We start from the raw sequence: 144,179 nt of genomic DNA on the forward strand, positions 1-144,179 counted from the left end.
TGTGAGGCCCAGAGCAAAGGGGAAATTTAAAGGCAGGATTTGGGGTCCCCGTCCCTTCTTGCTTTATCTCTTGTGCCTCTAAGAGTCTACAGAATTCTTAAAAGCAAATTTAAAAATCAGTAAAACCTATATTAAAAGCCACTTCTAGGGAAACTACATGAATCTCAAAATTACTACATTTTTTAAAATGATCATTGGGCTTTAAACACGATTATTTTACCAACTTAATTGGTTTTGGATTGTCTTGTTTGCTATTTAACATAAGGTTGCTTTAATTTAATTTTAAGTTCTGGCGAAAGGTTTCCATAGAGATTTGGATGTTTTTCCTGCCAAACTGCCAACAGGCCATTTCTGTAAATTTTTTTTAGAAGATTTTATTTCTTTATTTGACAGAGAGAGACACAGCAAGAGAGGGAACACAAGCAGGAGGAGTGGAAGAGGGAGAAGCAGGCTTCCTCCTGAGCAGAGAGCCTGATGTGGGGTTTGATCCCAGGACCCTGGGATCATGACCTGAGTTGAAGGTAGATGTTTAACAACTGAGCCACCCAGGTGCCCCCATTTCTGTAAATTTAGTACTACATGGGCCCTATAGAATGCACATTTCAGTCCATATGTCTATAACTAATCTCCATATTTCTAATTTTTTTAAAAGATTTTATTTATTTATTTGACAGACAGAGATTACAAGTAGGCAGAGAAGCAGGCAGAGAGAGAGGAAGGGAAGCAGGCCCCCTGCTGAGCAGAGAGCCCGATGTGGGACTCGATCTCAGGACCCTGAGATCATGACCTGAGCCGAAGGCAGTGGCTTAACCCACTGAGCCACCCAGGCACCCTCTAATTTTTAATTATAAATCATGATCGGAGATCTTTGGGCAAAGTCGATGTTTGACTCCCACTCTCATCTTGGCTTCACCTGGGCCTCCTTTGCTCTCAGACAAGTCCCTTAACCTTCTTGTAGGGGACCCCTTTCTCTTGAAACTTCCTTTCCCAGAGTCCCTTATCATTGCTAGGTTCAGGAGAATGGGCATCTGTGTAATGCAATTGCCACCCTGCCCTGTTGCTGAAGTCACTCCCTGACCTGACTCAACTGGCATCAGAGCAGCTCCCTTGTGGGCCCGTGCCTGGATCCAAGGACAGTCTGTCAGCCCCCTCATGTGGCTGGGCCTGTGACTGTTGTCCTTGGAGCCATGGGCGGCCATCTTGGTCAAATGGACTGGGTATCAAAAATGCATAATGAGGAGAAGAATGAGCTGCAAGTGTGGAAAGAAGCAGAAACAAAAACCTCAAAGGCTTTGTAATGACTGACTCTGTGCTTTGGGTTCCATGGGACACCCCTGCTCTAAGTTCCTTTATGCATGGGGCACCTGGTTGGCTCTGCTGGTTAAGCATTTGACTCTTGGTTTTGGCTCAGATCATGAAATCAGGCTTGTAAGAACAAGCCCCATATCGGGCTCCACACCTGACATCGGGCTCTGTGCTCAGTGTGGAGTCTGCTTGAGATTCTTTCCTGCTCCCTCTCCCTCCGTCTCTGTTCCTCCTCCTCTACTCTCCACCCCAACACACTCTTTCAAATAAATAAATAAATAAGTAAAATCTTTTAAAAAATTTTCCTTTCTGCTTCTTTTGTTTAAGCTAACGAAGGATGGTTTCTGCCACTTGCAACTGTATAATTAACTGTAAAATATGAATACAATACAATCCATAGTATTATAAGAACCGATTGAGATATTTGTATGAGCATGACATAGAAGTATTAATTCTAATTTCTCTTATGGTATCATTATTATTATCTGAGTCTCCCTTTTTCTCTTTGGATTAAAAAATATTGTATTTGTTGGTAAGACTCAATATCCCAAAGTTATTCTTTTATTTGAAATAAGGCATTGAAGGCAGGAGGAATTTTCAAATGCAAAGAAGAGGGTGGGGAGTTTGAAATGCAAATATTTTCAAGTAAGAGTCACACGCTTGAAAAAATAATTGAGCATTTTATGTGTTTCAGGAAAGGGACCAGAAATATTCATTCACTGATTTCTTGCCTGCCCCGAGTCAGGGGCTGGAGACCCATGTGTTTTAGGCCCCAAAGGAGCTTATGGGCAAGCGAGGGTCAGGCAGCAAGGCTAAAGTTAGGCTGTGTTCTGGATGCTAGAAAGGGAGGAAGGACGGGAGAGGGCCACAGAGGAAGGCATCTGACCCAGGTCAGGAAGACATACAGGAGGCAATGATACTTAAATGAAAGAATGAAGAGGATAGTTAGAAATTAGGAAGAGGAAGGAGAGTTGTAGAAGACAGAACAGCTTGCTCAACAGCCCAGAGGTGGAGGAGGGCGTGACACACCCCTGGCGCGGAGCGTGAGAGGGGAGCACTGAGGACTGGTGAGGGGAACAGGGACAGAGCATGCAGGACTTTTGGGCCACACCACGGAGCCTGCCCTTGACTCAGACCCTGTGGAGCCACTGGGGGGGTTTAAGCAGGGGATACTCTGGTCGTATTTGTACTCTGGAACGACATCTTCGGCCAAGGGTGGACAATGTGTGGCAGGAACCAGGTCTGGAGGAAAGCGAGGCCGCTGCAGTAACTGGAGCAAGACAGGAGGGTGCCCTGAACTCTGCTTTAGGAGGGAAAGACAGGATTAGGGGGAAACAAGGAATTCCACTGAGATCTATATAACCCCCAGCTGATTTCACTTGTTCCTCACTTTTAAAGAATTATTGTCCCATTTTACAGGTGTGGCTCAGCTCACACACTTGCTCAAGCTCAGAGAGCCATCAGACGGTCCCAAAGAGTGAGGGGTGGGGGTAATAGACGATTTGGTCAGTGCCAGTTCTTAGCGTCTCAGCACAAACTCCCCCCTCATAGGACTCAGAGAGATGAGAGGCAGAGTAAGTGAGGTTAACTGTGGGAGAAGAGGTCTAGGTTCAAGGCACGAGTGGTCATCTAGGAGAACAGGCCTGGGTATAGTGTTGCCTTGGGGAGTCCTGGAAGAATGGGAGGTATGGGGACAGCAGGCAATGGGGGTTTCAGGAGAAGAGCCTTCAGAGAGGGTTTGAGGGACATCAAAATCAAACACTATTTAACAGACCAGTATGCCTTGGAGAGATAGCCTTTGACTGTGGCATATGGCGCTACAGGAGAGCTGGACAAGGTGTGGACAAGGGACGCTAAAGGTGAAGGGAAAGCGAGGCCACAGTGCACCTGTCACAGCACTCAGACCCAGGTTCTACATCATCTGTGTGATCTGGGGCAGTCAACACGACCTCTCTGGGCTGGGGAGAGTGGTCCCTACCTGCCCCATGACACAGTTATGAAACTTGGGAAGTGCTTTGTAAATCCTAGGTAAAGGGGAGTTCTATATCGACCTGAGTCATAGTAATCTCGTCCTTGACCACACACTTTTCCCCAGATCTTTAACCCCTCCCTTGAAGGAAACTCCGTAAATATGAGAGAAGCAGTGGCAAGCTGTTGGTTGGAAGAGCTGATCGGTTCCCTAACCTGATGCCTTGTTGTTCCTCCAGGACTAGAAGATTCTGACAGAAAAAAGTAGAACTAGTTTTCAAAAACACTCACAAGAGAAAGGAAGAGAATACAGATTTGATCTTAGTTTTAGGTCAAAGGAAAACTTCATCTTATTCATTTGTCTGCCTGATATGACATCTTAAATTTCAAACAGCTCCTACCTACAGTACCTCCCAGAGGACCTAGTACCAGTGACTGTGAGTAGAAGGCAATTTAAAGGGGAAAATGGGGGTGCAGTGGATTTAGGGGCTCAAGTGAGTGAGTTCCGGTTTCCAAAAAAAGCCAAATTTGACTTAGCACTTGAGATACACCTGATTTTCTGGTAGCACAGCTCAATTTAGAACATTGGACAGGAAGTTTGACAGAGTAACTCAGTTGCATGCAAACTCCAGAAGGTACTTATTGTGGAAATTTATGTGCATACGTAAGTAATTCCCAGAGGTACCCTGGCTGGCTCAATTGGTGGAGCATGCAATTCTTTTTTTTTTTTTTTTTAAAGATTTTATTTATTTATTTGACAGAGAGAGATCACAAGTAGGCAGAGAGGCAGGCAGAGAGAGAGAGGAGGAAGCAGGCTCCCTGCTGAGCAGAGAGCCCGATGTGGGACTCGATCCCAGGACCCTGAGATCATGACCTGAGCCGAAGGCAGCGGCTTAACCCACTGAGCCACCCAGGCGCCCTGGAGCATGCAATTCTTGATCTCAGCGTTGGGAGTTCAAGCCCCACACTGGGTGTAAAGATTACCTAAAAATAAAAAATCTGGGGTGCCTGGGTGGCTCAGTGGGTTAAAGCCTCTGCCTTCGGCTCAGGTCATGATCCCAGGGTCCTGGGATCAAGCCCCACATCGGGTTCTCTGCTCAGCGGGGAGCCTGCTTCCCCCTACCCTCTCTGCCTACTGTGATCTCTGTCTGTCAAATAAATAAATAAATAATCTTGGGGGCGTCTGGGTGGCTCAGTCGGTTAAGTATCTGAATCTTGATTTGGTCTCCGATCATGATCTCAGTGTTGTGATATTGAGCCCAGTGCTAGGCTCCATGCTGGGTATGGAGCCCATTTAAGATTCTCTCTCTCTCCAAATGAAACAAGACAAAACAAGAGATGGACACAACCCATAAGAGTCTCTTAATCTCAGGAAATGAACTGAGGGTTGCTGCGGGGGAGGGGGTGGGAGGGGAAGGGGTGAGGGGTTGGTGGTGGTGTGTGGCGGCTGAGTGATGGACACAGAGGATTGGGGAGGGTATGAGCTATGGTGAGTGCTGTGAATTGTGTAAGACTGATGAATCACAGACTGTACTCCTGAAACAAATAAAAAAAGAAAAAAGATTCTCTCTCTCCCTCTGCACCTCTCCTGCTAAAACAAACAAATAAATAAATAAAGGAATGGTTCTCAATTGAACTGAAAAAATAATCATAAAAAAGTAAAAGGCTTAAAAGAAAGAAAAGGAAAGGAAAGAAAGAAAAAGAGAGAAAGAAATGCCCAGAGAGGCCCTTTGAAAAGGTCAGCCCTTGGCCCCCCCCTCCACTTCCTCACCTACAAACGGGTAGCACAGCTCAAGGAAAGAGTGAGAATTGGTGCAACTGTGTTTCTATTGCAATGACTTGTTTTGTTTTGTTTTTTAAAGAGATGGGGGTCATTCTTTGACTTTCCCTTTTGACTATTGTTTTCTGTTTCTGCCTCTTTAATTAGAGCTAGAAACTCAATTAAAAAGAAAGAAAAAAAAAGAAACGGTCTTTCCAAGCCAATTTCCTTGTGTTCCTGAGAGGTTTTGAGGTTAGGTCAGCACATATCTGGGCTGTTTACCTCTCTGACTATTAACAGGATGGCATGTGACTTGGCCAAAAGCTGTCGTTGACCATGGCAATGACCACTACTGTCTTGGCTTCAGAGACTGCTCTTTAATGTTTTGGCATATAATCACAGTTTTGTTTACCAGGTAAATGGTTTTTGGGGTTTTTTTTGGTAAGTTTATTATTATTTTTGCAACACCTATCAAAGAAAGAGAAAGCAGCCTTGCCAAGTTATGATTAGAGGCTACTGTGCCATATCAAGGACTTCAGGTTTCCTGTTGACTAGCCTACATTTTCCTTTGCACCAAGACTCACCAGCCCCCACCCCACCCCTAAGAAAAGTGAACAATACAAAGTAGAGACAACATAAAGTGCTTTCATGGGAAAAGTCACGCTATGTTTCTAGGCTACATACTTTCTTCAGGTTTCTTAAAAGAAATCATGCTGAGACCATTTTCAAGGAAGCTCTTTGAGCTTGGGGAAATAATACATCTACTAAATCAGCAGTCCCCACCCCACCAATCGTGGTAAATGCTTCCCCACTTGGCTGAGCTGGTATTTCCAAAGGAGACTATGAAAATTGTCTGAATGTTCAATCAAATTAATATCTTTCTATGGGAGAATGTTCACAAGGTATAGCTAACTGAAAAGAGAGAGATTCTATTAAATTCTATGCTTTTGTATACACACACACACACACACACAAGAAACACACTAAAATTCTATAATGGCTGGGGGAGTATGGGTAATTTTTTCTTCTTTATACTTGTCTTATTTTTTCAAACTTTCCACCATAAGCAGGTATAATACTCATAATAGAGCATGGTGTTCTGTCCAAGGCACAGAATTTGAAGCCAGACTGCCTGGTTCAAATCCTGGCTCTACCACTTCTTGTGACATTAAGCAAATTACTTAATTTCTCTGTGCCTCATATTCCTCTCCTAGGGTTGTTATGAGAATTAGAGAGTTACTATGTACAAAGTGCTTAGAAAATGTCTAACACATAGTAAGTACTATTCAAGTATTTGTTAAATGAAAAAAGAATAAAGATTAAATTTTTTTTAGTCAAATTATGGTTAGCTTTCTCTAGAATGTTACTGGCCATATTTCTATTGAGTTCATATTTTATAGGTGTTGCTGAATGGAGGATACATATATCCCTATGCCTATGTCTGTCCTCAACTGATATAGTTAGGATAGATGTATGACATTTGATGGGTAGCTGAAATTCTTAAAGTTATTTTCCAGGCCATGACAAAGAACAGGAATTTCCCAAGAGTATACTATGACCCTCCCCTCCCCTCATTTGGTCATAACTGAGTTACGGCAAGTCTAATTCTCTCCTAAACCACAAGTTATACTATCACAATTTGGCTGATGACATTCACAGAACTGGAAGGATCCTTGACCTTTGGTAAATTCTGCCCCCTTGCCCAGGTTGAAATGCCCTGGGTAAACCTGTGTTAAGTGATACGTGCTTCACTTCCTCACGTAGGCCTGGGAGGAGCAGAGGGAAATGAGAACCGGCTTTGTGGTAGATAGTCAAATAATTGTGAAATTGTTAATGACTGATAGGAGAGGACGAAGGATATAATGACAAGGCAGAAAGAGTTCAGCAGGATCTTTTCCCAGCATCAAGAGTATCTACACAAAAGCAAATCCATAAACTTAACACGTGCTGTCGTACAGACTGAAGAACTGAGCTCAGTGTTGGTGGGGTGTAACCCAAGAATGACAGAAAGAAAGAAACTGGAAAGAAAGCAGCACAAAACGGAGAGTGCCTCCTGCCTGTGGGTGGGAGGGCAAGATGGTACTGAAAATCCTATAAAACCACACTGATGCTGTTTCCTTTGAGCCGAGGGAAAAATAGCCTAGAAAAAGGAAACTCCGAATCTCTTGTTTACCCAGCTGTCTGTACAAAGTGAATTATTCATGATTAAATGTGAATAATAAACCTATGCAAATATTTGTTGTATTCTCAATATTAAGGAGGTTGGGGGAGTTGTAGGAAATGAAGTCACTTTAAAGTAATTTAGTCAACCATCTTCTTTAGAAATGTATCAAGAATATAGATTTTGATTGTTATTTATATATTACCCCCACACAAGAAGAAAAGAGGTTGTTTTTTTCTTTAGGAGTCTATGTATGTCCTATTGGAAATGACAATCTAAAGCTTTTCTCTTAGTATCATGACATTTCTATAATTTCCTAAGAAACTAATTATGAAAGCTTTTTTTTTTTTTTTTTAATTTCTGACTTGGGAGGGTTAAAAGGCTTACAGCAGAAGTTCTTGTATAATGGGAAACCTTAACTGACAAGTTTCCAAGTGCCTGCTGCTTACTGTAAATTCTTACCTATAAATTTCAGTTATAGGTTTTTGATAAAGGGAGTATTACAATAATACTGATACCTGACACTTTTAAAATGTTTATCTTTCTGGTTACAGAATTGATTTAACAGTTTCCATCAGAACTCTTAGCCCTTTAGCTAGAACTGGGTTAGATTTTATGTAGCTTGTCCATGCTAAGAAACACTTAAAACCCAAGCAATAGCAAAGTAGTGAAAGTTGTTTTATTATCCTACAACCTCTAACTTTTTTTTTAAGATTTTATTTATTATTTGTTTGACAGACAGAGATCACAAGTAGGCAGAGAGGCATGCTGAGAGAGAGAGAGGAAGGGAAGCAGGCTCGCCACCAAGCAGAGAGCCAGATGCGGGACTCGATTCCAGGACCCTGGGATCATGACCTGAGCTGAAGGCAGAGGCTCAACCCACTGAGCCACCCAGGCGCCTCAATCTCTAACTTTTTAAAAGTTAGTTTACACCCTGTGTCATCACCATACTTTTCTCTTAGCATGCAAACGGCTGTTCTGTGTATTCTGTACTTGTAAATGAGTTTCATTAATATAAAACAACAACAACAACAAACACAACTTTCCACCAAGTCCCATCCTTAAGGCTGAGCTCATTCTAAAGGAGCCCCATGTTTCAGGTAACCATAAGACTAAGTTCAGACGAATCTCACTTTTGCTCCATAATAATCTTAATATCGGGAGGAGAGGCCAGAGAACTGGTCTGGTCACCCTTGGCTGTTGAGGATTAGGCGTTCTCTAGAACCACTGATGAATGGACTAGCCCTCCAAGGGAGCTCTCCATCCCTCCTCCAAGCTAACCCAAAGCCCAAGCAGAGGGATTCCAGGCACCACATCAGACTTAGAGTAGACTGTTCCCACCCACTGCTTCTACCTCATAGTTGTTAAAAACCCCAGGTGGATCACCATCCAATGAAAACGAGGAGGGGCACCTGAGTGGCTCAGTCAGTCAGTTAGGCATCTGCTTTGGGTTCCAGTCAAGATCTCAGGATCCTGGGATTGAGCCCCATGTGGGGCTTTCCTCTCAGCTGGAAGTTTGCTTCTCCCCTCTCACTCTCCCTCTGAGAACTCAAATAAATAAATAAAATCTAAAAAAAAAAAAAAAAAGAAAGAAAGAAAAGAAGAGGAACCAAGAAGAGAGGAGGTAAATGTCTTGTCCAGAAATACAGGGAGAACAAAGGTTAAAATTCAGAATTTGACTAACAAATCTCTAGTAAATTCCCCACATTATCCTACCCTGCACCACCCTCCCCAATCAACCTAGAAATCAAGGGCTTGGTGATTCACCAGTAACAAGCATAATTCCTAGCACTACAGTTAATCTACCATTATCTTTTTCTTCTGGTATTGTTATTTCTGGAGATTTAAACAGTGGGAGATGGACCATAGAGAGGAACAAAAGACCAGAGAATCATCTAATCTACTCCCCAGGCTTTAGGCACACTGAGCTGAAACCAATCCAGACTTCCAGAAAAGATAATTCTACCACCTTCTCTCAAATTGGGATCATACCGACTGCATCCCAAGCCTATTCTCTTTTATTCTATGTTGACTGGAGATAACTATTTTCTTATTAAAATAAACACATTAAAATTGCATCGTTAGGTTAATTGGCAATGTTAATAAGTGGCAAACATAGGCCTCAAATGAGAGGTGCAAGTGGTAATAAAAATTTTGAAATGTTTGGAAAAATATGATCTGTATTTAATAAAACCCCATCAGTGAGTGAAAATTGGCTTCATTATTAATATTTCCCCCATCCTGTTATCAAGTGAACTAGGGTCTGCAGTTATCTTAGCAAACTTGCCTCTCACTTTATAGGAACTTGTCTGCCTTATGACTTAGTTCAGTGGCTTCTTTCTCATACTCTTACAGCTGGGGAGCCATTTCATTATGCTGGTGAGTTTCTGAATCTGCAATGCAATTAATTCCTTAAGTAGGCTCCTCCTTAGGGAAGGCCCATTAGTAGACATCACTAGGAATTAACATCTTAGTCCAGGAGAAAAGCTCTTTGGAGGCAGCAGTGAAACAGATAAATCTTTGTTGAGAGATGTGGCCAGGAGACTTAACCACATTCCTTGCGGTTTCAGAATGACATGCATATTCTGGGACCCATAGATAGGCAGAGATAGTTGTCATTCTCAGTAATGCCCTGACCGCACCAGTTCTTTAACATAAAGAAGTAGTTCTAAATGTTATAATTTCTTAGAAGAAAGCAGCATGGCTGGTGTGCACTGAGGGCAGGGGAATGAAACTGCCCACTGCCTACCTATGCCTATGAGAAAAGGCCACTAGTCATTTGAAGCACACTTGAAGGCTGCCAGACAAATCCATTTTATATTACCCTACTAAGGATTTTGTTGCCTCCTTTGATATTGTGAAATAGTAATGAAGTCCTTCTGTTGGAGCTTGACTATTTTCTTGATTATTTTCACATATGGTCTCTGGAAGCAGAGTCTTTGGGTTCAACATTCTGCCTCTTGCTATTTACTGAGTGACCTTGGACAAGTGATTTAACTTCTCTGTATCTTAAGTATCTCCTCTGAAATCGAGATAACAGCTGTACCTACCACATTTGGTTTTGGAGAGGATCAAATGAATGCGCACGTGTGGGTGCTTAGTAGAGTGTCTGGCCCAGAGTCAGCGCCCCTAGTGTTGACTAATAAAGTGATTAGCTCTGCGGAGTGGAGGTCCCACCACTCCACGTAGGACCGAAACACAGAGGCTGAAAAACTGACAAAGCAGAGGAGTGGGCGTGTGGGCCCAGGGAGGGGCACTAGCTACAAAAGGACATGAGGGAACTTCTGGGAGTGACAAAAAAATGCTCTATATCCTGATTGTGGTGGCGGTTACCCTGGGGTAAAGTTAAAAAAAAAACCCACTCAAACAATTCTTTCCCTGACAAACTCTTTTTCTGTCGTAGTGCAGGCCCTAATCACTCTGTATCTGGGTTAATGCGTTATGGGTATGGGTAATGGGTTAATGCGAAAGTCTCCTGGTTGATTTTCTGTCTATGAGCACCTTCTCTAATTCCTCCTTAACGTGCCCATGCTCAACCCCTTTGGGGCCCCTTAAGCACAGAGGCCTAGAATGGTGTACGTTGCCATTTATTTAATAAAGAGGGAAAGAAATGAAAGTGCATATGTTAGTATGTTTACTTATTTATGCCTAAAATAGGTCTGGAAAGGTATATGAGAAAGTGGTTATATTAGTTACCCTACGAGGAGGGTAACTTGGTGGCTGGGGACAAGGTGGGAGGGATGTTTTTCATTATAAAGTCTTTTGTTCCTTTTGAATTTTAAATCATGTGGATGTATTACCTAATCAAAAATAAATAAATAAAACGTAGGAAATAATAAGAACCCTGCCAAATTCATCTATTCATTCAACAAATATTTACTGGGCACCTACCACTTGCCAAGCATATAGCAGAATTAACGTGTCCATGGCCATCACGGTGTTTCATCAGCAGGATTCTTCACAAACAGTGCGTCACAGGCCCTGTCTGCTTGGTTAGCTCTATGACTTGCTTATAGGAGATTGAAAGTGCACTGGTCACAGCCGGCATATGATTTAGGGAAAAACCAGGTCAGAGTCAAGGATCTCCTTCCACATACTGAAAAGACATCGAAAGTGTAGAGTAGCAAGGATATCAGATAATACCTCATAGCTAACAAGTACTGGGCATTAATTTTCCATGTACCAGGCATGCTTCTAAGCCCTTTATCTGTATTAACTCACTCACATCTCATAATAACTTCGGGATGAAGACACTATTATTGGCCTCATTTTACAGATGAATAAATTGAAGTTCAGAGAGAACAAATAACTTGCCCAGAGAGTCACCAAGCTAGGAAGCAGATGACCAGAGTTTGAACCCAGGTAATGTCTAACCCCAGAACCCTTTGTTTTAACCCCTTCACTACTTTTTGAGAGCAGGATTTATAAAATGTCCCTTTGCTCCAAAACAGCTGTTGAAATTCTACCATTAATAAAAGTGTCATGGGGCACTGAACCAGATCTTGAGCTGAGGGTTTGCATTCAGCAGGTAGTCTGCTTGGGATTCTTTCTGTCCCCCTCTCTCTCACCCTCACAAATAAATAAAAAAACTTTTTAAAAATTAAAATTGTCATAAAATTTTACAGGTGGCAGAGATCTCAGTATTCACTGGATTGAATTCTTATCCAAAAGGACGACATCCTGACTACTTGGCTTGAACACCTCTAGTGATGAGGAACTCATTACAGCCGGAAGTAGTCACTAGCTGACATCTCTAATTGTTAACAAAAACACTAAAATGTTGATTGCCTTCCACATGCCAGGCCCTTTGCTAGAGCATGGAATAGAAATTCTTCAATATGCCAAACCCAAATCTGCCCTGCAACTTCTTCTCACTGGGTCGTGTTCCGCTCTTTGGAGCGCAGATTGCGTCTGTGGTTCCCTACATGTCATGACAGCCCCATATGTATCTGAAGACAGCTACAAACTTCTCCTTAGACTCCCTTCTTCCCTGTTTATTCAATCTGTTCTCAGATCACATTCCCTAAGTGAGATTCACTTTTCTTGTTAATAAGCTTGTTTCAAAATGCAAATGTGGGAGGGCACCACATTAAACCTAATCTATTTTTTTTTAAGATTTTTATTTATTTGAGAGAGAGAACACAAGCAGGGAGGAGGGGCAGAGGGTGAAGGAGAAGCAGACCCCCCCAGTTGAGCAGTGAGCCCAGTGTGGGGTTTGATCCCAGGACTGTGGGATCATGACTTGAGCTGAAGGCAGCCGCTTAACTGACTAAGCCAGCCAGACGCCCCACATAAACCTAATCTGATGCTTCCCTGCCATCAAACTGTCTTGAGAGAAAGGTAGTTTTGATCTGGGGAAAGGAGCTGGGAGGGTGTTGAGAACAGAGGCAGCTGGGAGCACGGTTCAACTGCTAGCACAGGTTTGGATGGAGTGTTGGTGCAGGATCTCCAGGTGGCCAAAAAGCAAAGCAGTGATCATGAGTTCCTGAGACTAAGGAAGGGGACATGCCAAGACTTAAAAAATAGCAAAAGCGATGAACACCTGTTTAGCACTGGCTCTATGTATGCTGGCAAGTTAACTTTCATCACCTTGCTTAATCCTCACGACAGGATCACTAGGTAGGTACCATCATTATCTACATGTACAGATTGAGTAATCTGAGAGCCAGAAGGTGAAATAACTTGTCTAGAAAAAGGCAGTCTGGTTTTGAAGCCAGCAGCTTAGGCTTTTCCTATACTACTTTGAGAAAAGGAAGATGAAGACCTAACTTTGCCTGCTTACCCCAAAGCTGACCAGTAATTATCTAAATGGAACTCAGAAGCCCAGGATTTCTGTAGCCTTAAGGAGTTCTGCAATACCCAAATAATGATCCCCAAAAGTCCACTCCTTCACTTGTTTCTGTCCCTAAATAGTTCAGTTCCCAAGGAAAGTTCCATGATCTATCAGTCTGTCCTAGACGTTTCTGACCATCTCAGTTTGCCCCCACAAACCCTGCCATGAGGAAACCCCAGTATTGCTGAACCTCATGGTATGATTAAGACCAGACTATAATGTTTAATGAGACTTTCCCCCAGGATCCCCCACAGAGCAAATCTCACATGCAATTTCCAGCCAGGCTGCAGGGATGTTTACCTACCACCTCCCGCATGGTCAGCCAGTAGTTCTTGTGAGCTCACCACCTCCTACAAAAGTCAGTCTCAACAACTGTGACACTCCCAGAAGGTAAAACCTTATTTGCAGAGATGTAGTGCACCCAAGGGGAAGTTACATGACCAGATGAGTATCTCAAGCTTCTCCATTTCAGGATAGGATCTTAGCTTTACCATTGCATAACCCAAGAGTCCGTTAATTAAGGCCATCAAGGGTGTCCTCATCCCCTACAGAAACTGAAAAGTGCTTAGGAACTCTCAGCCAGGGTCTCATTACACAACATAAAATCATAGTTAAAATATTGCCTTTTAAAAAAAACACAAACTACTGAGGATTCACAGACCTGTACCCCTGAAACAAATAATACATTATGTGTTAATAAAAAAATTAAAAATTAAAATAAAAAAAAGCTAATAATTTCTGAAGAGTATACATTTGGGGGGTGCCTGGGTGGCACAGTTGGCTAGGTGTCCGACTCAGTTTTGGCTCAGGTTGTGATCTTGGGGTTGTAAGATCTGGCCCCATGTGGGGCTCTGCACTCAGCATGGAGTCTGCTTGGGTTTCTCTCTCCCTCCCTCTCTGCCCCTCCTGCTCATGCTCTCTCTCTCTCTCAAATAAATAAATCTTAAAAAAAAAAAAAGAGGATACGTCTGGGATAAACAAAGTCATTTTCTCACTTGTATAGACTCTAGATTCATACAGTACAGAGGACCGTGCCTTACCTCTTACAAGCAGTATGCTAAACCTCATTTTATCAACTGGATCTTCCTTCTGAATGGTGATGATTATAACTGAGAATTATTTGTACTATAAGAATCTGTGGAAATCTCTAAAGATCCAGTATGATTGGATTTGCAACCATAATTGACAATTCTAAGATACATTCTAACAAACTGGCTCTAATGGGGTTATTTTTGAAACACATACACAACTTCGAACTTGTGTGAATGCAACTTTGATACCTATGAACATTTCCAGCCTCTTCCTGGCAGAAGTGAGCTGGAGAATGAAAGAACCAGACACCAGAGGGACCTACAAGAGGGGAAATGAAGGTGCGGTTTCGGTGCCTGGCTTCAAAGGCTAGCAGCAATCATGAGCTTAACCCCATCTCTTTCCAGCTAAACCAATTTTCTGTAAAGACAGAAAAACCCCAAACAGCTGAAATCAAATTTCCCCTGCATCATTTTTAATTTAACAATGTCCCAGTTTCCAAGCTGTCGTCATCTAGTCTTTCTAAGCGCACTGATGAACCAAGCATAGTCAGGGTGAGGGAATGGCTAGTGCGATACAGTTCAGACTCCCCAGCTCAGGGTCCAAGTTTTCATTCTTTTCACTGAAATTCCAGCTCCTTGATGAACTTGTTTACTCATTCCACTCCTATCTAAGACCAGAAATCATTCAATAAATAGAATTGAATACCCTCTAATCTTGATAGCTAGTTGCATATATGAACTCTGCTGTATACAATCGGCGGTTCACATTTGCATGGTTCTCAAATCCTCTTTTTTTTAAGATTTTATTTTTAAATACTCTGTATACCGAACATGGGGCATGAACTCACAACCCCGAGATCAAGAGTTGCATGTTCATCTGACTGAGCCAGCCAAGTGCCCCTCAGATCCTCTTACAATAGATGTCCTTCTTTGTGTGCTTGTGCCCAGCCAAGGGCACTTCTATCTGCGTGCACACACACACACACACACACACGATATACACAACACATTCCACCTATTGGCATCAATAAAAGACTGTTCCTTTGGGGGAGGAGGGGTGTTTATAATGGAGACAATAAAATCACTACAGAAATTTTCTAGGCAAATTCAGATTCTATGCTTCAACTTGAAATATCTTAGGCTAAGTTATGAAAATTATAAATATAGATTGAGAGTCAAATTCCCCTTTTAAACAAAATTATTTCTCCTGAAATCTGGATTGACCAATTACCCCATATAACGAATTTGTTTTGAGTCAAGGACTCCTAAAATCTTTGTAAAATTCCTTTGAATTCAAACACTTGTAAGTGGAGGAATGCTAACTACCTCATAAGTAGCCCATTTCAAAATTTTGGCAACACGTGGAGTTAAAAAGTTCCTCTTTATACCAAGCCAGATTGACCTCCTATAGCTTCACCAATTTGGACTTAGATCTACCCTCTGGAGAGACACAAAATAAACTTAATCCCTCTACTAGACAGCTAATCTCTTTATAAATGATTCTCTTAAAAGAAATTGTGGTGACTCAGGCTACAATTCTATCAAGGATATAATAAACCCAATACCTTTCCCTCCTCCTTGCAGAGTAAGCCTATGTGAGTATATTTATCACGCTGGGAGAAGGGAAAATGCTCCTCCCTGGCAGGCCTTAGATCAGTCTGGCAAAGGGTAGTGCTGGACAGGCAGGCTTTCTCATACTTTCCTCTCTGTTATGATAACCCTCAGCCTTCTGCTGGCTAAAGTACATGTCTGGCCCCAGAGATTCTCCTCTTAGTCTGGGTCAGAGGTCCAGGATTCTTTCATGTGCATTAGAATCCTGGGAGTTCTCCACAGGACCCCACCCCCTGAGATTTTGATTTCAGAGAAATGAAATAGGCCCAATAATCCATATTTTAATGAGCACTCCAGGTGCAGATGTCCTTACTCCATTTGAAGAAACACCAAACTAAGTGAAGAAAAAAAAAGGTGAGTTTAAAAAAAAAAAAAGCCTTGTGTTTTGGTTTTATTTAACTGGGAAGCATATACATTCAACATTTAACCTATTGGTCCTGTCCATTTAAATTATATTTTATATTCTTTGTTATTAAATAATAAAAACACTTTAAAGTCCTGTATTATGTGTCTAATACTAATCATTGAGTTTATCAAATGTCCCAGAATAAGAAGGGAACTAATAACATCACCTGCAGGTTACAGACTGATAAACTGAAGTGTTTGTCGGGAAGCATTCAACATGAGACTTCAGAAGTCCTGTCTCAGGTGGCCAACAGAATGGGGCGGAGGGCCAGATTCAAGGAACTTTACAGGGAGAGGACATTTTGGTCCAACACTTCATTGATCAATCTCATAATTGGAGTTAACATAAAAATCACACCTGCAGAAGCACCACCACATACAACCTATGCAATTCTGTGGGAATTCTAATAAAGCAATAGAGGGATTCCAGTACACAGGTTACAACAAGTTACAACATTTCACAGTAGACTAAATACCTGGGGAGTTTAGTTATGCAAGGAAAACCCTCCTTCCTTTTGAAAACAACAGCTTATTGCTTTTCGAAATAGCTGCTCTGGTTCTTTTACAGATATAAAGGGCGTCTCGTCTCTAACTCAGCCTTGAAGTACTGCTATCCCAAGGCAGCCCTGGTGACCTTGTTTCCTTTAGGCAAAGTGAACCCATGTCCTACCCAGTAATTGAGCACTTAGTAAACTGACTAAAAAAGTTGAGCAACAAATTCAGTAAACGGTTTTGGTGATAGGAACTTAAACTTTCCTATTTAAGACACTTCATGCAAGTTTGTTGCAAAATAAAATCATTTTAGAGTAAATGCAGTGAAGACATCCAACTTTCATTTTCTGTCAGGGATGAAGACTTTCACTGGTTCGCTGACCTTCCTCTTCTTCCTGGAGATCTCAGAAGTTTGCTGACTGTACGCAAAATTCATTCTTTGAATCTGTGAGAATCACCAGAGAGGCACATTTCAGCAGAGGTTTTGACGTCTGCATAAGGCATATACAAGACAGGTAGACCAAACATTAATCCTTCTAGCTGCATAACGGATCTAAACCTGCTTTCCTGTGGGTTGGTTTGGCCCTGCTGCCAGTATCAGAGTCTGGCATTCCAAGTTTCAGGAGCTGAGGTCCTGGAGGCAGCCAGTTTCAGGGACAGTTTCTTGGCTCTCTTCGGTGAATTCAGCACATCCAACTCTTAAGGGAAGAGTTGTCAAGGTGTGGGGCCAACAAGGAGCAATTAGGGTCAGGACAGATCTAGGGCACTGATTGCTTTGTTTATTTATTTATTTTAAAGATTTTATTTATTCATTTGACAGACAGAGATCACAAGTAGGCAGAGAGGCAGGCAGAGAGAGAGAGAGAGAAGGAAGCAGGCTCCCTGCGGAGCAGAGAGCGAATGCAGGGCTGGATCCCAGGATCCTGAGATCATGACCTGAGCTGAAGGCAGAGGCTTTAACCCACTGAGCCACCCAGGCGCCCCACTGATTGCTTTAGAAGCAAATATAACTGCAGTCCCAATTTCAGTAAGCAGAAATATACAGCCTTTTTAATCATGAGTTCAGATTAATGAATTAGGAAGGACCATGGCTGTTCTTCCTGTTGGAAGAGAAGTATAAATTATTAATGAAGTTAATCAGTAAATCATCATGAATATGTATTTTCCCATTGGGTTCAACTTTGGTAAAGACTTTAAAGCTTATTTTTGCTTAACTAAGTAAACAAATGGTTGTATTATAATCTGTCAGACAATCCTTAATGCCTAGAATTCCAAGAAACACAGAGTTTTTCTATTTTCCAGCCACTAGATGGGAGGAAAGGTTTTTCAATGTCCTCTGTTCTTTCTTTGGTAGGAAAATGGAATAAAACATATATTTTTAAGCAAGACACATTAGAATATCTAGTAGAGTTTCCAACATTATCCTTTTTTCTGTTACAGGCTATTGTTACTATTGATATGTTACTACTACAAAATAGCAGGAATGTCATTAAAACACTTAAGTACCAATTTAGAACCACAGACTGGGTCTACGAATGGCTAATATAAGTTTAGTTTTAGTTTTTTAGTTTTAGAAAGAATTTGAATTTCTGATCTCAAAAGCCACAAATTCTCTTTGGCTTAAACTAACACACCGATTACATAGAACAATAAAACTCTGAGAAAATAAATAGAGCTGCTCATCAAATAACTGGTTTGCTTAGATATGCAAAAATTTGAAATGGCCTGCTGGAAAGGAAAAGAAATAGCACCATAAAACCCAAAGCACAAAAAACCAATTTCTTTATCTACAAGGTGAATTTGTTAAAGTGTGGCTGTAAGAAAGAGCACTTGGTACAATTCAGTTTTTCTAGAAATGTTGCTTGGGCATACTTTCCATTCAAACGAAATCTCCCATACTTCAATCAAGTTTGGGTATATGGAGAAGAAAGGAAGAAAGATGGATGTACAAATCCTAGAGTGACAAGTTGGTCTGATGGTTTAATAGTTTTGTTTTCTTTTTTGTCTTTACTCAAAAGTAAACCAGAGTTTTATTACAAGTTTCAGAACTGTAAATTTATTGCAGTGAGTTAATCAAAACATCTTTAATAATGTATCCAATCTCAAGGCAACCAGTGAGGCCTGGGAACTCTCAGCGGGTTATGGGAAACTAGTGGGTTCAAAAGCAAGTAAGTGATCAGTCAGAGGCCACTTTCTAACAAAGACGAATAATCCATATGAACTATATAAACAAAAATATTTATCCATACAAACATTTTTTGGGTGTATTCCAACTGGCTGAGTTTGCATATTTGATGCCAAAGCCAACCAGGCAATCAAAGGGCCAGTGATCAGGCAGTCTAGACAGATTATCTTGGTGATTTGAGCAAAAATGGGGGATCATCAAATGATTTCTACTGCATGTCATATTATATTTTAAACAGCCTTTAAAGTGTTCCTTGTATATGGGCTAACAAGAGGCTACTATGATCCATTTATCAATAGAACCTCAGAAGTATCTATATGTATGTCTGAAAAAAACCCTGAAGATATGTTTTCTGCTATATGGTATTTCCCTACTTCCCATTTTTTGTTCGGTAACATATTCTTTTGAGAAGCCAGAGAACAGGTTTTGCCTTAAGCACAGATAAGTTACCTAGCTGACTTGGTAGCAGTATTTGAAAGCACGAGAAGGGATCCCTTCGTCTAAATTATTCCATTCATCGTGTATTCCTTTATTCATTTACTAAAAAAACACATGTTTGTTACCTGAATGTTCTCCTAGAGTTCTGTCTTTGACCATCTTTTCTCCTTCTCCACATTCATGTATGGCTCCTGGGAATCAGTTACCATTTATAACCAAAGACTTACACTTCTATATATTCAGCCTAGACCTTCCTTTTGAACTCCAGATCCGAGTGTGTAATCAACTGCCTACTAAAAGTTTCCACATGGATGTTAAGAAAACTCAAATGCAATTTGTCCAAATTAGAATTTGTCATCTGCTTCTCTATGCCAGCTCCCAATCTTTGTTCTCACTCTTGGTGAGTCCCCTGCGGGAGTCCACGTTAAAAGCCTGGGACTCATCCATGGCTACTCCATCGTTCTCACCCTAACATGTACCTAATCACTAATTCCTGTTGATCCTACCTCCTTAATAGCTGTCAAATCCATCCATTTTTCTCTATTGCCACTGTTTCTACTTTAGCCCAGGCCAATATCATCTATCCCAAGTACTAGGTCTTGAACTCCCACTACTACTGCTTCTCCAATCCATTCTCTACTCTGGAATCTAAGTGAGCTTCTATTAAATCTGACCATGTCATTTTTCTGATTTGTCACCCATCCACTAATGATTTTCCATTGTCCTTGGGATAAAATCAGACTCTGTTTGGCCCTCAGCCCCCTTTGCTGCTTCATCTTGCCCCAGACTCACTGAGCCACTCGCAGTTCTCCAAATGGCTCTTCACAGCCCTTTGGACTTTGCCTTTAATGCCCATTCCTGTGCTCTCCTTTTCTCTTCCTCACCAGGCCCAGGGTCAGCCCTGGACTTTAGTCTGCCCATTGGCCTTCTGTGACACCTCTAGGGCTATGTTTTGTTCTTACCCATTTGTGGCAATTACTACATAGTATTATTAGGCTACTTGCCAGTCTTCTCATCCAGAGGATATACTCCTCTGGGTTAGTGACAGTATCTTAGTTATTGTTGTATTCCCAGTTCCTGACATCTGGTAACTGCTCTTAAATTACTGGCTGAGGGCGCCTGGGTGGCTCAGTGGGTTAAGCCGCTGCCTTCGGCTCAGGTCATGATCTCAGGGTCCTGGGGTCGAGGCCCGCATCGGGCTCTCTGCTCAGCAGGGAGCCTGCTTCCTCCTCTCTCTCTGCCTGCTTGTGATCTCTCTCTGTCAAATAAATAAATAAAATCTTTAAAAAAAAAATTACTGGCTGAATGAATGAATGCATTTTGAAGCTGAATTTAAGTCAGGTACTGTGCTAGGTACTAGGACCATATCTCTAGTGATAAAAAGATGAATAAGACCCAGTAGTTTTCAAGGATCAAGTATTACAAGAAAGAGGCATTAAGCACATGAGTATAATACAATACGATATAACAGATAGCTATTCAGTAGCCACAATAAACATTCATTCATCCAGCAATTATTTCTTGAGTGCTAGCTCTGTGCATGGTACTACTGTAGGTGCTCAGGACACATCAGTGAACAAAGAAGATAAAAATCCCTGCCTTGTGGATTTTACAATCTAGCTGTGCTACATTCTGCTTAATAATTTCCAATGGCATCTCACTGTTTTTAGGACAAAATCCAAAGTCGATACTTGGTTTCCCCATACACATCAGTGACTTTTTTTATATTTCGAGGGAGGGAGAGGTGTCACATGTTGCCTATAAGACCCTGATGAAGGCTATGAGCTTTCTTCTCAGAAGGCTCACACCTGCAACTCACACACTCATCCACTATTGCAGGCTACTTGAGGGGGCTTCCAGGCCCATGAATACCTCTCAGTTAGAATCACTACACCCCAGGGCCTAGCTCTGCCCAGCAGTACTACCCTTACCTCCTCACTTGATCTGTCACTCTCTGTCCTCTCAGGTTTCTCAGAGCTGACTTCTTCGTGACTCCAGACCTTTGCATACGATGCTCCTTCTACCTAAAATGCTCTTTCCCCTCAACCTCCTTTGCCTCATAAATTTGTATTCATTCTTCAGATCTCAGATGAAAAATTATTTCCTCGAAGAAATGTTCCCTACCTTCATTCCAGTTAAGTTAGGTCCCCCAATCTTAAGTTCTTAATAAAGTTCCAGGATATCAAGGACATGCCTGTCTTGGTCATGACTTGCAGATAGTAGGGGCTCAATAAATATTTCTCAATGAATAAAAGGATGAGTGAATCTTCAAAGAGTAATCTGCAGTGTAGAAAGGTACAGGAGGCATCAAGTAAGTGGCTGCAGAATGATGAGTCATACTACTGTAGTAGTCAGGTGATAACTTGGGTGACAGTACAGATAAAGAGAAGTCAACAGTGAGAGAAATATTTAGAAGGTAGAGTCAGAAGGATGGCCCAATGGATATGACAGTAAAGTACAGGTAGGTAAGCCAATAGTGACTCCTATCTTCTGGGTTAGCTAAATTCATGGATGAAGGTACTATTCTCTCAGGTAGAGAAAAATGGGAGTTTTGAACTTGTAAAGTTTGGACCACATGTGTAATCCCAAGTGGACATATTGAATAGGCAGCTGTATATGGAAGTCTGGAGCCCAGGAGAGAGGTCTGTGATGAGAATGTAAATTTGAGAGCCATCAGCATATGGAGGCTAATTAATACCAGGGGCGTGGAAGAGTTTGCTTATTGAGAGATCAGAGCGTGAAAAGGGAAAGGGTCCAAGACATAGCCTTAAGGAACTCTAACATTTAGAGATTATGTGGAACATAAGCCAACTAAGGAGATTGAGAGAGAGAGATAAAAGAAGACGAGCTGTCTATCATGTAAAGAAAGCCAAGGGAAGAGAGTTCCAAGAAGGAGTGGAGAAAATAAGAGAGATAATGATGGTGGTCAGTAGTGTCAGTTGCTGAGAGGTCAAGAAAGATGAGGACAGATATATATCCACTTGATTTAGCCACATGGAAGTTATAAAGTGCATTGAATTTGTAGGGGCAGAAGTCACCTTGAAGTCAGCTGAAGAATACATATGAAGTAAAAGAAATTAAGAGCAAGTATGCAAAATTTTATGAAGTCAAGATGGAGTGGGGGCGGCTAGGTGGCTCATTTGGTTAAGGATAGGACTCTTGATTTGGGCTCATGTCATGATCGCAGGGCTGTGAGATCAAGCTCTGTGTCAGGTTGGTTGCTGGGCATGTAGCCTGCTTAAGATACTCTCTCTCCTTCTTCCTTTACTCCTCCCCTCTTTATAAAAAAAGTCAACAGGGAGTAACCAATTCAGCCTGGGAAATTTAGAAAAGCCTTCTTAGCAAAAGAGGGACACTGAGCTGGGTCTTAAATAATGAGTAGGAGTTTACTAGACTGGAGATGGTGAAGGGGTGGGGTAAGAAAGTTCATTCTAGGCAGAAGGTTCAGCATGTTTAGAGACACTAAATCACGAAAAGACATGGAAGATATATGGGACAGCGAGAAATGTCCCTTTATTAGATTGGCTCTTAGGGTTAAGTGTTATTTATCCAATACACTCCTTTAAAAAATTTTTTTTAATTTTTAAAAAAGATTTCATTTATTTATTTGAGTGAGTGAGAGAGACAGAGAGACAGAGCACAAGCAGGAAGGAGGGTCAGAGGGAGAGGGTACAAGCAGGCTCCCCACTCCTAGGCTCCTACGACGCTGAGATCATGACCTCAGCCAAAGGCAGACACTTAACCAACTGAGCTCTCCAGGTACCCCCTCTGCTACAGTCCTGTTAAAAATTTAAGTTCTCCTGGAATTATTACTCAATATGATGTTAGTGTAGATTAACTCATCAAATGGTCTCCAAGTGGCAGCCTGCTGAAACCTAGGCCTCACAGGCTTTGGAAAGCAGACAGGTAAGTTTCAATATAGGAAGGATACAGTACTTACTTGGCATTAGGAGATAGATCTGTGTAGGGAGCCAAGGGGGGGAGGAGGCAGCCCCAGGCAAGCAGGAAATATTGTGAGTACTTTATGTGCTTGGGGTGAGATGAGCATGCAGTGAATTTTGCTTACTTCAAAATTATTTGTCAGGTCAGATCTGACAAAATGTTTTCCCTTTAGAAAACCAGTCCTTACCAGTATAGATTTATAATCAAGTGTTAAGCATGGAATCTTTGGATTTGGATGTTCCCAGATTAAGAGAGAACTGTTATGGTTCAGAGAGGGTGTGTGTCCCTATAAGTAAGTTATAGCACTCATGTTAGTTTTGATTCTTCTCCCTAGACATTTATCCTTTTTTTTTTTTTTTTGGTACAATGAAAGATAAGTCAACAGGGGTTACAAAATAAATGCTATTAGCATAAATGTAGCTCAAGTTAACATGAGGATGAATGAGCAGTAAGAAAGTGAATTTTTAAAAAACATTTTGTTTATTTATTTGACAGAGAGATCACAAGTAGGCAGAAAGGCAGAGAGAGAGCAGGGGAAGCAGGATCCCCATTGAGCTGAGAGCCTGACGCAGGGCTCGATCCCAGGACCCCAAGATCAGGACCAACCCCGAGATCATGACCTGAGCGGAAGGCAGAGGTCCAACCCACTGAGCCACCCAAGCACCCCAAGAAATTGAATTCTTAAAGAGAATATTTCCCTCCAACTCCAGCAGAGCTATGAGCTCTTTTATATGTTGGGAAGTGCCTCATGTTTTAGTGGGATTTATGAAAGGTTTGTTCATTTATTTGCTTTCTTGATTTCCTGATTTTTGTCACCAGGGTTCTGGACCATGGCTATCTCTACTTAGGAGATAAATATGTATTCTTCTTTGAGTCATAACCATGTATTTCCATTAATCTCCAAAAGTTATTATATCAATTCTCCCTTTCTCCATATGTTCTAAAGCATCATATAACTTTAAGATCTCTAGAATTAATTCAGTTATTAAACAACATTTTTGGGGCATCTTCTCTGTGCCAGATAATATCGTGCATGAACAGTACAAAGGTGCTCAAGACACACTCCCGTGTGTGGATCTGGTAGGGGGAAACAAACTGGTTACAGATGAAATGACAGTCATGTATATGGTACAGCAGAGGTTCCAAAAAGATCTTATTAGCTCTTCCTGGGGAAGCCTGGCAAGGCTTCAAAGGGGATGTGAAGCTTACACGAATTAGTGCAAGATGAGAAGAGCTTCACCAGGCAAATGACATTAGAAACTGAAGTTGCAGGGAGAACATTCAAGGCAAAAGGAGCACAGGCACAGGGTTACAAAGCAGAGAACCTCCAGAGAACTGGGAATAGTTCTCTGAACTTGGTAACTTTCTACAGCCCTACTACCCGGAATGTGATCAATCTCGTCTAATCTCAGAAGCTAAGCAGAGCTGGGCCTGGTTAGTACTTGGATGGGAGGATGAGTGACAAAAGGATGCAGTACATGAAGTTTGGACTTTGTACTGTAGTGGAATGCCACGGAAAGGATCTAAAAGCAGATTTGTTTTAGACAGATCCCTATGGCCGCAGAGTAAAGGGTAGACTGGACAGGAATAAGACAAGGAGCAATGAGGCTATTTCAGAGAGAACTGATCTGAGCAAGAAAAAGAGAAGCAGTGAAGTTAGAGAGGAGAGGACTAAGGAGAGGCAGAGGACTGAGGAGAGAGAGAACAAATGCTTGAGCCAAACACTAACATAACTTAATTATGTTAGTGTTTGAATGAATTACTTAGTGAATGAACACTATGGCAAATAAAGGAGTAAAAAGGGACAAAAATTCTCCAAGTTTCTGGTAATGGCATTGACCAAGATAAGAAACAGAGGAAGCTGAGGGAGTGAGTGTTAGTAGCATCGTGGGAAGGATTCTGAATTAGAAGTGAGATATCCAAATGAAGATGTCCACCCAGGGCATTGACTATGTGATCTTGAGCTCAGGATGGAGGAAACTGCATCACAAGCACATACAGAAAGATACATTCGCTTTGGACAAAAGATGGGATATTACTTGAGGCCTGGAAGGAAGTAAAAGTAGATATAGATATATGTACATTTTAAAATATGGGAATAGGAAGTCGAGTGATTCATATTTGATGGCCATAATTATTTCTACAAGGTAGAATTTAGGTCACCCACTTAGAAAGGGAGGGACTTGGTCTTGGGTGGTGCTTAAGATACTTAAGTGGTGAAAGTTTGAACAATGAGAAAGGCAGCGAATAAATGGACATTTAAAACTAATGTTAACTGTTGCTTGGAATCTGGATAGCTTTAAGATATATCACCTAAAAATTAAAACATCTGACATATTAATAATTTTGCTTTTTTACATTTAAATACTTATAATAGACCATATACTGCAGTAAGAGCATCACAAAGACGATCTTATTTATTCCCTACAAATAACTGTGTGAGTGCAGGAAGGGGTTTTTATTCCTCTTTGACAGATGTAGAAATTGAAGTTCTGAGAAGTGAAATGACTTGTTCAGTTCACACAGTAAGTGTAAGTCTTAAACCCAGGTCTCCTGATTTCAAATTTAGTGTTCCTTATAATTTATTTCTTCATTTCAAAGGGGAAAACACAAGTTGAAAATTGCAGGAGATCTCTACATAGGGTTCTTAGGCTTCTTCTGGGGTTGACCCTTTTTGGCATAATTTAGCAGGACTCAAACTAAAGACAGCCAAAGCTGAGTTCATTTTTTTTCCTTTGTAACCAATTTTTCCTCATGACTTTTCAATTTCTATTAATCACCATTTCCCAGTCATGAAAGGTGGAAAACATAGTCACCTTAGATTCTTCTCTCATCTAATGCCTACACAGAATTCTTGTAATGAGTAAATGGAATAGCACAGATACAGCACCTGGTACAGCATCAGACATATACAAGTCATTTAGTGACTGACAGCTGTTACCATTCCTACTGCCACAGGCATCTTCTACTCCAGCCAAAGTGGATTGCTGTAGTAGGCTGAAAAATCAGCTGCCTGAAGATGTCCAGGTCCTAATCCCTAGAACCTTTTATGGTAAAGGGCGGGGGCAGATCTTTGCGGGTATGATTAATGATTTTGAGATAGAGAGGTTATCGTGGATTATCCAGGTAGACCCTACATATAATCACATGTATAGTTATAAGAGAGAAGCAGAGGGAAACTTGAACATAGATAAAGATGACAATGTGACCACTTAAGCAGAGACTGGAGTAATATGGCCATAAGCCAATGAAAGCCAGCAGCCATAAGAAGCTGGAAGGGGCAAAGAACAGAATTTCCCCTACAATCTCCAAAAGGAATTTGGGTTTACCCACATCTGTATGTCAGCCCAATGACACTGATTTTGGACTTCTGGCCTCTAGTGAAAGAATAGATTTCTAATGTTTTAGGCCATCAAGTTTGTGATAATTTGTTACAGCAGCCCTATGAAACTAATAGTTACATTCTCCAAACACACCTCATTCTTTTTCCTCTTCACTATTTCTTACACTTCAGAAAACAAAAATCTTTTATGACTTTTTCTCTTTTAAACTTAGAATAATTCCTTCAAGGTTAATCTCTAAAAGTCTTTCTTTCTTTCCTTCCTTACTTCTTTTGTCAGAGAGTGTGTGTGCAAGTGCATGCACAAGCAGGGGGAGTGACAGGCCAAGGAAGAAGCAGACTCCCTGCTGAGCAAGGAGTCCCATGCAGGACTCAATCCCAGGACCCTGGGATCATGACCTGAGCCGAAGAAAAAGGCCACCCAGGCATCCCACTTTCTAAAAGTTACTTCATCCATAAAGACTTTCCTACACCTTTAGTCAGATATGACCTTTCTTTCTTGAGCAAATCCCATCGTGTTTTCGTAATTGTATTTTTCTGACAGCGTAAATGTTTGTAAACAATTTGTCCTTTACATGGATCTGGGTTTAAGTTCTTCAGGAATTCATTTGTATTAATATTATGGCTTTTAGACTCTGCACTGCAATGCTTTACTCAGTGTCCTTCACCCAGTAGGTATCAATAATTCTTTTGCTACCTACCTCTACTATCTACAAAAGTGCTCAATTACACAGTTACTCATGTATCCCAAAGCGTACAATTACAGTAGTCATTAGGTCATTAGCCACATATGACCATTTAAATTTAAATTAATCAAAATTAAATAAAATTTAAAATTCAGTTCTTCAGTAGTATTAGCCACATTTCAGTGTTCAGTACCCATATATTAGACATCACAGATATAAAACATTTTCATCATCACAGAAAGCTCTATAGGACAGAACTGCTTTACAGTGGCAATCTGGATATAATCTAAGTAAACAGAAAATTTTCCAGAGGCCATGGTGACAATAGAAATACAGAAACTAGAAATAATTTTTCTTCAAAATGTAAAAATGTCAATTTTCCCGAGATTATTTTATCAAGTCAATGCAATCCCATTCCAAATTCCAATGGTATGTCTGTTGGAACTTAGTAAACTGATTCTAATGGTCACCTAAGAGAAAAAGTATAGGAAAACCTTAAAAAAAATAAAAATAAAAGAACTATGAGGGGAAAGGAGTTGCCCTTCCAGACAGCAAAACACAATACAGTTAGATCAATTAACACATTACAGCAGTAATATGGGAGTACACATATGGATCAGTGAAATAGAACAGCAAGTCTGAAGACAAACCCATGTATGTATGGGGCTATAACTTATGATAAAAGTGTCATTCGAATTAGCAGGACAGGGCAGAAAATTCAAGTAGTACCAACAGAATGGGAAAACATTCTCACACCAAAATAAAATAAAATAAAATAAAATAAATCCCAGCTAGTTTAAGAAGGCAAAGCATAATTTTGGCATAATTTTGCTGTAAAAAGCAAAATCATAAACTTATAAACTTACTAGAAGAAAATACAGAAAATGTTGCTTATAACTTCAGTATTGGAAAGACCTACTCAAGCAAGACCTAAAATGATAAACCCATAGAAAGACATACCATGTTCCTAAACTAAAGATTTAATATTGTTAAGATATCAGTACTACCCACAAAATATCTATAGATGGGGTACAATCACTGTGAAAATCCTAATGACATTTTTTGGAGCAGAAATTCATAAATTCATATGGAATTTCAACGGCTCCCAAAATGCCAAAATAATCTTGAAAAAGAAAAAGAAATTTGGAGGACTTTGGACACTCACACTTCAGATTTCAAAACTTATTACAAAGTTACAGCCATCAAAGCATGTTGTACTGGTGTAAAGACAGACATATAGGTCAAGAAATAGAATGGAGAGCCCGGAAATACACTTTTACCTATATGACCAAATGGTTTTCAGCAAGGATGTCCAGAGCATTCATGTAGAAAAGAAAGTCTTTCAGTAAATTGTGCTGAAAAAACTGAATACCTGCATGTAAAAGAATGAAGTTGGATCTTTATGTCATATACAAAAATTACTCAAAATGAATTGAAGAGGGGCACCTGGCTGGTTCAATGAGTAGAACATGCAGCTCTTTATCTCAGAGTTGTTGAATTCAAACCCCATGAGGGTAAAGTTTGCTTAAAATAAATAAATAAATAAATAAATAAATAAGAAAATAAAAGAGAAAAGCTTAAAAAAGAAAAAAAAAAGGGGGGGATTGAAGACCTAAACATACTAGCTAAAACCACAGAACTCACAGAAGAAAACACAGGGGGATGCACATGACATTGGATTTGACAAGAATTTCTTAGATATGACATCAAAACACAGGCAACAAAAGAAAAAACAGATAAACTGGACTTTATCAAATTTAAAATTGTACATCCAAGAATACTACCAAGAGAGTGAACAGACAACCCATGAAATAAGAGAAAATATTTGTAAGTCATTATATCTGTTAAGTGATTAATAATCCAGAATATATAAAGAATCTCTACAATTCAACAACAACAAAACAACCTGATTAAAAACTCTGTGAAGGGGTGCCTGGGTTTCTCAGTGGGTTAAAGCCTCTGCCTTCGGCTCAGGCCATGATCCCAGGGTCCTGGAATCGAGCCCTGCATCGGGCTCTCTGCTCGGCAGGGAGCCTGCTTCTTTTCCTCTCTCTCTCTGCGTGCCTCTCTGCCTACTTGTGATCTCTATCAAACAAATAAATAAAATCTTAAAAAAAAAAGAATGGTAACACTTATTAAAAAACAAAAACAAAAACAAAAAAACTCTGTGAAGGACTTTGAATAAGCACACACATGGCCAAATAAACAAATGAAAAGATTCTCAACATCACTAATTATTAAGGAAATGCAAATCAAAACCACAATCACATATTATTTCATACCATTAGGATGGCTATTATTTTTTTAAAAACCAGACAGAAAATAAAAGTATTGATGGGTCACTTGGGTGACTCAGTCAGTTAAGTGTCTACATTCAGCTCAGGTCACCATCAAAGGTCCTGAGAGCCCTGAGAGCCCTTGCATTGGGCTTCTTTCTCAGCAGGGAGTCTGCGTCCCCTCTCCCTCTGACCCTCCACCCCCATCTTCATGATTTCTGTCTCTCTCAAATAAATAAATAAAATATTAAAAAAATAAAAAATAAAAAATGGAAGAGTACTAGGGATGACATGGAGAAACTGAAACTCTAAGCATTGCTGATGGGAATGTAGAATGATACATTTTCTGTGGAAAATAGTATGGGGGTGCCCGGGTAAATTCAGTCAGTTGAGCATCTGACTTTGGCTCAGGTCATGATCTCAGGGTCCTGGGATAGAGCCCTATGTCTGTCAGGCTCTGTGATCAGCCAGGAGTCTGCTTGTCTCTCTCCCTCTGTCCCTCCCCAAATCCAAAAGAAAGAAAGAAAGAAAAAGAAAGAAAGAAAGAAAGAAAGAAAGAAAGAAAGAAAGAAAGAAAATAGTATGGAAGTTCCTCTTAAAATTAAAGATAGAATAACCATATAATCCAGCAATTCCACTTCTAGGTATATACCCCAAAGAACTGAAAGCAGAAACTCAAACAGATATTTGTACACCCATGTCAATAGCAGTATAATTCATAATAGCCAAAAGATAGAAGCAACCCAAATGTCCATCAATGGATGAATGGATGAACAAAATGTAGCATACATAGACAATGTAATATTATTTAGTCATAAAAATGAAGGAAATTCTACATGCTACAACATGTGTGAATCTTGAGGGCACTATTCTAAGTGAAAATAAGCCCAGTCACAGAAGAGTAACTATTGTATGATTTCACTTATATGAAGCACTTAGTCAAAGTTATAGAAGAAAAGTAGGATGGTGGTTACCAGGGGCTAGGGAGAGAAATGGGGAGTTATTTAATAGATATGAAGCTTCAGTTTGGGAAGATGAAGAAGTTCTATAGATTGATGGTGGTGGTGGTTTTACAACAATGGAAATGAACTTAAATGGTTTTACAACAATGGGAATGAACTATACATTAAAAATAGTTAAAATGATAAATTTTATGTTATATATATATTTTACCACATTTTTTTAAAGTGGCATTTTTCTTAAAGATAATTTTTAAAAAGATGACTTAGTGGTGCCTGGGCTCAGTCAATTGAGTGTCTGGCTTTTGGTTTTGGCATTGGTCGTGATCTCATGGGTTGTGAGATCAAGCCCCATGTCAGGCTCCATGCTCAGTGGGGAGTCTGCTTGAGATTCTCTCTCTTCCTCTCCCTCTGTCCCTATCCACCCTGTGCTCTCTTTTTCTCTGATAAATAAAAATAACTCTTTTTTAAAAATTAATAAATAAACCAAAAAAACAAAAAAGAAAAGAATGTAAGATACAATTACAAGCCACATACATAACTTTAAATTTTCTAGTAGATGTATTTTAAAAAGTAGAAAGAAAAAAACAAAGTAAAAAGAAACGTGAAATTAAGAATGGTAATCAATACTTTTATTTGATCCTATATATCAAAAATACTATCATTTCAATATTTAATCAATGTAAAAATTATTGGGATGGTTTACATTCTTTTTGTCTTATACCAAATCTTCACAATCCAGTGTCTATTTTACTCTTATAGCACATGTCAACTCAGATTAGTCACATTACGTGCTTAATAGCCACATGTAGCTAGTGGCTACCATATCGGACAGTACATTTTTTTTTTTTTTTTTTTAAAGATTTTATTTATTTATTTGAGAGAGAGAGTGTGAGAGAGAGAATGAGCGAGGAGAAGGTCAGAGAGCGAAGCAGACTCCCCATGGAGCTGGGAGCCTGATGTGGGACTCGATCCCGGGACTCCAGGATCACGCCCTGAGCCGAAGGCAGTCGTCCAACCAACTGCGCCACCCAGGCGTCCCTCGGACAGTACATCTTGTGTGTGTGTGTGTATGTGTGTGTGTGTATGTGTGTTTGTGCGCGCCTATGTGTATTTTAAATGCAAAGTCAAAATAGTGAAATATCTTGATGGGTAGTTTTTGACTTATTTATGAGAATGTATTCATGTGTAACTTATATAAGGTTATACTAAAAATATGAAGTTCCCTATTAATTTGCTTATAAATTCTGTTAAAATTTGTCTTATTACTTGATATGTTTACAACCAACATGCTTTTTATTTCTTCTTATTCCTTTCTTTTATTTCAGTAAGTGAAAGTTTCATTATGAAATTACTTTTGTTTGTAAACTAGAAAGGTAATAAAGGAACATAGAGTAGACTACATATAAGACAAAGAATATAAACATAACCTTCATAATTTTTCATATTTATTACATGGTAGAATTATAATATTTGATACATTAATAAATAAAGTATATTATTAAAAATTTAAAAAGAGTATTTAAAAACTTCAAGTTTATTTGGCTTACCTTTATAAATTTTTTTAAAAGATTTTATTTATTAATTTGACAGACAGAGATCACAAGTAGGCAGAGAAGCAGGCAGAGAGAGAGGGAGAAGCAGTCTCAGGACCCTGGGATCATGACCTGAGCCCAAGGCAGAGGCTTTAACCCACTGAGCCACCCAGGCGCCCTTTTTTTTTAGTCTTTATTTATTTTTTTGACAGAGAGAGAGAGAGATCACAAGTAAGCAAATAGGTAGGTAAAGGGCAGGGGGAAGCAGGTTCCCCATTGAGCAGAGAACCCGATGCAGAGCTCCATCCCAGGACCCTGGGATCAGGACCTGAGCCGAAGGCAGAGGCTTAACCCACTGAGCCACCCAGGCGCCCTAATGAAATCTTTTTTAAAAATGAAAAAGTTGTTTCTTGGTTTGTGTCATGTAGGAGGAAACCTATGATATGATGGTGTTATTAGATGTACTAAACTTGACATGGGTTTGCTGATTCTTCAAAAAAGAGATGAAGAGATAATAGATACAGAATTGGAAATGTGATAACTTGCTTCTTATATATTTGCTATGTAGGTCAGTTGCTTGAATCTGAGTCTCTATAAAGTGTATTAGCAGGTGTCGAAAGGAACCTAGTATAACTGTAAGTACAGAAATGACTATAGAGATAGTCCATAAAATGAACGGAAAAGGGATGAAGAGTTTCTCAAGTGGTATGAAGACTTTGGTATGAAGAGTTTCTCAAGTGGAAGGTCTCTATAGGTGTGACTTCCAAATCTCTGTTTATAACTGCCTAATCTCACTGGCAGGAAGGAGAGGGTGAAGGAGATGGCATTTAGGGCCTCCGCTCCCAACCCCAGAATGGCAAAGACACATTCACTCAGAAGTCAAATTTTCACTTTAAATTGGCCCTGAGTTCATTCGAAGAGGAAAAGAAAAAAGTAAAAGAAAACCTCAAAAGAGAACTAGTTGGGTGTTGAGAGGAAGGATAAGTTTTATATGAGGGGCAGATGGCTACCAGGTGGTGGGTATTATAGAGGGCACGGCTTGCATGGAGCACTGGGTGTGGTGAAAAAATAATGAATAATGTTTTTCTGAAAATAAATAAATTGAGAAAAAAAATTTTAACTAACATCTACACCCAACATGGTGTAGATCCTGAGATCAACAGTGACATGCTCCACCGACTGAGCCAGCCAGGCACCCCCTAAAATTAATTTTTATATTACTTTTCCAGCAAATGGTGAAACATTTCAGTTTCTAACACAAAATAAAAACAATCATACCTCTCTTTCTGATCCACTTTGATTTTTTAATATATTTTAATCCTTTCAGAATTTTCTATGGCATCAGTTTAGTTCACATCTACTTTGTATTCACGTCTACTTTTTTTTTTTTAAGATTTTATTTATTTATTTGACAGAGAGAGATCACAAGTAGGCAGAGAGGCAGGTAGAGAGAGAAAGAGGAGGAAGCAGGTTCCCTGCTGAGCAGAGAGCCCGATGCGGGACTCGATCCCAGGACCCTGAGATCATGACCTGAGCTGAAGGCAGCGGCTTAACCTATTGAGCCACCCAGGCACCCTCACATCTACTTTTTGTATTTGGTTTTATTTATCTATTTTATTAACTAATACAATCACATAGTAAGAAGTTCGAAAGGTAAAATAAAGTTAGTGAGATTTTCCCTGCCATCCCTGAACCACTCGATTCCCCCCTAGAAAGCAACCACTGTTATCAGTTACTCTTGTTTTCATTTTGAAATCTACTGCACCACTAAACTGTTGTAAAATTCCCAGTATCATTCTCTCCTAATTGCTTTACTAAAACTGGACTGGGCCTATCCACAGTAAGAGGACACAAGGAAGTGGAGGGTTGTGACCAAATAACAAACCTATCTGTGGGGACACTCCTGGTCTCATATCATATGAAGGTGGGCTTTCTTCCCATTGCTTCCAGTTATCCTCACCAACAAGATGCCACATGTTTTCCTCCTGCCTAAAGGAATTGAGAGAGAACCAAAGAGTGGAGGGGTAAAAGAGGAGGGTCAGGAAAGCAGAGATTCAGAGTACCATGCTAAGTGCTGCGATGGTGATGGGAGCACTGGGAAGGTACAACAGGGACAGACAGCAGTGTTTCAAGATAGTGAAGAGCACAGATGTGTAAACAATGAACTCTAACCAATATCTAACACAGGTAGATGAAGTAAGGGCTAAATAAAGTTACAAGCAGTATGCTGTAGGAATGTGGAGGGAAAAGAAGAATAGGGGGAAGGACTTCATAAATTAGCCCATGGCTGGTTGAGCACGTCTGACAAGCTTCTTCTCGAACTGCACACGTTTTCCCTGACTCATGAAAACCTAGGGCTGGGAGAATGCCAGACCAGTGTGCTGCAGCTCAATCAGTCGAAGCCTTTTGGAACCAATATGGAGAGGAAAAATTAGTTTAGAACTTTGCACACATGCAAAAATGTAAGGAAGAATAATAAAAGTCCCCCAGAAGCTTACAACTGGTCTTCGGTTGTGAATCAGAGAAAAACCCATGAGCATTTTCAAAAGCTTCACTAATCAGGGATGCCAGGAATTGTTCCCCTCCAGGGGTTGCCATTTACAGTGTTGTCTAGATTTTAGGTATCCCTGGAATTGTGCAGTGCACAATCAACATGATTGTGTCCACTAGGGCAGACATCAGTTTTTTGACTACTACTTTCTAAGTTTCCCCATCACTAAATTTTTATGAGTTACAGGGTATTCCTTTTGGCTAACATTTCCTATGACAAGAAAAAACAAACATTTAGAATGTTATGAATATACTTTCTTAAAAACCCAAGGTTGTTGAGTATAAACTGCGGGGTAGCTATGCTACAGAATATGGCTAAATTATATACCTAAAGTATGACATACTGTACATATTTTCCAACCTATAAAGATTTTCCATGATGGGGTAAGGGCTGCTCAGTTTCAAATTAAACACCATTTATTTAGAATATTATTTAGAGTGGAATAGTATTATTGTTGCCGGGCATCTGGCACATTTTTACTCTGAGGCTTTCAGAATTTAATGAGTAAAAGTTGAAAGTTTCTCCTTATTTTTCTGATTTTTCTCCAGTATCTCTCTTTTCACTTCCATTATCTAATTTGGCGATGTACCAGACAACCACCAATTTGGAAAACAACATAACAGTGGGTCACATAAAGATAAGATGTGAAACTGATTTTTGTGTTTAAAGTTATTCCACTATTGTTCTTAACCCCAGATACTAATATTTCTGACTAGGAAATGTCTAACTAAGTGAAATCAAGAAATATTTATCATCAGTAGATATAGCTGTGTTTTGTTCCTTTGAGGCTTTGCATTAATTGTTGAGGATGCAGGAACCAATTTTTAAAGTTTTTTTTAAAGCGTGTGGGTATTGAGCTAATTCCTGGTGGTTTTTAGAATTTAGCCACATGTTCCCTTTTTGTGGAAATATTTACGCTGGGGATTTCCACTAAGGGAATTAGAGTTAATTGAGCTCTTTTCTGGGGGATAAAGCAGCTGAGGCCATACTTCTATTAGTGTCTTTTTTCCCTGCCCTACTCTTGAGAGTGTTTCCACACACATAAGACTTGATCTAACAGGTTCTCATGGAATATTATATATAAAATAAGATAATGTATTTGAAAATGTTTGGCACCCAATCTGGTACATGTTAATTACTCATTACAAATTGGTTGTATCTAGTTGAACAGTACCTGATTTTGGTGAATATGTGATTGCTCTAAATGAAATGTCCCTTGAGCTGGCCAAGGGTTTTTTTTTTTAAATCTAACTTATCTTGGGGTATGAAAAGTATAAAGTATCTCTCAGAGATAAGCCAGATTACATATTCAATAACAAAATCTTTCATTTCAAATTTCAGCTACAAACTTTGGGTGTTCCTGTAAATGCAACAGTGGAAGATGAACTACATATGGTTGAAAATGCTTGACTGAAAATGAAGAAGGAAAAGAGGAACACAGAACCTAGAGACACTGAAAATTGAAATGCATACAAGCAGATATCCTCTCAAATCCCACCCAAGAAGCAACGAATAAGCTTGAAAAATTATTCATCTGGTTTTTCATGGTATAGCACAAAGACTCAGAACCAGGGTGCTGGGTTCCATCACTGACTTGCAAGTTTCCATCACAGTAAAAAAAAAAAAAAAAAAAAAAAGGAGGGGGATAATATTTGCCATGTACTAAACAGTGATGCTTTGAGGATTAATGACATAATGTCTGTAAAGAGGTTGGAGCTCCTTGGAAAAAAGACACTACATAAATATAAAGTAGTATTAATATTTAGGCTTAGTCCACAATGTGAGACCTGCTTTCTTTTTCTTTGGCTCATGAGGTCATCAGCAGTTCTGTAAGGTGTACTCAAACACCCACAGAGGAGCCTTGTTAGCGGCCTCGTAAGTGGACTGTAAAAGCTAAGCTGACCCACCTGGTCAGAGCAGTCACGGAGGCCATTCCCTTTTCATGGCCTCTGAGAAGCTACAGATGGAGAGTGCTCGGCTCTCTAAAGGAATGAGACATGGCCATGAGAGAACTTCAACAGCATTTAGGGCTTCTCAGGAATGCAGTGGGAGTTTGGGAATGTTTTGACTTAGAATTAAACAAAAGTGCAGTCATATCATATCTTGATTTAGAAGAAAGGCTAAATTCGCCTTTCTCAGACAACGAAAATTTGGAATAAGAGTAGGAATGAGAAAGCTACTTCTTGGAATGGTTAGTTTATATCTTTAAAGGATTTGGAGGCAAACTTGGGTTTTTTGGTCCTGGGAACATTTTAGTCTCCAGGGGTTGCAGTCTCTTTGATGGCAATATCCTGACTCCTCATCACGGCTTCATCTCTGTGAAACGGTTATCAAGGGCAATCTTGCAGAAGTTTCAGTTCTAAAGTTTCAAAGGACAATCAATTCAATGTAGACATTGTCTTGCAAAGTCTTGTGGTATAACTGAATGACATCAATGTAATTGTGATGAAACATTTGCATTTCTCAGTTTTAAAAGATAAAATTAATTTTGATTCAAGGGCCTTAGGCATCAGAAACCTCCATCTTCAAAATGTGAGGTTCATGAACTTATAATCTTTAGTGCTTAATAGTGATTATGAGGCTGTGTCCATAACACTGAAACATTTTAACAAAAGAGGAAAAAATGTGAAGGAATTTTTTAAAATCTGGGTGTTCTGTTTTACATTGATCTAGGTTGGGTGCTCTTCAAGAAATGAATTTGGTTTCTTGTCCACTGATTGCTATGGTATTTCAAACTGATTAATATTTATAATATATGCTTTGTTAGGGGAAAGGGAATAAAAATGTTATAGCCTTCTCAACTTGGTAGTCAAATCTACGCTAACTAGAAAGGATTTTCTAAGTAAAGTATTGTCCTTAGTTCTTCCCATCCTTTAATGAACAGTTTAGTCTTAACACTAGTGTTAGCTTGGGTGGCTCAGTGGGTTAAGCCCCTGCCTTCGGCTCAGGTCATGATCTTAGGGTCCTGGGATCAAGCCCCGCATCGGGCTCTCTGCTCAGCAGGGAGCCTGCTTCTCCCTCTCTCTCTGCCTGCCTCTTAGCCTACTTGCGGTCTCTCTCTCTCTCTCTCTCTGTCAAATAAATAAATAAAATCTTAAAACAACAACAACAAAAAAAAACTAGTGTTAGGTGCAGCAGAGCAAGAGAGGCACCCTGAGCAGGGTGCAGAGGGCATTGCATCTACATTGGGAAAAAGGCCCAGAGCAGGAGGGTCAGAGCCCTACAGGGGTAAGATGGGTATCTATATGTGTGCAGGGGAAGGCGACGAGGATGGGAGTTTGGTTATGTTTGAGGGGACCGATAAAGTAAGTAAGCATGTAAAGCATAATGAAGGCAAGGTTTCTTACTAATGGAGAAAGAAATTACAAATATGGAAAGTGAAAAAATTGGAATGATTTCTATAGCTTTGGATTGGAATTGGCAATATAGGTGTGAACTCATGGATTTCCATAAAGAGACATATAGAAAAAAATAATGAATACTGTTTTTCTGAAAATAAATAAATTGGAAAAAAAAAGTTCTGGGAAAAAAAAAAAAGAGACATATAGATGTGTGTGTGTGTGTGTGTGTGTAAGTGTTCATACACGTATTTTCCAGCTCATCCACTGAGAAAAGACCATGTCTTGGCTACTAAATGAAACCAATAAAAAAACTAGGTATCCTTGGAGAAATGGCTGATTCCAGGACTGGAACCAGAAAAGTACAAGATGAGCCAGATGTACCAGAATATAAGGGAAGTACTCAAAGAATTGAGGGGACATGTCAAAGAACACAGAAGCCAGCTTGAAGGGCTGCCCACTGGCAAAATCTGAGACAATGAGAGCATCAAAATAAATAAAAATAATGATAGTAATGGATAAAACAGGCACCCATGAGTCTATACTGATATAAATAAATAATGAATGAGAAGTTTGATGAGAAATAGGATAATTTACACAGTTTCAAAGAACTTCCCTACAAACTATTTAAAATTACAAAGAGAAGAGAGTAACTACAGTAAAGAACCCTGATAGAAACCTCTTTAATCAAGTAACCAAAATAAACATCCATCAATAATGGATAGATCAAAATCATGTATCATTTGACAGGAAGCAGTAAGTACTAAGTACCACTTCTGTGGTATTCCTGAAAAAGATGCACACCCTGAACCTAATCATGAGGAAACATCAGACAAACCCAAACTGAAGGACAGTCTACAAAATAACTGGTCCATTCTATAAAGATGTCAAGTTGCATAATATACAGATTTGTTGAATCATTATGTTGTACACCTGAAATTAATATAACATTGTGTATCAACTATACTTTAATAAAAACAAAACAAATACACATACACAAAAACATGTCAAGGTCATGAAAATCAAGGAAAGACTGAGGAACAGCCCTAAGCTAAAGGAAGCTAAAGAAATCAACAACTGGGCGCCTGGGTGGCTCAGTGGGTTAAGCCGCTGCCTTCGGCTCAGGTCATGATCTCAGGGTCCTGGGATCGAGGCCCGCATCAGGCTCTCTGCTCAGCAGGGAGCCTGCTTCCTCCTCTCTCTCTGCCTGCCTCTCTGTCTGCTTGTGATCTCGCTCTGTCAAATAAATAAATAAAATCTTAAAAAAAAAAAAAGAAAAAAAAGAAATCAACAACTAAATACAACATTGATTTAATGTGGATCCTTATCCCTATCATTGACATTATTAGGCTAAAACTTGAATAGACTTTGAGAGTTAGATAATAGTAATGTGTCAGAATTAATTTCCCAGTTTTCATGGTTGTATAGACTTTGAGAGTTAGATAATAGTAATGTGTCAGAATTAATTTCCCAGTTTTCATGGTTGTATTGTGATTATTTTTTAGACTATCCATGTTTCTAGGGATTGTATACTATAGTATTTCAGAAGTGATGAAGCAACTGGTTGAGGAAATCATTTGTACTGAACTTACAGTTTTCCTGTAAGTTAGAGGTTGTTTCAACATAAACATAAATTTACACAAAAAACTATTCTAGAGCAAAGATTATATATTTTCTTGTTTTTTCCTGTTGATATATGTCTTACATATAAAAATCTATTTATATAAATTATACAGAGACACATATTGTGGAAACTGAAGACATTTATTCTGTTCAAACTTACCTAGTGATTATTTTTAAATGTGTCCACATGTAAGTGAGGTATCAGTAAGTTTGGCTTGTTCTTAAAACAAAGAAATCCAGAAGAGCTAGAGACAAAGGAGTGAGGGGAAACTGGCACGAGCTAAAGATAGTACCTTAGGCTAGAGCAGATCATGTATCACCTGGAAGACTATGGAAAGTGAAGTGACATAAAGAGATTCATATCTTTAAAGGAAGATTCTGGATGCTTTGTGTCAAACTTTGCAAAGGCAAAAATGAAAGCAGGGAGACCCTACATGAGTACTATTTACTTGAGCTAGAATGGTAACAATGAGATAGTGAGAAGTGGTCAGATATGAAATATATTTTGAAAGGAGAGCTCACTGGACTTGCTGAGGGAGTAGATGTGGGTTATAAGGGAGAAGAGCCAAGGATGTCTGCTAGGGTCTTAGAGCAACTGGGTAAATGATGGTTTCATTTACTGAGATGGGAAAGACTGAGGAAGTGACTAATAATGGGAAAATAGTATGAATTGAGGAATAGTGGGGAAGAATACCTGGTTAAAGTGTGTTAAAGAGAACAGATAACAGGGAAGTAGACAGAGCAAACAAGGACAATTCTTTTGCAAGGTGGATATGATTTGGGTCAATGGAAAGAAGAAAGGCATTCCAGGCAAGAGAAAAGTATATTTGTTAAGATATGGAGGAAGAAATGAACTTGGCTTGTTCCTGACAGTGAGAAAATGGACATAACTCAAGGAAGGGGAACATGTTGGGTAATAGTGGGAAATAAAATAGGTAACATGGAGCCAGATCATAAGTAACCTGCAGATTGAGATGTAGTAGGAAATAGAAGTCATGAGATATTTTAATTAGGGAAGTGATATGATGAAGTTACAAAAAATATCAGATTGGTATTGGTATGAGGGATAGTGCAGAAGGCTATGGGAGAGCCTGGAGGCTATGGCAGCAATTTAAATGCGGGAGGAAGAAGGCCTGGATTCAAGTTTCAGTAGTAAAATCTGACTGGAAAGGGAAAGCTTGGGGAACTTTTGATACCTGACTAAACAAAGAGAACAATCCCAAGATTCTGAACTTTAGACATTGAGAGAATAAAGTTGACATTGAAAGGCAGGGAAACTGGGTAGGAAAATTCGTTCTGGGTGTGAAAAGGGGAGGGCAGTGGAGAATAAAGAGATGAGCACATTGGACTTGACATATTGGTGGGACATCAAAGTGGAAATTCCCAATAGAAAGTTATAGATATAGAACTGAAGTTCTGGGGCAAGAGGCCTCAAGATAAGCCATTTGGGAGTGGATATGGTATGTGAAGCCCAGAGAAGAGATGAATCCTCCAAAGGAAAATATGTACACCTCAAAGCGTAGATGGTCAAACCAGTGGAGATGTTGGATTTTACCTGCAACTGGAGGTGGGAGGAGGAACAAAAGTGACAGAGAAATGGATGACAGGTCCGGCAGATGGAAAAAGAATGAGAACAGAATAATATCGTAGAAATAAGAAGGAACATTTAAAAATAGTATATAGTTAATATCATAAAATAGGTCAAGAAGAATAAAGATTGTGAGATCTATTCATTAAAAAGTCATTGTTTATTATGAAGAGAATAGTTAGGAAAGTGAAGATAAGTGAAGTGACCAGCTTTCTGAGCCAAAGAACAAGTGAGGAGTATGCAGTAAATGGAAAGAGTCTTGTGAACTGTACCTGGCTGGCTCAATTGGTTAAGCATCCAACTCCAGCTTTTGGCTGAGGTCATGACCTCAGGGTTGTAAGATTGGGCTCCATGCTCAGCATAGAGTCTGCTTGACACACTCTTCCTCTCGCTCTGTCCCTTACCCTACTTATGCATGTGCACACACGCATGCATATGCTCTCTCACTCTCTCTAAATAAATAAGTAAAAGCTTAAAAAAAAGAAAGAAAGAAAGCATCTTGTGAGAAATTTGGCAAGGAAAGGAAGGAAACAGCATATTAACTAGGGGGGTAATCAGGATCATGTAAAGCCTTTTTTTTTTAAAATATTTTATTTATTTATTTGACACTCAGAGATCACAAGTAGGCAGAGAGGCAGGCAGAGAGAGAGGAGGAAGCAGGCTCCCCGCTGAGCAGAGAGCCCAATTCGGAGCTCGATCCCAGCACGCTGGGATCATGACCTGAGCCGAAGGCAGAGGCTTTAACCCACTGAGCCACTCAGGTGCCCCTAAAGCCTTTTTTTTTCCAATTTATTTATTTTCAGAAAGACATTATTCATTATTTTTTCACCACACCCAGTGCTCCATGCAAGCCGTGCCCTCTATAATACCCACCACCTGGTACCCCAACCTCCCACACCCCGCCACTTCAAACCCCTCAGATTGTTTTTCAGAGTCCATAGTCTCTCATGGTTCACCTCCCCTTCCAATTTACCCAAATTCCCTTCTCCTCTCTAACGCCCCTTGTCCTCCATGCTATTTGTTATGCTCCACAAATAAGTGAAACCATATGATAATTGACTCTCTCTGCTTGACTTATTTCACTCAGCATAATCTCTTCCAGTCCCGTCCATGTTGCTACAAAAGTTGGGTGTTCATCCTTTCTGATGGAGGCATAATACTCCATAGTGTATATGGAACCACATCTTCCTTATCCATTCATCCGTTGAAGGGCATCTTGGTTCTTTCCATAGTTTGGCGACTGTGGCCATTGCTGCTATAAACATTGGGGTACAGATGGCCCTTCTTTTCACGACATCTGTGTCTTTGGGGTAAATACCCAGAAGTGCAATTGCAGGGTCATAGGGAAGCTCTATTTTTAATTTCTTGAGGAATCTCCACACTGTTCTCCAAAGAGGCTGCACCAACTTGCATTCCCACCAACAGTGGAAGAGGGTTCCCCTTTCTCCACATCCTCTCCAACACATGTTGTTTCCTGTTTTGTTAATTTTGGCCATTCTAACTGGTGTAAGGTGATATCTCAATGTGGTTTTAATTTGAATCTCCCTGAGGGCTAATGATGATGAACATTTTTTCATGTGTCTGATAGCCATTTGTATGTCTTGATTGGAGAAGTGTCTGTTCATATCTTCTGCCCATTTTTTGATGTGTTTGCCTGTTTCGTGTGTGTTGAGTTTGAGGAGTTCATTATAGATCCTGGATATCAACCTTTTGTCTGTACTGTCATTTGCAAATATCTTCTCCCATTCTGTGGGTTGCCTAAAGCCTTTTATAATGTAAAGTTTAGAACAACTTCACTTCAATTTTCCTCCTCTCCTGGCTCAGAACTTCAAAGTTTTCCTTTTGAGCAAAGTCAGGGATCATGACACAAAGCATCCAAAACCAAGATAGGAAGTATCTTTGTGAACTTTCAGACTATGAGGCTACAGTGTTCTGACAAGCTCTGAAAAGATACAGTAAGAGTAAGAAGTTTTAAAACATGAAAATATTTTCAGATACCATTACTATATCCAGTGGCCTTCTATCCAGCTGAGGTATTTATTTCCAAGTGAAGACTAGGAGTCTATTCTCTTCCTGAGATGGTTTAGACCTAAATTCTTTAAATATAGGGCGCCTGGGTGGCTCAGTGGGTTAAAGCCTCTGCCTTCGGCTCAGGTCATGATTTCAGGGTCCTGGGATCGAGCTTGGCGGGGAGCCTGCTTCCTCCCCTCTCTCTCTCTGCCTACTTGTGATCTCTCTGTCAGATAAATAAATAAAATCTTTTTAAAAAATTCTTTAAATATAATTTTGTAGTATTTTTATAGTATTATAAAGTGTTTTTCATGTTTAAATTATTAAACAATATTTTATCAATTCTCAGAATTCCTATACAAAGTAATATTATCTTTATTCTTCAGATAAAAATACTTAAAGAAAAAATGCACTGTATGTCCTTTAAACTAATTCTTGACATATTTATTTTTTAGAAACGTATTTACTGACTTCTGGGTAGAGGTGGTTTCCTAAACCTCAAATGAGCAGAAACCCCAAATGACAGAAAGAATAAGAAGGAAGAAAAAAAGCACTGAAATTTTTGAAGCTGGAAAGCAGATACATGAGAGGTAACTAAAAGCTGGTAACTTAAACTAGCAGTGGAGCAAACCAATGACCACCCAAATGAACATTAGTCTAAGGAATGTCCAGCATCATATACTTTTGGAAGAGGGGATTAAGAGGATGGGTAGAGGAGCTAAAATAAGATCAACTTAAAGACATTTATGAAGCAGCTGAAATCTTCAGAGCCCTTCTTTGCAGAACTTTGCAGAACCATGCAGTTGCCCCAGGGTGTAAAATCACAAGTTTATTCTCTTTTATACCCTTGCCCAGGGTATAAAATCACAAGTTTATTCTCTTTTATACCCTTGCCCACCAGGGTATAAAATCATAAGTTTATAGATGGTGATAGTCTTTGGATAGTGGGATACAAACCATCCCTGAAGAAAGCTTATGAGGAATTAAGTAAAAGTGACCCTCAGGCCTCCCATCTCTATTTGGCTCCCAAAATACTTGTAGCCAACAAAGATTCTGAGGAAACTGACCAAGAGGAAATATTTTGATTTTTATTTTTTTAATGATTTTATTTATTTATTTGAGAGAGAGCATGCACACGCGAGAGAGAGCACAAGTAAGAGAGAGCACAAGTGAGGGAGAGCATGAGCAAGAGGAGGGGCAGAGTGAGAGGAAGAAGCAGATTCCCTGCTGAGCAAGGAACCCAACACAGGGCTCCATCCCAGGACACTGGGATCATGACCCAACCCAAAGGCAGACACTTAACTGACTGAGACACCCAGATGCCCCAGATACAGATTAAATACGGATATTAAGAATTCCCCCAAAGGCCTGACCAGATCATTCTAGAGTGAAGGCCACAATCACAATAATTTATAATAAGTTCAGGGCGTTCTAGTTCCTCTACACTTAAATATGAGCAGACAGCCAAGGAACTAGGACTACCAGCTATCTCCAGACTTCTGAGGAGAGAGGGATAGAGGAGATGGATTGAAGTACAGGAGGAAATGGCAAACAAACAGAGGTAACAGGGGCACCTGGTGGCAGGGGGTTAAAGCCTCTGCCTTTGGCTCAGGTCATGATCCCAGGGTCCTGGAATTGAGCCCCACATCAGGTTCTCTGCTCAGTGAGAAGCCTGCTTCCTCCTCTCTCTCTACCCGCCTCTCTGCCTACTTGTGATCTCTGTCTGTCAAATAAAATCTTAAAAAAAAAAAAAAGGTAACAAACAGACATACTGAGAGAAGAAATCTATTTAGAGATAATATCCTCTGAGACAAGACACAATTCTTAGAGCACAAACAAGAATATGATAGTATAAAAAGGAACATTCAGAAAACAACAACAAAAGGCTCTTGGAAACAAACAGTAATATAAATGAAAACTCAATAAAAGAGCAGGATTATATTGAAGAGTTATCCATAAAAGTAGAACAAAAGCAAAAGATACAAAAAATTAGAGAGAAAACATTTTTTTAAAATAGAGAAGCTGTATATGAGGTCCACTATCTAAATATTAAGAAATCCAGAAATTGGGGCTCCCGGGTGGCTCAGTGGGTTAAAGCTTCTGCCTTTGGCTCAGGTCATGATCCCAGGGTCCTGGGATCAAGTCCCGCATCTGGCTATCTGCTTGTCAGGGAGCCTGCTTCCCCCTCTTGCTCTGCCTGCCTCTCTGCCTACTTGTGATCTCTGTCTGTGAAATAAATAGATAAAATCTTAAAAAAAAAAAAAAAAAGAAAGAAAGAAACCCACAAAGCACAGCAAGGGAAACAGTCAACAAAACAAAGAGGCAACCCACGGAATGGGAGTAGATCTTCACAAATGACACTATAGACAAAGGGCTGATATCCAAGATCTATAAAGAACTCCTCAAACTCAACACACACAAAACAGATAATTATGTCAAAAAATGGGCAGAAGACATGAACAGACACTTCTCCAAAGAAGACATACAAATGGCTGACAGACACATGAAAAAATGTTCACCATCATTAGCCATCAGGGAGATTCAAATCAAAACCACATTGAGATACCACCTCATCCCAGTTAGAATGGCCAAAATCAACAAGACAGTAAACAAGTATTGGAGAGGATGTGGAGAAAGGGGAATCCTCTTACACTGTTGGTAGAAATGTAAGTTGGTACAGCCACTTCAGAAAACAGTGTGGAGATTCCTTAAGAAATTAAAAATAGAGCTACCTTTTGACCCTGCAATTGCACTACAGGGTATTTACCCCAAAGATACAGATGTAGTGAAAAGAAGGGCCACCTGTACCCAATGTTCATAGCAGCAATGACCACAGTCATCAAACTGTGGAAAGAACCAAAATGCCCTTCAGCAGATGAATGGATAAAGAAGATATGGTCCATATATACAATGGAGTATTATGCTTGCATCAGAAAGGAAGAATATCCAACTTTTGTATCAACATGGATGGAACTGGAATAGATTATGCTGAGTGAAATAAGTCAAGCAGAGAGAGTCAATTATCATACAGTTTCACTTACTTGTGGAGTATAAGGAATAACACAGAGGACACTGGGAGGTGGAGAGAAGTGAGTTGGGGTAGATCACAGGGGGAGACAAACCATGAGAGATTGTGGACTCTGAGAAACAAACTGAGGGTTTGGTGGGGGTGGAGGGTAGGATGAGCCTGGTGGTGGGTATTGTGGAGGGCACATATTGCATGGAGCACTGGGCGTGGTGCATAAGCAATGAATTTTGGAACACTGAAAAAAACCTGAATTTTTAAAAAACCCAGAAAGGAAGAACAGAGAAATTTGAGGAAGCATAATTTTTATCAAAGAAATAATTCAAGAAAATTTCCCAAAACTGAAAGCATACCAAAGTTACCAGATTCAAATGGGCCACTGAGTGATAAGAACAAATAATGAATGAGAATAGACCTACATCAGGGTACATTATAAAATTTCAAAAACCTGAGGAAAAATCTTCCAGATAGGAGAAAATAGATATTATACAAAAAGTCAGAATCAGAATGACTTGGAAATTCTTAACAGCAACAACAGAGACTAGGAGACAAAGGAACAATGCTTCAATATTATTATTAAAAATAAATGTCTTCCTAGATTTTTATTGTCAGCCAAGCCCTCAATCAAATATAAGGGTAGAACAATGATATTTTTAGGGCATGTATGATCTCAAAAACGTACTTCCCATCACCTCTAAGAAAGTTACCAGAGGATACACTCCACAAAAATGAGGGAGCAAACCAAGAATAAGAAACAGGAATCTTGGGACACCTGGCTGCCTCAGTAGGTAGAGCATGCAACTCCTGATCTCAGTGTGGTTTGAGTCCCACATTGGGCATATAGATTACTTACAAACAAACAAAGAGATCTAACACAGGAAAGGCAAATAATTCTCCAGAAATTGGTGAAGGCAGATTCCAGGATGAGAGTGAGGCACCAGCCAGAGAACAATCATCCAAATTTGGTCAAAGGTGAAAAGCTCCAGGAGAAATTTCTCAGTGAGGATAAAATTATTTCTTCTGAATATCTGAGAGATTTAAACTTTTTTTTTTTAAAGATTTTATTTATTTATTTGACAGAGAGAGAACACAAGTAGGCAGGGAGGCAGGCAGAGACGGGGGGAAGCAGGCTCCATGCTGAGCAGAGAGCCCGATGTGGGGCTTGATCCCAGGACCCTGAGATCATGACCCGAGCCGAAGGCAGCGGCCTAACCCACTGAGCCACCCAGGTGCCCTGATGAGAGGAGATTTAGAACAGCACTACATATTAGCTCTTTCTGTGATGATGGAAATATTCTACATCTGCACATACAGTAGTCACTAGTCAGAGAACTTGAAATGTGTCTAGTGTTTTTGAGAAAACAAACTTATTGTTTTATTTAATTTATCTTAATGTAAATTTTAATAGCCACATGTGGTTAGTTACTGCCATATTGGACAGTGCAGTTTAGATAATCAAAAGAAAAGTTTGGAGTTCAATTAGAAATAAGTATAGAGAAAACTAAGTAAATGAAAAACTTTGCAAGAAAGGAAAAGCAATTGTGGCTTACTACATAATTCAGCTCTGTATAGAATTACATAGTTATAATAATATAAACACAAATTACTGACATAACCCAAATTATATAAACCTCCCAAAAGGTGTCTTATTTTACCTTCATTTACCAAAGAAGAATGGATACTATCTCCAGATCAAGAATTTTATTGCTCTAGTATTTTCTTAATGGCTACATAGTGCTTCATTTTATTGGTTTACCAAAACTTACTGAATCAATCCTTCATGGTTGTTTCCAACTTGGGACAATTATCAATAGGGCTTTAATGATTAACACTGTGATCACTATGTTTTAAAATTCAACTGTAATGAAACAAAATTTACATATTATTATACACACTGCTGCATCTATATCAAGTGTACATTTTTATGAGCTTTGATAAATGTATATATCTTTGCAACCACCACCACGATCAAGATGGAGAATGTTTCATTACCCTTAAGTTTCCTTATGCCACTTTGCATTAAATCCCCACCCAACTCTGACCCCAGGCAAACACCAATTTGCTTCCTGTCATTTCAGATTAGTTTTGTTTCTAAAATTTCAAGTAAAAGAAATTAGACAGTATATACTTTCACCTGACTTTTCTGATTTTTAAAAATGCATTCACAGTTTTACAAGTACCCATTGTTTGTTCCTTTCTGTTGCTCATAATAATTCATTGTACAAATTTGCTGATCCCTTGATCTGAAGATGAGCATTTGGGTTGTTTCCAGTTTGGAGCTATTATGAATAAAATTGTTATGAACATTTGCATATAAGTCTTTTTGTCATTACATGTTTTCTTTTCTCTTGGGTAAATAGCTAGGAGGGAAATTCCTGTTCCATATAGTTAAGTGTAGGGTTAACGTCATAGAAAAGTGAAAAAACATTCTCCAAAGTGGTTGTACCATTTTACAACCATCAACAATATATGAAAATTTTAAAAGCTTTACATCTTGACAACACTTGGTATTGTCAGTTTTTAATCATCTTAGTGAATGTGTACTAGTATCTCATTCTGGTCTTAATTTGCATTTCCCTGATGACTGATAATATTAAGGATCTTTTCATGCATTTATTTGGCCATTGGTACATATTTCTTGTAAGGTGCTTATTCAAATTCTTGGGACATTTTTAAAAATGGGATTGTCATCTTACTATTAAGTTGAAAATAATCTGTATAAATATAATCTGTAAATATAAAAGTTATGTATTCTGAATACAACTTCTTTGTCAGAGGTATGTATTCAGACTATTTTCTCCCAGTATTGGCTTGCATTATCATTTGTTAACAATGTCCTTGGAAGAAAAGTTTTTAATTTTGATAAAGTCCAATTTATCAACAATTTTTTGCTTTTATGATTAGTGTTTTTGGGGACCTAAGAAATTTTTGCATGGAAATTTTGTTTCTTCTAGAATTTTTATAGTTATAGCTCATACATTTAGGTCTATTTTGAATTAATCTTGTGTGTGGTAAGAGGTTAGGACTAAGGTTCATTTTTCCTATATGGATATCTAGTGTTCTAGCATCATTTGTTAAAAAGACTATCTTTTACCTTAGTGCTTTCATAAAAATGTCAATTGATAAAATATATGTGGGTATACTTCTGAACTCTTCATTCCAATCCATTGATTGGTGCATTTATCTTCACCACAATGTCACCCTATCTTGTTTAGTGTACTTTTACAGTCTTGATATCTGACAGTAAGTACTCCAACTTTGTTCTTTTTCATAATTATAGAGTTTTGGGGTCCCTTGCATTTCCATTTAAATTTTAGAAGTAGCTTGTCAATTTCTACAAAGGTGGCCTGTAGAATTTTGGCTGTGATTTTATTGAATATAAAGATCAGTTTGGGGAAAAGTGACCTCTTAATCAAGTCTTCTAATCCATCAACATGACACATTTCTGCATTTATTTGTCTCTTCTTATTTTATCTCAGCAATGTTTTATAGTTTGTATTATACAGGTCTTGCCATTTGTCTTGTTAATTTAGCTCTAAGTTTTTGAATTTTTATGCTACTGAAATGGTTTTTAAAATTTCACTTTCCAATTTATCATTAATAGTATACAGAAATAAAATAGATTTCTATGTATTGACCCTATATCCTGTGACCTTGCTAAATTCATGTTACTAACCCTGGTAGTGTGTTTCTTATCTATTTCTTAGGATTTTCTATGTATGCAGTCATGCCATTTTCAAAGAAATTCAGTTTTATTTCTTCCTTTCCAATGTGTATGCCTTTTATTTCTTATTCTTACCTTAATTCACTGACTAGGATCTCTACTATAACAGAAAATAGAAGTGATAAGAGTTGATATCCTGTTTTATTGTCTATCTTAGGTGCGAAGCGTTTAGTCTTTCACTATTAAGTATGATGTTACCTTTAAGTTCTTTGTAAATGTCTTTTAGAAGGTCAAGGAAGTTCTCTTCAATTCCTTATTTTCTAGAAGCTTCTTTTTTTTAAAAATTACAAATGTGTATTCAATTTTATTAAATACTTTTTCTACATCTATAGAGGTGATCACATAGTTTTTCTCCTCTATTACATTAATACAGTGAGTTACATTGATTCTTTTTTTTTTAAGATTTTATTTATTTATTTGACAGAGAGAGATATCACAAGTAGGCAGAGAGACAGGCAGAGAGAGGAGGGGAAGCAGGGTCCTCACTGAGCAGAGAGCCCAATGTGGGGCTTGATCCCAGGACCCTGAGATTATGACCTAAGCCGAATGCAGTGACTTAACCCTCTGAGCCACCCAGGTGCCGTTACATTGATTCTTAAATCTTTTTTTTTTTTTTTTTTTTTTTTTTTTTTAGTATCTCATTTTATTTTTTTTATTTTTATTTTTTTGATTCTTAAATCTTAAACCAAACTTGCACTCCTAGGATAAACCCCATTTAGTTATGAAACATTATCTTTTCCACATATTTCTTGATTTGATTTAATAATATTTTGCTAAGGACATTTGCATCAATAGTCATGAGGGATATTATTTAGTCCACAGTTTCCTATTCTTGTAATGTCTTTGTCTGGCTTTAGTATTAGGATAATGCTGGTCTCATAAGAGGAATTTGAAGACTTCTCCTTTATGCTCTTATGGAGTTTAAGATTAGCATTATTTCTTCCTTAATTGTTTAATAGAATTCACCAATGAAACCCTCTAGTCTAGAGTTTCTGTATATGAAGGGTTTTAGTAATGACTTCAATTTCTTTAAGCAACGTAAGTTTATTAAGTTTATCTATTTCTCCATGTGTCAGTTTGGTAATTTTTGTCTTTCAATGAATGCGTTTATTCTACCCAAATTGTCAAATTTAACAAAATACAATTTTCTTATTTCTTTATTATGTTTTTAAGGTATGCGGAATTGGTAGCAATACCTATCCCTCATGCCTGATATTGGTAATTTGTGTCTTCTCTCTTTATTTCTTAGCAGTCTAGTTAGAGGTTTATCAAATATAGGTATTTTCAATATTTTCCAAATTTGTGTATATTTTCTAGATGTGTTGTTATGATTTTTAATATAACTCCACTGTGGTCAGAGAAATACTTTATTATTATAATCCTTTCAAATTCACTAAAACATGTTTTATGACCCAGATTATGGTCTAATTTGGTTCTACAAACCCTTTTTTTTTTTTAAGATTTTTATTTATTTATTTGACAGACAGAGGTCACAAGTAGGCAGAGAGGCAGGCAGAGAGCAAGGAGGAAGCAGGCTCCCTGTTGAGCAGAGAGCCGGATGTGGGGCTTGATCCCAGGATCCTGGGATCATGACCTGAGCCCAAGGCAGAGGCTTTAACCCACTGAGCCACCCAGGTGCCCCTACAAACACTTTAAAAGAATATGTATTCTGTAGTTATTGGATGGAGTGTTTTGTTAGGTTAATGAGGTCAAGTTGATGGTGTATTAAGTCTTCTATACATTTACTGATTTTCTGTTTGCTCTATCATTGAGAGAGGAGTGCTGAAATAACTGTAATTATTGATTTCTCCTTTAGTCCTTTCAGGTTTTGATTCATGTATTTTCAAACTCTGTTATTAACTGTATATACATTTAAGATGGATTCTTTTACTATTTTGTGATATCTCTATCTCTGATAGTGTTCCTTATCCTAAAATCTACCTTGTCTGATATTAATATTGTCATTCTAGCTTTCTTACATGTGGTGTTTTGTATAGTAGCACCTGGGTGGCTCAGTCATTAAGCTTCTGCCTTCAGCTCAGGTCATGATCCCAGGGTCCTGGGATCAAGCCCATTCGTGCTCACTCTCTCATGCTCTCCCTCTCAAATAAACAGGTAAAATCTTTAAAAACAAAAACAAGTAGTCTTTGTGTGATATATCCTTTTTTTAAAAAAAATCATTTTACTTTTAAGTTACCTGGTTCTTTATATAGAAAGTATTTTTCTTGTAAATAGCATTTGTCTATTCATTTGACAGTCTCTGCCTTTTAACTGAAGTGTTTAAACATCTTACTTTTAGTTAAACTGTCTATGTGATTGGCTTAAATTCTACCACTTTGTTTCTATCTGTCTCATCTCTTCTTAGTTCCTTTTCTCTTGCCATTTTTTTGATTCACCATTTAAAAGAACATTTTGTTTAAAGAAATTTTCATTGTATCTCATCTACTGACTTACTAATTATACTACTTTATAATGATTTCTTCAAGAGTTTATAAAATGCATATCTGACTTAAAGAATTAACCTTCAAATAACATTGTGCCACATCAAGCAAAAATCTTACAATGTACTCCTATTTCCTGCCTCTTGTCTTCTTGTCATATATTTTGCTCCTACATGTTATAAATTCAATAATGTATTGTTATTATTTTTGCTCTAAACAGAAGCTGTTTTTATTTATTCATTTTTAAAAAAGATTTATTTATTTATTTATTTATTTGACAGAGAGAGATCACAAGTAGGCAGAAAGGCAGGCAGAGAGAGAGAGAGAGAGGAGGAAGCAGGCTCCCCGCAGAGCAGAGAGCCCAATGCAGGGCTCGATCCCAGGACCCTGAGACCATGAGTCGAGCCGAAGGCAGAGGCTTCAACCCACTGAGACACCCAGGCACCCCCAGAAGCTGTCTTTAAAGAAATTCAAAAACAAGACACAAATTCTTAATTTAACCACATATTAACATAGATCCAAGTACACATCTCATATAATTTTCCTCCAATTTGAGTGTGTGTGTGTTTTTTTTTTAAAGATTTATTTATTGAGGCACCTGGGTCACTCAGGTGGTTAAGCATCTGCCTTCGCCTCGTGTCATGATCCCGGGATCCTTGGATTGAGCTCCATGTCAGGAACCCTGCTCAATGGGGAGTCTGCTTCTCCCCCTTGCTCTAACCCTCCCCCCTGCTTGTGCTTTTGCTTGCTCTCTCTCAAATGAATTAAACACACACACACACCCCCCTTAAAGATTTACTTATTTATTTATTTGAGAAAGCAGTAGGGAGAGGCAGAGGGAGAAGGAGAGAGAAACTCTAAGTAGATTCTATGCTCAGCATGGAGCCCAATGTGGGGCTCGATTTCATGACCCAGAGATCACAACCTGAGCCGAAAGCAAGAGTTGGTTGCTTAACTCAGTGCAGCACCCAGATGCCCCTTGAACTTCTTTAATATTTCTTGTAGTACTGCTCTATTGACAACAAATCTGTCTTTTTTGGGGGGGGCCTAAAAATGTCTTTTTTTCACTTGAATTTTTAAAGGCTATTTTTGCTGGGTACAAATTCAAAGTGGAAAGCTTTTACCTTTCATGAAGTTAAAAGATGTTATTCCATTGTCTTATGGCTTATATTGTCTCTGCTAAACATATGTTTATAATTTTCATCAAATTTATAAAATTTATGGTCACTATATTTTCAAATCTCCACTTGACTTTTGGGGATTCCAATGACACATACAGATTAGACTGCTTGATATTGTTCCACAAGTCACAGAGTCACTATTTTGTTTTGTTTGGGTTTGTTTCCCCCTCTATGCTTCAGTTTAGATATTTTGTATTGTCTCTATCTTCAAGTTCATTGATCTATTCTTTTTTTTAAAGATTTTATTTATTTATTTGATAGAGAGAGAGAGAGAGAGATAACAAGTAGGCAGAGAGGCAGGCAGAGAGAGAGGGGGAAGCAGGCTCCCTGCTGAGCAGAGAGCCTGACATGGGGCTCGATCCCAGGACCCTGAGATCATGACCTGAGCTGAATGCAGAGGCTTTAACCCATTGAGCCACCCAGATGCCCCCACTGCTCTATTCTTTAGTAGAGTCTAATCTGCTGTTAAACCCTCTAATGATATTTTAAAATTTCAGATATAGTGTTCTTCAACTCTACAATCTATTTGTCCCCCCTTTTATCTTATTATTTTTTACTTTTTATTTACTTGACAGAGAGAAAGAGCACAAGCAAAGGGAGAGGGAGAAGCAGGCTTCCTGTTGAGCAGGGAGCCTGACATGGAGCTCAAACCCAGGACCCTGAAATCATGACCTGAGCTGAAGGCAGACACTTAACCAACCAAGCCACCCAGGTGGCCCTGCCCCTACTCTTAAAATATTTTTTCATTTTTCTCATTATATTCATGTTTTTCTTTAAATCACTGAGCATATTTATCAGCTTTTCCTCATTTGTTTTATTGAGGTATAACTTACATACAGTAAAAACTATACCTTTTAGTATATAGTTCTGTGAATTTTAACAAACATATGCACAATAAAATTATAAAATAGCCCCATTACCCTCAAAACTCCACTATGACCGTTTGTGACCAAACCTTACACCCAGCTCTGGAACCTACTAATCTATTTTCTTTGCTCAGAGCAACCAATTATACATATTATATATAATTATGCATATATTTTAATTTTTTTCCAATTTATTTAATTATGCATATATTTTAAAATTAAGTTTTGCCTTTGTAAGAATGTTTTGAGAGAGATCAACTTCTAGCATATCAGTATGGAGAGCTCCACAGACCTGCTTCTCAGAAAAACTGATAAAACTATTTTAAAAAATTAAAGCAGCTGGGGGATATCTGGGTAGCTTATTTGGTTGAATGTCCAACTCTTGGTTTCAGCTCAGGTCGTGATCTCAGGATCCTGGGATTGAGCCTTGCATTGAGTTCCAAGCTCAGCATGGAGTCTGCCTCAGATTCTCTCTCCCTCTCTGTCTGCCCCTCCCACTTATGCTCTAAATAAATAAATAAATAAATATTTTAAAAAATTCAATCTCAGAATGGTCCCAAAGACATATAGCAAATGAAGAAACCTCTATTCAAGAAAATTTACTAAAATTTGGTAAGAACAACAAGTCTGTGGTATTTGAACCAAAACCACTCCCTCCACCCTCTGAGCTCGGTGAGATGCCACTCCACTCCAGACTGGTATAGCCAAGTATGCATATCTCCCTCTCCCTTACATCTTCATGAGAGGGTCTAAACATCCATATTTCTCATCCTGGCTCTACCTATATATTGTTGAGACTAAATTCTATGTCATTATGATCAAAAGTTGAGGGCTCCTTTCTTCTACCCAGCCCCCACTGGTGGTCGAAGGTTCTAATTTGGATGCAGCCAGGAACACAATCACTCTTCCCCTGGCTCATAAGACCATAGTCCCACACTGGGAGAGACTAATTGAGAAGGCCTGAGTCTAATGCCTCACTTCCACCCAGCACTCAGCTCCTAAAGTAGGACTGTCACGCATAGAGATGTAAGACATTGTCCCCACTCCCAGCTTCAGAGCTGGGGCTCAGAGATTTTACCAGGGGGTAGAAGCAGGACATAAAAGAGATATGTCCTAACTTTTCCCAAGAAAAGTGACTATTTGCAACAGAACGTGGAGAAATGAAAGGCAAAGGGCACTCTTAAATACAATCAAGGTTGTGCTGAAAGGAAATTGAGAGGGTATTTGTAGATTCATTGGAGATACAGGCTAAACTGTAGGCCAATTAGTTTGCAGGAGAGAATCAAAATAAGAGACAGGTGGGTGGAGCCTTCTTGAAATAAGAACAAACACTGAGCTCAGGAACTCCCTTCAAAGGAGCCTAAATTTGATTGGACTAGTCTCTAGAGCAGTTTATGTCTGGAACACTGTTGAAAACAATCACCAGCAATTAGCTGAGTTTAATAGCTGGTGAGGTCAGGGAAAGAGACAAAGAAAGTCCTGACAAAACCATCAAGGTAATTGTGGGTATCCACAAGGCTACATTATCTAAGTAGCAACATCAGAGGCTTAATACTACAGGGGAGAAGTAGATTTCACTAAAATAAGACAGCCAGTCACTAAACAAAGAAATAACAAAAACATGAGCCAAGAGGCAAGGGAAGGTCCAGAACCAGAGTTGCTAAATTATCTAAAATGTTAGTTTCAAAAAAAAAAAATTATGGGACATTCAGAAAAACAGGAAGGTATGACTCATACACTGGGGTGATGGGGGGAGCAGGTAACAGTTAATGACTGTGAAAGCAATCAGATATCAAATTTAACAGAAAAGAACTTCAAAGTATCCATTATATATATTATCAAATAATTACAGGAAACCAACACTAAAGAAATGAAGGTGTGACAACAATGTCACATCCAATAGGAAATATCAATAAAGATATAGAAATTATAAAAAGTACTGAATGGAAATTCTGGATTTGAAAAGAACTGAAATGGAAAATTTGCTAGAGAGGTTCAACAATAGATTTGAATTGACAGAAGAAAGATTTATCAAACTTGAAGACAAATAGATAAAAATTATGCAACCCAAAAACCAGAGAGAAAAAAAGAATTTAAAAAAAAATGACAAGAGGGGCTCCTGGACAGCTCCGTGTGTAGTGTCAGACTTCGGCTTAGGTCATGATCTCAGGGTCCTGGGACTGAGCCCTGCGTTGGGCTCTGTGCTCAGTGAGGAGTCTGCTTCCCTTCTTCCTCTTCCCCTCTGCCCACTTCTGCTGGCTCTCTCTCTCTCTCAAATAAGTCTTAAAAAAAAAAAGTCTTAAAAAAAAAAAAAAGGAAAATCCCCTCTGGGAATCTATCCCTATAAAAAAATAATAAAGAGGGGCGCCTGGGTGGCTCAGTGGGTTAAGGTCTCTGCCTTCGGCTCAGGTCATGATCCCAGGGTCCTGGGATTGAGACCCGCATCGGGATATCTGCTCAGCATGGAGCCTGCTTCCTCCTCTCTCTCTGCCTGCTTCTCCACCTAGTTGTGATCTCTGTCTCTCAAATAAATAAATAAAATCTTAAAAAATAATAATAATAAAGGAAAAAAAGAAAAATGACAGGAGCCTCAGAGAAATGTGGGATACCTTTAAGTGCATCAACATACACATAATGAAGGAGAGAAGAGTGAGAAATAAATGTTTAAAGAAATAATGACTGAAAACTTGTCCAAATTTATTGAAAAACACTAATGTATACATTCAGGGTGTTCAACAAACTACAAGTAAGAAAAGTGCAAAGAGAACCACAAACAGAAACATCAAAATAAAACATCAAAATAAAAATGCTAAAATCCAAAGACAAGGCAAAAATCTTAACAACAAAAGGAAACAACTCATCACTTACAAGGAACTCCAAAAGGTTAACAGCTGACTTCTCAACAGAAACAATGGAGGCCAGTTAGGCAGTAGGATAGCATAATCAAAGTGTTCAAAGAAAAACTGTCAATCCTAAATCAAGCAAAGTCATCTTTAGGAAAAAAAAAAAATATATATATATATATATTTTATGCAATATGTATAACAATAATACCACACAAATGGGCGGGGAGATTAGAGCTATATAGAAATAACAATGCTACATCTCCCTGGAATTCAACAGATTAACAGAAACAGAGAATTTGTTGCCAGCAGATTCATCTTACAGAAAATACTATAGAAAATGCTTCAAGTTGAAAGCAAGTGACTCCAGATGGTAATTTAAATTGCCACGAAAAAACAAAAGACAATGAAATGGTATTGGTAATTATATAATTATAAAAGGCAGTATAAGGGCACCTGACTGGCTCAGTCAGTGGAGCATGTAGCTCCTGTTCTTGGGATTGTGGGTCTAGGAACTATGTTGGGTTGAGAGATTACTTAAAAATATATATATAAATAAATAAATAGCAGTGTAAAAATAATAAATAAAAAGCAGTATAAAGGCATATTTTCTCCTTTCTTCTCTCAACTGACTTAAAGACCAATTGTATAAAACACGTATGTAATGTATTCTTCAACCTATAACATAAAGAAAAGTAATATATTTGCCGATATCAACACAAAGCAGGTGAGTGGGGGCAAAGCTGCATTGGACTAAGGAAATGGCTACAGATGATATAGTAATAATTACAGCAATGCATTGTTGGGCTTGTAACACTAATAAATGCAATATGTATAACAATAATACCACACAAATGGGCGGGGAGATTAGAGCTATATAGAAATAACAATGCTACATCTCCCTGGAATTCAACTAACATAAACCTGAAACTTATTTTGATGAGTTAAGAGATATGTGATAAGCCCCAAAGCAACCAATTAAACATATGTATATATAGTTAAAAAAAACCTTAAAGAAATTTAAATGCCTCATTAAAAATATTCACTCAATGCAAAAGAAAGCAGTAAAGGAGGAATAGAGGAACAAAAACACTGAAACACAGGGAAAGTAAAAAATAAAATGGCAGTCATAAATGCAACTCTATCAATAACAGCATTAATGTAAATGGATTAAATTTGCTACTGGAGATAATGAGGGACATTTTATAATGATAAAAGGGCCAAGCCATCAAGAAGATAAATTAATTATAAACATCTAATAATAGAACACAAAATCACATGAAGCAAAAACTGACAGAAATGAAGGGAGGACTAGGCAATTCAACAACAGTTGGAGACTTCAACACCCAATTTCAATAGTAAGGAGGAAAACTAGGCAGAAAATTAACAAGAAAATAAAAGACCTGAACAAAAGTACAAACCAACCAGACCTAATATATCTACAGAACACATACCAAATAACAGCAGAATATGTATTTTTCCCAAGTGCACATGGAACATTCAGCACTATGCACATGCAAGCATAGAACATACGTTAAAGCATTAAACAAACTTCAATACATTTAAAAGAATAATAGAAAGTATGTTCTCTGACCACAATGGAATAAAATTAGAAATCAAGAACAGAATAGAATTGAGGAAACTCACAAATATGTAGAAATTAAACAACATGCTCCTAAATAACCAATGAGTCAAAGATGAAATCAAAAGAGAAATCAGAAAATACTTCAAGATGAATAAAAATGAAAACACAACATAACAAAACACAACACAGCTAGAGCAGGGCTTAGAGAGAATTTTATAGGTATAAATGCCTATATTAAGAAAGAAGAGAGATCTCAAATAACTTAAATTTCTACCTTAAGACATTAGAAAAAGTATAAACTAAATCTAAATCAGGCAGAAGAAAGGAGATAATAAAGATTATATTGGAAACTTATGAAATGGAGAATACAAAAACAACAGAGAAAATTGATGAAGCCATAAGCTGTTTCTTTGAAAGATCAACAAATCTGACAAACCATTATCCAGACTAACCAAGAAAACAAAACAGAAGACACAAATTACTAGATTCTGAAATAAAAGAGGAAACATTACTACAGACTTCATGAAAATATAAAAGGCATAAAGGAATACTAGGAATAGTTACATATCAATAAATTAGATAACATAGATTAAATGGAAAATTCCTAGAAAGCACAAACTCCAAAAACTGACTCAAGAAGAAACAGAAAATCTGAATAAGTCTATAATAAGTGAAGAGATTAAATAGCAGAAAAAGAAGAGAAAAAGAAAGAAACAAAGAAAGAAAAAGAAACTCACCCACAAAGAAAAGCCCAGCCCCAGAGAGCCACTGAATTCTATCAAACATTTAAAGAAGAATTAATACCAGCTCCTCACAAATGCCTCCAAAAAGTAGAAGAGGAGCGAACACTTCCAAACTCATTTTATGAAACCAGTGTTACCCTGATACCAAAACAGAAAAAGACATCACAAGAAAAGAAAGTTATAGATTAATATCCCTTATACATATGAACATAAAAGTCCTCAACAAAATATTAGCACACCAATACCAGGAACATAAAAAAAAAAATATATATATATATAATGATATATATACATATGATATATATTTTTATGTCATATATATATATATCCTGTGACCAAATTTTTCCCAAAAATGTAAGCTTAGTCTAATATCTGAAAATTAATTAATGCAATACATCATATCAAAAGAATAAAAGACAAAAATCACATATCAATAGATGCAGAAAAAGCACTTAACAAAATCCAACAGCTTTTCATGATTAAAAAAAACACTCAAGAACTAATGCAACATAGGGCATCTACAAAAAAAAATCATACTCAATAACATACCTTTTGGTGAAAGACTGGATGCTTCACCCTTAAGATCAAGAACAAAACAAGAGGGACGCCTGGGTGGCGCAGTTGGTTGGACGACTGCCTTCGGCTCAGGGCGTGATCCTGGAGTCTTGGGATCGAGTCCCACATCAGGCTCCCAGCTCCATGGGGAGTCTGCTTCGCTCTCTGACCTTCTCCTCGCTCATGCTCTCTCTCACTGTCTCTCTCTCAAATAAATAAATAAAATCTTTAAAAAAAAAAAAAAAAGAACAAAACAAGAACGTCCACTCTGACCATATTTATTCAAGATTGTAATGGAAACTCTAGTCATGTCAATTAGATAAGGAAAAGATATAAAAGGCATCCAGGTTGGAAAGGAAGTAGTGGTGCCTGGGTGGCTAGTGAGTTAAGTGTCTGACTCTTGATTTCAGCTCAGGTCCTGATATCTGGGTGGTGGAATCAAGCCCCACGTCAGACTCTGTGTTCAGCAGAGAATCTACTTAAGATTCTCTCTCTCTCCCTCTCTCTTTGCCCCTCCCCTCTGAGCTCTTGCTCTTTCAAATAAATAAATAAATAAAATTTTTTTTAAAAAAGGGGAAGAAGTAAAAATGTATCTTATCTGTAGGACACAGTCTTATATATAGAAAATCCTAAGGAATCCATTACTGTTCGAACTAACAAGTTCAGTGAGTATATTAGGAGTTCTCCAGAGAAACAGAATAGGATGTGTATATGTATACGGAGAGATTTATTATTATAAGGAATTGGCTCAGACGATTATGGAGTCTGACTGGCAAATCCAGAATCTGCCCTCTGGGATGGCAGTCTTGAGACGCAGAAGGACTAATGAAGTAATTCTAGTCAGAAGGCCAGCAACCTGCAGACCCAGGAGAACCTATGGTACAGATGAAGTCTGAAGGCAGTCTGCAGAAAATTACCTCTTGCTTGAGGAGGATGATCTTTTTGCTTTATTCAGGCCTTCAACTGACTGGTTGAGGCACTCACATTATGAGGGCCAATCCGCTTTACTCAAAATTCACCTATTTAAACGTTACTCTCATCAAAAAACACCCTCCAAGTTTCCTCGACATATAAAATTAACCATCATAGCAAGGTTGCAGGATATAAAATCAATATACAAAACTCAATTGCATTTCTATACACTTGCAATGAACAATCCAAAAATGAGATGAAGAAAAACCAATTACACTCACAATAGCATCAAAAGAATAAAATACTTAGGAATAAATTTAACGAAACAAGTGTACAACTTATACTCTGAAAACCATAAAAAACTGCTGAAAGAAATTGAGGAAAATGTAAATAAATAGGAAAATATCCCATTTATTTATGGATAAAGAACAGCTTGATCATGGATCAAGGATCTTGTTCATGGATCAAGAACAACTTAGTATTGTTAAATTGTCAATAATCCCTAAGTTGATCTAGAGATACAGTGCATTCTCTCTATGAATTCCAGCTGACTTCTTTGTAGAAAATGACAAATTTCTGATTTGAAAATTTAAACAATTCTAAAATTCAAAGGACTCAACAGCCAAAATAATCTTGAAAAAGAATGAAGTAGGAGGACTCATACCTAATTGGAAACTTACTACAAAATAATGGTAATTGGAGCACTTGGGTGGCTCAGTCATTTAAGCATCTGTCTTCAGCTCAGGGCATGATCCCAGGGTCCTGGGATCCAGCCCCATGTCCAGCTCCCTACTCAACAGGGAGTCTGCTTCTCCCTTTCTCTCTGCCATTCCCCCTGCTTATGCCCTCTGGTTCTCTCTCTCTCTCTTTGTCTGTCAAATAAATAAATAAATAAAATCTTAAAAAAAATAAACAATGGTAATCAAGACAGTGTAGTTATGGCACAAAAGACAGCCATATAGACTAATGGAATACAACTGGGAGTCCAGAAATAAAGCCATGTGTCTATGGTCAAACTGATTTTTGATAAGAGCACTAGGGCCACTTTAGAAAGAAAGAATCATCTTTTGAATAAATGATGTTGGAAGAACTGGATATCCACATACAAAAAAATGTCAGATCATTATTTCATACCATATACAAAAATTAACTTGAAATGAATCAAAGATCTAAACGTAAGAACTAAAATCATAAAACTAACAAGAAAATACAGGGATATAAATCCCCATGACCTCAGATTTGGCAAATTATGCTTAGATATGACACACAAACATACACACAAAATATAAGCAACAAAAGAAAAATGGATAATGGATCAAAATTGAAAGTCATTTGTGCTTCAAAGGACACCATCAAGAAAGTGAAAATGCAACCCATAGAATGGGAGAAACTATATGCAAACAGTATAGCTGATAATTAGACTTAGAAAAAATAAAGACTTCTTATCCTCAACAATAAAAAAAATTAACAATCTAACTTTAAGGTGGGCAAAAGATCTGAATAAACATTTCTTCATGGAAGATATATAAAGGGACAACACATGAAAATATGCTTGACAACTGTCATTAAAAAATGCAAATCAAAACCACCATAATATACTACTTACTTCATACCCATTAGAATGGCTAGAATCAAAAAGTAACATGATGAATGTTGGTAAAAATATAGGGAAAATTGGAACTTTTATATACTGCTGGCGGGAATGTAAAATGATGCAGCCACTTTAGAAGACAGTTTTGGGAGTTCTTCAAATATTAAAGACAGAGTTACCATATGACCTAATGATGGCACTCCTAGGTATATATCCAAGAGAATTGAAAATAGGTGTTCAAAAAGAACTTATATATGAATGCTATAGTAGCATCATTCATAACAGTTAAGAGGTATAAACAACCCAAATGTCTGTCACTGATGAGCGGATACAATATGTTGTACAGCCATACAATGGAATATAATTCACTGCAAAAAGGAATGAAGTACCCTATATTGCCTACAACATGGATGAAATTTGAAGACATAATGCTACGTGAAAGAAGCCAGTCACCAAAAAACCACACATTATATGACTCCATTTATATGAAATATCCAGAGTCAGAAAATAGATTAATGATTGCTTAGGACTTGGGGGAGAGAACAAAGGGGGAAATATGGAGGTGATAACTAAAGGCTTTGGGGTTTCTTTTTGAGGTGATGAAAATGTTCCAAGACTGTGGCAATGGTTTCACAAGTCTGTGTATATACTAACAACCACTCAATTGTACACTTTAGATGGGCAAATTGTGTAATATATTAATTATAACTCAATAAATCTGTTAAGGAAAGAAAAACGTATAAATAGAATCATATAGTATGTAGTCTTTTGATTCTGGCTTCTTTGACTTAGCATAATCCATTTGCAATAGACCCACATTGTTGCATGTATTAACAGCTTGTTTCTTTATGAGTTTATCCATTCCTCCATTAAAGAACATTTGGATTGTCCAGTTTTTGGAGATTACAAATAAAGCATTTAGTATAATGGCTGTTTTAAAGTAACTATCTACTAATGTTTATCATTGCTGACATTCCTGGGTCTTCTACTGATTTTCTTTTGGTTATAGGTCAATTTTCTGGGGCACCTGGCTGGCTCAGTCAGTAAAGCATGCCATTCTTGATCTTGGCATCATGAGTTCAAGTCCCACACTGGGTGGAGATATTACTTCTAAAAAGAATGTTTCCTTCTGCTTTACACGTCAATAAAGTTTTACTGGATAATGGACAGTAAGTTTACATAGTTGAGTGTTTGGATTTAGTAGTCTTCCTCTAAAAAGTGTTGAATTTTGGGGATGCCTGACTGGCACAGTCAGTTAGGCATCCAACTCGTGGTTTCAGCTCAGGTCATGGTCTCAGGGGTCAGGAGACCGGGGTCCAAACTCAGCAGGGAGTCTATTGAAGATTCTCGCTCTCTGCCTCTCCCCCTACTCGCACCTCTCTCTCTCAAATATATAAATAAATTGTTTTTTTTAAAGTGTTAAATTCCATTTTGACTGGCAAATAAGTTTGAACGTTTCCAGGTTTATTTTTAAGCTGTTAAAATGAAGTTTGGGGGCCTTCATTAGAGGGTTGGTTTAGTTCTACTGCTAAGGCATAACCTTTCTGGAGTCCCTGTTGAATGCACGAGATTTTCAACAAGGTCTCTTTCCATGTGACTGGTAATTTTATGAACATTTCCAAGCCCCGTGACAGCCTTAGGAATTGTCTAGTTTACACCTGGAGAGAAAACTCCCCAATAGTTTCCTTTGTCCAACCTTACAGATTTTCAAACACATTTGAGAAACTGAATATTCAACCCCAGACTCAGGGGATCCCTATGCAAATTTCTAGAGCTCTTTCTCTTTATAGTCCCATCCTTCTGGTGTTCTGTTCCCAACTTCTTCAGTTTCCTCAAACTCCAATCTCTTGTTTCTTCAACTCAGCAAGACTGCCATTTCTGTTTGGGTTCTTCCCTCTCTGTGGCAGTGGTCCTTAAAGTACCTCCTGACAGAAAGTCAGGCCAATTTTAAGGCTCATCCTCTTCTTCTCTCAGAAATAACAGTTTTGCACCTTCTGTTGTCTGAAAACAGTTGTTTCATGTATTTTTTTGTTTCCTAATTGTTCACACCAGGACAAGTCTATTAACTTTATTCCTTCAAGACTAAAAGTGGAATTTGATCATTCTATTGGATTTTTGCTGTCCTATGGGACTTTTATGAATGAATGTAAGATTTAATGGATTGAGGGGTACCTGGGTGACTCAGCCAACTGAGCATTGACTCTTGGTTTCAGCTCAGGTCATGATTTTGGGGTTTTGAGATAGAACCCCAAGTCAGGCTCCACCCTCAGCAGGGAGTCTGCTTGAGATTCTCTTCCTCCCCTCATCTCTTCCCCTGCTCTCTCTCTTTCTCTCTCAAATAAATAAATCATAAAAAAAATTTAATGGATTGAGTGTGAACTTTGAAGCCATAGAGACCTAGATTCAAATACTGATTTTGATGATTTATAATCAGGCAACACTGGACATCCTAACTAATGCCTATGCACTTCCATTTCTTCATCTATAAAATGTTAAGCAAAGTCATTGTTGGGATTAGTTGAAACTATGTATATTTAGCCCTTTGTAGGCGCTTAATGAATGGTGATACTACTATTTATATTTATATAACAGCTGTTTGTTTCTGTGTTATTTCTTTTTTTTTTTTTAAAGATTTTACCCATTTGTTTGACAGACAGAGATCACAAGTAGGCAGAGAAGCAGGCAGAGAGAGAGAGAGAGAGAGGAGGAAGCAGGCTCCCCGCTGAGCAGAGAGCCCGATGCGGGGCTCGATCCCAGGACCCTGAGACCACGACCCGAGCCGAAGGCAGAGGCTTTAACCCACTGAGCCACCCAGGTGCCCCTCTGTGTTATTTCTTTACCAAACAGTTTTGAATCAGGGATTTGGCTTATTTGTGCTCACTACCTATGTACAATGACTCATGTATGATAGGCTTCAATATAAATTTATTGACTGAATAAATGTTGATAACTTACAATTAGAATATTTTAGGGGTGCCTGGGTGGCTCAGTGGGTTAAGCCTCTGCCTTCAGCTCAGGTCATGATCCCAGGGTCTTGGGATCGAGCCCTGCATCAGGTTCTCTGCTCATCAGGGAGCCTGCTTCCTTCTCTCTCTGCCTGCCTCTCTGCCTACTTGTTATCTCTGTCTGTCAAATAAATAAATAAATAATCTTTAAAAAAATAGACTCTTAATCTCACGAAACAAAATGTGGGTTGCTGGGGGGAGGGGGTTTGGGAGAAGGGGGGTAGGGTTATGGACATTGGGGAGGGTATGTGCTTTTGGGTAAATTGGAAGGGGAGGTGAACCATGAGAGACTATGGACTCTGAAAAACAATCTGAGGGGTTTGAAGTGGCGGGGGGGTGGGAGGTTGGGGTACCAGGTGGTGGGTATTATAGAGGGCACAGCTTGCATGGAGCACTGGGTGTGGTGAAAAAATAATGAATACTGTTTTTCTGAAAATAAATAAATTGGAAAGAAATAGAATATTTTAGAATATCTTTTAAGCTTTCTTCACAATGAACTTCATGTAGACTTGTTTAAATATCAACATAGTGCCATTAGCTATAAAGTTTCTTCTTGTTCTAAATTTGATTATCAAAGAAAGTTCCCTCCAACATGCAGCAGAAGCAAACTTGAGGTCATGGCTTCGTAAGGTATATACATAAAACTTCTGTTTCTAGTACTTTTTTTTTTCTTTTAAAGATTTATTCATTTGAGAGAAAGAGAGAGAGAGCATGAGTGGGAGGGGTAGGGAGAGAGAGAGAGAATCCGAAGCACTCTGCACAGAGCAGGGGACACCAGGCTCAGTCTCAATAACCCTGAGATCATAACCTGAGCCAAAACCAAGAATTAGGAGCTCAACCGACTGTACCACCCAGGTGCCCCTCTTTCTAGTTCATCTTACCACTGTCTGAAGTACCAGGTTTCTGAAGTCTTAAGATCTCAGTTTTGAGATCCTAATATAAATGCTAAAAGAATTATTCTATGATACCCAGATTTATTACAAACCATAATCTCATCTGTTTACCAAAAGATAATTTAGCCTCAAATGGAAAACTAGAAGCATATATAACAAGTACTAGAAAAATCTGAATATAATTCTAAATTATATAACTGAATATAATTCTAAATACAAGTAACATTATATTTTTTCCAATGTGCAGTTGACTAAATCTCAACGAAGTCTTCACTTTTGAAAAAATTCTTTAACTTTGACTTGCATTTATTTTATGTAGAATTTATTCCTGGGCCATACATTTTTGTTTCTTCAGTTTCTTCTGGGATCTCTTTCTTCTGTGCAACCTCCTTTTCTGGTTTAGAAACAATCTGCTCTTTTTCAGTAAGGATCCTCTCAATGTGACAGGGAGAGCTCATGTGTTAATCTGACCATGAGCCCTGTGAATTCTATGCCGCATCTTGGGGGTTTTGTTCTCCTGAATGTGCTCAATGACCAGGAATCTACATCTAAACCTTTTAAGTTCAGTATTACTATGCATTATTAAGCACATGCAGCAAAAATTTAGCACTTTTTGGGTTACCAATCCTGTGTCCAGCTCCACTGTTTGACCTGGGCACACCTACCAACTCCCCCCAATGTAGTGAAGGAATAGCACAAATTGCCTCTATAAAGTGACATGTTTCAGATACTTGGTGGCTTTTTGGCTATGCATACCCTTGATGGCCTGGGGAGTTTCACTTGTCTTCTTAAAGTGAACACAAAGATTTGACCCTCTTAATTTGCATGCTTTGGTAGGGTTTTCTGGGCCAAGTGAATAATGAACCATTTTCAGAGATCACCTGAGGCCACTTACGGGAAGAGAAAAAAAAATCCTAATTTAAATAGAACCTAATATTAGTTTTAGTTTAATAGTTTTAGTATAATGATAACATTGTATTATATCAGACTATTACGAGTATCTTTTTTTTTTAAACAAACAGAAGATTCTTAGTATTGCTCTGTTTTTCTGTTTTGTTTTGTTTTTAACAAAACATTCTTTTAATGCTAGGATTTAATAAGAATACATCCAAAATATTCTTATCTAAGGTTACTCACCATGCTCAACTTTTCTTCTGTTATAATAAATATCAATATACTCTTTTTTTCTTTATATAAGTGAAATATACACAGATCATCAGTGTGGCTCTTCCCACTAGAAATAACTCTGATATGTTATAGAATGATCATTTTTTTAAAAAGATATGATTTAAAGGACTATCGGGCATTCAACCAACTTTTATTCCTCCTTGCATGGTTAGCAAAGAATAACAATTACATTCTATAAAGGAAAACAAAAATTAATTAAAATTTTTTCCTATTTGACAAAAAGAAACTTTGTGGAAAGAACTAGCCCCATAACAGAGAATGATGTGTGGTTTTTAAGACTGAATATTTTCTGTAGATAATGTACCTTCTTCAACGTTTTCAATAATCAAGTCCACTTCCAAGAATCTAAGATATCCTTGCCAAGACCACATTGTATCAAACAAAGCATATATGCTTCATGAGATGTGATGCTATGAAAATCATCAGACTATACTTCAAAAATGCAAAACTTCAGTTCGGAGTTCAGTAAGAGAATATAGATTCAGAATGAAAAGGCTCTTGTTTCAATCCATTGGCTGGAATACAAAGCAATTGTAAGGAATTCAGAAAATATCTTTCTAGCCCACACTTAAATGGTACCATTTACTTTGGCACTAATGTACTTTACATTCTAATTTCTCAAAAACAAATCACTTGCACTAATCTAATGTGTTAGCACAAAAGGCTGAAAAATGGGCCTCACACAGGAAAAAGAAAGGCATCCAAAAATGCTCATTTTGTACCTAGACAAAATGATAAGCTTTTTGGATGGATTTTTAAGAAATATTGGTGGCTGGGGGCACCTGGGTGGCTTGGTCAGTTAAGCTCTGACTCTTGGTTCTGGCTCACATCATGGTCTCAGGGTTCTGGGATCAGGCCCCGAGTCAGGCGCCTCACTCAGCTGTGTGGTTGAGGATCTTCTCTCTCCCTGCTGCTTTTCCCCCTGTTCATGTGCATGTTCTCTCTCTCTCTCCCCCAGATGAATGAATAAATCTTTAAAAGAAATACTTATTGCTGTTATATTAAAAAATTTTTCTGCCTTTAGCTAATGCTCAAAAAACATCGTTTGTATTAATTATTTATGGATCAGTTAAATTAATGTGTCCCAGATGAGAAAATACACCACGCTCGATCAAGATTACTAGGTACAAAGGAAGGAATAGAAAAGATGTGTAGAGTATCTAGCAACTCTTTCTAACATGGAGGTACAGACTCATAAAGAGCTCAGAAAATTAAAAAATTATGGCATATGAACCCTTATCTAAAACACTGATAAAAATTCAAATTCCAAAACAGCTATAATGGTTTAATTAACTAGAATCATCAGTTTCTAAAGTAGATTTGGGTAACATTAGCCCTCTTTTTTTTATAGTTGTCTGTATATGTCAGTAATTACTAGTCTTTTAAGGAGCCAGAGTTAATGATCTCTATTAGAAAGAAGTACTTTTCCATCAGCATTTAAATTTAGCATAAAATTTAAATAAAATTCCACATCCAATTCCAGAATATGTGTTGACGGTTACCAGATAGTGAGTTCTTTGAAGAAACCTGGCCAGGGGTCTCTCTCTAGCATATATGTCTATTGTCATCTGTCCAATTGACCACAACAGAGAAAACAGGCCCAACTTCCCAGAATACTATTGAGGTGTCACTGTGTTTGTCTACTAGCTAGATCTTAAGCCCAAACCATCCCTATTAGGAATTAAGATCTGTCCTGAAGGTGTTGCAGAAGTAGATAAAACGATAAGGACACATTTAGGATAGAGTTTTCCAGACATTTCTACGTAACTCTATTTTGTCCTAGAATTCCTTGGTCTCCTACATGGGTTCTGTGTCCAAGTGGAGGTTTTAAGAGTTCTTATAATTTAAGAATTTTTTAAACCTCAAGTCTGTGTGCTTTTATCATTTCTGAACTTATTGTCAAATTACAATCTCACTTTTACATCATTCCTTGGATCTTAAGGATCATACCAGACAATGAATCGTATAAATACTAAATAATTTCAACTATGGATAAAAAAAATTTTATATTTCTCTTTCTGGGACTGAGATAAGAAATAACCTGAAAAAGAAAATTGGATGAAAATCTTTTTTTTTTTTTTCAATCTTACAATAGTCTCACAACAATATATGTTAAATTGCTTCTTTACTACGGATCACTGGTGAAAAAGCAGTATAAGCTTTTTGGTCAAGATTTCATTCTATTTTAATAGAAAATTTATTATATAAAAAAGTTTTAAGAAATCTTTGAGCTAGAGGTTACCAAACATAGAGATTACAGCAAAGCCATAGAATACAGGGAAAGGTATGCAAAGTTCAGTATTGGAATTACAAGTCACAAAGACAGAAGTTCTATACTATACTGTACTTTCCAAATTGCTTGGAACATCCTTTGCCTTGATCTCTGCCAATCAAAATATAATTCATCCATAAAATCACCAATTCAATGAAACCTTCCCACACAGTGCCAATTTATTCTTATTTCTGTATTGTAGTAACACAGGCTTTGGAGTCCAACCACCTAAATCTGAATCCTGGCCCCGCTACTTATTCACTGTATATGTAGACTTTGGCTAATCTCTCTAAGTCTGTAGTTGCTCATTTATAAAATCAGGAAAATAATAGAATCTCCTTCATAAAATAGCTGAAAAGGTTAAAAGTGATAATATATGGAAAACCCGGAGAACAATGCTCTGCTGTTAGTATTATTCCTATCATTCATACACTCTCCACTACTATTTCTCATTACATTATGTAAGTATTGTCTCTTCATCCAGAGTTCCCAAATGTAGAAACTATATTTTGTATGTCTTTGTTTTCCACACAGTGCTTAGCAAGCATTACTCTTGAAAGGAATTTTTAAAATATCCCAGAGAATCTTAGCATAGAAGGAATCTCAGAGGTCACACTAGTTTAACTTTTCCCCTAAATCATGATTTTCTCTTGCAGCACCATGGAGATAATCATCTATACCCTATCTTGAATACAGTATGTATCTATACTTGAATATAGCGCTTGACAAGGAGTTCACTTTTCTCAAGACAGCCAGATTTATTTAACAGTTTCATTGTCAGAAAATCCATCCTGCAGAGGTAGAGAAGCTGGCAAGTTTTTGGAAAATGATTTGGTAATACTTGTATAAGAGCTATACAAATTTTCAGGTTCTGTACATTTCACTCCCTGATACTATATCCTTAGAAAACAAGGAAAATTCTCTCATACATACAAAAGTATTTATTAAAACACTATCTATAATAGCAAAATCAGGAATTAGCCTAAATATTCTTTTAAGATTTTATTTATTTATTTTAGAGAGAGAGAGAGAGCATGTAAAATGTTTAAAAGTATGGAAAAGCAGAGTAAATACCTAAACGAAACAAAAGGTCACTAAAATTAGAAATGCAAAAAATAACGTGGGACATAGTTATAAAGTTAATGTTAAGTATAAAAGTAAAACAAATGGATATATAAACCATCATTACAACCATAAACAGGGGCGCCTGGGTGACTCCGTGGGTTAAAGACCCTGCCCTCAGCTCCGGTGATGATCACAGGGTCCTGGGATCGAGCCTCGCATTGGGCTCTCTGCTCAGCAGGGAGCCTGCTTCCCCCTCTCTCTGTCTCTGCCTGCCTCTCTACCCACTTGTGATCTCTGTCTGTCAAATAAATAAATAAAATCTTTAAAATATTTTTTTTAAAAAACCATAAACAAATATGTCTATCTGTGGGAAAAAACTGGAGGTGATGGAACATACAAAAGTGAAAACAGTATCAACAGGATGGTAGGAAAGTTGGAAGATTTGCATTGCTTTTTAAATTACTTTAATGTCATTATAATACTGCTTTCAATTTTTTTTTAAGACTTTATGTATTTATTTGACAAAGATAACAGCGAGAGAGGAAACACAAGCAGGGGGAGTGGGAGAGGGAGAAGCAGGTTTCTAGCTGAGCAGGGAGCCCAATGCAGGGCTCAATCCCAGGACCCTGGGATCATGACCTGAGCCGATGGCAGACATTTAACGACTAAGCCACTCAGGCGCCCCTGCTTTCAAATTTTTTAAGAGAACGTTCTTCCTTCTCTTGAGCCAAAATCAACCTCATCTTACTATCTGTGATTTTCATTTCATGTCTCTTCTTCTGCCCTTTGAAATTACACAAAATAAATGAACTTGAAAGATGTGAAAATGATTATCATAGTTTTAGTATCCTCATTCTCTGGTACTCCAGAAGACAGATTAGAGAGGCAATGTTGAAATCAGGGAGACTCTTAGTTGTGATTTGCAAAAAAAGCAATGATGACAGACTGAATCAGCACAACACCAGTACGGCCAAACTTGAGAAATATTTCAAGGGTGACACAAATGGAAAAGGTAACCAAAGGGATGTAAGAAGTGAGAACACAGAAGTTGAACACATTCCTAGTCAGGCTGTTTGATAAAATCATGATTACAACATCAACATAATGAACCTGAGAGAAGGAAGAGTATATTTGGTTAGAAGTTGAAATCCTATTTGGAGATGTTGATATTGAGGTACCTTTAAGATACATATGTCTATATATTGTTAGAAAGATTAATTTGAAGTCAGGGAGACAAAAACCAAATCAGAGAAATAGAAGGCAAAGATAAAAATCAAAACATGAATGAAACAGAAAACAAATAAAAAGCCATAGATGTGATGGGACAGGGGCATCTGGGTGGCTCACTTAGTTAAGCATCTGACTGTTGGTTTCAGCTTAGGTCATGCTCTTGTGGTCATGACATCAAGCCCCACATGGGGCTCTGCAACGAGGCCCAGAGTCTGCTTCAGGTTCCCTCTCCTTCTCCCTCAGTTCCTCCCCCATTATGTGCTTGTGCTTGCTCCCTCTCTCAAATAAGGTAAATGAAATGTTAAAAAAAAAAAAAAGAAGTGATCAGGACAACCAAAAGATGACTTTGAATAATAATAATAAATACTGATTTTTAGCATATATAACCAAGAAAAACTAATGGGGCACAAATAAACAGCAACCAGATATGAAAATGGGGAAATAGCTATAGGAACAAAGAGATTTTTTAAATTATAAGAGACCTCCATGAATAACTTCATACCACAATATATGAATATTTGAATGTCAGGGAGAGAAATGTCAGGTATTTATATTTTGGGGTATAAAGTTATTCACAGAGGTCTTTTATAATTTAAAAAATTTCTTGTTTCTGCCCTTATTTCCCCTTTTTAGAGAAGAACATAGAATATACCTCTGTGAAATTCAAAATAGACAAAAACTATTTTTTTCTTTTTTTGAGAAAGGGAGAGAGAAACCGCAAGCGGGGGTTAGGAGCAGAGGAAGAGGGAGACAGAGTTTTAAGCAGACTCCAGGCTCAGTGTGGAGTCCATGTATGGCTGGATCTCATGATCCCAAGATCATGATCTGAGCCAGAACAGGAGTCAGATGCTTAACTGACTGAGCCATCCAGGCACCCCTGGAATAGACAAAAAAAATTTTTTTAAAGATTTATTTATTTGAGGGGCACTTAGGTGGCTCAGTCATTAAGCATCTGTCTTCGGTTCAGGTCCTGGGATCAAGTCCTGCATCAAAATTCTTGCTCCACAGGAAGCCTGCCTCTCCCTCTCCTGCTCCCCCTGCTTGTGTTCCCTCTCTCACTGTGTCTCTCTTTGTTAAATAAATAAATAAAATCTTTTAAAAAAGAAAGATTTATTTATTTGAGATAGAGACAGAGAGAGGAGTCAGGGGAGGGGCATAGGGAGAGGGAAAGAAAGAGAATCTCACAGACTCCCCACCAAGCATGGAGTCCAGGAAGGGGCTTGATCCCATGACCTGAGCCAAAACCATAAGTCAGATACTCAGTTGATTGAGCCACCCAGGTGCCCCAACAGACAAAAATTCTTAATTAAAAACTTCTAAGAAAATAATACATTATATATAATTTAAAAACTGCCACATATGGATGAAGAGATTAATAAATTAGAGTACATTAAAATTAATATAACTAGTTTTCTCAAATACTATTAGTGTTCACAAAATACTATTAAGAGACTAAAAAGGAAACTCACAAAATCAAAGAGAGACTCACAATACATATATCTGACAAAGGACTTATACATAGAATATATATGCAGAACTCCTAAAAATCAGTAAGAATGGAAAACAGTCCAATAGATCCCAATAGAAAAAAATGACAACTTGAAAAGACACTTTACAAAAAAGTATATACAACAAGACCGACAAACATATGAAAAGAGGCTCATCTTCATTAGTCATCAGGTAACTGCAAATTAAAACCACAGTGACATAACATTACATACCTACCAGGATGGCTAAAATTAAAAATCAAAACAGAAAATGCCAAGGGTTGGTGAGGATGTGGAGCAACCACAACTCTCATACATTCCTGATGGGAGTATAAATTGGCACAACCACTTTGGAAATTGTTTTGTAGTACCTATTAAAACTAAAATGTACACATAATCCTTGACCTAGCAAACCCACCTTTAGCAGTTCTATTCTTACCAGAAATGTGTACATACCTCATTGAAAAGCATGTTATGAATGTTCAGAGCAATACTATTCATAATAGTCAAAACCAGAAAGTTATCCAAATGACCATCAACACTCAAGGAATGAATAGTGAGAATGATGTACAACAGCATGGAAGAATATGGATAAATCTCTCAACATAATGTTGAGTGTACAAATGGCTCATACTCTATGACTCTATATCTATAAAATAAAGAACAGAGAAACTAATCTATGCTAATAGAAGTCAGCATAGAGACATTCTTGTTGAATGACTTCAAAGTAAGACTGGGTTTTCTGAGGAACTGGTAGTGTTTTATTTCTTCATCTGGGTGCTGATTTCACATGTTTATTCAGTAGGCTGGGACAAAGGTGAGACAAACAAGTTGTCTAAGAAGCAAAATTTAAGAACCCACTTACTCTCATTTTGCTTGCCTTACCCTCATCCCAGCCCTGATGTTCAGTTTGTGAATATTTATTGAGCTATATCATTATGATGTGTTTTTCTATAAGTTATACTTGAATTTAAAAATTTTAAAGGGGTCTGGTCTACCTCATCCTGCAAATAAAAATAAACTTGAAGTGGAATAAAAAACCTAAATGTAAAAAGAAAAGCCTAAAATTCTTAGAATAAAATACTGGAGGGACACCTGGGTGGCTCAGTTGTTTGAGCAGCTACCTTCGGCTCAGGTCATGATCCCAGCATCCTGGGATCGAGTACCGCATTGGGCTCCTTGCTCGGCAGGGAGCCTGCTTCTCCCTCTGCCTCTGCCTGCCATTCTGTCTGCCTGTGCTCACTCGCTCTCCCCCGCTCTCTCTGATAAATAAATAAAATCTTAAAAAAAAAGAATAAAATACTGGAGAATACAGTAGTCCCCCTTATTTGCAGGGAATATATTCTAAGAGTACAGTGGGTGCCAGAAACCATAAATAGTACCAAACCCTATATATACTATTTTTTTCCCTACATATACATGCCTAAAGTGAAGTTAAATGTATAAGTTAGGCACAGTAAGAGATTAGCAATAACTATTAATAAACTAGAACAATTAGAACAATGTAATAAAAGTCATATGAGTATGGTCTCTCTCCCTTTCAAAATATCTTACTTAATACTCACCCTTCTTCTTGTGTTGATGTGAGATGATAGAGTACCTATGTAGTGAAATAAAGTGAGATGAGAGATGTAGGCATTGTGATGTACTGTTAGGTTACTATTGACCTTCTGACAATATGTCAGAGGAAGGATTATCTACTACCAGACTCTAGCTGACGGAGGATAACTGAACTGCAGAAAGCCAAATCACATATAAGGTGGTACTACTGTATTATAAATGGCCTCAGGTAAAGAAAAACTTCTTAAGAATATTCAAAAGCACACGTTAGAGGAAAATATTTGATTACACTAAGACTAAGAACTTCTCTTTACCAGGAAAAAAAAAAAAAGAACTTCTCTTTGCCAAAGACATCTTTTAAAAAGTGAAAAGACATGCCACAAACCTGGAAAAAATATTACAACATAAATAGGCAAAGAAGAATTATTAATCAAAACATATATTGTAAATCAATGAGGAAAAGATAAATAATCCAATAGAAAAAGAAATGAAAGACTTGAACAGTTACTTTATATATAAGAGAACCAGAATGGCCAACACACAAGAAAAGACGCTCAAACTCACTAATAATCAGGGAAATACAAATAAAAATCATGAAGTATTACTCTTTTTTATATCCAGTAGATAGAAAACATAAACTCAAATAATATTGAGTGGTGGCAAGAATGCAGAGCACTCTCCTCCACTATTGGTGGAGTATAAATGGGAACTGTAAGGGCCTGGTTGGCCAGAGGGAGTCATTTTGTGTTTATGTAGTGAACTTAGATTGACCCTATGCAGTAAACTTAGATTGACCCTGCCCCTCCCAGAGGAACTTACTTGCAAAGCCTAGATACAGGGGCGGGTCAGGCCAGGTGAAGACATCCAATCAGTTGGGCGTGCATATATCTACTAGGGTAAATTGAAATTCAATTGGCCACCCATGTGTTACCTAGCAGTTTATTTCTGTGTGTGGCAGACTTAGCATGACTGTGTAGTTTTCTCTGTGTATTGCAATCTCATTGGCCACCTGTGTATAGCCCAGCTAAACTACCTGTATAACAGTTAGTTTGTGAGGCTGGGAGGGGTTGCCTCTTTGCAAGAGATGGCCCTGACCGGTCAGTATGATTCTCAATGCTTGGCGTGAAATAAAGCTTTGCTTGACCTGCGCTTTGTATCAGTCTCGCTCCTTTGATTATGGACACTAACAGGAACAACCACTTTGGAAAACAGTTCTACATTACTAATAAAGTTGATGATGTATAAGCCCTAGGATTCTTTGGTATATTCTCTAGGGATGCTCTTGCAAACATATACCAAGAGATTTGTACATGAAGGCTTGTAACAATTAAAAAGAAAGAAAGAATGTCTATAGTCTATAAAGAGTAGAATATTTCTACAGCAGTAAAAATGAACCACCACACACAAATAAATGGTCAAGCAAAAGAAGCAAATCATAGAAAAATAACTTAAGAGTATGATTACATTTATATAAAAGTTTTAAACAAGTGGATATACTCATAGATGGTAAAATTATAAAGAAGAGTAATAGAAAGATTATCATAGAAGTTAGGAGTGGGGTTACATTTGGAGAAGAAAGTGGTGCAGTGAGTGGTACAGTGAGTCACATGGTGGCTTCTGAGCCACCTGAATGGAAGCTACATGGATGTTCTCATTATTCTTTAAACGTACGTACTATCTCATACACTCTGCTGTAAGTGATATTTTCAAAATAAAATGATTTTTAAAAACATAAAATGTTCTACATATGTATATCTGTGTATGAATGTGTATGTTCCATAAAGGAAAACAATAGAATTTTTAGTGACAAATTGTCAATAAGCTGTTCACTAGACATAATAAATTCTTTCATATAATTGAGAAGTTGAATTGAATGAGTTTACCACAAAGTCCTGATTTTGTATATATAGTTCCTACTAAACATATGCTTGGAAAGTGTTATCACACATCTTATTTAATCTATCAATTGAATTATTCATTTTCAAGTTGTCCACTTTCATTCCCATTGGTAAAAGATAAATTCTTAATTTTAAAAGATAAAAATCCAGTTGAAACATGTCCATTCTTTTCTTTTCTTTTTCTTTATTGTTAACTAATCTATGTTAACTGTATTTTCCTGAACAGAATCAGAAGAGTTGCATCAAACTTTAAAGCCATTAGCATGTATGACATTGTGAAAACACTAAAAACAAAATCCTGTTGTTTGGTTATATTATTTATATTAATTAAGACCTCTTTTCAATATATCAAATATAACACAGATTTAAAGAACCAGAAGAATCTTCAAGAGTTATTTACTACAGTATCTCTTTAAGTAGGACTCAAATTATCTCAAACAAATAAATTAGCATCCTGTTTTGAAAATAGCTCCTGAAAAGATTATTATATAGCATCACCTACCATTAAGCAGTCTGAAAATTTTTTGTCTAACTTAGAACCCTTTTAATACAACATTGACATACAGGAAACTTTGTTATCTGGATGACAGGGTGTGGATTTACCTAGGGCAAAGTGGGGCCCTAGCAAGTACTCAACTCCAAGTCTCTAATGGAGGAAGTAGAAAAGTAAAGGGCTCAGAGCCCTATCTGTTTGGCTCCAGTGCTCCAAACACTCCAGACCCCTGGCCTTCCCCAGGGACTTAGCCCCAAAGCTTGTCTCTCTCTACATAACCAACAGTTGACTATCATATTGTTTTCACTCTAACTTGAGTTTATCCATAACTTTTTCTCCCCCAACATCCCCCCACTCAATTATCCCAGTAATCAAGAACTTATTTATTCCTCCAGTGAGTATGAATAATACGTAGAATATTTTTTAAGTCCTAAAAATGTTACCTATAAATGAAAAAAAGAAAAACCCAATTTTTCTAAATCTGTGGATATCTTTTATAAAAGAAGTATCTTGGAAAGACTTTTTTTCTCCTAGTCATGGAGAATTTCGAAGTATATTCCCTTCTTAAAGACAGTACTTCTTTTACAATAAAGACTCCCCAAGGCCAAAGGCTAATTTTGTCTTAGTTTTTATACCTGACATATTCCACTGGACTGTTATGGTAATATAACCTAGGTAGGAATTAAAAATGTTAGTTGGGTTTAAGTGAAGCAATGGAGGGTCTATAAAGCTTTGCCTTACATGACTGTTGCATTCTTCTTCTTCTTCATCGAAGTCTAGACCCTGATGACCGATCTCAGTAGTGCTGTTCTCCTGAAAGAGATTGTTCTCCAAATCAGACACTCTGGTGGCCTCAGTTGTGACTTTTACTTTCATGCTATGAAAGCCAGTGGAGACCAATCCCACTTGCAGGTTTACAGGCTCCCCCTCGAACAGCAGGAAGTGTGAGTTTACCCCTTCTTTAAAACCAGGGGGTTGGTAATCATGTGGAGTAACTGCAAAATGAAAAGGGCAAAAAAACAAGAAAACTGTGAGTTTCAATAGAAGCCAAATTAATCTTTCATGTGTAGCAACAAATATCTCTTTTAGATATTTACAAAATCTCTCTATATAAAATATTACTTTGACACTTAAGAAGGAATTTAACTAGAGGTATCCACCTACCCGCATTATAGTAGTGGAGTTTCATAGTAAGTATAACATCATTAGGAAGGGGTCCAAGGTTCTGCATCAGTATATATAATTTACGGATCAGTAGAACACTGGCTTTCTTAATATCTTCACTGTTTGTCCCACTTTCGAAGCTTGTACTACTGCTATAACCATATAGAAAAACAGCATACTTTTCAATCATATATAATATTGAAAATCTTTTAAAAAAGAACAAAACTCTTTACCATATTATCAAATAAATATAAAGTAAACATCAGGACACTTGAGACCATTTTTAGAATGTAAATTTGAGCAGTGATTGTACTTTTTGCAATGTATATACAATGGATTTCTTAAGTAGCAAGTTTCTGTAAGGCATTTTAAATATGACCTGATTTTTTAAAAATCTGAGTTACAAATAACCACATGCCTTAGTAGTGAGTACAATGGATTTGGAATTAGGAGACTTGAAATCTAATATTGGGTCTGCTGCTAACTAACTGAATGACCTTGTCAAGTGAGTTAGACACTCTAGGTCAGTTAGCTCACTTTGTGGAATAAGCTTATACACATTTCTACACCTCTCCAGATTTTCTATTTGGAAAATTGGTCATCAGCTCTGGGCCTTTCTACCATCTGGTTATTTGTCAGAGACGTCCTTTCCTCTTAAATGGATTGCAACAATGGCTATTTTCTATCCCACCACTGCAATAATATACCTAATGGGAAAATCTGCTCCTGTCACTCTCCTGCTTAAAATTCTTCTAGTACACTCATCACCTTTCAATCAAATTCAAGAAGGTAGGTGTACAATACCTTTCATGAGCACCCGCGCCCTCACCTCCAACCTCATCTGCATTTACTGCCCAGTTTCTTCTAACCCACGTGCATTCGCATATGTTGTTCACTTTGTTTGCTTGTATTTGCTTTTCCCACTTCTTTTCCTGACTCTCCTGAATTCATCCTTTAATAGCTAGCTTATGTGCGACCTCTTCAAGGAAGTTTTCCCTGATAATTCCTATACATTACTCCTATGTATAATTGTTTGTATGCCCCCCTCTAGATTATGCATAGCTCTATCTTTTGTGTCCACAGTACTTTCTGTTGCCAGCTAGAGTAAATATTCAGTAAACATTTGTGGAATTAATGAATGAATGTACAAGTTGAATCGAATTACCTTCTGATTCTAAATATTTTTTTATTTCTCCCCAAAAATTTCTTCCTAAATTGGTCTCATATTTGAGTAACTTCTAGGAAGGACTATCACTGCAATATATTTGCACATGCCTTTCACATAATAAGCACTCAATAATGAATCATAATCCCGAGTAACTGAGCTACTGCAGGAAGCGTAGATTCATAAAACAGACATTATTAAGTGGATACATTTCCTCCTTTTTTGATTTTGAACAACAAAGTTTTCTCTATGAAGATTTAACCAATTTGAAAAAAAAAAATTTAACCAATTTGAAATAGGTAACCCGAGTGAAGGGCTATAGCATTTCGTTCATGGGATCTCTCAGTATACATCATATTTATAAAAACATATCCATGTAAGATCATACTCAAGACTTCCCTGCACTTTTTAAAGGCAAGAGGTGATAAGGTGATTTTGTATGACCAATCATTTAAATAAATGTCTACCTTTGGTTTCTAGGAAATTAGTTATATGCATTTTCTTCTCTGAAATTGCTCAAAGATTTGGCCATTTCTGTTTTACTGCTCATCACTTGGCATATGTGCCTTCATAACAAAAGAGATTAATCTGGTTGCCAGTAGCACTTATATTTAAATTTTGGAGAGTAAAAGGCAAATGTATAATGTGGGGGAATATGCATGAAAAGTGCTGTACAATCTGTATAATGTTATATAAATGCTAGCTTTTGATGATTAATATTTTAATTCTCATTGCTAAAACTTACTTCTTCTGTACATCTTAGTGCTGTAAGTTTTACAAATAAGAAGATAATTAAGGAAGTGAATCTCAGAGAGAAATCCTCAAACTTGCAGTAAATGATAAGACAAAGCTAATAGCAGAAAATTGAGAATTAGACCACATTTCTCTTCAGAGTTGCTCCTTTCACGGGCACTCATTCCCCTGACTGGGATCCCTCTACCACCCAGGCCTTTTCACCACCATCCACCTGCTCCACTTCTATTCCATCTCATCAGCAAAACTTAGATCTTTCTGAATCTAATAGCTACTGGGATAGGAAAAAATGTTGCTCTCCAATAAAAAATCTCCTACACTGGGAATCTTTTTAAGCAAATATTCTTGACTTTCCTCTTTAAACCATTAGTATATCTAAACTTGGCATTATAAACTCGATAGGAAAATGTAGTGCTTTTCAGTCTTTTCCATACAGGGACACACATAAAAAATTACATTTGTATGACATGCTGGGAGAAGTAGATGAGAATGTTTGCATCTATAATGTTCAGGGGTTTCATCTACTCCAGATCCAGTCTGGCTATATTGAGGGCAAAGGAGATTAATATCTTGGCATAGCAAGAAACTTCAGGTTAGTATCTAAGTAGAATCTTACAAAGTTCTTCAATCAACACCATGTAGACAGTCTCATTAATATAATTTCTACTGCTACGTCACCCACCAACCACCATTGGCTCCAAGGACCACTACCATCACCACCACTGCCACAAGGTACCATTTACTGGCTTTCTAATACATGACAGGCATGGGCAAAGATTTGTATGAGCATTGTAATTTAATAGTCACAACAACCATATGATGTAAATATTATTAATTCCACTGTGCAGATGAGAATACTAATATCTAGGGAGGTTGAGTAATCTGTCCAAAGTTAGACTAATAATGGAGTATTTCAAGCTAGGTCTCTGCTTTAGGAAATTTCCATTTAGGAAATGGAACTCTTAACCACCAAACTTAATTGCCTTTAGACCCCACTAACATAACCTATGAGGAGAGGAGGAAAGGAGGCAAAGGAAGACTCTACTCCCACCAACTTCATCCTCGGATTTCAGAAATTTAAACAATTATTACTATTATTAATAATAGAGGGGTTTTGTAGGATTATTGGGGAAGTTACAAAGGAAATATAAAGCCTATCTATGGCTTCAAGAAGCTTATGTTTACCTCAGTCCTATTTCTCATGCTCATTAAACAATTAGATTCTACCTGTCAAAATCCATAGTGGCTCCTTCTTTTGTGTATTTGAATTTGAACTGGTATATCTCAGTCACTTTCTAGAAATGTCAAAGGGAATAGAGAAAGAAATTACTTACAAAGAAGAAATCCAGAACCTTATCTAGTAATAGGTGAGGAATATTTTTACTGTATACCTACTATACTACTTACATACATACCTCTTTGTTTCACAGCATGACATTATTCAGGAGTAATATTTCCAGATATAAAGATAACTTAATTTTTCTCCTCCATGCTAAAAATGAGTTAGATGGCAAATTCTATTGTTATTCTTTCAAAGCTGGAGAACCTAAGACACAGCATCAAGTACCTGACCTGGCATACATAAATGACAGTGAAACCAGTTTGAGAAACCATTCATTCATTTAACAGATATTTATCAAATGTCTAATTTGTGTTAGGCACTAGAGTCAAAGTGGTGTACATGACAAAAAAGGTCCCTGTTTTGGGCGCCTGGGTGGCTCAGTGGGTTAAGCCGCTGCCTTCGGCTCAGGTCATGATCTCAGGGTCCTGGGATCGAGTCCCGCATCGGGCTCTCTGCTCAGCAGGGAGCCTGCTTCCCTCTCTCTCTCTCTGCCTGCCTCTCTGTCTACTTGTGATTTCTTTCTGTCAAATAAATAAATAAAATCTTTAAAAAAAAAAAAGGTCCCTGTTTTTCTGGAATAGACAGCCTGGTGAGAGAGACAATCAATAAATAAGTAAAAAAATAAAATAATTTCAGATAGTAGTAAGTACTGTGAACAACAGGAAGCACAAGCTATGAGAGAATAGAAGGCAGAGGTACTGATTTGGTTTGGAAGGCCAAGGATGGCCTCCCTGAAAGGATGATGCTTGAGCTGAGTCTCAGTGACAAAAGGGGGTCACGTGCAGATCTGGGGGAGGGCAGTGTATCCTAGGCAGAGGGAACAGCAGTGCAAAATTCTAAAGCAGGAAAGCAAGCCTCTTTCAGGTCAAAGAGGAAGCCAAGTGGCTGGTGATGAGTAAGCAAGTAAGAGAATGTAGGAGATGAGGACGTGGAGCTTTACTGGCCACAACAAGAGGTCTGGATTTTATTCTAAGTAAACCAGAAATACAGTGAAGTGTTTTAAGCATGGGAATAATCTGCATGTTTTTAAGATCATTATCGTGAAGAAGGAAGAAGTGGGAACCATGACAGCGATTAAGAGGCTACTACAGTAATTCAGGGAAGACCAGAATGGCAACAAGAAACTAGAAAAATTCAAAAAGAAGCCAGGATCTATGACATCAGGTCTCTTTTTTTGGATTCTGCACTAAAAACTCAGATACCACTGCTATTTGCTCTCCTCACTGTTTAGAAAGCAAGAAATAAAGAGGGACACATGTTCTCATAAGAGACATGCTTCATGTAAAATGACTGTCTTGTAGTTGAAGCAAAGTTTGGCCCATATACACTGTATAGCTTTGTCCACAGATCTGGAGAAGGTCCGAAAGACAGGCAAAGGGTGTAAGTTTAAGTCAGAACACAAAAAATGCCCTTCAGTCATGTGTTTCAATATTTGGTCTTCAAATATGAGAATGAGGATGTTAGATTGATCAGAAAGCCTCAGTGCTTCTCTTACTTTACTCTAAGACTTGTTCCCCCCACTCTACTGATCTTAAAACCTTAGAAAACAGGTTAATCACAGGTTATCAAGTCCTGGAAAAATTGGCTCATGCTGCTTAAACTCAAGACAACTGATTTGTAGTGGACTTAATTTAAAAGAAAAAAATATTTTTCTAGAAAGACAGTGTACTTGGGAAATCAAACAAAATTTAGAAGGCTGTTTTGTGAGTATAGTAGGAGAGGTATGTGATACTAGAGGTTCGCCCCAGATAGGCAAGATACACAGCATCCTCTCTTTATTCATTATGCATGTAATTGCCCTGCTAAGCAAACAATGTCTATTCTTCCTGCCTGCCCATGTTTCACAGCAAATTCTAGCTTTTCGATGCTCTGAGCTATCTTTTATTTTTTTAATTATAACAAGAATAGATCCTTTAGCAGCTGATAATTTTATTAACATGTTATTTGGTCCCTGAAGCAATTCATGGGAGAGTTATGTTTACAATGGTCTTACAGAAGATGCTAATTCCATATAACTTCAATCTGACTCTGATTATGACAGAAGATACATTTACAGCAGGCACTAGTCTCTTCTTAAATACTGCATAAAACATTTTCCTGCTTTTCAGATTAATGTGTCGCTTCATAAAGATGGGCCTTTAAACCACACAGTGATGATTTCTGTTAATCATACTGAATATATTCAGATACCAAAGCAATAATAACATATGTAACCTTTTCTCCTCCCTTCACATTCCAATCCATTGGCAAGACCTTTCAGGACTATCTCCAAAGCATATTCTAAGTCCATCCATTACTATCATCCTGTCCAAACCACCACTATCTCACTTCATCTGATCTCCCTGCTTGCAAACTATTCCTTCAGTAATTCATTCTCTGTTCTATAGCCAAAAAGCGTTTTTGAAAATACAAGTCAGACCATGTCACTCCTTTGCTTAAAACACCCCAACAGTTTCCCATTTTTCTTAGAATAAAATCCAAAAACTTACCTTAGCCCACAAGATCTTACACATCTGTCCCTTGTCTACCTCTATGACCTTATCTTCTGCTTCTTTCCCTCCTACCCACTAAGCTCCAGGCTCAGGGCACCCTTTCTGTCCATGAACACACAAGATGCCTTGCTGGCTTAGGCCCTTTGCACAGCTACCCTCTGGAACATGCTGTCTCCGGTTGATGATGATATTTGGGCATTGCCCTAAATGCTCTACATTTATTCATTCTTATGCAGTCAGTGCTCTGATGTAGGTATTATTATCCTCATTATACATGAAGCTAGTAAGTGTTAGAGCTGGAATTTGACTCCAGCACCTACAATGTTAACCACTGTGCTATTCTGCCAGTCACATGCCATTGCCTCCTACAGACCTGCATAGGCTGATTCCTCTGGCCCTTGAGGCTTAGCTCTGAAGCCTTCCACAGACTATCTTCCAATCCTTCCTCCTCCATTCCCTGCCTCAGTATTCTCCAGGACATTACCTTTCTTTTATTTTCTTCATAGCAGTAGGATTATCTGAAACTGTTTTGCTCATTTTTGTTTGTTTATTGTTTATTCTCCCCTAAGGCTGTAAGAATGCAAGCTTCCAGAGAGCAGGGACCTTGTCTATCCCATTAACTCCTGTGTTTTTATACCTTGAACAGTGCTAGGCACATAAAGAGAACCCAATTAATATTTGCTGATTAAATACTCAGTCAGGATAGAGTTCACAATCAATTAGGATTTCATCCTACAAGGATTTTCTTTTTAACAACATTTCTAAAACCAAATTGTGGCTAGAAACAGGAACCATGTATATTTCAGTTCTTGAAACAATCTATTAAAAATGGATGTTGACCACCTCCAATAGGCACAAAGGAACAGACGGTGAAACAGTAAGATTTTTGTCCTCACAGTATTGATACATAGCCATTCTTTGTAGGCTCCATGTACAGGGTGGAGCCCAACACCGGGATTGAACTCACCACCCTGAGATCAAGATCTAAGTTGAAATCAAGACTCAGATGCTTAACCGACTGAGCACCCAGGTGTCCCCCCCATACTATCATGCATTAAGTTGTGTGAACCTTTCCTTAACATATTTACATTTTGGTACAGCTTATTAATACCCTCCATGCATAGTGTTTATCTATAGGAAAGCTACACTATCCCTCTTCTCTACTTTAGTCACTTTTGTCAATTCATCTCTGTCATGATATGGAGCAACCAGAACAAAACTTCTAGTACAGAAATACCACAACTTCGTGCAATGTCCAAAACTCCATTGGCCCCTGAACTCAGTAAGCATACTTATATAAGACAGAGGTTTGCAATTAATGTACTATGACTCTTCACAAGATTGCTACAATTTTTAATCCATGCGTAAAATATATTTTTGTTTCATGTATATATTAATATTGCTATTGTTTCTTCAGTTTTGATTAGGGAAGGAAATACTTCTACAGATAGGAGTCAAGAAACATGGCACAATATCAGATAAACACCAAAAGACTGTGCTTACGTGAGAATGTTGTTTTGTAAGTATATAAAAGAATGAGTGGGGAGCCTGGTGGGTCAGTCATTTAAGTGTCTGCCTTCAGCTCAGGTTGTGATCCCAGAGTCCTGGGATCAAGCCCCACGCCTGGCAGCTCCCTGCTTGGTGGAGTCTGCTCTTCCCTCTCCCTCTGCCACTCTCCCCTGCATGTGCTCTCTTCTTGCTTGCTCTCTCTCTCAAAATAAATAAATAAAATCTTTAACAACAAAAAAAGAATGAGATTAGGGAGGTAAGTGATTGTATCAGCAACTTGATGCTAAATATCAACTATTAAATAGTGTAATCCCACGGATATTTTTAAATATTGTGAACGTCGCTATTCCATAGTCATATTGTACTTATTGCTGACTCGTTTGGTGTGTTTTGAGTCTTTTAATATCCTCAAACATGTCACTAAAATTTCTAGCAGTCTAAAGTATACCACGAACACACAGAGGTTAGAGATCACTGTTACATGGAATGATCTATAAGCATTCAAAATATTTTTTTCTAGGTTATAAATGATAGCTCAGCACTTCATATTATAAGGTTTTGTTTTCTAACTTCATTACTTTGCCTGCATCAAACCTCATTTAACAGCACCCCCACCCCCCACACACACATACTCTAAGAGTTTTCTGTAGTTAAGCCCAATATGCCCAGCATTTTACTATGTCAAAAGCACTGCTTTCAGATTAGGAGTTTTAAATACATAAGAAAACAAAATAATTCATTGCATTAAGAAAATGACCACTTTATTTATAATTTATCAGAAAGTTTTAGTTTGGGAAACTTCCCCTCAAACCTAAAGGTGGGGGAAAAAAAAAAAGCATTTTGAAACTAAACAAGAGACAAAGATAAAAAGGGGTAGTTCAGGCATTGAGCAATTTTTACCCACCTGTATGTACCAGTTTTCCTCCAACTTGTTCAAACAGTTGTTTATAATCTTCCCAAGAAAGGAATGCTATCAATTAGGCTAAATCCATAGGCTTAAGAAGGAAAATTGAAAGCAAGGAAGAAGGAAAGAGAAGAAGGAAAGAAAACTAGGAGGAAAGTACAGAGAATGAAAAGAGAGAACCGAGGACTTTTCTCTCCATCTCTATGCCATTGCCACAGAGTAGTACAAGTAACTATTACATGTCCAGGACTATGATATTCACTCTGGGAGATAGAAAACAAGACAAGACACTTGTCCTCAAGAATTCAGAATCTGATTGAAGAGATAAAGTAATCTACATAAATCAACTGAGAGTATTAAATTGTGGGGTCCCATCAGAAAAGGAATTTAGAGGAGGAAATTACTATGAACAGCATAGGCCAAGAGGATTTCATGGAAGATTTGAACATAAATTGGCCTTGAAAATGAGTAGGATTCAATAGGGAAGAAATTATGAGAAAGAAGAAGATCTGAAATCTATGAAAAGGTCAAATAAGGGAGAATTTAGTTGTCAAAAAGGGGAAAAGTTTAGAATTATGCTGTTTTTTTCCAAAAGGCCACAAACAAAAAGGATTTGGAATCAGTTAAAATAAATAATAAAACATAGTTTTATACATGGAGAGATTTTAAATTTTAACATGTTAGGGAATAGGCTCCTCCATGCTTTTTTTTTTTTTAACACTCCTAAGTAGTTTTTAAAATCTCATAATAAATAATCAGTGACATTTATAACAAAACACACCGAAAGAGCTCATGACAAGTTACTTTGCTCATATAGTAATCTAGTAACATAATCAACAGCCTCAACTCAGGTAAATATATTTAAATATAATTCCATCTCAATGTGTGTTCTTACCTCAGGTTCCTTGGGATTTGTGTAAAGCTGTTTAAGGAGAAATAAATAACATTTAATTTCGGAAATTTACTAGATTACTCCTCACAGAAAACATTTTCTATGTGAAAAGTTCAATTTGTGCTCTATCAATTGAGGAATGAGATATACATATCTCAAGATAATTTGTTATGGCTTAAAAATATTTAAATAAATCAAATATCTAAGACTCTCCATGTTATCTTCTCATTTTCTTTCTATTCTTAACTATTCATAGCATGTTATATTCAGAAGCACACAAAATTTCAAGAAAGCTACAAAACCACAAAAACAAAAAACTCCCAAGTGTGTAAAGTGATTAAAAAAAAATGAAATCCTGATAACCAATATGTGAAGCAGGTAGTATATACTATATACTTTCCCATGTACTGTAATATACCTAAGAAATACATAATTTGTGATCTTTCATTGAAACTTCTGGTAGATTCTAGGGCCGGCTGGGTGGCTCAGTCATTAAGCGTCTGCCTTCAGCTCAAGTTGTGGTCCCAGGGTCTGGGGATCAAGCCCTGGGACCACAATTCCCATTTGGCTCCCTGCTTGGCGGGAACCTGCTTCGACCTCTCCCACTTCCCCTGCTTGTGTTCCCTCTCTTGCTGTGTCTCTCTGTCTTTGTCAAATAAATAAAATAAATAAAATCTTTTCTAAAAACTTCTGGCAGATTCTATTTTTTTTTTTATTCTAAAATGTCATAGGGCAGATAAATTCAGGGAGAAGTGGAGATAGTACTGTTTTAATGTTTTACTTGACAAAAAACAATATAGTAGAGACATGGATTTGGTCTTTAAGTGTGTACTTACTGTAAGTACTGCCATGTGTAGCTTCAAGAGAAAAGAAAACTACTGTCATTACATACTTGTACCGATATTATTATTATTTTTAATAAAGCCTAATTAAAATATGACTTCAGAGAGGTTCCTAAGATTTGGGTAGAAGACCTAAAAAAGGGATATTCATTCATTCATTCATTCAAGTAAGTATAAATTTCCATACATAGGGTTCTGCTGGAGAGGAGGGATGCAAAAAATTAAAAAAAAAAAAGATAACTATCTATACTCTCTAAAAGTTATATTTTAGTTTGGGAGGCAAAAGATATACCAAATAACTCATTTTTACTAAATATTAAATATGCCACAGTATCTCAAAAAATATTTTTTGAAACTAATCTACTAAAGTAAAAATTTTTAAAGTCTGATAGGTCTATAAAACCCTTGCCCTACCTACATAGATATTACTATAAACAGATTTCCTCTGCTTGAAAGAGTAAGCCAATATAGAGAGATATAATCTAGCCTCTGATCAAAATTAAAAAACTGGAATATAAATTAGAAAATTTCTGGACCAGGGGAGCCTGAATGGCTCAGTTGTTAGAGTATGTGACTCTTAATCTCAGGGTCGTGAGTTCAAGCCCCCATGCTGGTCACAGAGCCTAGTTTAAAAAAAATATTTTTTTAAAGAAAATTTCCCAACCATAATTTCATATCAAATTATTCACCTATTAAAAAAAAATTATTCACCTATTTCACCCAAAGGACTAAAACTTTAGTGACACTGTGTGGCTGTTTTGGTTACTGCATACAATATAATTTTGAGACTACCTACTGAAACTCTATATTAATTATTTGATTAATAGCTCATTCATTCACTCATTCAAAAATAGACATGGCCCCTGATCTCAGGGAACATGCAGACCAGGAGGAAAGAAAACATTAAACAAAAAAGCAAACAGATAGGGACATCATTATAACTGTATTAATTGCTATGACAAAGCAGACAGGGTGCTTGAGAACATTAAACAAAAGGACAATCTAGGCTGAGGTGGGGGCGGTATATGCCAGGGAAGACCCCTCAGATCATACAGGTTCTCTATGATGGACTCTCAACTTTATTTAAAAGCTGTGCGAGATTTTCCGGCAAGTGATTGGAATAATTAGACTCAGATTTCTAAAAGAATGTAGTATGGATAGTGAGTTGTAATGGCAGGGGATTGAAAATGGGAATAGGGAGACAGATTAGGAGGTTAGGTACAATATAGTCTCTTCTTTATAATAATTATCTAAAAATATATACATACTTACTTTAAAGAATTTGAACATAGTATCAACTACAAAGGAAACAGGGTAAAATCACCCAAAATTTCACAACCAGAAATAATCATCTTCAACAGAGGACTATCTTTCAAGATCTTGATACTCAAACTTGACTCAACTCAAACTATTTTTAACACATTAATTATTTCCTAGTAGGAAATTTAAGATACTAACAACTGAAAAACAAATGTAAATACCATTAACAGCCTAAGTCATCCATCTAATTTATTGTCTTTTAATCTCCCCAAACAGTAAATTTAATTGATTCAGTCATACAGGTAATCATTTAAGTAAAACTAATCCATCGAACTAGCTAGATAATCTTTCCTCATCACACTGTTCTTTTAGTACAGGTAACATTGTAGTTATTTAAGAAGTGATGCTATTAGATTGTGACCTCCTTGAGTGGAGGAATCACATCTTTCTTTCATTCTTATTTCACCTACTATTTAGGTAAATGTATGGCACAGATTAAATAGATAAGAAAGGAAGGGAGAAAGGGAGGGAATTAAGGAAGGACAGAAGTAGGGAAAGAACAAGAGAAGATAGAAAGAGGGGAAGGAAGGAAGGTGAGATAGAGGGAAGGGAGAAGAAGGAAGGAGGGAGGGAGAAAAAAAGAGTTAACACATACATAGCACTTATTAGGCACCAGGCATTGTTCTAAATATTTTAGATCAGTGATTCTCAAAGTATGGTCCCTAGACCAACAGTCTCAACATCACCTGCAATTTATCTGAAATGCAAATTCTCACATCAAAAATTCTGGGGTGGAGCCTGACAATGTTTTTTAACAAGTTCTTCAGGTGATTCCAGTGCAAGCATACATTTGAAAACCAGTGTTTAGATTAGTTCATTATCTCAAACAACCCTAAGAAGTTCTGTTATTATCCCCATTTTGTATGTAAAGAAACTAAGGTACTTCTCCAAGATCACACAGGTGTTAAGTGCAGAACTGGTATTCCCTTCAGACTGATTCCAAAACTTGTGCTCTTAACTATATTGCACTGCCTCTCAATGATGGATGTTCAAGAAATGTTGCTAAATGAATAGATGAAGGAGAATGAATGAGTAGTGTTCAGCATGCTGGTGATGGCTGTCTCCATTTAAACCTATCCAAGTACTAAGGGCCTTTAGAGTTCAAAAGCCATTTTCTCCCAAAGATTTCCCTCATGCTCCTCACTAGATACAACCTCTCCTTTTCCATATTTCTATTGCACACAAGCAGTATCTTCCCTTTAGTATGCATTAATTTCTAATGAGGATTATGGATACTTACACTCATGATAGAGTTATTGTCAAAATTCCTATTTCTACACAAAAATATCAAGCTGATGTGAAAAAAGTCAATTTTATAGCCCAATATGGAACAGGTACAAGCCAATCAGAAAGACTGCCAGCTTAGCCTTGGCACTGGGTTCCTGGAAGCTCCCCCTGGGCCAGACATTAACCGTTTAGTTGCTAGATTATAGAAAGGTCTGGAGAGATCCCAAAAGAGACAATGGTGAAGTGAGGGGGAGAAAATAAGGGTCACTCAGGGTCTCAGCAAAACAGCTATTTACCACCTGATACAGAGTATTTCAATATTTTAACAACAGGCACAGCTGGGCCAGTGTATAATAGCTGATCATCACCCAAGCATATGAAGTATCATTTCTCTTCTGCCATGGTCTAGAAGATCTTTGTGTGCACAATCCCATATCTGTTTTATTTTATATCCCTTAGTCCCCCAGGTCAGTGTTGAATAAATCATAAAAAATAACTGTTCATTGAAAAAGGAAATGAATGAGTTCAACTAAATAATCCAATATAAGCCTTATTCATCTCAAAATTACTTAAGGGAATGAGAATTGAGAAGGAGTTAAAAGAAGATATAGATGGGGAAAGGAGGGGAAGCAGTGGTAGAAGTTTCATTTATATATATCTTGTCTCTTCAACTAGAACTAGAGCCTCTAATTTTTATACCCTTCATAGCAGTCTTGGGCAGCAAGAAAGATCTGATACACTTAAAAATTCAACCTGCATTTTTAAAAATTCAAGGTACAGGGGCACGTGGGTGGCTCAGTGGGTTAAGCCTCCGCCTTCGGCTCAGGTCATAACAGGGTCCTGGGATCGAGCCCTGCATCGGGCTCTCTGCTCAGCGGGGAGCCTGCTCCCCCCACCAACTCTACTTGCCTCTCTGCCTACTTGTGATCTCTTGTCTGTCAAATAAATAAATAAAATCTTTAAAGAAATTTTTAAAGAAATAAAAATTCAAGGTACAATACTAGCTATTTGAGGGAACAAGTTATATAAATGCACAAAACACAGTTAACAAAATAACTATCATAGAATAAAAACTAATTATTCAAGTCTGTTTTTTCCTTTCATATCTGTGAATTGAATCACAACTATTTTGAACATGTTCAATGTGCTAAATGCGAGATTCTTGTCTCCCCTGTCCCACATCCTTTGGATCTCTTCCAGTGACTTCAGAGGAAATTCTGTGGTCAAAAGATATGAGTATGTAAAAGAGAAAAATGAAGGTTTCCTTTCTAATTGATGAAAATAAGACATCAATAGGACAACAAAGACATTAAAAGAAACTTTCGTAAATGCAAATGTAGGCACTAGTGCACTGTTAATACACAACAACAAAACAAAAACTAAATTTTTTTAAGGTATAAAAGATAAGTCTCTAATACTGGTGTAAACTTAAAAACATTCTTACGTATCTCTTTTCCAAAGCATCAAAACAACCTTGGATCCTGTCAAGAAATAAATGTTTCATATCAATTTGGACAAGATGCAAAAGTCAAAAAAATTCCAAGAATAGAACTGATTTATAATTTTTGTTTTTAAGTACATTAAATTAGTAATCATTTTATCTTTCCCACTTGAACATTTTTTTAAAACTCCCAATGCCATTTAATATATCGATAGATCTTTATAAGTAACAGGCAAGAAATTTAAAGGTAGAGAACCACATCTTATTTTTCTTTTTGCCTCCCATAATGTTTAAGATACTGCCATGCATACGATGAGTAATCAAATTTTGATTGATATTTTTCTCTTTAAAAAATTTTTGTTATTGAAGTTGACATATAGTATAATATTTGTTTCAGGAATACAATATTTTTCTTTCTTTATACAAGTCCATTTTTTTCAAAAACAAAACTAAATGAGTATCTTAAAATTATATTGAATAGTTGTTGTAAATTTCTAGGAAACTGTGAAAAATAAAAAGAAAGGAAGGAAGGGTTTTAAGGAAAAATCTTACCAAATAAAATCTTATGGGTAATTTCAACCATGATAAAAATAATGTTGTTCAACTTTTGTGGGCTACCAATTACTTACCACTTGATAATATGCAGTGACCCAGGACATTTTTTATCTTCTCGAAGGATTTTTAAGCTGAGGTCTACAAAAAGCAGAAAGAAATACAGTCTATTTTGCTCTACTAAAAGATAACAGTACTAAAATCGTCCATGCTAAAAAAGGGTATTTCCTTTAACTATTTTATTTATATAACTTAGTTTTATAGCTTATAAAAACATTTTGAATCTCTAAATATCTACTTTTAAAATAAGTCCTATGTTGAAAACCAGCTTAGTTCCAATTCTGATTATAGTCTAGTAGTCGCCCCTTGTACAATGCAGCACAATTTGTGTCACTTCTTCGCTTCTGTTGAATTCCAAGTAATCATAAGGGACTACAGAGACCATCTCCAATTTAAAACATGTACCTCAATCTCAAGTCAGTTCTCTCATATTTGTCTCCCCTAAATGAAAATAAAGATGAAAATTTTTCCCATGGGATTATTCTCCAATATTAATTTCCATCTGAAATTCAACTACTTTACTATAGGTAGAGAAGAATAGGAAAATTATATTAAAAGTTTTGACTACATCAGTCCAAAATCAATCCCTGATTCATTTATGACTTTGCATGTCACTTCACCTTTTCTTACTGTTTTCCTAAAATTGATGCTCCCTCTAACTCTATTGAGGTACATGAAAATTACTCCATGCTGGTATTGGTATAATACTTAGAGATTACTAGAAGAGAGTAATATAGGAATACTGAGCATTTTTATGATGTATGTTACTTTAAGAACTGAGAGGGAGACATACAACTTCTACGAAAACTACCACAAAAAATAAAGCTCTAAATAATAACAATATTTCAACTCTGTTGAAAGGAAGGAAGGAACGCAGGAAGGAAGGAGGGAAGGAAGAAGGAAAGAGCAAGGGAGCCTAAAATGGAGTCACTTGCCTCCAACGAGGAGAAGCAAACCAAAACGTTAATTGCAGGAATGTAACCTTTAACCAGTCAGTCTGGAATTTCCTGATGAATACTTGTGAAGTAATCTGCATGGTAGACCCCTACCCTTCCCTCTGCAAGGAAGGTGACCTTGCCTGACATAAACCTTTCTCTCACTAGTGACTTCCTTGTCCTGCCCTATTTCTGCCTATAACAGTCTAACAGTCTAACAATTTGTACTGCTCCTCAGAGCTCCGTTCTATTTGCTAGATTGGATGCTACACTTTTTGTGAATCACTGAATAGAACCAATTAGATCCTCAAATGTACTTGGTTGAATTTTGTTTTTTAACATCCATCCCCCATGTCTAGGGTAGTGATTGGCACACAATAAGCCCTTAATTAATTACCCCAAACGTGTCTTTTTCCACTTTTTCCCAATTCTGTTCCAAACAAGGAGAAACGCAACCATATTTACTATTACAGATTTATATTCTATAGACCAAAAGAAGACATGACACAAATGAAATTGTCATGATTGCAAATGTCATGTTCTTGTACACATGCACACATGCACTTCATTGATGCTAGCTAGTAGAGAGGACGAAATGTTAAGAAAATACAATTGGAATGAGGCCAAGGTATATCATTAAATACAGATGTGAGGAATTTAAAGTAAAGTTAGATCTTGAAAAGTGAGATCTTACAAGGAAACTTATAGCTCTCTTCATTTATTATCCCAAATGACAGTTCCCATTTTAGTGACAAAACAGCAAGATTTTCTGAATTGTTATCACAATCCAGCTCTTTAAGCTAATAATACGATTCTAAAAAATTGAAGAGTCCTAGGTACATTTTTATCTTTCAATCCAAGACAAGGAAAGGAGCCAGAAAGTGCTTGTAATATAAGGAAATGAGATCATCAGTTTAAGATGCAGAAACAAAAGGGAGTAAAGTAGAAGACCTGGCAATTGAGAAAAGAAAAGTGCTGATTAGAATAGCAATTTTCTATCAATGCTAATCAACAAATGGGTTTGGCATAAATATGCTGTTCTTCCAGCATAATTTATATGTGTTAACAGAAAGAAGAGTTTTCCACCTGACTCCATCAAATTGCCTCAATGCCAAAGTAAACCTCAAAGAACAAACTCAATTGAGGCACAAAATAGCACAGATCTATAGCACCCAAATAGATTTTGATCCAGCTGTTGCTTTTATAGGTATGGTTTAAAATTACTGGGCTTGTCTATACAGATTTTTCTTCTCAGTCTGTCATTTGGTATCTAGCCAGGAACTAATGATTCTTATAAGTAAAACCACTAAACATACTGAAATTAAAATGGAAAATGAATTAGCAAATTGATCTTTTTTTTAAAAAAAAAAGATTTTATTTATTTATTTGATAGAGAGAGATCACAAGTAGATGGAGAGGCAGGCAGAGAGAGAGAGAGATGGAAGCAGGCTCCCTGCCGAGCAGAGAGCCCGACACGGGACTCGATCCCAGGACCCTGAGATCATGACCTGAGCTGAAGGCAGCAGCTCAACCCACTGAGCCACCCAGGCACCCAGCAAATTGATCTTGATGAACAATCCCATGAACTGGAATTAGCACACCGTGAGAACTGAAAGGTTTACTCCTGCCAAGTAGAGGAAAAGGCTACAACAGGCAAGGTAAATAGTTAAACTTTACCATCCAAATGGCGTTCTCCGTAAGAGCTCTCCGGAAACAGGCCTCTTAGATATGTTATACATGAGATAGAAGTAGCAAAAAGTTTCTTCACCATTATCAATGACTCATGCTCATTAGTGATTTGGGATGGAAAAACGGTTTCCTGGGGGGAAAAAGATGAAAAAGATTAGTTATTCTTTAATATATTCAGCCATCATGCCATTACCACAGATAATGATGAGAAGATTTTTTAAGACTTCAAATCTGATACCTTTATAGGTAATCAAAAGGAAACAGGGCTTTGAAAATGGCATTCAATTTGATCTCCACAGACAAGGCAGAGCAGAAAGGCAGGGACAGTTACCCAAATAATTCAAGACTAGTATAATTTATTTCATAATGATCCATGGGTTTGAAGCAAAATTGGAGTTTTACTAAGATTACATAATCTCCTTCCCTTTCACACATTCCTCAGACTGCAATGCAATCTGCCTTTTGTAACCTGCATTTTATACTATTCTCTCCAAAGTCATCAAGTATATCCTATCATTGACCTCTCCTGTCCTTTATACTAACTTCTCTGCAGTTTGACACTTTTGCCCACATTTTCCCTCTTCTCTTTCAGCTGCCATAACACTGTTTTCTTTTGATTTTTACCCATCCCTCCACATCTATCTCAATCTCTTTATTTTTCCCAGTTTTTCTGACATTTAAACATTTAAATTCTGTCTTCGGTCCTTTTCTCTTTGCATAGTTCTCACTTCTTGGGTATTGTCATCTAGTCTCACTGCTTCGGCTATAGCCTATACAGGCTGTTCTGAGCCCCACTTCTGTGTTTCTGTTCTGTGAACCCCTACACATAGACCATTTTGTAGACCCCTCAAACTCAGTTAATCTCTATCATCTTGATCCCAAATTTCATTGTCAGAGTGAAGAATCAGCCTCCATGCCAATCATTCAGGCTAGAAGAAGAGTTGTCTTTGGTTTCCCTTTTTATTTCAAACCCCATTTCTTTTTTTTTTTCTCTTTCTTTCTTTCTTTTTTTTCCCCATTTATTTATTTTCAGAAAAACAGTATTCATTATTTTTTCACCACACCCAGTGCTCCATGCAAGCTGTGCCCTCTATAATACCCACCACCTGGTACCCCAACCTCCCCCCCCACCGCCACTTCAAACCCCTCAGATTGTTTTTCAGAGTCCATAGTCTCTCATGGTTCACCTCCCCTTCCAATTTACCCAAAAGCACATACCCTCCCCAATGTCCATAACCCTACCCCCCTTCTCTCAAACCCCCTCCCCCCAGCAACCCACAGTTTGTTTCATGAGATTAAGAGTCACTTATGGTCAAACCCCATTTCTAATCACTAAACCCTATAATTCTCTCTAAAGGAGTTCTCAAATGTATTTTCTCCTTTCCCTTCTCACTCTCACTGCCTTGACTCAGAGCATACTCACTTTCCCCCTTTATTACTGCGGCAGACCCTGATCTTCCTGCCAACAGTTCCTTTCATTCACTTTGTCCTTCATATTGCCATCATTATTAACTTTAAAGAATACAAAATTATTATGACATGACTAGTATGCATGTAGGATAGAGTTCAAGTACCTTAGTGTGGCACTGAGAACTATCAAAGCCTTATCCTTGCCTAACTCTCCTGTCTCATCTGCCACCCCCATCCCTCTGCCCCTATTCCCTATCACCTCCTGTGTCCCTTACCCTAGTTGTATGTAACTACTATTCATTTACTATTCTACCACCATGTATCTCCATACTTTTGTGCTTTGCTTAAGCTAGAGTTCAACAGAATATTAAGGTTCTATAAAACGTCAGCCTTTCACAAAATGTATCAATATTAACAGTAGTTTCCTTCTAAATTTTATATGTGTGTGTATGATATATTGAAAAATATATACAGTTATTCTTTTTTTTTGAGATTTTATTTATTTATTTGACAGAGAGATCACAAGTAGACAGAGAGGCAGGCAGAAAGAGAGGGGGAAGCAGGCTCCCCGCTGAGCAGAGAGCCCAATGCAGGGCTTGATCCCAGGCCCTGGGATCATGACCTGAGCCTAAGGCAGAGGCTTAACCCACTGAGCCACCCACCCATATACAGTTATTCTTAAATGACTGGATAGTCTGCCCTAAGGAATGGTGTGCTACATTAGGAATGTCGTAAGACAGTGACAGATGAATGAATTTTACTCCAGTGTATAAGAATTATCTAGGGGCAGTGGGGTGGCACAGACAGGTGAGGGTCCAACTCTTGGTTTTGGCTCAGGTTGTGGTCTCGGGGTTGTGGAATCAAGCCCCACATCGGGCTCCCCAAGAATCCCCTTGGGATTTTCTCTCCTTCTCCCTCTGCCCCTCATCACTCTGCTCTCTCTCTAAAATGAATATAAAAATCTTTTTAAAAAACTGTCTACTAAATAAAATAGAGTATTTGTTGATAGTTTGTTTTTTATCTCGAGTTATCATTTCAACTTGTTTGTCATAATCTAGTATTGACTACATACATGTATAAAAATAAAAAATTTGATCATTTTTGTCACAATTACTTAGTCTGAGACTGCTTTTCACTCTCTTATTTAATCCAAGCACAAAATATGTCTCATGAACTTCAGCTGGTATTGTGTCAATACATTTTAATTTTAAAGTATTTTCCAAATATCGATGACTTAGATTATATTAAATTTTTGTTCAAAAAGGCAACTTGTATGGGAGAAGATATTCTCAATACATACATCTGCAAAGGACTCATATCTAGGATATATGGAGAACTCCTCTAAAATTCACTAAGAAAAAGACAACCAAAAAGAAAAGTAGGGACAAAAGACTTGAATAGACACTTCACAAAACAGGATATCCAAATAGCCAATAAATAGTGCTCAAATGGGACACCAGTGTGGTTCAGCTGATTAAGCATCTGACTCCTGATTTCAGCTCAGGTCCTGAGCTCAGGGTTGTGAGATTGAGCCCCATGTTGGGCTCTGTGCTGGGTATAGAGTCTGCTTGGGATTCTTTCTCTCCCTCTCTCAGTCCCTCCCCTGACCTAAATAAAGTAGTGCTCAAACGCCACCAGAATGTGCGCATTAAAACCACAATGAAATAATACTATGCACTTAACACAGAGGCTAAAATTTTTAAAAAGTCAGAAAATACCAAATGTTGATAAAGATGTGAGTCAGTCAAACTTTTAAACACTGGTTATAGGAGCATAATAAGTGAGCACAACCTCTTTGGAAAATTTGCTCAATGGTATCCACTAAAGCTAAATACTCGTAGGTATATACCTGACAGATATGCATACATCTCCCCACCAAAAGAACAGTCATAACACTATTATTTATAATGGACCCAAAATGGAAATTACTAATGTCCATCAACAAAAGAATGGATAAACAATAGTATTCCCACAATGGAATACTATAGAGAAATGAGAATCATCTATAACTATACTTAACAATACTGATGATTTTCATACATAAAAGAAACCAGATACAAGTGACTACTATTGACTTCATTTGTATAAGATAAGAAAGTAGATGAAAACTACTATTTCTATGCTGTCAGAAGTCAGGATGGTTAAGTCTCTGATTATCTTAATCAAATTCAGAGCTCTTTTTACTATATTAAACAGTTTCAGCTGTTGAAGTTTTAATAATTCTGTTACTTAGAGGCAGGTACAACCCAAAAATATGCCTTTGATGAATAGGAACACCCAAAAGTTTTTCTTTCTTTTTTTAAAAAATATTTAAGTAGTCTCCATACCCAGTGTTGGGCTTGAACTCATTACCCCAAGAGCAAGAGTCACATGTTCCTCTAGCTGAGACAGTCATGTACCCCCCCAAAACTTTTTTTTCTTAAGATTCATTTATTTGGGGGGTGTACACAGAGAGAATTTCAAGCAGACCCGACACAGGGCTCAATCTCACAATCCTGAGATCATGACCTGAGCTGAAACTGAGTCAGATGCTTAACCAACTAAACCCCCCAGGCAACCCCCCAAAAAAACCTTCTATACGCCAAAGACATTCTAGTCTTTGCAAGATTTTGCTCTATAAGCTTTGTTCTTCTTTGGTATACCATATAGTGGCAATGAATGATCAAACTATATTATGTTCAGGTATTAAAAATACATAATAAAATTATTACTCTTGCAGTATGGAAGGAACTTTGGAGACAAATCAGTATGGATCTTAAAAGCCAGGTTAAGGAATTTATGCTTTATTCTGCAATCAGTAGAAAGTCAGTGGATTTGATCAGGAGAGTGAGTAAAATAATTATTTTAGTAATTAATATTAAGCTATAAGTAGAAGTAGGAAAAACTGAAGCTGAAGGACATCAGGTGTGTATGTGGTGTGCATATGTGTATGTGTGCATTTAAAATTTTACAGAAAATAGTTTTTGTATTCACAGATTCTGAGAAATTATGGTTCCTTTGAGTAATTGAGAAATAGCTGGCATGGCATGCATATATAGTAACTTACTGAAAACTTGCCAAAACTTAGAGGCAATACTTGAGTAATAACCATTTGTAGAATTAAATAACCTGAAAGTATAAAGACACTTATTTTTAATATAGGATCTAAAAAGCCATTTGTAGTAATGAAGATCAACAGCTGAAAAAGCCCTCTAGAGTTCTATTATTTCTCAATACTCCAGAGATTCTTTTTTCTTAGCTCAATGATCTAATGCTTTAAGGGTCATCATCGATGTTTTTATAAATGTCTAATACATGAGGGGCACCTGGGTGGCTCAGTGGGTCAAAGTCTCTGCCTTTGGCTCAGGTCATGATCCCAGGGTACTGGGATTGAGCCTGGCATCTGGGCTCTCTGCTCAGGGGGAAGCCTGCTTCCCACCATACCCTCTGCTTGCCTCTCTGCCTACTCGTAATCTCTGTCAAATAAATAAATAAAATCTTTAAAAAAAAAGTCTAATACATGAAAATACTATGACTTGATAATAGAAAACACTATTATAAATTATTATTATTTTTTAAATTTTTATTTATTTATTTGACAGAGAGAGAGATCACAAGTAGGCAGAGAGGCAGGCAGGGACAGAGGAGGAAGCAGGCTCCCTGCTGAGCAGAGAGCCCTATGCGGGGCTTGATCCCAGGACCCTGAGATCATGACCTGAGCCGAAGGCAGAGGCTTTAACCCACTGAGCCACCCAAGCGCCCCTATTATAAATTATTTTAACAAGTTAGTGAGCTAATGACATAAGTGATGTTTGGCTGCTTAGCTGTCCAGTTACACCACCTAAGACAAGTTAACTTTACTTCTTTGCACTTCAGTTTCCTCCTTAATGTGAGGTTTAATTGAAATAATAATATAAAGCCCTTGGCATAGTGCCCAGTACAGGGTAAGTGCTGAATAAATGTTAGCTTCTATAATTGTTATTCTTGTTTTAAATATTAAATAGCAAAATCATACAGTCACTTAAAATTTCCTGGGAAAATTAGTTCATACAACCCAAACTACAAAGATCTGTTTACATCAAAAACTCAATTTGTTGGTAGGGTTATGGACATTGGGGAGGGCATGTGCTTTTGGGTAAATTGGAAGGGGAGGTGAACCATGAGAGACTATGGACTCTGAAAAACAATCTGAGGGGTTTGAAGTGGCGGGGGGGTGGGAGGTTGGGGTACCAGGTGGTGGGTATTATAGAGGGCACGGCTTGCATGGAGCACTGGGTGTGGTGAAAAAATAATGAATACTCTTTTTCTGAAAATAAATAAATTGGGAAAAAAAACTCAATTTGTTAATTTACAGTGAGAAAAATAACTGCCAAACTGATTGCAATTCATATACCCAGCTCAGCATCTCCCCCTAGAAAGGAAGCCACTTAGGAAACTAAATGAGATCAGGAATCCAGTGAGTATACTGAATTTGAGTCAGAAAAATGACAGCTTTCTCTCTGCCCTAATTCTCCTTCTACCTTAATCTTGTCCCTTTTTTGCTACAGCTTAATATTCCTAAAACAATTGTTTTATTCACTTTACTGATCAAACCCACTGACTGTCTACTGATTGAAGAATAAAGCATAAATTCCTTAGCTTGGCTTTTAAGATCCATATTAATTTGTACCCAAAGTTCCCATTCAACTTTATTTCCTACTTCTGTCTAACATGAGGTCTCTCAACTCCAATAAGGATGGATTCTTCATTATTTTCTAAAATATGCCATGTTCATTTTTCATTTTGAGCCAAGGCACATTGGTAGGTTTTCCTCATAGAATTTTCTTCTCTCTCCTCTACTCAAATCCTTTACATTATTCAAAGTCCACCTTCAGTCACATTTCCTTGATGAGTAATTCACAAATTATTTAAGTCTATACAAAATCTCTAAATTCCTATTACTTGTATTGCTTTACTCTTTTTCACATATAAGTAATACATATACTGCTTTGTAAATTGGCTTAACTCCTCTAAATCATAATTCCCCTGTCAGATTCTAAACTTCTAGAAGATAAAGACTTTTTTATTCTCTCAGAGAATAACACCATATTATATATATAGACACACACACACACACGTAAATACATATATTATATAATATTGAGCTCTCAATTAATAAATGCATGATTCATTACTGAATGTCTTGGGGTAAGTTAAACCCGCCCTTGTGAACCCAGAAAGGTTCCTTGGCTTTGGCATGTTACCCCAAGGTCCCAGCCTCCAAGTTCCTCTCTATATTCTCTCCTCAGTTCTTATAATTATATCATAGTACCTATCAGAAATTTCCTAACTGCTTCAGAGTAAATGTCTAACAAAAAAAAAAATTCTCTTTAAACATCTTTTTTGTTTCTGACTTCTTTCACTTTAGAAAATCTAAACATATAAACATGAAATAAGCACCCAGTTACTTTGTAGAAATGTATCCTAATTTCTTGAACATTCTCAGCCCATTACACAGTTAAAATGTAGACATACTCTGACAAAATATTATGTGCCAATTAACTGATAAAACTGCTGTTTTTAAAAAAACACCAAAGATTAAAGTCATGATTCAGAACTAAATTACTAAATAGCCATTGATTTTCTTTTAATTCTTAGTAATTACCTTAGATGCTTTGTGAATTTTGATAGAGTGAGAGAGCTGAGCAGTGGCCATTGTAATAATGTATCAGGATTCTTTTGATAGGTCAAACCTGTGGGGGGCGAAAAGAAAAATTAGAGACTTTGCCTAACATAATGCTTTTTGTGACTTTTCCAAAGAAGACCTACATATAATTAGCATTTGACTGTATTCTTTGGAAAATTAGTTTAATGAACATTTTTATCTCTCCTACCCATTTTCTATGAACTTAGCATAAGGGCTCTGGATTAGTTTTTTCAACCACCCAGTGAGAATTTAGGTTGATTTGCCTGTTCCCACATACATTTGGAGAAGAAAAAGTAAATTGTAAATCACCTACAGATTTAACAATGTACTTTACTCATCATTGTTATTCTCTTAGAGTCCAGCTGTGCTCTGTATGTAGCAGAGGCTCAAAAACATTTCTTGAATTAACTTTACGGGTTATTGGTTTTCAAAGGTAACTCAAATGTTAAGATTTACACTTCACACCATTAGGGTGGCTATTCCCCAAAAATGGAAAATAATAATGTTGGTGAGGATGTAGAGAAATTGGAACCCTTCTGCGCTGGTGGGAATCATACAGCTGCCTTAAAAAACAGTATGGCAGTTCCTCAGAAAGTTAAACAGAATTACCATATTAATCAGCAATTCCACTTCCAGGGATAAACCAAAAGAACTGAAAGCAGGGATTCAAACAGATACTTGTACACCAATGTTCACAGCAGTATTATTTAAAATATCTAATAGGTGGAAACAACCCAAATGAGGGTATGTGCTTTGGGGTAAATTGGAAGAGGAGATGAACCATGAGAGACTATGGACTCTGAAAAACAATCTGAGGGGTTTGAAGTGGTGGGGGGGTGGGAGGTTGGGGTACCAGGTGGTGGGTATTATAGAGGGCACAGCTTGCATGGAGCACTGGGTGTGGTGAAAAAATAATGAATACTGTTTTTCTGAAAATAAATAAATTGAAAAAAAATAAAATATCTAATAGGTGGAAACAACCCAAATGTCATCAACAGTTAAATGTTTTTTTTAAAATATGGTATGTACAATGATATATAAAAGCCTTAAAAAGGAACAACATTCTGATGCACGCTATAACATGGATAAAACTTGAAAACATTATGCTAAATGAAATGAGCCAGACACAGACAAATACTGCATGATTTCACTTATATGAGGTAGAAGTACCCAAAGTAGTCAACTTCATAGAGACAGAAAGAATAGAGGTTACAAAGAGCTGGAGGGTGGAAGGAATTGGATGTTTAAAAGGCACAGAGTTTCTGTTCAGGATGACAAAAATTTTCTAGGAATGGATAGTGGTAATGGTTGCATAACACCATGAATGCACTCAGTACCACTGAATCATATACTTGAGAATGGGTGAGGTAGTGAATTTTAAGTGCATTTTAACACAATAAAAATATTAATGTTAAAAATACATCTAATTTTGGGGGACCTGGCTGGCGCAGTTGGTGGAGCATGTGACTCTTGATCTTGGGGTCATGGGTTCAAGCCCCACATTAGGGGTAGAGTTTAGTAAAAAAAATAAATAAATAGGGGCACCTGGGTGGCTCAGTTGTTAAGTGTCTGGCTTCAGCTCATGTCATGATTCCAGGGGCCCTGCATCAAGCTCCCTGCATTGCAGGAAGCCTGCTTCTCCCTCTGCCATTCCCCCTGCTTGTGTTCCCTCTCTCACTGTGTCTCTCTCCATCAAATAAATAAAATCTTAAACAAAAATAAAGATAAACAAACAGAACAAAGTTCTATTTTAAGTTATAAAAAAAATCCATCCAGTTCACTTTTATTGCTTCACTACCATTAAAAAAAGCAGCAGCAAATTTGCCTTTTTCTTTTCAAAGACCTTAATTTAATTTATACTGTGGCTTCTTTTCAAGATTTTATGTAGTTCTGACCAATATATTTGTAAAATAACCCATCTAAAGTAATTCCGTTCTGGATCTCGCAGGATAGCCTGTGACCTTTTTGGTGTATAGATTCTGGATGATTTTGCAAATAAAAGAAGGCAGAATTATTTGAGGATGCTGCCACAAGATGGTGATAGAGATTATTAACAAGTACTACTTAATTTCTCTCAATTTCTTCAGAGCAACACTAGGGGACACTCTTTTACAATATCTTACAGGACACTGAAAACCACTCAATAGTCCTTCAGTCCTTAAAAATTCCAAGGTATCTTTTGTTGACTTCAGAATATGACCTTCATTTCTATGTATAACCTTCAAATCTAACTCAACACAGAAACTTTCCCTTGCAACTTCAAGTAATAAAATGAGTAAAATAAGTAACTACAATAGTTTAAGCTCTAGTTCTGGCCCATTAAACCATATAAATGCCCCCTACTGAGGTAGTTATTAGCCTTAGAGACAATAAATAATAATAATAAGATTTTTTAAATAGATTCCTACATTGATTTTTTTTTTTTTTAAGTAGTCTCCATGCCCAGTGTGGAGCTCAATGCAGGGCTTGAACTTAAAACTCTGAGATCAAGACCTGAGCTGAGCTAACAAGTCAGACTCTTAACCAACTGAGCCACTTAGGGGCCCCACTACATTGATTTTTTTTTTTTTAATTTCTCTATGGGGGTATCTGGCTAGCTCGGTCAGTAGAGCATACAGTTCTTGATCTTGGGGTTGTGAGTTCAAGTCCCATATTGGGTATATTGATTATTCAAATAAATAAACTTAAAATTTTTTTTCTCTGGTCATAAAACATTCTGGTTTCATTTTTAGAGAATCAAGCCCTGGGGTGCCTGGGTGCAAAGTCGTTTGAGTGTCTGCCTTCTGCTCAAGTCATGATCCCAGGATCCTGGGATCGAGCCCTCAGCCAGGGCCAGGCTCTCTGCTCAGCAGAGAGTCTGCTTCTCACTTTCCTTCTGTGCTCTTCCCTCTCTATCAAATAAATAAAATCTTTAAAAAAGAGAGAGAGAATCAAGCCCTGAAAAAAGCATCATTCAAATAGAACATAATGCATTATTATGTCTATACTAGAATGTACAGATAATCTGGATTAAACATTGAAAACTCCAAGGCAATCAGGGCACTTGCTTTTTGTTGTTGTTGTTGTTGTTGTTGTTTGTTTTAAAGATTTTATTTATTTATTTGACACAGAGAGAGAGATCACAAGTAGACAGAGAGGCAGGCAGAGAGAGAGGGGAAAGCAGGCTCCCTGCTGAACAGAGAGCCTGATGTGGAGCTCAATCCCAGGATCCTGAGTCAATCCCAGGACCCTGAGACCATGACCTGAGCAGAAGGCAGAGGCTTAACCCTCTAAGCCACCCAGGCCCCCCATGGCACTTGCTTTTGAGAAAGAATTCAAATCTAGTCCCTATTAGCATTTGGTAAATACCTAAGAAATTAATATTCATAAAATGAGTAAAGTTAAAGTTTATATACATATATGTGTGTATGAAGAGAGAAATAACCAGTAGTATAATATAGTAGAAAGAGGCTTTGGGGTTAACGAACGTAAGCCCATATTCTGCTCAACTACCGAGTAGCTCTGTGACTTAGTTAAGTCACCCAATCATTCTGGACCTCAGTTTCCTTTTTGCAAAATAGAGACAATAAATCCAACTTCTCAGGGCTCGTACAGTGTTTATGAGGGCATGTATTCATCTGGAGAGCATACATAGCCTAATGGTTAAGTACATACACTCTTCTGGAGCCACACTGCCTACAGCCAAATTTCAGTCTGCAATTAACTTGCCATTTCATCTTGGGCAAATTGTGTGCCCCAGTGTCCCCATCTGTAAAATAAGGATGGTCCTTGTACCTGCTTCATTGGACTGTTGTGAGGACTTACTTAGTCTTAGACTTATGGGGCACTTGGAACACTGTCTGACAAATATTTTCATTATAAGTAACAAAGCATATTTATTTTTTAAAATCTTAGTATTTGAACTCCTAGTTTTCTACTGGCCTTCTAGTTGTTCCTTCTCATTCTCTACTTCACACTTTTTCCCCTGCACGTTTTTGAGTGTTCGGTGTTCAGGGCTCTGTACTAGGAGCTCCTTTTTTTTTTTTCCCTTCATCTTCCTACTTCTAAACATGCCCTCCCTGGATGAACAAAAACATTTTCATTGTTTCAATTATTATATCCATTCTAATGATTTTTTTTTTCATTCTAATGATTCTTAAATGTCAGAAGCCCAGGTCTTTCTGGGGAGTTCGAGATCTGTACCTCTATGAGACAGTTCCACTTTGATGTTCCCAACATATCTAAATGTCAATTCTTTTCTCCCAAAACCTATTCCTGTTCCCTAGCTCAATGTTTCCTGCAAATAACATCATCAAATACCTAATTTCTCAAGCCTAAAAACTATGACTCAACCTTGACTTTGCCTCACTTACACATCTAGTCTTCTTAATATTTATCAAATGTGTCCTTTCCTCACTTTACACAAGTTGTTGTTATCTCTGCTTTAGATGAGATTAGACTCATCTTTTGCTACCAGTCTGCTGGTCACTGATTCTGCCCTTCTCCAGTCTGTCCTTTGTATTGCAGCCAGAGTTTTCTTTTTAAATTGCAAACTTGATTATGTAACTCTATAGCCTGAAATTCTTCAACGGCTTCCCACTGCCCTCAGGATAAAATTCAAACTCCTTAAAGTGGCTTCAAGATCTGGCTCATCATGCCTCCCTAGGCACATCTCTAACCATTTTCCCTTACACTTTAATGCATCAGTTATTCTTATCAACATTCGTTACCCTAAACCATATTCTCTCCAGCTTTCAGGTTTTTGCAATAATCCTTCCACCCAAAACCTTCTCCTTCATTCTCAATTCCTACTTATCTCCTAGATATGGAGTATAGTGTTCTCAAGGAACTATTTCCTTACTCACCACCACCACCAAGTTGGGTTATGTGCCCATTGTAACATATACACTATCATGGTTGCATTTATACATCCATCCCACCCTGCCTGTGAGCTAACATGAGGGTAAAGTTATGTCTGTCTAGGTCATTCTTTATTTTTTAGGTTTTTTTTAAAAGGTACAATTTAGTGAGTTTTAGTATATTCATAGTTTTGCAACCATCACTACTAATTCCAAAAGATTTTTCTTATCCCAAAAAGAAGCCCCACGCCCATTACCAATCACTTCCTACTCCCCCTCTCCTGGCCCCTTGCAACCACTGATCTACATTTCATCTCTATGGATTTGCCTATTCTGAACATTTCATATAAATGGAATCATGTAATGTATGACCTTTTATGTCTGGCTCAGCTCATTCTTGAATCCTCAGCACCATCACAGTATTGGAACAAAATAGATGCTCAATAAATATTTGCTGGATCAATAGAGAGTTAATACAAGAACAAGGAAGTATTAAGTATCTAGAAAAGAATTACAAATTATTAGAGATAGAAGGAGCTTTAAATGTCATCTAATACAAACATCTAATTTTCTAGATGAGGAAATCAAGGTCCAGAGAAGTCAACTGACTTACTCAGGGTCAAAAACTTAGTGGTAGAACTGAGAATAAAATTCAAGAAACTTTGACTCACAACTTAGGGGTTTTCTATAATGACTTCCTAAAATGAAATTCCTTTTTTGTTTCATTCCATTTAAAATGATGCACTACCAGTGTCTTCCTAGTTGTGGAGCTTGCTTGCTTATTTCTAAACACAGTAGTGTCTTTTTCTGTTGTTCTAGAATGAGCTTGCTTTAGAAAAGCAAAACATAACTAAATAATTTTTTTTAACTAGCCAGGCTCTTTTCAACCTCTAATTATTCTGTTGCTACTGTTGTTTTCTCTTTGAGCAGGTGTTTTGTGGAAGTTTCCTATTCAAGTACAAACTCTTATTTAGTTTTGAAAGCTCACAAGCTGACAGCCCCAGGAGGTATGACACTACAGATCATGTACTCTCAGAGAATAACTCTGATGTTTTTTTATCACCTTTTTCTAACTCATTATCTAAAAGCTTAGGAGAGATTTCATATTTATGGATTTTAAGAGCAGAACTCTAACTTTCAACTGTCTTTCACTTATATATATTTGTTTGCATATTTGACCCACAAACATCTGAAACTTCACAGGGCATCAATAATCATTCACTTTAATACTTGATATGTCCACTCTGTGACAAGAATTATGATTTGGAGAAGGAGGTAAGATTTCTGTGCTTTCTCAGATAAAGACTCATGCTAGATTTACCTCTTGACCTACATCTCAACTGCCCTATTTATAATGGTGATACAATTGCTTACTCTTTTACCCTTGTACATGTGAATCCAAGATTCAGAAAAAGATCAACCAGCTATTGTTCAGCATATTAAAGCCTAAGCCATTCCCTACCCCCTGCCTTTGGCCATTCTGAGTGAAGCAAAAACAGTTTTATTATGTTTGCACAAAGACAGGAATAGTTGATTTTCTAATGCTCCTCACACATCTTCCCCAATCTTCCAACACCACCTTTTTTTTTTTTTTAAGATTTTATTTATTTATTTGACAGATCTCAAGTAGGCAGAGAGGCAGGCAGGGAGAGAGGAGGAAGCAGGTTCTCTGCGGAGCAGAGAGCCCGATGCGGGGCTTGATCCCAGTCATGACACGAGCTGAAGGCAGAGGCCCAACCCACTGAGCCACCCAGGCACCCCATCCAACACCACTTTTTTAACAAGAAAATCTCCCTTTTATCAAATGAACAATATCTAATTGCTGGATTCTAAAATGCAACCTTTCTTGCCTGATACAAAGGACAGCTTTACACAAAGAAAGTACATTTTGACATAAATGGGCTCAGTGTCATAGACTTGGAAGGGAAAGGAGAAATAGATAATCCAATCCCTTCATTTTAGAGAAAAGGAAAGTCAATTTAGTGGAGGAAGGATAGTCTTTTCAACAAATAGTACTGGAACAACAGTACATCCATAGGCCAAAACAAAACAAAACACCCAAAAACCAAAACAAACTCTCAACCTAATTCTCACACTATATACCAATATTAATTCAAAATGGGTCATGGATTTAAATGTAAAATATAAAACTATAAAGAAGAGGAGAGTGAAGTCCAACAAAAGAAATTGGTTTGTCAGAGGTCACCCAGTTACTCAGAGGCTTCACAGAGTTTGCTTCTGTAAGTTATTATTCACCATTTTAACAAATCCCATTTGGCTCTAATTCCCCCTTTCCACACTCACTCAGAGAAAATGGTTTCCACTATATTAACTGGATATTTGTTCATGCTCTTTTGGTTTTTTAATATCTTCTTCGGGCTACTTCAATTATTCAGTAATTCAACATTTACTGGGTGACTACAATGTGCCAGGCACCATGTAGGATTGCAAAGATGTAAAATACTGCTCACATATCAAGAGATTGATCATCCAGTTGGGGAGAAATTAGACTCAGCCTAATTAAATAAAAAACTCCTGTAGGGGCAAGAACAGTGCTTTATCTCTGTTTTCACCAGCCAAGTGCACCGTGTACTGCACACCCCGTCCCACACGCTGCACATTTGAACACAGGTCGGTGATTGGCTGATCTTGCATTTCAAGACATTTTCTCCCCCTGTACTGTTTGGGGAACTAAAGTCCACGGAGATTAAATGGCACGTCCTGGAAAAGGTAGCAAAGGAGCCGAGGCCATTCCATGGGGACCTATCCCCAGCTCTGTCACCTCTTGGTTCTGCGCCAGGCATTGATTTGGCAGAACAAATCCGTGGCTGGAGAAAACCTGACCTAGCCAAGATCACACCAAAGCTCCACTCCCGACCTCCAGCAATACACAGAGATCGTTGGCCTCACCCACTGCTTGGCCGCTATTTACCGCTGTTGCTTCCTCACCAAGACTCACTCCTTTCCACCCAAATCTGAATACAACATTTACCTTGATAGCGGGAATGCGGGTGTTCCCACTACTATTCTCTCCGCTCTTCCCCCCATCTCCCCCCACCCACCCTGTTAAATGTGAAATTTTTCAAAGTCGAGAGCTGAGGGCGGGAATTGAAGGAGCGGGTGGGGTGCTATCTAGAAGCTTCCCTTTGTCTTTTTCCTCAGCCCCCACCTTCCCGTTTCTCCTCAGAGTACTTCGGGCTTCAGCGAAATACTTTCACATCAAACTTAAAGTCGCAAGGAGCAGGAAAAGGAAAGAAAAAAAATTAACCTAAGCCTAGAAACTGACGACGCTCAAGCGCCCTCTTTCTCCGGAGCCCTAGCGTCTGGACAGCTCTCACCTCAGCTCGTCGACGCCTCTCTCAGAAGGGTGGCTACTCAACGGCCTTTTCCAGCCCAAACCCTCTCGGGCTCATGAATAGTCAACGAGGTCTTTTTGGGCGGGACGAGACGCTTACTCATGAATAATTCATGACATCTCCGCTGCCAGCCTCCTGGGCGGTCCGCCCCGTTTGGCTTCATGAATATGCAAAAAGGGGCGAGCGGCCGCTAACGGACCCCTCATGGGCCCGGCCCCCTCAGCGTCAGTGTCCTTCGCGCCCGGCTTCCTTCGCCCGGGTTTCCCGGCCGCATGCCCTCGGGTCGCCGGCGCAGCGGCTCTGCTGCCGTCTTTCTCGCCCTTCCGAGGGCTGGCCCCGCGCTCCCGGGCCTGAGGGACCCGCGCGGGGCTCGTGACGCCACCCACAGACCCTGGCGAGGCCTTCCGCTCCCGGCCGCTCTGCCTGGGCAAACCGGTACGTCGAGGACAGCTTGGGAAGACGCCTGACCGCCCAGGTGAGGCGGTGGCGGGGAGGCCCTTGCGGGCCTAGAGGGGCCTACGGTCGACGCGGGCGGGGCCAGGTGAGAGAGCCTGGAACTGGGACCCGGACCGGGGCGAGGGGGTGGGGCAGAGAGGTCTGAGGCCAGCGCAGGGCGGCGTCGGGGAAGAAGCGCCTAGAGCCTTGGGGGAACGGGTGTTAATGCGGAAGCCGGCAGCGGCAGCTAGAGGTCTTGGGGCAGAGGTTTTAATCCTTGAGGCATCTCCACTTCTTCCGTAGCATGGACCCCAGTTTGCATTATCTTGAACATCGATTTTAATTACGCAAATGAAACCTGACTTTGTTCTCCCCTTCCACTGCGCCTAATCCAGCCCCTTCCGCGCAGGGGTGACCCCCGTGAGCAGTTGGGTGGTGGGTCTCTTCAAATCGTTTCCCGCGCATTCGGGGACATAGTCACTACCTTGTGTACCTTTTCAGAGGTTCGCGGAGTCCCTTGAACCTCTGCGGTGGGATTTCTTAGAGAGTGGCTGAAGCATGGGCCCACTTGAAACCTGTTTTTACTTTGTTTCTGCAGTAAAGGAAAAAAGACCCAAGTTGGTAAAAACATGAGTTAATAACAGAATGATGAAAACCATAACTTGGGCTGTAATGGTTCTTTAGTTCAGGTTTTCTCAACCTCCGGAGTGGTACTCTCCCTGCCACATTGTGACAACCCAGAATGTCTCCAGATGCAGTCAGGTATCCCCTGAGGGGCAAAATCGCCCTTGGTTGAGAATGACTGCTTTAAATCCTAAACTTTCCAGAAGTAATTGCTGTTTAAGCTCCAGCCTGGCAGATGGTCTGTCTGCTCCAGCCCTTTTGGAGTCAGTATTTACCCACTTCCTTCCATGCTGGTTGTCCTCATTCCCATCTGCGCTCGGGTCTCAGCTTCCTGTCTCCAAAGAGCCTTCCTCCTCACCCCTATGCTAATGATAATTCATCCCACCCGACCCTCTCTTATTACTGTTGTTTTCCTTCCTAAAATTTATCACAATCTGGATTTCATTTATTTGCTAATCTGTTTTTCTTCACCACTAAGAATGCAAAAAGCTTTAATAGAGGCCTGATCTGTCTGGGTCACTCGAGGATCTTCAGTGCCTGATACATAGGATCACTCAATCAGCATTGGTAGACTGAAAAAGTGAATTCCTTTCTCCCTTCTAAGAGCTTAGGTGGAGTTTCTTCTGCTCCTTGTCATTCTCATTCCTGCTCCTATTCATTCTCATTCCTCACTCCTGTGACCTTTGTTTAGAACTTGAATGGATGAATGAGCACCAAGAAGCTATGAGTCTTCACTTTTCTCACTGATTTATCCACTCCTTCAGGGCAGAAACTGTCCTTTATTATGTTCATTGAAGGTATTCATATAGTTGAAAGAACCAGTCTATGACTTAAGGAACAATATTAGACAATGAAAAATGGAGAGTGCCTCAGGGGGCTTTAGGAATTACTAGTCTAGTCCCTTATTGTACAGATCAGAGTTTTAAGTAGTTTGTGCAAAGTCCCTACACTTGGTAAGAGACCAAATCACAAGTAGGACCCATGGACTTACACCTTTCATTTCAAGGCTTTTTTCTAATCTCTGGCCAGTCTAGTTTCTGATTACTTTTCTGTGAAGCTGACTTACAACTGAAACACAAAAATCCCAAGCCAAAGACTTGCTTCTTGTCAACTAAAAGCTTTTGAGTTTGTACTCTTCATCTTTTGATTAAATCTACCCCAGGGGATAATGGCCTAATGAACTAAAAGTGTTGTATGATATTCAATTACTCATTTTCTCTTGTACCTTTCAATAAGAGCCTGGAGATTGTCCCTGTCAAAGTATCTTGTTTGTTTTGGAAGGAAAAAATGCACATTGTGGGAGAAATTGATCATTGTGTAGAAATTTCCAAATAACCAGTTGTTAAAGTTTGGCCAAACCCTGTATCCAATAGTAAGATAACATGCAAAACAAATTAAAACAGTGGGGAAAAGAATTTTTTTTAAGATTTTATTTATTATTTGACAGAGAGAGATTACAAGTAGGCATAGAGGCAGGCAGAGAGAGAGAGGAGGAAGCAGGCTCCCTGCTGAGCAGAGTGCCCAATGCGGGACTCGATCCCAGGATCCTGAGATCATGACCTGAGCCGAAGGCTGCGGCTTAACCCACTGAGCCACCCAGGTGCCCGGGGGAAGAGAATTTTTAGTTGAGATGATTTTCATTGCCTTTGTCTCTTTAGACACATGTGCTGCTTCTTACTCTGTGTACCTGAAACAGTTGTCACTCCTCATTGATCAGTCCCTAGTTAAGCCCTTGTTTTTTGAGAACTAAAGACCATTTTTCCTTCTCAGTTAAATTCAGGGTTTCGTCTTTTTCTCTTCTTTTTTTTTTTTTTTTAAAGATTTTATTTATTTGTCAGAGAGAGAGGGAGAGAGAGCGAGCACAGGCAGACGAATGGCAGGCAGAGACAGAGGGAGAAGCAGGCTCCCCGCCGAGCAAGGAGCCCGATGTGGGACTCGATCCCAGGACGCTGGGATCATGACCTGAGCCGAAGGCAGCCGCTTAACCAACTGAGCCACCCAGGCGTCCCTCGTCTTTTTCTCTTCTTGATCAGTTTATATAGGCAGCGCCTGGTTGGTAGAGTCTTGTGGTGTCATGCTCTCAGCTGTTAGGATTTTGCAGTTTTTTTTCTGAGGCATCTAATAGCACTCTTCGTCATAGGAAGTAGATATATTTTTCTGACTGATTGGAACTTTCCTGATGAAGTTCAGTGTAAGCTTGAAAGTCTTCTCCTAAAGATAGTTTAGTTGAAGGTTGTCAAAAACAGACAGACTGAGACAAACCATAAGTGACTCTTAATCTCACAAAACAAACTGAGGGTTGCTGGGGGGAGGGGAGTTGGGAGAAGGGGGGTGGGGTTATGGACATTGGGGAGGGTATGTGCTCTGGTGAGTGCTGTGAAGTGTGTAAACATGGCGATTCACAGACCTGTACCCCTGGGGATAAAAATATATGTTTATAAAAAATAAAAAAAATAGATTGAATATAAAAGAGGAAATCTTTAGATGCATATCCCTCTTCAGTGTACACAATCATGATACCAAATACAGAGAAAAGACAGGTGCTTTCTTTACCCTATTTACTTTCAACTTTTATTAGATCTCTTAAATCATAACTTCCAATCATAACACCACCATATTTATTCATTCATCAAGCATTTATTTTGCACCTGCCATTATAAATCACTCTGCTTCGCATTTTGGGAACTAGCAAGATGATAATTTGGTCTCTGAGCTGTGGAAGTTTACAGTTTAGTAAGAGAAGATACCTGTAAACACATTACTCATTGAGAAAATATTAATACAAATATCAGTGGAAGTATAAATTATAAGACAGGATGTAGAGAAGAAAGCTATGCATGCTAAATAATGAATCGAGACAGCTTCACAAAGGAGGTAGCATTTAAGCAGGAGAGCATGTGTATGTAATTTGCTTTGCTCATTCTTTGGCAATGGTTTGACAGTTTCAAACCAGTAAATGTAGACATTTTGCCCACTGCTTTAGATTTAGGAAAGAAAAGGAGGTGTAAGATCCTTTCTTTCCATTCCTGGTAGCAGCATGCTTTTGAAAGCTAAATGTTGTCTTAGCTATCCCAAATGCCTTATTCATGGTTAAAAGGAGAGTGCCAGCCCTCATTTCCACAGTAGGGTGTTATTTTATTCTAGTCTACACTGGGGCATATACTAGTCATGTGGTATGTTTGGGGGGGGGTCAGTGGTATTTATAAATGTGTTTATGAATGTGACTCTGGAGTCCTAGAATTTTAAGTATCACTGAGAAGAGAGGCAAAATGACTTAAAGAACTGAAGTTTTGAATCAGGCCTCCATGTATGACCTGGCTATGTTGCCTAACTTATTTAGGGGAATTATTTTTTTATTTTTGAATTAATTTTTTAAAAAGATTTATTTATCTGAGAAAGTGTGTGCGCTTGCACACGGAGGGTGGAGGGGTAGAGGGAGGGGCTGAAGGGGAGAGGGAGAGAGAGAATCTCTAGCAGACTCCCCGCTGAGCACAGAGCCCCAGGCAGGACTTGATCTCGAGCCGGAGACCCTCATGACCCTAGCTGAAACCGGTAATAGGTGCTCAAGAGACTGAGCCACTCGGGCGCCCCTGTTCAGGGTAATTTTTAGAGAGAAAGGCAAAAAGAAAGGATTGCCAACTTGGCTTTAGCTTTTGAACGTGATCCATTCTTTCTCAGCCAATGAGAAGCCAGTCAGTATGAAATAAGCCTGTCAATATAAAATAAGCCCAACTATAAGATCTTAACATAAGCTACTTCTGCTTCTGCCCACACACTGTCAATCTACAAAATATAATTCCGTGTGTAGGTGGCAATTTGTTATGGCCTTCATGCCCATTCAGAGTTGCATATTGATTTCTGCATCTTTTGAATTGATCTTTTCTAACTGGCAGAAGAATCTCCTTGTGGGTTGTATGTTTCTGGGGAAAACCTAGGGTTTAATGAACTGAATAGGAAATGACAGGGGCTATAAGTGACAAGCTGCTGCCTGCTTGAGTGCCCTGACTAAGACACGATGTCAAGGAAGGTAATAATTCTGAAACATTATAGAAATGCTCATTTGGCTACTTGGTTTTCTTTTCTGCTGACTATGAGGTTTTGGTGACATGTAAAATTATTTTATGTCTCCTAATGTTTATCATTTAATAGAAAAGGTTTCAAATGAAATAGATTTTAAACTGGCTTTACATGATTTTTACTTGGTACATCTGCACCGAGATCTGAGCCAAGGTGACTTTGAAAATTACCGCAGTATTGATAGCCTATATTTTGAAGCCCTTTACTTTCTACACATTTTGATGTTTGGAAAATGACAGTTACCAAAAACATTGTTTAGCACTCCTGTGAGAGCATAGTGTAGCCTCAGCCCTATGGGAGCCTTTTTTCTTCTCTTAGTTTATACTAACTCAATGATAGTTGTTTAAGTATTAATGACCTCTGGTTGAGAAGGTCCTTAATTCAAGATTCAGAATACTTAATGATCTTAGAGAAAATTGAATACAAGTATAAGACATCTAAGGCAAACTTTTCTTCTTTTCTTTTTATAAGTAATTGCCCCTTTATTTACTTATTTTTTACTTATTTATTTTTTAAGTAATCATTATACCCAAGGTGGAACTCAAACTCCTGACTTCAAGAGTCACAAGCTTCATTGACTGAGCCAACCAGGTGCCCCCAGGGCAGGCTTTTCTAACATCTCTCCTCATTAAACAAACAAAAAGCAATTTCTTTCTGCCAAGAAAAAAGTTTAACAACTGGAAAGTGAGGAAGGTATTACAGGAAGATTGCCTACATAGCTTTTAAAAATGGGAGGGAGAAAGAATTTCAAGGAGACATCATTTAGAGATTTACTGTGACTTACACCTAAGAAAACTGTCCCAGAAAGCCAGATTCCTGTGAAAGCTGTATTCTCAAATGTGCGAGGGGCTGCATTAACTTTGGTCACGTCAGTACACACCACAGAAAGATTTACTATATTAAGTTGCATTGAAAGAGTTCAAAATATGACCTTATCAACAATCTGTGGACATCTCTCCCCCTTTGTTGAAGAGTGCCTATACATATGACATGCTCAATAAACACACATTGAATGAATGCATATATGTTGTTAGAAGAATCCCAGATAATCCAGTGATGTACTAGGTATGTTCAAATTATACATAATGGGGTTGATCTTTGAAAAGATGCATTGCAAATTTCTATTTCTGTTAGTATTATTTTTCCATTTATCATAATTTGAAATCAGTGTCTTTTTTTGTTAGCTTTTTATTCTAGTATACATACAGAAAAACATCCTCATTCTTAAATGTACCTTTTATTTACATATAAACAAAATTCACCACTTTAAAGTGTACAAATAAGTGGTTTTTAGTAAAGTTATAAAGTGGTGTAATCATCACTGCTAATTCCAGAGCATTGTTATCACCCCAAAAAGAAACCCCATGCTTTAGCAGTCACTCCCCATTTCTTCCTCCCCTATCCCCTGTCAACAATTAATCTACTTTTTGCCTCTATATATTTCACATAGGGGGAATCCCACCATATATAGCTTTTTTGTGTCTGGCTTCTTTCATTTGGTGTAAAATTAAAAGTATGTTACTCATGTTATAGCATGTATCAATGTATCAGGACTTCATTTCTTTTTATGGCTGAATAATGTTCCATTGCATGGATATACCACATTTTGTATATCTCTTCATAAGTTGATGGACATTTGGCTTGCTTCCACTTTTTGGCTATTAAGGATAATCCTCCTGAATATACATTTTCCAAAGAAAATATACAGGTGGTCATGAGACACATGAAAAGATGCTCAGCATCTCCAGTCATCAAGGAAATGCAAATCAAAATCATAATGAGATATCACCTCACATGGGTCAGAATGGCTATAGCAAAAAGACAAGTGTTAATGAAGATGTGGAGAAAAGAGTAAAAAAATATTTTTAAGTTTTAATTTAGGGGCACCTGTGTAGCTCAGGTAAGGGTCTGCCTTCAGCTCAGGTCATAACCCAGGGTTCTCCGATCAAGTCTCACATCAGGCTCCTGTTCAGCAGGGAGTCTGCTTGTCCCTTTCCCTCTGCCGCTTACACCCTCATGCCCTGGCTTTCTCTCAAATAAATAAGATCTTAAAAAAAAAGTTTTTATTTTAATTACCTGGTGCTCATCACAACAAGTGCACTCCTTAATCCCCATCACCTGTGTCACCCATGTCCCATCCACCTGCCCTCTGGTAATCAACAGTTTATTCTCTATAGTTAAGAGTTGGCTTCTTGGTTTGTCTCTGTCTACCCTCCCCTTTGCTCATTTGTTTCTTTTTTTAGATTCCACATATGAGTGAAATCATGTGGTATTTGTCTCGTTCTAACCACCTTATTTCACTTAGCATTATACTACTTAGCTTCATCCATGTTTTTGCAAATGGCAATATTTCATTCTTTTTTAATGGCTGGTATATGTATTACCACATCTTCCTTATCTGTTCATCTATCGATGGATATTGGAGCTGCTTCCATAGTTTGTAAATAATGCGGCAAAAAACATAGGAGTGCATGTATGCCTTTGAATTAGTGTTTTTCGTATTCTCTGGGTAAATACTCCATATGGCGATTGCTGGATCATGGAGTAGTTCTATTTTTAACTTTTTGAGGAACCGCCATAATGTTTCCACAGTGGCTGCTCCAGATTGCATTCCCACCAAGAGTGTAAGAGGGTTCCCTTTTCTCCATATCCTTGCCAACACCTGTTGTTTCTTGTGTTGATTTTATCCATTCTGACAGGTGCTGTGTCATTGTAGTTTTGATTTGCATTTTCTTGATGATAAGTTTATTACTATTTTTAAAGATTTTATTTATTTATTTGAGAGAGAGAGAGAGAGAGAGCATGCATGAGTAGGGGGACGGCCAGAAGGAAAGGGGCAAGCAGTCTCCCACTGAGCAGGGAGCCCAGCATGGGACTTAATCCCAGGATCCCAAGATCAGCCAGAAACAGAGGCTTAACTGACTGAGCCACCCAGGCTCCCCCCGCCAGGGTAAATTATGGTGAATATCTTTTCAGGTGTTTGTTGGCCATCTGGATGTCTTCTTTGGCGAAATGTGTTCATGTCTTCTGCCCATTTTTAAATTGGATTTTTCTTTTTTGGATGTTGAGTTTTAGTTCTTTATATATTTTTGATTCTAGCCCTTTATCAGATATGTCATTTGCAAATATCTTCTCCCATTCCATAGATTGCCTTTTTTTTAAATTTTAAATTTATTTTAGAGAGAGCGCACACAAGCAGAGGGAGGGGTAGAGGGAGAGGAGAGAAACTCAAGCAGATTCCCTGCTTAGTGGGGAGCCCACTGGAGGCTTGATCTCACCACCCTGAGATCATGACCAGAGCCAAAATCAAAAGCCGGCTGCCCTGTAGGTTGCCTTTTAGTTTTGTTGATTGTTTCCTTTACTGGGCAGAAGCTTTATATTTTGATGTAATCCCAGTAGTTTATTTGTACTTTTGTTTCCCTTCCTTTGTGGGGCCTATCTAGAAAAAAAGTTGCTATGGCAGATGTCACAGAAATTCTAGGATTTTATGTTTTTTTTTTTTTTTTAAGATTTAATTTATTTATTTGACAGAGAGAGATCACAAGTAGGCAGAGAGAGAGGAGGAAGCAGGCTCTCTGCTGAGCAGAGAGCCCGATGCGGGACTCGATCCCAGGACCCTGAGATCATGACCTGAGCCGAACGCAGTGGCTTAACCCACTGAGCCACCCAGGCGCCCCGGATTTTATGGTTTTGGTCTCACATTTAAGTCTTTAATCCATTTTGAATTCACTTTTGTGTTTGGTGTAAGAAGTGGTCCAGTTTCATTCTTTTGCATGTGACTGTCCAGTTTTCCTAACATTTGTTGAAGAGACTGTCCTTTTTTCCATTGGATATTCTTTCCTGCTTTGTTGAAGATTAATTGGCCATAGAATTGAGGGTTTATTTCTGGGTTTTCTGTTCTGTTCCAGTGATCTACTTGTCTATTTTTGTGCAAGTACCATACTATTTTGATTATTACAGCTTTGTAATATAACTTGAAGTCTAGAATTGTGATGCCTTCATCTTTTCTTTTTAAAGATTGCTTTGGCTCTTTTGGGTCTTTTGTGGTTCCATACAAACTTTGGGATTATTTGTTTTAGTTTTGTGAAAAATGCTCTTGGTATTTTGATAGGGATTTCGTTAAATATGTAGATTGCTTTGGGTAGACACTTAAACATATTTGTTCTTCCAATCCATCAGGGTGGAATGTCTCTCCTTTCTTTATGTCATCTTCAATCTCTTTCATCAGTGTTTTATAGTTTTCAGAGTACAGATCTTTTACCTCCTTGGTTCCATTTATTCCTAGCTATCTTAACTACATTTAATGTAGTTGTTAATGGGAGTGGTTCCTTAATTTCTCCTTCTGTACTTCATTATTGGTGTATAGAAATGTGACAGATTTCTATATATTGATTTTATTTCTTGTGACTTTACTGGATTTGTGTATCAGTTCTAGCAGCTTTTTGGTGGAGTCATTTGTGTTTTCTGTGTATGATATGTCATGTACAAATGGTCAAAGTTTTACTTCTTTCTTACTGATTTGGATGCCTTTTATTTCTTTTTGTTGTCTGATTGCTGTGGTTAGGATTTTCAGTACTATGATGAATAAATGTGTTGAGAGTGGGCATCTTTGCCTGTTTCTCTCCTTAAGGGAAAGGCTCTCAGTTTTTCCCTATTGAAGATAGTGTTAGTTGTGTGCTTTTCATAGATGGCCTTTATTATGTTAAGGTATGTTCCTTCTAATCCTACTTTGGTGAGGATTTTTATCATGAATGACTCTTGTACTTTGTCAAATGCTTTTTCTGCATCTATTGAAATATCATATGGTTCTTATCCTTTCTTATTGATGTGATGTATCACATTGATTGGTTTGCAGATATTGAACCATCCTTGTAATCTAGGAATAAATCCCATTTGATTGTGGTGAAATTTTCTTTAATGATTTTTTAAAATGTATTGTTGGATTTGGTTTGGCTAGTATTTTGTTGAGGACTTTTGCATCTATGTCCATCAGACATACTGGCCTGTAGCTCTTTTTTGTGGTCTGTTTACCTGGTTTGGTATCAGGGTAATGCTGGCCTCATAGAAGGAATTTGGCAATTTTCCTTCCTTTTCTACTTTTTGGAATAATTTGAGAAGAGTAGGTATTAACTCTTATTTATTTATTTTATTTTTTTTAAAGATTTTATTTATTTGACAGACAGAGATCACAAGTAGGCAGAGAGGCAGGCAGAGAGAGGAGGAAGCAGGCTCCCTGCTGAGTAGAGAGCCCAATGCGGGGCTCGATCCCAGAACCCTGGGATCATGACCTGATCTGAAGGCAGAGGCTTTAACCCACTGAGCCACCCAGGTGCCCCTTCTTGGGAGTTTTTTGATTACGGATTCAGTTTCTTTGCTGGCAAGCAGTCTGTTCAAATTTTCTGTTTGTTCCTGTTTCAATTTTGGTAGTTTATATATTTCTAGGAATTTACCTATTTCTTCTAGGTTGTCCAATTTGTTGGCATGTAGTTTTTCATAATATAATAATTGTATTTCTGTGGTATATGCTGTTTTAAGGTTTTGAATTATTGTGTTTTCATTTTCAGTTGTTTCCATGTACTTTTTATTTCTTCTTTTATTTCCTGGATGACTCATTAGTTGTCTAATAGCTTGCTATTTAACCTCCATGTATTTGTGGTCCTTCTAGATTTTTTTCTTGTGGTTGACTTCTAGTTTCATAGTGTTTGGTCAGAAAAGATGCATGGTATGACTTACATGTTTTTTAACTTGTTGGGATCTGTTTTGTGGTCTAATATGTAATCTATTCTGAAGAATGTTCTGTGTGCACTTGAATGTGTATTCTGCTGTTAGGATGGCATGTTCTGAATATATCTGTTAAATCTGTCTGGCCCACTGTGTCATTCAAAGCCATTGTTTTCTTGTTGATTTTTTTTTTAAGATTTTATTTATTCATTTGACAGAGAGAGAGCATAAGCAAGGGGATCAGCAGAGGGAGAGGGAGAAGCAGGCTCTCCAGAGAGCAGGGGAAGACTGATGTGGGACTCGATTGCAGGACCCTAGGATCACGATCTGAGCCGAAGTCACCCCTGATTTTCTGTTTAGTTGATCTGTCTGTTGTTGTGTGTGGAGTGTTAAAGTTATCTACTGTTATTGTATTATTATCCTTTCTGTGTGCTTTAACAGTGTTATGTATTTGGATGCTCCCATGTTGGGTGCTCCCATGTTGGGTGCATGTCTTGTCATATCTTCTTGTTGGGTTGACCCCTTATGATACAGTGCCCTTCTTCGTCTTTTTGGCTTCATTCTAAAGTCTGTTTTGTCCAGTATAAGTATTGCTACTCCAGCTTTCTTTTGACATCCATTTGTATGACAGAAGTTTCTCCATTCCTCTCACTTTCAATCTGCAGGTGTCTTAAGGTCTACAGTGAGTCTCTTGTAGGCAGCATATAGATGGGTCTTATTTTTCTTTTTTTTTAATCTGTTGTTACTGTGTGTCTTTTGATTGGAGCATTTCGTCCATTTACATTGAAAGTAATCTTTTTTTTTTACATTTAAAAATTATTTTTCATTTAACCTTTGCATTTGTACTTTATATATTTTTTTCAAGATAACATTTAAAAATTATCCAACTACAATAGCAGCATAAATATAACTCTGCTGTTACAAAAAAAGCTAAACTGGGATCCACAGTTAAGTTATTCTCATATTTACAAGTATGATTCTGAAATAAGTACTACTTCTAAGCAGCTGTTATTGGCTTTTTAGGTCTGGTTTAAATATACGTATTTTTGGTTGTGGGGAAGCTTATAATGTTATATTCCATCCTCTGTTCTGAAAGGGTTAAGGGCCAACCGACCCTAAAAACTGAAGTACTCAATCAGTCTGCAGAACAGGCGGAACACAGTTAAACAGGATTTCTACATAACATCAAAAGCATGTGATATCTGCAGCAGTGATACTCTGCAGCAACTGGAAGTACTTCAGGATTGGCAAAGTGTCCTCTTTATAAATGATTTTATCAGAAGAGTTTAAGAAGGAGCATATTTTACCACTATCAAGTACATTTAAAACTGACATGTGCTAATTTAACTCTCCTGAATGACCTAGCTAATTACCTGGTCACTAGTAATTTGGTTACCAGGCAGAACAAGCTTGCAAGAAAGGAGGCTGATACTTAAATTACTGTGTTAATTGTGTGACCCATTCAAATGATTTATTTTCAACATAAACATATAAACTCAATATGAGATGCCTAATTAAAGCAGCACCACCAACAAAACCAAGAGAGCTTCTCTTATTCTAAGGTTAGGCTTTTCCCAGAATTTCTTATGAGTGCAATAGCCCATACTGAGAGTCATTGCTCCCACAACAAAGCCTTGGGCTGCCACAGACATGTGGATCAGGTGAACAGACATTTTAGTATTTCCCCTGCTCTTCAGTTTATAATCCATTTGCAACAATTGCTGCAAACCCCTCCATTCCAGCGGGAACATGCGGTGCCTCTGGTTTTTCGGATAAGTTTAGATCCCTGATCTTCATCATATGAAGAAAGGAAAACAACTATGCCAGTTGACATAGTGACTGAAGAATCTTCCTATAATAACAGGACTTAGGCTCCCAATATTAAAAGTAGTTATTGATAGATACATATTATTGCTATTTTATTTCTTGTTTTGTGGCTGTTTCTAAAGATTTTCTCTGATTCTCTCATGTATTTTTCCTTTTCATCATTTCCTGGTTTTCTTTAGTCATATATTTGGATTTCTTTCTCTTTATTCTTTGCATATTTTTAGTGGTTTTTGATTTGTGGTTACCATTAGGTTTTGTATATATCTTCTGTATTTAGCAGTCTATATTAAATTGATAGTTAAGTTTGAATCTATTCTTCACTCCTGTCCTCCTCACATTTTAGATAAATAGTGTCCTGTTCTACAACCTTTTATTTTGTGAGTTCCTCGAGTGATTTTTTTTTACAGGAATATTTCTTTTTAGGGGCACCTGGGTGGCCCAGTCTGTTAAGTGTCTGTCTTTGGCTCAGGACATAATCCTGGGGTCCAGGGATGGAGCCCCAGTTCGGGCTCCCTGCTCTGCAAGGAGTCTGTTTGACTCTCTCCCTCTGCCCTTCCTCCTGCTTGTGCACTCGTGCTTGATCTCTCTCTTTCTCAAGTAAAATCTTTGGGGTGCCTGGGTGGCTGAGTTGATTAAGTGACTGCCTTTGACTCGGGTTATGATCCTGAAGGCCCAAGATCGAGTTCCTCATCGGGTTCCCTGTTCGGGAGGGAGTCTACTTCTCCCTCTGACCCTCCCCCTTCTCATGCTGTATCTCTCTCAAATAAATAAAATCTTTAATGAATAAATAAATAAATAAATAAAATCTTTAAGAAAAAGGAAAAAAATATTTCTTTTTATTGCTTTTGTGTTTCCTACCTTCATACTTTATTTTTGGTCTTTCCACTGATAACATCCCCTTTAATATTTCTTACAGAGCTGGTTTAATGGTCATGAACTCCTTTAATTTCTGTTTGTCTGGGAAGCTCTTTAACTCCTATTCTGAATGATAGCCTTGGTGGATAGAGTATTCTTGACTGCATGTTTTTCCCTTTCAGCACTTTGAATTTATTATGCCATGCCTTTCTGGCTTAGATAGTTTCTACCGAAAAATCCACTGATAGCCTTATGGGGTTTCCTTTGTATATAACTGTCTTCTTTTGTCTTGCTGCTTATAACATTTTTTCTTTATCACTATATTTTGCCATTTTAATTAGACTATGTCTTGGTTTGGATCTACTTTTGTTGATTTTGTAGGGGGTTCTATGTGCCTCCTGAATCTGGATATTTTTTTCCTTCCCCAAGTTAGGGAAGTTTTCAGTTATTATTTCTTCAAATAAATTTTCTAGCCCCTTTTCTTTCTTTCCTTACTCCTATAATTTGAATGTTACGATGTTTTGGGGAGTCACTGAGTTCCCTAAGTCTGTTCTTATTTTGCATAATTCTTTTTTCCGTCTTTTGTTCAGCTTGGTTACTTTCCATTACTGTGTCTTTCTCTGCTGCTTCTAGGCTTCCATTCCATCAAGTGTGTTTCTCATTTTATTTATCGAGCTTTTTGTTTCTGCTGTGTTATTTCTTATCTCTGTGTTAATGATCTCACTGATAGCCTCCATTCTTTACTCAAGTCCAGTGAGTATACTTGTGACCATTGCTTTAAATTTTCCATCAGACATGTGACTTATATCTGTTTCACTTAGATCTCTAGTTGTGGCTTTGTTCTGTTTCATTTGGGACAAATTCATCTGTTTTTTCATTTTGTCTAAATCTTTATGCCTGTTTCTCTGTGTTAGGAAAGTCAGCTATGTCTCCTGTTCTTGAGAGTAATGGCTTTGTGAAGAAAGAGGTCTTGCAGTGTAGTGTTTCCTGTTCCCCAGTACGTCACCCTTCTGGGAGTGTCTCCAATATGTGTTGCATGCACTCTGATAGTATGTCCTGGCCACTTTATCCTTCAGGTTAGTTACCTACAGAGGCTCTGTTTGCCTGTTGGAGGCAATGTTTGGTCCCTGGTTTGAGAGTGGTACGCTTTAAATAGGTGTGCTCCGGTCTGCTTGTGAAATGAGACTTGTTGCCACTGCCACTGGAACTGGGGCATCACAAGACTCCAGGGTCAGGAGATGTGGTGTTGGCAGGGGTTTGGGCTAGTCGTCTTGGGGAGGGGACCTGCTGCAGTGGAACCTCAGATGTGACTAGGAGGGGTGGTTCTTCTGGAGCATGGAGGTTGCAGAGCTTGTAAGCAAGTTAGGTAGCAAGTGTGTTTGTGCTGTGCTGGTTCACATAGGTGTCCCTGTGGTTATGCCAAGGGAAGGGGAAGGGAAATGCCCCCAGGCAGTTCCTTTGTTCCTGGAGGGGTCTCTCTGTGAATGCTGCCACCCTGGGAGATGCTCCAAGGTGAGCAACTAACCTCCCCACTCTGTGCCCCAGGTGCCCTTAAGATCATTGTTTCCATGCCATATGTCTGTGAGCTGTTTGCCTTGCCTTTTCTCCAAGAGCAGTGCCAATGTCCTCTGAGCTCTCCCAAACCCAAGGACACTGACCTTAAGGACACTGACTCCAAGCTTAAGCCCCGGTGGTTGGAAGAACTTAGGAAATTTGGGCCCTTCTACTTTCCAAGCCAGTAGCTATGAGGATATGTTATCCCCGTACACTCCTCTGTACACTCCTCTGTATGCTAGTCTATCTCTCACCCTTCTCATTGACCACAGCTCCCTCCCCACTGCAGGGGCCCCAATCCATTTTTCTCCCAACCACGTGTCTACACTTCCTACTTTCTTCCATGTGACCTCTGCCTTTAGTTGTGGAGTTTGTTCTGCCAGTCTTCAGATCAATGTCTGGGCTATTTCAGATGATTTCATAGTTTTCTAATTGTATTTGTGGGACAAGGTGAGCCCAGAGTCCTCCTGCTCTGCTGCCATCTTCCCCTCTTGTCTATTGAAAGAATAAAATCTTGCCATTTGCAACAACATGGATAGATCTAGAAAATACTGTGCCAAATGAAATAAATCCAAGAAAGACAAATACTGTGCGATTTCACTTATATGTGGAATATAAATAAATAAATAAATGAACAAATAAAGCAAAATGGAAACAGACTCATAAATACAGAGAATAAATTGGTGGTTGCTAGAGGGGAGTGGGGTTGAGGAATGTGTGAAGTGAAATAAGTAAAGGGGATTAAGAAGTAGAAACTTCGAATAATAGATATGTCCTGAGGATGTAAACTGAAGCAATAGAGAGTATAGCCCGAAATACTGTAATAACTTTGTATGGCAATAGATGGTAATTATACTTACTATGGTGAGCATTTTATTATGTACATAAATGTTGAATCGCTGTATCATACATCTGAAACTAATATGTTATATGTCAACTGTACTTTAATTCTAAATAAATAAGAATAGTCCTGCTATGAACATTTGTGTGCAAGTTTTTGAGTGGGTATATGTTTTCATGTCTCTTGGGTATACATGTACGAGTGGTATTGCTGGATCATATGGTAACTCTTAATATCTAACTTTTAGAGGAACTTCCAGACTGTTTCCAAAGCAGCTGCACCATTTTACATTCCCATCAGCAGTGTATGAGGGTTCTGATTTCTTCACATTCTTGCCTCGTCATTTCCATCCCCCCAGCTTTTTTTTTTTTAATAGTTGTCATGGTGGGTATGAAACGATATGCCATTGCAGCTTTTATTTGCATTTCCTTGGTGACTAAATGGTGGTGAGCATCTTTTCATGTGCTTCCCGGCCATTTGTATTTCTTCTTTGGAGAAATGTGTATTTTATCCTATGCTTTAGGATAAAATCGGGTTATTTGTGTTTTTCTTGTAGAGTTGTAAATGTTCTTTATATATTCTGGATACAATTCCTTCATCAGGTATATAATTCCAAAGTATTTTCTTCTATTTGGTGGGTTATCTTCAGTTTCTTGATGATGTCCTTTATTTTTTTTTTTTTTTAATTTATTTATTTGAGAGAGAGAGACAGTGAGAGAGAATGAGCGAGGAGAAGGTCAGAGAGCGAAGCAGGCTCCCCATGGAGCTGGGAGCCCGATGTGGGACTCGATCCCGGGACTCCAGGATCACGCCCTGAGCCGAAGGCAGTCGTCCAACCAACTGCGCCACCCAGGCGTCCCGATGATGTCCTTTAATACACAGATGATATTGATTTGTTTTTTCGTTGTTGTTGCCCGTGCTTTTGCTGTCATATATGAGAGACTTTTGCCAATCCAAGGTTATAAAGATTTGTGCCAGAGCCTTTTACTGAGAATTTTATACTTATATTTAGATCTTCAGGCTATTTTGAGTTAATTTTCATATATAATGTGAGGTAGAGCTCCAACTCCTTTTTTTTTGGTATGTGAATATCCACTTATCCAAGCATAATTTGTTGAAGAGACTGTTCTTTCCCCCATTGAATTATCTTGTCTTCTTTGTCAAAAATGAATTGACCATAATTGTGAGGGTTTATTCCATTTATTATTTTTCCATTTATTATTCCATTATTCCATTTATTATTTTTTCCATTGATATATATGTCCACTCTTTGCCACTACCACACTGTCCTTATTACTGTAGCCTTGTGATAAGTTTTGAGATCAGGGATGTTGGAAGTCTCACACTTTCAACTTCATTCTTTTCAAGATTGTTTGGCTATTCTGTGTCCCTTGCAATAATTTTAGAATCAGTTGTCAGTACCTGCAAAAAAGGCAACTGGGATTTTGATGGGGATTATATTGGATCTAGACTAGAGAGTATTTCCATTTTAATCCATGGACAGAGTATCTTTAGTTTCTTTTAGTTTCTTTCTTGTTCTTTAGTTTCTTTTAGTGATGTTGTTTTTGGTGTACAGGTCTTGAACTTCTTTAAATTTACTTTTTAAAATTTATTCCCGAATTTTTTATTCTTTTTGATGCTTCTGTTTGCCTTCTTGGACTGCCATAACAGAAGAAGCACAGACTGGGTGGCTTAAACAACAGAAAAGTATTTTGTCACAGTTCTGAAGACTGGAAGACCAAGGTCAAGGTGTCAGCAAGTTTGGTTTCTTCGAGACCTCTCTTTTTTACTTGCAGATGGCCATCTTCTCCCTGTGTCTTCATGTGGCTTTTCCTCTGTGCATCTGTAGAGAGAGACATCAATCTTTGGTGTCTCTTCTTCCTGTAAGTACACTAGTCCTATCATATTAGATCCTAACCCTTGACCTCATTTAACTTTAATTACTTTCTTAAAGGCCCCATCTCCAAAAACATTCATAAAGACCCCATCTCCAAATATAGTCAGGTTGGGGATAGCACTTTAATATATGATTTGGGGCACAGTTCAGTCTATAATAATGCTAATATAAGTGGAATTGTTTTCTAAATTCCATTTGCATATCATTCAGTGCTACTGTATAGAAATATAATTAGCTTTTATGTATTGATCTTGTATCCTGCAACCATGATGAAATAGCTTATTAATTCTTACAGATTTTTGTGTGGATTTCCTACATAAAGATTATGTAATCTGCAAACAGAGATAATTTTACTTATTTTTAATCTGGGCACCTTTTGTTTTCTTGGCTAATGCCTGGCTATAACTTCTGAAACTGGTTTTTATTGTTGTTTTTGGTTAGTTTGTTTCTTTTTTAAGATTTTATTTTTTAAAAGATTTTTATTTACTTATTTGAGATAGAGCACAAACAGGGGGAAGGGCAAAAGGAGAAGCAGACTCCCCACTGAGGGGGGAGCCCCATGCTGGACTCTATCCCAGGTCCCTGAGATCATGACTTGAGCTAATGTCAGACACTTAACTGTTTGTTAACAGTTTGTTAACTGTTTGTTCTTTAGGCTTTTTTTTTTTTTAATGAAAATTTTTTTAAGTTTTTTTTTTTTTTAATTTATTTGACAGATCACAAGTAGGCAGAGAGGCAGGTGGAGAGGCAGGCAGAGAGAGAGGAGGAAGCAGGCTCCCCGCTGAGCAGAGAGCCCGATGTGGGGCTCCACCCCAGGACTGTGGGATCACAACCTGAGCCGAAGGCAGAGGCTTTAACGCTCTGAGCCACCCAGGCACCCCTGTTCTTAAGGCTTTTAATATGACGTATTAAATTGATTTATTTCCATGTATTGAAATAACCTTGCAATCCTGGGATAGATTCCATTTGGTCATGGTGCATAATCTTCTATGTTGCTGGATTGAGATTGCTAGTACATTTTTTTTTTTTTTAAAGATTTTATTTACTTATTTGACAGACAGAGATCACAAGCAGGCAGAGAGGCAGGCAGAGAGAGAGGGGGAGGAAGCAGGCTCCCTGCGGAGCAGAGAGCCCGATGCGGGGCTTGATCCCAGGACCCTGGGATCATGACCTGAGCCGAAGGCAGAGGCTTTAACCCACTGAGCCACTCAGGCACCCCGAGATTGCTAGTACATTTTAAGGACTTTTTCATCTTACATTTATAAGGAGTATCAATCTTTAATTTTTTTGTGACTTTTAAACATGCTAGGAAATGTTCTTTCCTCTTTTATACTTTGCAAGAGTTTGTGAACTCCTCTTTATACATTCAATATACTTCCAGTGAAGTCACCTGGTTCTGGGTTTTTCTTTTGGGAAGTTTTCCGATTCAATTTTTTGCTTGTTATAGGCCTATTTAGATGTTCTTTTTCTTCTTGGGTAAGTTTTAGTAGTTTGGATCTTTATAGGAATTTATGTATTTCTTTTAGGTTATCCTATTTGTTGGCATACATTTGTTCATAAAATTATTTGATAAATCTGTTTCCTTAAGGTTACTAATAATGTCCCTCTTTTCATTTTGATTTTAGTAATTTGAATTTTCTCTCTCTTTTCCCTTGGTCTTTCTAACTAATAATTCGTCAATTTTGTTGATCTCGTCAAAGAACCACCTTTTTATTTCATTGATTTTTTTTCTATTGTTTTCTGCTATTTCATTTATTGCTGCTCTAAAATGTATTATTTCTTCCTTCTGCTTGCTTTAGATTTAGTTTGCACTTCTTTTTCTATTTTCTTAAAGTGTAAGGTTATATATGTAATTAATTTGAGGTTTTTCTTTTTAATGTAGCACTTGGAGGGGTACTAGGTAGCTCAGTGGGTTAAAGCCTCTGCATTAAAGCCTCTGCCTTCAGCTGGGTCATGATCCCAGGATCCTAGGATCCAACCCCGCATTGGCCTCTATGCTCAGCAGGGAGCCTGCTTCCTCCTCTCTCTGCCTGCCTCTCTGCCTGCTTGTGATCTCTGTCTGTCAAATTAATAAATTTAAAAATCTTTTTAAAAAAATGTAGCACTTAGAGCTGTAAATAAATACTCCTCTGAGTGTGTAGCTGCATCCCATAAATTTTTGCACATTGTGTTCTTGTTTTCATTAACCTCAAAGTATTTTCTAATTTACCTAATGACTTCTTTGACCTGTTTATTATTTCGGAGTGTGTTGTGTGATTGCCACATATTTGTGAATTTCTCACATTTCCTTTTGGTTATTTATTTCTTATTCTATTATAGTCAGAGGACATACTTTGTGTGATTTCAGTCCTTTTAAGTTTATTGACAATTGTGTTAAGACCTAACATACTGTTTTTTAGAGTGTTCCATGTGTACTTGAGAATGTATGTTCTGGTGTTTTGAGTGGAGTGTTCTTCAGATGTCTCTCAGGTGTAGTTAGTTTCCAGTGTTGTTTAGGTCTTGTTTCCTTGTTGATCTTCTGTCTAGTTCTATTTATTATTTAAAGTAAGGTACTTACTTATTGTTGTCTTATTTCTCCCTTTATTTCTATACTTCTTTGCTTCATGTATTTTGAGTCTTTGTTGTTAGGTATGTATATGTTTATAATTATATATATTCTTGATGAATTGACTTATTTATTATTAATTGTCATTCTTTATCTCTAGTGACAGTTTTTTTGTGTCAGTCCACTTTGTCTGATATAGTACAGTCACTCCAGCTCTCCTTTGAATATTGCTTGTATGGTTCATTTTTTTCCCATCCTTTTACATTCAATCTATGTGTGTCGTTGATTCTGAAGTATGTCTTTTATAGATAGAATATAGTTAGGTCATGTTATTTTTATCCATTCAAAAGAGCAACCTCTGCCTTTTGATTGGAGTGTTTAGTCCATTTACATTTATAAGTAATATAATTACTGACAGGTAGAATTTATGTTTACCATTTTACTGTTTTCTTATGTCATATCTTTTTTTAAGATTTTATTTATTGGGGCACCTGGGTAGCTCAGTCGTTAGGCATCTGCCTTTGGCTCAGGTCATGACCTTGTCGGGCTCCCTGCTCTGCTGAAAGCCTGCTTCTCCCTCTTCCACTTGCCCTGCTTGTGTTCCCTCTCTCGCTGCCTCTCTCTTTGTCAAATAAATAAATAGAATCTTTAAGAAAAATAAATAAATAGAATCTTTAAGAAAAAGATTCTATTTATTTATTTGACAAAGAGAGAGGGAACACAATTAGGCAGAGTGGCAGGCAGAGGGAAAGGGAGAAGCAGGCTCCCCGCCGAGCAGAGAGCCTAACTCCGGGCTTGATCCCAGGATCCTGAGTTCATGACCTGAGCGGAGGGCAGACATTTAACTGACTGAGCCACCCAGGTGCCCCATCTACATGTCTTATCTTTTTATTTTTCTATTCCTCTCCATTACTGTCTTCTTGGTAGATATTTTCTAGTGTACCATTTTCATTCTGTCATTTGTTGTTTTTTATTTTTTAATTTTTCTTAGTGGTCTCCTGGGGGTTACAGTTAATATCTTTATAGCAATCTAGTTCAGATTAATGCAACTTCATTTAAATATTTTAGAAAAGGGGTGCTTGGATGTCTTAGTGGGTTGAACATCTGCCTTCGGCTCAGGTCATGATCTCAGGGTCCTGGGATCGAGCCCTGCATCAGGCTCTCTGTTCAGCAGGGAGCCTGCTTCCCCCTCTCTCTCTTCCTGCTTCTCTGCCTACTTGTGTTCTCTCTCTATCAAATAAATAAATAAAATCTTTATTTATTTATTTATTTATTTATTTTTTAAAGATTTTATTTATTTATTTGACAGAGAGAGATCACAAGAAGGCAGAGAGGCAGGCAGAGAGAGAGAGAGGAGGAAGCAGGCTCCCTGCTGAGCAGAGAGCCCGATGCGGGACTCGATCCCAGGACCCCGAGATCATGACCTGAGCCGAAGGCAGCGGCTTAACCCACTGAGCCACCCAGGCGCCCAATAAATAAAATCTTTAAAAAAATAAATAGTTTTCAAAAACTTGGCTCTTATGTAGCTCCTTTTCCTCCCCCTACCTTTATGCTGTTATTATCACACATACACATTATAAACCTGCAGCACAGCTTTATAATTACCACAGTTGTCTTTTAAATCAGATAGGAGAAAGAATTTACAAACAGAAAACACATTTATATTGTTATTTAGTTATCTGTGTGTTACCTTTGTCAAAGTGTTATTTATTTATGTGAATCTAAGTTACTATCTGGAGTCCTCTCATTTCAGCCTGAAGGATTCCTTTTAATATTTATTGTACAGCAGGTTTGATAGTGACTGGTCTCTCTCCAGCTGTTTATCTGGAAATGTCTTAATTTCTCCTTTGTTTTTGAAGATTAGTTTTCTTGGATATGAATTCTAGTTTGAAAGTCTTTCTTTCATTACCTCGAATATGCCATCCCAGTCATTTGTTACTGTTATTGAGGATATCTTGTGTGTGATGATTTGCTTCTCTTTGTTGCTTTCAAGATTCTCTCTTTGTCTTTGACTACCAGTAGTTTGATTATGAGGTGTCTAAGTGTAGATCTCTTTGATATTATCCTTTTGGAATTTGTTAATCTTCTGGGATGTATAGATGCATGTTTTTCTTTAACTTTGAGAAGTTTTCTGGTATTATTTCTTTGAATACTTTTTTTCCCCTCTTTTTCTTTCGACCTTCTGAGACTCTCATTATGCATATATGAGTATACTTAAAATGTGCCACAGTACTCTGCGATTCTGTTTATTGATTGATTTTTTTTGGTGGGAGACCAGATAACCTCAAGTGATCATTGATTCTTCTCTAAGCTCAAATGCTGTTGAGACCTCTAGTGAATTTTTCATGTCAGCTATTTGCTTTTTAACTCCAGAATTCTATTTGGGGTGTGTGTGTGGGGTGTGTGTGTGGGGTGTGTGTGTGTGAGAGAGAGAGAGAGAGAGACAGACTGACAGAAAGAGATTGTGTGTGGATGTGTGTGTATAAAATTTCTATCCCTTCATCAACATTTGGTAAGACATCATTCTCATACTTCCCTTTTAGTTCTTTAGTCCATGGTTTTCAGTTCTTTAAACATTTTTATGAACTGATTTAAAATCTTTGTGTAGTATAATGTCTGGGCTTCCTCGAGAATAGTTTTTCTTGACTGCTTTTTATGTGTGTGTATATATGGGTTATAATTCTTGTTTCATTGCATGTCTTGCAATTTTTGGTGAAAAGTGGACATTTTAAAGTATTATAATGTGGCAGCTCTGAAAACCAGGCCACTCTCCCACCAGAGTTTGTTATTGTTATTTATTTGGTGACTTTTCCAAACTAATTCTGTAAAATCTGTATTCTTTATTATGGGTGGCTATAAGAAATCTCTGTTCTAAAACTATTCTATTTTTCTGTCCCTCTGTCCCACATTCAATCATTTGGCAAGGTCTGTCAGTTTTAATTGCATAGTTTTTTCTTAATTCCCTCCTTTTGTTCTCATGGCGTTACTCTAGCTCAGGCCCCAGTTATTTCTTACCCTGATTACTGTAGAAACACCTAAACTGAACAACTCATTTCTAGGTCACCATCTTTCAGATTTACTACCCCACTACCAGTTTTATTTTTAAATTGGCTTAATCATTGTCTTTTCCCTAACCAAGTAAAATTTTTCCAGAAAGATTCAAGGCTTTAGGTTGGAGAAGACACATACATGTTTGCAAACTAGGAATAATCTTGTGGCAAAAGAGTGACTGCTGAAAGGAAAGTATGGAGAGTGGCTTATGGCATAAAGTCCAGAGGAAGATGGAGAGAATTAGTCCAGAATATCTGACATGAGAATCGGGGAGTGCTTTATCCTCTGAGACATTATTGAAGGTGATAGGGATGGACAGAGTGCAGATGATAGAAGAAGGCAGATGAGAGAAAGCGTGAAGTATTTTCTTTCTCTTTTTCAGAGTTCATCTGTTCAGAGTAAGAGGGAGTCTGAGCGAAAGTAAAATTTTAGAACAGTAATGAGTAAGAAATTTAAAAGATTTTTCAGTTAAGAAGTGTAAAATTAGGGGCACCTGGGTGCTGCAGTTGTTTTGGCATCTGACTCTTGGTTTCAGCTCAGGTCCCTATCTCAGGGTTGTGAGTTCAAGCCCCATGCTGGGCTCTGCACTGAGCATGGAGTCTGCTTGAGATTCTTCCTTTCCCTGGCCTTTCCACTCATGCTCTGTCTCTCTTTGTCTCTCTCAAATAAATAGTAAATCTTGAAAAAAAAAAAGAAAGAAAAGAAATGTAAAGTTACTGTTAAGAGCCTAGTCTTAAGAAACATTCTGAGTAACACTGTTACTTTGTCTTTGGAGTTCTTAGTGACAGTGGTGTTTACTGAGGAAACCAACTTAAATCCTCTTTGAAGATGTCTGCTTAAAGTTAATCCTTGTTGGGGGTGGGGACGGGGGAGTGGTTGCCTGGCTGGCTCAGTTGGTTAAGCATATGACTTTTGATTTCAGCTCAGGTTGTGATCTCAGGGTTGTGAGATCAAGCCCTGCATTGGGCTCCATCCTGCTTGGGATTCTGTCTCTCCCTCTCCCCCTTCTCCTCTGCCCCCTATCTCTCTCTTCAAAGGAGAAAAAAAAAAAGGCTAATTGTGCACTAGGTGTATTTCTGATACATTTTTTACAAACTTTTCTATCACTTGCCAGACAGATGGGCTAATAATAATAATAATTGTATTTTTTAAAAATATATTTTCTTACTTATTAATCAGTAACAAGCATTTATTTCCTTTTTATTTTTTATTTCTTTTTTTTAAAGAATTTTTTGTTAAAGATTTTATTTATTTATTTGACAGGCAGAGATCACAAGTAGGCAGAGAGGCAGGCAAAGAGAGAGGAAGGGAAGCAGGCTCCCGGCTGAGCAGAGAGCCTGACATGGGGCTGGATTCCAGGACCCTGGGATCATGACCTGAGCTGAAGGCAGAGCCTTCAGGTGAGCCACCCAGGTGCCCCTTTATTTTTTATTTCTTTTTAATTTTTATTATGTTATGTTAGTCATCATTAGTTTTTGATGTAGTGTTCCTTGATTCATTGTTTGCATATAACACAGCACTCCTTGCAATACGTGCCCTCTTTAATAGCCATCACCAGGCTCACCATCCCCCACCCCCCTCCCCTCTGAAACCCTCAGATTGTTTCCCGGAGTCCATAGTCTCTCATGGTTCATCTCCCCCTCTGATTTCCCCTCTTTCATTTCTCCCTTCCCTTTCCTAATGTCCTCCATGCTATTCCTTATGTTCCACATATAAGTGAAACCATATGATAGTTGTCTTTTCTCTGCTTGACTTATTTCACTTAGCATAATCCCCTCCAGTTCCATCCATGTCGATGCAAATGGTGGGTATTCATCCTTTCTGATGGCTGAGAAATACTCCATTATATATATGGATCATGTCTTCTTTATCCATTTGTCTGTTGAAGGGCATCTCATCTCCTTCCACAGTTCAGCTGTTGTGGACATTGCAGCTATGAGCATTGGGGTGCATGTGCCCCTTCTTTTCACTACATCTGTATCTTTGGGGTAAACACCCAGTAGTGCAGTTGCTGGGTGATAAGGTAGCTCTATTTTTAACTTTTTCAGAAATCTCCATACTGTTTTCCAAAGTGGCTGTACCAGCTGGCATTTCCACCAGCAATATAAGAGGGTTCCTCTTTCTCCACATCCTCTCCAACATTTGTTGTTTCCTGCCTTGTTAATTTTGGCCATTCTAATTGGCATAAGGTGGTATCTCAACATGGTTCGATTTGCATTTCCCTGATGGCTAATGATGAACATTTTTCATGTGTCTGTTAGCCATTTGTAAATTTTCTTTGGAGATGTATCTGTTCATGTCTTCTGCCCATTTTTATTTTTTTATTTTTTATTTTCAGCATAACAGTGTTCCTTGTTTTTGCACCACACCCAGTGCTCCATGCAATCTGTGCCCTCTCTAATACCCACCACCTGGTTCCCCCAACCTCCCACCCCCCGCCGCTTCAAACCCCTCAGATTGTTTTTCAGAGCCCATAGTCTCTCATGGTTCACCTCCCCTTCCAGTTTCCCCCAACTCCCTTCTCCTCTCTAATTCCCCTTGTCCTCCATGCTATTTGTTATGCTCCACAAATAAGTGAAACCATATGATAATTGACTCTCTCTGCTTGACTTATTTCACTCAGCATAATCTCTTCCAGTCCTATCCATGTTGCTACAAAAGTTGGGTATTCATCTTTTCTGATGGAGGCATAATACTCCATAGTGTATATGGACCACATCTTCCTTATCCATTCGTCCGTTGAAGGGCATCTTGGTTCTTTCCACAGTTTGATGACCATGGCCATTGCTGCTATAAACATTGGGGTACAGATGGCCCTTCTTTTCACAACATCTGTGTCTTTGGGGTAAATACCCAGGAGTGCAATTGCAGGGTCACAGGGAAGCTCTATTTTGAATTTCTTGAGGAATCTCCACACTGTTTTCCAAAGTGGCTGCACCAACTTGCATTCCCACCAACAGTGTAAGAGGGTTCCCCTTTCTCCACATCCCCTCCAACACACGTTGTTTCCTGTCTTGCTAATTTTGGCCATTCTAAGTGGTATAAGGTGATATCTCAATGTGGTTTTAATTTGAATTTCCCTGATGGCTAGTGATGATGAACATTTTTTCATGTGTCTGATAGCCATTTGTATGTCTTGATTGGAGAAGTGTCTGTTCATATCTTCTGCCCATTTTTCAAAGTGGTAACACTTTGTTTTTTGGATGTTGAATTTGAGAAGTTCTTTACAGATCTTGGGTACCATCCCCTTATCTGTAATGTCATTTGCAAATATCTTCTCCCATTCTGTGGTTTTCCTCTTGGTTTTGTTGATTGTTTCCTTTGCTGTGCAGAAGCTTTTTCGCTTGATGAAGTCCCAAAAGCTCATTTTTGCTTAAGTTGCTATGACTGATGTCAAAGAAGTTACTGCCTATGTTCTCCTCTAGGAGGAGATGAATTCCTGTCTCACACTGAGGTTTTTCATCTATTTAGAGTTTATCTTTGTGTATGGTGTAAGAGAATGGTCAAGTTTAATTCTTCTATATATAGCTGTCCGATTTTCCCAGCACCATTTATTGAAGAGACTGTCTTTTTTCCATTGGATATTTTGTCCTGCTTTGTCAAAGATTCGTTGACAGTAGAGTTGAATGTCCATATCTGGGCTCTCTGTACTATTCCATTGATCAGTGTGTCTGTTTTTGTGCCAGTACCAGGCTGTCTTGGTGATCACAGGTTTGTAATATAGCTTGAAATCAGGCAACCTGATATTATTTGTTATTCTCAACATTTCCTTGGTGATTTGGGTTCTTTTCTGGTTCCGTACAAATTTTATGGTTGTTTCAGCTCTTTGAAAAATGCCATTGGTATTTTTATCGGGATGACATTGAAAGTATATATTGCTCTGGGCAGCATAGACCTTTTAACAATGTTTATTCTTCCAGTCCATGAGCATGGAATGTTTTTCCATCTTTTTGTGTCTTCATCAGTTTCTTTCATAAGTGTCTGTAGTTTCAAGAGTATAGATCCTTGGGGTGCCTGGATGGCTCAGTGGGTTAAAGCCTCTGCCTTCAGCTCAGGTCATGATCCGCGGTCCTGGGATCGAGCCCCACATCGGGCTCTCTGCTCAGCAGGGAGCCTGCTTCCTCCTCTCTCTCTGCCTGCTTCCTCCTCTCTCTCTGCCTGCTTCTCTGCCTACTTGTGATCTCTGTCTGTCAAATAAATAAATAAAAATCTTAAAAAAAAAAAAGAGTATAGATCCTTTACCTCTTTGGTTAGGTTTATTCCAAGGTATCTAATGGGTTTTGGTGCTATTGTTATGGATTCGATTCCCTAATTTCTCTTTCTACAGTTACATCGTTAGTGTATGGGAAAGCAACTTATTTCTGTGCATTGATGTTGTATCCTGGCACATTACTGAATTGCTGTATGAGTTCTAGTAATTTGGGGGTGGAGTATTTTGGGTTTTCCACATTAAGTATTATGTCATCTGCAAAGAGAGAGAATTTGATTTCTTTGCCAATTTGAATACCTTTTATTTTTCCGTTGTTGTCTAATTGCTGATGCTAGGACTTCTAGTACTATGTTGAACAATAGTGGCAAGAGTGGGCATCCTCGTTGTGTTCCTGATCTTAAGGGGAAAGCTCTCAGCTTTTCCCCATTGAGAATGGTATTCACTGTGGGCTTTTCGTAGATGGTTTTTATGAATTTGAGGAATGTTCCCTCTATCCCTACACTCTGAAGAGTTTTAATCAGGAAAAGATGGTATATTTTGTCAAATGCTTTTTCTGCATCCATTGAGAGGATCATATAGTTCTCATCTCTTCTCTGATTAATGTGTTCTATCACACTGATTGATTTGCAAATAGCGAACCACCCTTGCATCCCCAGAATAAATCCCACCTGATTGTGATGGATAATCATTTTAATGTATTGTTGGATCCTATTGGCTAGGATCTTACTGAGAATTTTGGCATCCATATTCATCAGGAATAGTGGTCTGTAATTATCCTTTTTGTTGGGGTCTTTGCCTGGTTTTGGGATCAAGGTAATGCTGTCTTCATAGAACAAGTTTGGAAGTTTTCCTTCTGTTTCTGTTTTTTGAAACAGCTCCAGGAGAATAGGTATTATTTCTTCTTTGAATGTTTGGTAGAATTTCCCAGGGAATCTATCAGGCCCTGGACTTTTTTTTTTTTTTTGGGAGGTTTTTGATCACTGCTTCAGTCTTGTTACTGGTTATTGTTATGAAGGTTGTCAGTTTCTTCCTGTTTCAGTCTTGGTAGTTTATAGGTTTCCATTTCTTCCAGGTTGCTTAATTTATTGGCATATGGTTGTTGATAATAATTTTTAATAATTGTTTCTATTTGTTGGTTTAGTCATGATCTCTCCCCTTTCATTTATAATTTTATTAATTTGGGTCCTTTCTTTTTTCTTTTGGTAAGTCTGGCCAGTGGTTTATCAGTCTTATTAATTCTTTCAAAGAACCAGCTTCTAGTTTTGTTGATCTGCTCTACTGTATTTCTGGTTTCTAATTCATAGATAGATGCTCTAATCTTAATTATTTCTCTTCCCTTATTTGGCTTCAGCTTAATTTATTGTTCTTTCCAGTTCTTTAAGGTATAAACTTAGCTTGTGTATTTGGGATTTTTCTCTTTCTTTCTTTTTTTTTTTTTTTTTTTGAGTGAGGTTTGGATGGCTCTGTATTTCCCCCTTAGGACACTTTTTCAGTATCCCATAGGTTTTGGACTGATGTATTTTCATTCTTATTGGTTTCTGTGAATTGTTTAAGTTCCTCTTTAATTTCTTGGTTGACCCAAACATTCTTAAGCAGGATGGTCTTTAGCTTCCAAGTGTTTGAATTCCTTCCCAGTTTTTTGTTGTGATTGAATTCCAGTTTGAAAGTATTGTGTTCTGAGAATATGCAGGGAATAATCTCAGTCTTTTGGTATTGGTTGAGACCTGATTTGTGACCCATTATGTGGTCTATTCTGGAGAAAGTTCCATGTGCATTTGAGAAGAATGAGTATTCTCTTGTTTTAAGATGGAATGTTTTGTAAATATACGAAGTCCATCTGGTTAGGTGTGTCATTCAAAGCTCTTGTTTCTTTGTTGATCTCCTGCTTAGATGATTGCTTAGATAATCTGTCTGCTGCTGAGAGTGGAGTGTTGAGGCCTCCTACTATTAAGGTATTATTATCAATATGTTTCTTTATTTTGGTTAACAGTTGACTTACATAGTTGTCTGCTCCATGTTGGGGGCATAGATATTTACAATTGTTAGATCTTTTTGGGTAGATCCATTAAGAATGATATAGTATCCTTCTGTATCTCTTACTACAGGCTTTAAAAAAATATATTTACTTATTTTAAAGATTTTTATTTATTTATTTGACAGAAAGAGACATAAGAGAGGGAATACAAGCAGGGGGAGTGGAAGAGGGAGAAACAGGCTTCCTGCTGAGCAAGGAGCCCAACGTGGGGTTCTGTCCCAGGACCCTGGGATAGTGACCTGAGCCAAAGGCAGATGCTTAACTGACTTAGCCATCCAGGTACTTGAAGATCTTATTTATTTATTGAGAGACGGCACACAAAAATTTTTTTGCTAGGATTTGAGCATGTGCATACGCAAGCTAGGGGAGGGATAGAAGGTGAGGGAGAGAATTTAAAATAGACTCCATGCTGAGTGCAGAGCTCAGTCTCACAACTCTGAGACCATGCCCTGAGCCAAAATCAAGAGTCAGACACTTAACCAACTACTCAGGGGCCCCTAGTTAATTTTCTTTCTAGATGCCTTGCAATTGTTTCTCTTTTCTTCTCTTGCTTCCTTCCACTGTATTTCATTAATTATTTTTGTAGTGATATGCTTTGATTCCTTTCTCATCTTTTGTGTATCTTCTGTAGGTATTTTCTTTGTCGTAATCCTGGGGATTACATAAATCATCTTATACTTAACAACAGTCTACCTAAAACTAATAATAACTTAACTACATTTATAAAAGCACTCTTTCTTTACATCTCCCTCCACATTCTGTGTCTTGATATCAATTACATTTTTTTCTGTTTTATGCCCAATTAACATAGTTTTGTAGTTACGGTGATATTTTATGTTTTCATCTTTTATATTATGTACCAGAATTAAAAGTGAGTTACACATCCCCATTACAATATTACAGGATTCTGTATTCATCTATATATTTACCTTTCCAGAGAGTTTTATATTTTTGTGTTTTTATTTTGCTGTCTCACATCCTTTTGTTTTAAGTCAGGGGAATCCCTTTAGTACTTCTTTTCTTTCTTTTTGTTTTGTTTTTTTTTGTTTTTAATTTTATGTATTTGTCAGAGAAAGAGTGAGAGAGGACAAGCAGGGTGAGCAAGAGGCAGAGAGAGAAGCAGGCTCCCTGTTGAGCAAGAAGCCCAATGCAGGACTTGATCCCAGGACCCTGGGAACATGACCTGAGCCAAAGGGAGATGCTTAACTGGTTGAGCCACCCAGGCATCCCTCCCTTTAGTATTTCCTTTAAAAACAAAACAAAACAAAAACTATTTGAGAGATCACAAGAAGGGAGTAGCAGAAGAAGGAGAGAGACTCCCAAGCAGACTCTGCACTAAGCATGGAGCCCAATGCAGAGCTTGATCTCACAACCTTGAGATCATGACCTGAGCCAAAAACAAGAGTCAGACCCTTCCAGGAGCCCCTCCTTTAAGAATTTCTTATAAGGCAGATCTAGTGGTGATGAATTTCCTTTTCTTTTATTTATCTGGGAAGGTTTTTCTTATTCCTACACTTTTTTTTTTTTAAAGATTTTATTTATTTATTTATTTGACAGAGAGAGATCACAAGTAGGCAGAGAGGCAGGCAGAGAGAGAGGAGGAAGCAGGCTCCCTGCTGAGCAGAGAGCCCGATGCGGGACTCGATCCCAGGACCCTGAGATCATGACCTGAGCCGAAGGCAGCGGCTTAACCCACTGAGCCACCCAGGCGCCCCTTATTCCTACACTTTTGAAGCAGAGTTTTGTCAGATATAGTATTCTTAGTTGACAATTGTTTTCTTTCAGTACTTTGAATATATCTTTCCACACCCTTCTGGCCTGCAAGACTTCTGTTAAGAAATCTGTCGATACTCCTATGGGAGCTTTTTTGTTCATGATTTTTGTCTTGCTGCATTCAAGATATTTTCCTTGCCTTTGACTTTGGATAGTTTGATTATGTTGTTTTGTGGACCTCTTTGTGTTCATCTTTGTTGGAGTCCTTTGAGCTCATAAATATGGATGTATATTTCCTCCTTCAGATTTGGGAAGTTTCCAGCCATTGTTCTTGAAATAAACTCTGCCCCACTCCCCCTTTCCTCCTTTTGGGACTCCCATAATGCATATATTACCCTACTTGTTGGTGTTCTATAAGTCCCGTAGGGTTTTTTTGTTTTGTTTTTTAATTCTTTTCCCCTTTCAATTAAAAAAAAAAAAAAGTCCCTTTGACTCAGTTTCAAGTGATCTATCTTCAGAGTCACTGGTTTTTTCTTCTACATGATCATGTCTACTGTTAAACTCCTGTAGTGAATTTTTTATTTCAGTTATTCTTTTGCTCCAGAATTTTATAGTTTGTATTTCTTTGTTAATGTTCTCATTTTGTTTATTACCTTTCTGATTTAATTTAGTTATCGGTGTCCTCTTGTAACTCATTGAGTTCTTTAAGACTTATTTCAAATTCTTTGTCAGGTAACTAATAGATCTCCATTTCATTAGGGTTGGCTTCTGGAGACTTATTTGTTTCCTCTGATTAAGCCAAACTTCCCTGTTTCTTTGTATGTCGTGTAATTTTTTTTGCTAGGATTTGAGCATTTGAGAAAAATAGCCACCTCTTCTAGTCTTTATGGACTGGTTTTACACAGGAAAAGAACTTCACCAATCAGCCCAGGTAGAGACTCTAGAGGCTTACAAACCTTTCTGGGGATGCATCTTCTTTGAGCTTGTGCATGTAATTTCACAATTACAGAGGTTTGCTGTTTTCTTTTTCGTTCCCTTTTCAAGGAATTCCTAGCTTTCTCTGGTGTCTCTGTGGTACTGCAGGTTCTCTATTGCTGCAACAAGCCACTGAATTCTTCTTTGTCTTCAGTAGTTCCCAGGCATCTAGAGTATGCCAGATCCCTGTCAGCATTCTAAGGCAGGACAGAAATGGGTCCCACAAGCAAACCCTCAAAAGCCAGAATGTTGATCATATGTGCCACTCATCCCTTTCCCTTCCAGAGAAGAAGCTACAAATGGGGTGTTTTGTCCTTATTGCATGAGGTTGTGCTGGCTTGGAGTAGGGGCTGTCAGTGAAATGTATTGGCTTTTTCTTACCTACTTCACTGCAGCTGTTCTTGGCTTTGTGCTTGCCTGGGGTACTGTCACTTTTTAACTAGTCTCTGGAGTTCTCAGAAGGGCTTTCTGGACCATAGATTATTTTAAGTCATTGTCTCTGTGGGGGAATAAGATTTGGGGCTTCCTATTCTACCATCTTGCTGACATCACTCCAGATCTTTAAAGTTTTTTGAGTTGTGTGATCTTTGGTAATCTGATGAAAACTGAAACTTCCCTCTAGGAAAAAAAATACATATAAAAAATACAAACTTTGGTAGAGTTGTATGTA

The 144,179-nt window shown here is 38.0% G+C and overlaps 1 protein-coding gene and 1 pseudogene across 1 annotated transcript; both read right to left on the bottom strand.

Annotated features, from left to right (window-relative positions):
- Positions 1-16,749: 16,749 nt before the first annotated feature.
- Positions 16,750-111,174, bottom strand: HORMAD2 (HORMA domain containing 2). Its single transcript, XM_044241082.1, has 11 exons — positions 111,132-111,174; positions 102,914-103,001; positions 95,869-96,010; positions 93,274-93,337; positions 92,648-92,684; positions 88,651-88,671; positions 87,818-87,844; positions 81,903-81,970; positions 78,758-78,909; positions 78,335-78,588; positions 16,750-17,010 (listed from the first exon to the last, which is right to left on the bottom strand). The coding sequence occupies exons 2-11, from the start codon at positions 102,962-102,964 to the stop codon at positions 16,906-16,908; spliced, it is 921 nt and encodes a 306-aa protein (XP_044097017.1). The 5' UTR covers positions 102,965-103,001; positions 111,132-111,174; the 3' UTR covers positions 16,750-16,905.
- A 12,346-nt stretch (positions 111,175-123,520) lies between these two features.
- LOC122903628 lies at positions 123,521-123,840 on the bottom strand (annotated as a pseudogene).
- Between the last annotated feature and the right edge of the window lie 20,339 nt (positions 123,841-144,179).

The sequence above is a fragment of the Neovison vison genome, chromosome 3, assembly GCF_020171115.1.
Source record: "Neovison vison isolate M4711 chromosome 3, ASM_NN_V1, whole genome shotgun sequence".
NCBI lineage: Eukaryota > Metazoa > Chordata > Mammalia > Carnivora > Mustelidae > Neogale > Neogale vison.

Bases quoted from the DNA above. Each gene is read 5' to 3' on its own strand.
- HORMAD2 (XM_044241082.1), bottom strand. From the start codon at position 102,964: ATGGCCACTGCTCAGCTCTCTCACTCTATCAAAATTCACAAAGCATCT. The intron at 81,971-87,817 runs GTAAGAACACAC...TGACATTTCTAG, and splicing joins CAAATCCCAAGGAACCTGAG to AAAGTGACTGAGATATACCA. The intron at 78,589-78,757 runs GTAGGTGGATAC...TTCATTTTGCAG, and splicing joins ACTCCACTACTATAATGCGG to TTACTCCACATGATTACCAA.